We start from the raw sequence: 121,896 nt of genomic DNA, 5'->3' as shown, positions 1-121,896 counted from the left end.
GTTCCACGGGTCAAAGGTGAGACGAAAGAAAAGCAGGTGTACTCAGTTTCTGGCATGAGGAGGCCATGTCTGAGAGAACAGGAGCAACATGACCTTTTTGAGGTCGATGCTGAACTCAGATGGGAAGAACGGGCCCTGACCCGGGGAGCAAAGACCCCCCCCCAGGGGACCAACCCGCGATCGAAGACCCAAATAACAACAAAACTAAGAATAGGAATGACCGTCGACACAATCCAAAATAAAAAGGTCACATGATAGAGAAATAAAAAGGTCAACAAACACTTTCAACAAGTCTGAAGAAACTCTGAAAACCATCCACACATGCAAAGAATCACAAACAAATCGGTTCAAATTCAAATGGCTTTATTGTATGTATATAGATTTGTATATATTTATATATAATATATATTTATATATACTTATGAAACAACTTTTACTCGGTTGCTTGATTATCATCTTTTGTTCAGCTTAAGTTCAAACAACATGACACTAAGACCAGGGCATTCCACACATCATATCTTACAAAAGAGTAAAGAAAACACTGAGTGTGTGTGTGTGTGTGTGTGCCGATCTCACACACACACACACACACATCAGCGTACAGGTGTGGTGGTTCTGTCTGTACAGAGGGTCTGAAACCCACAAAAAGACGAGCAGACGAGTGTGAGGGAGAGGAAGAGAGCCAGATGAAGGTTTTACGGAACAGAAGGCTTCTATTGCATAGATTGAAGCAAAAAGAGAACAATGGGAGGAGACTGACTGAGGAGAAGGTGGCGCACACACTGAGGAAACACACACACACACACACAGACAGGTAAAGCTCAGGGAGCGGCAGACGCCTTCATTTCGCTCAGTTCTGGCCTGATTGTGCTGCCACAGAGAGACGGGGCGGGACATTTCTCCGCTTTAGAACCACCTCAAACTCAAACCCAGATCCAAAGCCCAAAAGAATATAGAAGAGCGGAGTGAAAGAAGACTTTTACTCTGAAAGGACCTTTTCCACTGAACAGTGCAGTTTCTGAACTTTTACTCTGAAAGGACTTTTTCCACTGAACAGTGCAGGTTTCTGAACTTTTACTCTGAAAGGACTTTTTCCACTGAACAGTGTATGTTTCTGAACTTTTACTCTGAAAGGACCTTTTCCACTGAACAGTGCAGTTTCTGAACTTTTACTCTGAAAGGACTTTTTCCACTGAACAGTGCAGGTTTCTGAACTTTTACTCTGAAAGGACGTTTGCACTGGTTCCAGTGTCTGAGGTTCTGCTCTGGTGAAGAGGAGGTTCTGGGGTTCAGTGGTTTGAAACTTTCCAGTTCAAAGGTCAAAGATCTGCTCGCCTGTGCTGTTTCTCCATGTTGGATCCTAATTGAAGTTATTCGGACCTGTTTTTTTCAGACGCTGCTCAGATGATCAGATTATTAAAGCTCAAGATTCTTTCCATTTATTTAGGAACATTTACAAGACAAAAAGGAACTGAGTCAAACTTCCTGTTTGAGTGTTTACAGCTCAGATTCAGAGGTTTTTAGACAGAGGATCCTTTCAGGTATTTATAAACCAAGTTACAGTTTTGAAAATGGGGGGTGGTCTGCCAGACTCCTCCCACTTCACACACAAGAGACTGATGAGTTCAGGGACAGTCTGTAGATCCCAGAAGTATGAGGGGGAAGTCTGGATGAATGAAATGATGGAAACAGAAGGAGGAGGTCTTTGCTTTCACCTCCTCCTCCTCCTCTAACAGGCTGGGTTTCCTCAGTGTGCTTCACCTCACAGTGACAGAGCGGGATGCCGTGTTTGGAGTTCATCTGCTCCACGTTTGGGATGTTTCATTCCGTAATAAAACATGCAGAACACAGAACATTGAACAAGTACACTGAACAGTTATTTTTACCCAAATGCAGTTGGTTTTTTCCTCTTTTCTACATAGTGGCTTTAGGCTACACAGAACACGACGGAACCAATCGCACCAGGTTGGACATATTGCTTTAAACCACCAAATTCTGTATATATGTCATGCATGCCACAGAGATATGTTAATACAAAAAGAACACCAACGCCTATAACTGTGTTTCGGAATAAATACAGAAACTTTCTGTCTTTTTTGCAAAGAATTTGACCGGAACTGGAAATGTCCTTCGATCTGACTTCTGTGTCCGCGCTTCACGTTTACATGCCGATGACTTCCACGTTCCATATTCCACTTCCTGCGAATCTTTTTTCTCATCTGTGGATCAGAATTCCGTCACGATGGCAGACAGGAAGCTGCTGACGTGGACGGGAGGCGAGCTCCTCCTTCACGCCGCGGCCAAGCGGCTCCACAGGCCTTCCAGAGAGGGAGGGCCAGCCTTGACCGGGGAGGGGGCAGCTCATGTCACAGCGGCGGGGTGATGGCGCCCCCTCCCGTTTCCGACACACAGCAGCTAAAGCGTCCAGTGTGAGGCCAGAACCGGCCTGGGCCCGGGTGTGCTGCTGGTGGCTGTGTGGTGACAGCTCTGTCCCCCCCGTTGTGGGCAGTGATGAGGTTTTGTCCGGACTTCAGGAACAAACACGGAGTCAGATGGAAACGTGGACCTTAATGCTGAGTCCCGGACCCCCGTCCCTGACAGGTCAGGGTCTGTCGGGGACTACAACTTTGGCCTTCAGGACTGACCTGAGCCCAGTTGGAGTTTGGAAAATCTTAAATTTCGACTCTGAAGTACTGTACTGAGAGGAGGCCAGGCCGGGCAGCAGAACACAGTTGTCACTTCAGACAGCCACCAACACGAAAACGGTCCTCTTTGATGGGGAGTTTTGTGGAGGCGGGGCCTAAAGAGACAGTACGCCAGAGATCTGGGTGGGAGGGAAAGGAAACGCTGTTTCTGCGATCGAGACGACGACGGACGTGGCATGAGGAGCGGGAGCTGCAGAAACCGTGGCCTTCAGCCGGTACAAACATACGCATACATCTCTAAAATATTAAAAAGTACTTAATATAAAAATACAGAAGAATTGTAAAAAATGAGTAAAACATTGAGTTTATATGCAAACCATGCAGGAGAGAATCCCGGTTACACAGGAAAGAAAGGGATGACGGAGGGAAGCTGTCGGATCCGGAGGACTGCCGCTGACTTGCTCTTCGTGTAAACATTGAGAGGTCCCTTGAACCCGTGTCGGCAGTGAAGACTTTCTCCTCGCTTTTTGGTCGCGTTTTGAAGTAAAGGGTTGCGGTGGGTGGGTGTGGGGGTGGGGTGGGTGAACCTCACCAACAATGACAGAAAACAACACTCTAGAAAATATGGCTCTGAGTACATAGAAAAGGCTCATCAGAGGAGAAAGTAACCTGGTGATGAGGAAGCTGGAAATATGGCAGTAGTAGCAGGTGACTTCAGAGAGGAGTTCACAGAAAGGTTGATGGCCGCTCGTCAGACCAGCCACCGCCCCCGCCTCCGAAGATTCCTTCATTTATGACCGGGGAGCTCGGACTGCCCCAGACGCCTCAGACGTCTGACAAACTAAACCATCAGCCCTGCTTACTAAGTTTTTTACTCAGACACAGGCAGACGGTCCAGTCCCTGATCCAAGCTGCACTCACTTCCTGTCTGCTGAACTGGACTTCCTGCTGCTGTCAGCTCTGTCGTTTACACCGAATGTCAACGTAGGTTTTGGGGGAAGAGGAACCCACTCCAGTCCCCGCAGTGGGAGGACGAGGACATGTAGAGGAGGTCTTCTCCAGCCTGACTAGGTTCAGTTCCAGGGAATGTGCGTCCACATCAAGCAAGACAGCAAGATCCCAGACCTACCATGAGGGGGGGGGGGACAGCCAGGCTGGATTTGGTCCTCTTGGGGACAGGAAGTTCCATTCTCCAGACAGGAAGTTGTCACAGCTGAGTGGACCCTGCTGCACACTAACAAGGACAGTTGCAGGAACATCATGCCACTCAACACAAACCAAAGAAGACATGCATCCCTTCCAGGCAGGGGAGGGGGACCTCAGCCACAGTCCTGTCTCCTGTGAGGGGGGGGGGGGGGGCGCTGAGGCTTAGTGGCAGGAAAGGCCAGACCCCCCCTGAGCCACCATGTTTGGTCATTTGGACAGTAAACTTTCAATCCTTTCTACTTGCAACACAGCAACAGAAAAAAAGAAAAGCTCTAAAGACTTTAAGGGAAGAAGATTTTTTACCAGTTGGACCTTGGAAAGCTGTAGTGTGATGAACAACCACATTCTGAGAAGTCAACCACCAATGAACATTCATGGAGGCTAGAAAGTTCAGCATCTACAAAAGAGGAGCTTACAGTCGGCTGGAACTAAACCGGTTCAGAGCGGGATGAAGGCGCAGAAGCGTATTTACACGGGAACAGCTGCTCTGAAAGGGTTTGGAGCCGTTTCTGACGACAGGAAGTGAACACAAAAGGTGCTGCTGCAGGTCACGTAACGTGACAGACAGGAGTTGGCTAGTGTTGGTAGGGGGGCGACGCATGAGTCTCAGGTGTGGGGGGGGTTAGTCAGTATGAACAGCAGGAGGTGGGGGAACATCAGGGATGGGGGGTTATGGCGGGGAGCAGGATGGAGAGGAGTTGTGACGTCACTTGGAGGTGAGTACGTCTAGTTGGAGGGGCGAGGACTGAAGATCTGCTGCAGGTAAGGGGGCAGAGTTGGAGGATGGATCCCCTCCCCCCACGGCCCCAGGCGGGGAGTCATGGAGGAAATCGATCTCTTCTGTCTCCTCAATGGAGTTCTCCTTTTCAGGCTGATGCACAAACTCAGAAAGAACCATAAAGTCATGGATGGAGCTGCGGATGAGGGGACTCTCCAGGGGGCTCCGGAACGCGTTCACCACCTTAATCTACAGGAAGAAGAGAAGAGAGCGTCAGACGGAGAGCAGCGGCAAACCGGCAGCTCTGACTGTGACCGCCACACGTCAGGGGAGGGGCGGAGGGGGAAACCAGGTTACACGGAAACATGCTAAAAACACACAACCCAATGACAACAACCATACAGCACTGAAACACACAACCCAATGACAACAGCCATACAACACAGAAACACACAACCCAATGACAACAGCCATACAATACTGAAATACACAACCCAATGACAACAGCCATACAACACAGAAACACACAACCCAATGACAACAGCCATACAATACTGAAATACACAACCCAATGACAACAGCCATACAACACAGAAACACACAACCCAATGACAACAGCCATACAATACTGAAATACACAACCCAATGACAACAGCCATACAACACAGAAACACACAACCCAATGACAACAGCCATACAACACAGAAACACACAACCCAATGACAACAGCCATACAATACTGAAATACACAACCCAATGACAACAGCCATACAACACAGAAACACACAACCAAATGACAACAGCCATACAACACCAACACAGACAACCCAATGACAACAGCCATACAACACAAAAACACACAACCCAATGACAACAACCATACAACACAGAAACACACAACCCAATGACAACAACCATACAACACCAACACAGACAACCCAATGACAACAGCCATACAACACAAAAACACACAACCCAATGACAACAACCATACAACACAGAAACACACAACCCAATGACAACAGCCAAAAACAATACTGAAATACACAACCCAATGACAACAGCCATACAACACAGAAACACACAACCCAATGACAACAGCCATAGAACACAGAAACACACAACTCAATGACAACAGCCATACAACACTGCAACAGACAACACAAAGACAACAACCATACAACACTGAAACAAACAACCCAATGACAACAGCCATACAACACAAAAACACACAACCCAATGACAACAGCCATACAATACTGAAATACACAACCCAATGACAACAGCCATACAACACAGAAACACACAACCCAATGACAACAGCCATACAACACAGAAACACACAACCCAATGACAACAGCCATACAACACAGAAACACACAACCCAATGACAACAGCCATACAACACAGAAACACACAACCCAATGACAACAGCCATACAATACTGAAATACACAACCCAATGACAACAGCCATACAACACAGAAACACACAACCAAATGACAACAGCCATACAATACTGAAACACACAACCCAATGACAACAACCATACAACACCAACACAGACAACCCAATGACAACAGCCATACAACACAAAAACACACAACCCAATGACAACAACCATACAACACAGAAACACACAACCCAATGACAACAACCATACAACACCAACACAGACAACCCAATGACAACAGCCATACAACACAAAAACACACAACCCAATGACAACAACCATACAACACAGAAACACACAACCCAATGACAACAGCCAAAAACAATACTGAAATACACAACCCAATGACAACAGCCATACAACACAGAAACACACAACCCAATGACAACAGCCATAGAACACAGAAACACACAACTCAATGACAACAGCCATACAACACTGCAACAGACAACACAAAGACAACAACCATACAACACTGAAACAAACAACCCAATGACAACAGCCATACAACACAAAAACACACAACCCAATGACAACAGCCATACAATACTGAAATACACAACCCAATGACAACAGCCATACAACACAGAAACACACAACCCAATGACAACAGCCATACAACACAGAAACACACAACCCAATGACAACAACCATACAACACCAACACAGACAACCCAATGACAACAGCCATACAACACAAAAACACACAACCCAATGACAACAACCATACAACACAGAAACACACAACCCAATGACAACAGCCAAAAACAATACTGAAATACACAACCCAATGACAACAGCCATACAAGACAGAAACACACAACCCAATGACAACAGCCATAGAACACAGAAACACACAACCCAATGACAACAACCATACAACACCAACACAGACAACCCAATGACAACAGCCATACAACACAGAAACACACAACCCAATGACAACAACCATACAACACAGAAACACACAACCCAATGACAACAACCATACAACACCAACACAGACAACCCAATGACAACAGCCATACAACACAAAAACACACAACCCAATGACAACAACCATACAACACAGAAACACACAACCCAATGACAACAGCCAAAAACAATACTGAAATACACAACCCAATGACAACAGCCATACAACACAGAAACACACAACCCAATGACAACAGCCATAGAACACAGAAATACACAACCCAATGACAACAGCCATACAACACAAAAACACACAACCCAATGACAACAGCCATACAATACTGAAAAACACAACCCAATGACAACAGCCATACAACACAGAAACACACAACCCAATGACAACAGCCATACAATACTGAAACACACAACCCAATGACAACAACCATACAACACCAACACAGACAACCCAATGACAACAGCCATACAACACAAAAACACACAACCCAATGACAACAACCATACAACACAGAAACACACAACCCAATGACAACAGCCAAAAACAATACTGAAATACACAACCCAATGACAACAGCCATACAACACAGAAACACACAACCCAATGACAACAGCCATAAAACACAGAAACACACAACCCAATGACAACAGCCATACAACACTGCAACAGACAACACAAAGACAACAACCATACAACACTGAAACACTCAACCCAATGACAACAACCATACAACACCAACACAGACAACACAATGACAACAGCCATACAACACTGAAACACACAACCCAAAGACAACAGCCATAAAACACAAAAACACACAACCCAATGACAACAGCCATACAACACTGCAACAGACAACACAAAGACAACAACCATACAACACTGAAACACACAACTCAATGACAACAGCCATACAACACCAACACAGACAACACAATGACAACAGCCATACAACACTGACACAGACAACACAATGACAACAGCCATAAAACACAAAAACACACAACCCAATGACAAGAGCCATACAACACTGAAACACACAACCCAATGACAACAGCCATACAACACTGAAACAGACAACACAAAGACAAAACCATAAAACACAAAAACACACAACACAATGACAACAGCCATACAACACTGAAACACACAACACAATGAAAACAGCAATAAAACACTAAAACAGACAACACAATGACAACAGCCATACAACACAAAAACACACAACACAAGGACAACAGCCATACAACACAAAAACACACAACCCAATGACAACAACCATATAACACTGAAACACACAACCCAATGACAACAGCCATACAACACAAAAACACACAACACAATGACAACAGCCATACAACACAAAACGAAAAAAAAACCACACACAATACAATGAAAACAACCATTAAACACAAAAAACACGACACAACCATACAACACAAAAACACCCAACACAATGACAACAACCACACAACACAATAAACACACAACAACCACCTAGCACAAAAACCACAAACAAAAACCTGAAAATGATCAGGAAGCAAAACAAAAAATCCACACCTTTAAGAAATGTACACACATAGACACACACAGACAAGCACACACACAGCAGATTGTATGTGTGTATGCTTTTGTGTGTGTTTCCACATAACGCTCCCAGCTCAGGCAGCCCCAGCAACTATTTTCTAAAGAATTACTGTGTTTGACAGAAACAACTTTTGCAAAATATTTGAATGTGTGAAGTAAAAACACATTTGCTGAGTTCAGCTCTTTACTCTTTAGGGGCCTAGTGGTGGAGTGTCCAGCCTGACAGTCAGAGACTGTTGCTCTGCACCACTGACTGTATCTGAGAAGTGGAGCGAGCGAGTTTGACGTCACCATTAGAAAATGACCAACTTCCACCTCTGACGAAGTAAAGTCAATTCAGTGGTCATTTCTACAAAATACACCATGTACCAGAAATCGTTGGTAGGCAGCCATTGGTCCAAATCGGTCTGAGTCAACGTTTCAATGGCAACCACTCTCACTAATCAGGAGTGAGCTTGTTAGAAGGCCACGCCCCTACTACTGTAAAGCAGGCCCTGGAGAATCTGCCAATCAAACGCTTGGGCCATCTTCTTTTACCGAGGCATCTGATTGGTTGGTTTATACCTTAAATTACAGAAAATAATTGTGAAATAGGATTAACCAATAGAAAGATTAAAAGCTGTTTATTTCTATATAGAAGTCTATAGAGAAGGGGGGGGGGGGGGGTTACTAAGTCCAATGCTCCAATACAGTCAATGCTCTGTACCAGAGCATGACTTTAACTTTAAAACATTTTTTAAGGGCCACTGGGGGGGGGGGGGGGGGGGGGGGCAGGCCATTCCACTGTGGGCTATGTAATCACACCAGCCGCTTTCTGCCTAAAGTCCTTTTCTCTGATGAATCCATGGCTGCAGCTGATCAGTCTGATCCACACGCTCCAGCAGGCACTCCTCACTATAATTAACAACCCTGCAGTTCAAAGCTCTTTGTTACTATACCACAGGAGGGCTGAAAGCACAGCACTGCAGCACACCCCCCCAAACACACACACACACACACACACACACACAAAAGTTCAAATGCTCTTGGCTTTTAAACCATCAGAGACTTGCAGAGGCTGACTGGCTGAACCTGTCCAGGCCTAACCCACAAATGATCTGCCTGCCAGGAGAGGGAGGAGGAGGAGGAGATGGCTTCAGAGCCTCCTCCTCCTCCTCTGCTGAGGCCACGCCAGCTTTCATGGCCATAACTCGTTAAGACAGCAAGTCTCATCAGGCTTAATGGAACACTGACAGCAAAGTCCACAACATGCAGGAGGAGAAGCCGGAGGCAGACAGCGAGGAGGTGGAGGGTTTACAGAACAATGAAGCTGCTGCAGAGGGTGAAGGTGAAGAGATCAGGGGATCTGCAGAACATCATGAACCACAGAACTTCAGTTATGATGTCGCCAGTCTAGGTGAAGTCTGAACTCATCTGATTTGGTGAGATGAGGAGAGGTTTGGTCCAGCCCTTTGTATCTGAATGTGCAGATCTCTACATGTTGCCTGATTGAGTGTTTTCAGTACTTAAAAAAGTTGCAGATCTGTTTTCTGGAGAAAAATTTGAATTTCTTTTAGAATTTTGTGACGTTTAGTGTTCCCTTTCCTTAAAAAGGGAACACTCCTTCACTAATCTGAACAGTTTTTCCACCCTCAGTGCAAACTGAGGGCTTTACTGATCAGAAGCTGTGGGCGGGACCTGCAGACCCCTGCGGGGAAACACATGCAGCGATCAAACAAAGAAAACTGAGTCCAGCCGGTGCAGCGCCGTGTTAGCTGGCCTCTAGTCACAGACTCACTGCCTGCAGTGGAGGAGGAAGCAGCAGCAGCTGGGGGTGGAGCCCCAGCTGAGTTGGTGAGAGAAGAGGAGGAGCTAAGCCCTACATGGGTGGGGCTAGAGAGAGATTTGGCAGTGGTGGCATCATTGTGCTGGCTGACAACAGACGGCTGGCGGCGCAGGGCGCCAGAGACCGCCGCCTGGCCCGTCTGGAAGGTATAGACCACATCCATCTGAAGGGAGGACAGCCACAACACCATGTTAGAAAGCAGGAAAGAGGATACAAACCAGGAGGAAACTCTGCAGAAAGGCAGCGCCCAAGTACACAGAAAGAGTGGAGCACGTGTGAAGTCACGCTTTTTCAGGAGACAGTCAGACAACTTAGTGTCCTTGTGGTTCTAACATGAGTTTACCCTAAACAGAGCAGCTGGAAGCTGAACCCTCAGTCCGTCCAGCCTCCAGCTGCTCTGCAGGCAGACCTCTCCATCTGCACGAGACACTAAGAAAGAAAGGTCAGTCGTCCTAAAATCCAAGCCGACACATCAAGCAGGGATTCTGGGTTACTGTGAGTTGAAACAGCAAATATTTGTGCTTCTTTTGGGTAAAATATAGATCTCTGAGAACATTTCCCCATTTTGATGTGTCACGTGACTTCATTAGGAGGAGGACAGAAAGAAAACAGAGGAAAAGTTAGTTTCGTCTGCTAGTGGAGCGTTCGCAGTCTTCAGCAGGATTCTGCTGTGTGCAAAGAAAACGTTAGCACACAAACAAAGAACGAAGAGAGAAGCTACAAATCTGGAGGAAGATGACTTTGAATTGACAAAGTCCTGGACAGAGCTGCAGTGCCAGGCCGCTCAGCAGAACATCTGCTGGAGTCAAAGCTTGAAGGAGGAAACGGCTTAAGAACAGGTTCTAGGTGCCTAAAAGTTGCCTAAATCACCTGTTCCTCCGACGCCCCCCCCCCCCGACAACAGAGGAACAGGGAGGGGGGACCGTGGCAGGATAAGAACCTGATGAGCTGACAGCCCTTTCTCACCTGCTCCCCCCAATACACGGATGGTTGTTAGCATGTTCTACAGTAAATAAGAATGAACGCTTTGCTTCAAGGTTTCACAGCTCCACCAACAACAAATGCAGCTCATAGAATACTTTTCAGAAGAATTCACGAGGAATCTGTTCTATGACAAATATGAATGTGGTCAAAACTGACGTCAATTTATTAGCAGCTGCACTCTGTCTGTGTGAGTGTGTGAGATCTTTGCATGGATGAATGTCTGTTTGTGCATTTGTGTGTGCACTCATGTGTGTTTCCCTGTGACAGACTGAGTTGTGAGCATTTTTTCCTCTCTGACTCGGGTGTTGGACAGAGGGAGACGAGGACCGTCCCCACCTCCAAACTGCTGCACAGGAAGTGGAAACCTCAGCCGTTTGGCTAAAAAACAAAATTGATTTCCACGAAAAACCCTGCATGCTGGGATTTTTTGGTTATTTGCCAGCAATGTTAGCTGTGCTGACTTTAGCTGCTGTTTGTAGTGTTAATTTTCCTGGTTCAGATCTGGACAATGTCTTTCATCCGTGTTCTGAGGAGATAAAAGAATCTTATTTCTTGTCCATCTCTTCTCTTGGAGGCAGATCCAGTGTTGGAAATCTCAGCTGAAGCCTTCTCTGCTCCAGTTATTTGACAACAATTGACCACCACCTATCATTTAAAACAAGCCAAACCTGTACATGTGAAGATGCTCCGCCCCGTTTTCAGAAACGTTCAAATCACACACCTTCGCACAGCTTGGGACGGCAGGAGAGCTGTACCTGAGTCTGGATGCGGTTCAGACCTCTGAACCAGAGGATCTGGCCTCTCCTCAGCTCCATTTCTGCATGATCGATCTCATCCGTGTCCTCCGTCATGTTCTCCTTGTGAATCTCCTCCTTTGTGATGCCGTGGCCTGCCTCCTTCAGGAACTTCAGGTGGTGTGTGGGGATGGCCGATATGAACTGCAGTTTGAAGCAACAGTCAGTCAGGAAGCTTCATGTCTTCAGCACCGTAGTGACAGATCCATACACCTGTGCTTCACAGTGTGCTGTAGCATAGACGTGCACGTTTTTAACTGGAGGCATAACCAGTTTTTACAGCAGCTGGTTTCTCGTGAACTCTCAGAGAAGTTACAAATGGAGCACTGTGAGGATCCTAACCCCCCCCCAGGAAGAATCAAATGTTGCAGCTCCTCAGAAGACCACTGGAAGCTGGTGGCAAACCAGCCAGTTCTTCATTAACTCCAGGGATAATGAAGTCTGATTTTACAGCAGAACCTAAATATTTGCAGCCTGGCATCAAAAAAAGTCCTTTATATAACAACTTTGTTTTCCTCCCTTCAATCAGTTGCTTTGATTTACTTAGGGGTTCAAATGTGGTGCTTTTCTTACTGACAGGTGGGTGGACCTAACACCTCTCTCACTCTAATTTGTCCTGGTTTATCAGTCATTTCTGAATGTTGGGTCATTTCCCTCTTTTATGAAACTTCTGTAGATTAAATGAAAGCAAACTCAAGCTAGGAGGAGCAGAAAGCAAATCTGTCAGAGGACGACATCAACATCGTCTCCTCGCATCTGGGGGGTATTCCAGAAAGCAGGTTATGCTAGCTCCCACGATAAGTTTGAGGCTAAGGAAGTTGATAACCTCAGCTTTCGGTTCCAGAAACAGAGGTATGTTTCAGGGTAGGTCAAGTTGCCATGGCAACTCATGCTCTGAACATAACGTGGTCCGGAGCAGTTTAGTTGAAGGTTAGTTTGTTTTCAGAGAGGTGAAGCAGCATGGCGTGTCCATTTGAAGAGGATTTAGTGGATGAAGAAGCTCAGATAATACTTTTTCCAACATGAGAGGGTGATAAGACCACATATGGATGTTAGAAAGATAAACTTTTTTACTTTGATCCAACTTAATTATTTGCTTCAGTTAAGTTAAATCATTTTTTTTGTCACCTTAAAAATAACACATAGTTTTCAGACAATTATTTTCCTTTCATTCAAATTAAATAAATTAAGTAGGTGTAACTTTGATGCTGCTGTTAGATCGGCACCGCAAGGGATTGTGGGATATCATTCCCTTTGCCTGTCTGGACAGATTTGGGTTTAAGTGTGGGTTTTTGACCAAATGAGTTTAGTTTTTTAGCTGTTTTACTGTGTTTTACCGTGTTTTGCCGAGTTATTTTGTCCTACTATGCTCAAGTCTCTTCACCATGAGTGAGAGTGAAGGAGAGGATGATGAGTTTATATAGCACCCTTACCAGCATATCTTATAATGACAATGATGGAAAATTCTTTAATGAATTTTTGCACTTCGTGTATTTTTTTCCATCGTTTTTATTGTTATAAAAATGAGCATATCTGCCGGCTCAAACTTAGACATATGAAAGTTCAAGAAATATAAGTAATTAAGATGGAAAAAAGCTTAATGGAGTAATCTGACATTTAGTTAGATAAATACGTAAATTTGAGTTGTATAAACAATTATTGAGTTTTATAGATGTAAGAAATTAGGTTGAATGAATTTCACTAATTTGTTACTAATAGAAGAAATTTATATATATATATATATGCGTCACAAGGAAAATGGAAACAAGATCAGAAACTTTGTCTGTTATTTTTCTCTAAGCAGAAACTCTTTTTTTTTTTAATGATGCAGCCGTGTTACTTTTTTGATGGACTTATAATCTTTATCCGCCGTCATTAAAATCTCAGACTCCGTCTCACTTCCGTCTCAAGTGTCCCGCTTTCTTTTTTTTTCTCCACGCGTTTCCATGGTGACTCCAGAAATCGGCGATCTATTGAGAATGTCTTCATGTACCTTCTGTGCACGAGCATTAACCCAGGGTTACTGAGTCAAGCGTAATTAAGCCAACTCATATCCGGTCTTTTGGAACCGACATACCCAGAGTAAGCAAGTTCAGGCAGATTTTAGCCAGAGTTCAAGGCTTAAAGTCAGGATAGTTTAAACATGCTTCCTGGAATACCCCCATGGAGGTGAATGTACTGTTTTCCTAAGAGCAGCTGTGACCCTCCAGTTCTTCACGCCATCCTCACAGCAGCAGGGGGGACTTCATCTCATCAGTGTACCAGGATGGAGGACGGAGAGCGTTCAGCGCCCACTCTTGATGTTTCACATACAGTAAGGAGTGATAAGACGGTAAAGCCTCTCAGTCTAACCGCACTATGATCAGGAATGTCTCTTTAAAGCTCTCATCTCTGGATTTAATACTACTATTATCATTACTGTTGCTCAATTTCAGCTCACAAAACTAAAACAACATTCCGAGCAAGGTTTATCCACACCATCTATGATGTGAAGCATCCTGCTGCTGAAGAAAAAATGGGCTGTGTGTAGTTTTGTTAATGCTTAGGTCTGAGGATAACCTTCATGACTGTGATCCTCATCACTGCAGAAAATACGGCATCGGCAAAAGGTTTGAAATGCAGACAAAAGTTGTTTATCAATATATTGGAAAACAACAATCAAAACCACGAATAATACCAATGTCAGTAGATCTGTGTGTGTCTGCCTGAGTGTGTATCTGTGTCGTTGTGAGTGTTGTGTGTATTCACATGTCTGTTTAGCTTCAAACTTTATTAGACACTGCTGTCATGTGCAGAAGTAGTTGCCATGGCAATGGTTGAGAGGGGAACATTACAGCAGCGCGCAACAGGCCTTTCTTGCCTCCACAACGCCCCCCCCACGCAGTCAGATTTCACAGGGAAAAGACTCACCTGTCCCCACAGCAGCTCCCCTATGCCGATGAAGATGCACCACAGCCACTGGTCGATAGTTAGAGCCGTACAGGAGAAGGGCTTTCCTCCAAACTGCACAATGATTATCTGAGAGGACATCAACAAGCATGTTTATGACAAACAGAGAGGCTCAAGGTTAGCAGGATTTAGCCACTGCCACGCTGTTTAACTCTGGCATTCAGGCTTTCACTAAGGGAGAACAGATGTTTGGTCAGAGACCCAACAACAACGGCAGTCCCTCAACGCATCATGTGATCCAGATGGATCTTCTACTGATTTTCACACCAAATTCACCGGTTTTTATTTCTTGATGCTTTGATTCTCTGATTCCTTTCTGGTATTATAGTTCCTCTTTGATTTTCCAGATGTTCTTCTAAAGTTACAAACCAAAAAAAGGTCCTCATCATCTCTGCTGATAGGATCGTCATGTCTTTACAAAGGACTAGCAGCATGCATGAGCTTAGACAGACGAGCTGAAAGCTAAGTCTGGAACAACTTCTGGGCTGACTGTAAATCTGAAAGGCTCCACCTTCTTCAGAGAGACTATGTTTCTATGGACAGTGTTGGGTAAATTACTTCTAAAAAGTAATTTAGTTACTGGATCAAAATTGTAATTAAATTACTATTTGAAAATGGCGATGAGTAAACTCTAACTTTATTTTTGAAGCAACAACCTCGTGCAAAGTGTGAACCTGGTCCACGTAATACCCTGTTTTTATTAGAAATCAGACAACAATGTGAAAAATGACACAAAAATAAGTTACAACACACTCTAAAGCCACTATTGAATACACAAAAAACTATTTAACCCTTGTGCTATCTTAGATGACCCCACCCTTACTTTGACGTGTTATTCCTACCATGACAAAGGTGGATAAAGGTGGAAAGATTTCATGTAATCCATGGACACCAGTGAAGATCACAAATCATTGAAGAATAAAGGTTCAGAACACTGTCTAGTGGGGTCTAGATGACCCAACTCCCAATGTTAAAGTGCCTAGGATAGCACAAGGGTTACTGCCTCCATGTTCATTAAGGCCGACTTCAGGTTTTCCATTATTATTTTCTCTACGTCTGCCGTTTGTGCAAAGTTCTGTGATGACGCAGAACTTTGGCAGTGGACATGGAAGTGGCTGATCAAAGAAACTGAAGGAAAGAACACTCAAAGAAAATGAACACTCGAGAATGCAGCATGTCTGTCTGTGGACTGTGGGAGGAAGACTGAGAAAACCAACACCTGTACGAGGAGAACATGCAAACTCCACAGAAAGAACCCAGTTGGGATTTGAACCAGGGCCTTTGTCAAGGAACGTTTCCCAATATCATTTAAGAGGGAAAAGCTGCCTCAATTTCAGTCTTTAAATATTCCTGTAACAACATCTGTTGCATCTTGAGGATGTGTATGGAATGTGTAATGTGCCCTAGCCTAAATGTATCTGATGGAGTGAGGATGATGATGACTGAGCACCTGTAGAGCAAAGGTCCCCAGGACAACGCTGCAGAAGATGGGGTTCCTGTAGATGCCTTCAAAGACATTTCTTTCTCCATGGATCTTTCTGGCATTGATCTCATTGAACAGCTGCATCATGACGAACACGTTGAACACGATGGTGTAGTGTTCAGACGGCGGTGAGTGGAGAGGAGCGTTACGACCGCTGTCGATGTCAAACAGAACCTCACCTAAGAGGCAAGCACCACAAATGTTAGCATGGTAGAACTCTGGAACAATGGGCGGAGCTCCGTTTGTCACAGTGGTCGGTCATTCACCAGCGAAGAGGAGGGTGAAGATGATGATGAGCTGAAAGACGGCATGACCTAAGATGTTTTTCATCATGGTCCTGGAGATCAGAGGCTTGTCTCTGCCATAGGGTCTACGCAGTAGCAGGGACTCTGTAGGAGGCTCTGTGGCCAGAGCCAGAGATGCCAAAGTGTCCATGATGAGATTGACCCACAGCATTTGGACGGCCTTCAGTGGAGAGTCCTGCCAGAAAGAGAAGGACCTTCCAATAGAGTGACACATAAAAGAGTAGCGTCCTAAAGAGTAGGGCTGGGTTGATCCAATCCATTATTATTGGTTTATATTTATGGGTAATTGGGATTACAGGATTAGATCAGAACACAAGTTTGTGCACATTAGGTCTTCTGTTTGTTCAAAGATGAGGTCGGAGTACGAGGTCACAGACTGACTTAATGAAGTTTCCACACACCCCCACCTCTGTCAGTAGAAACACATGAACTGCTTTTAATGATCTGTGACCAGGCACCCCCACCATCAGTGAGTTTAATCACAGCACATAAACCTCAGACATGCTGAGGCCCATTTAACACTGTAGGGTTATGCTGCCAACGTGTTGCCATGGTTTCAGGCTGAATCTTAGCTTGCTTTATGCTTTTGGTGCAGCAGAGCAGTTAGCGATCCGTCCTACCAGCTGTGAGCCTTTCAATTAATGCACAGCCTGAAGAATGTTTCTGTTTACGGTGTCTGATTCCAGGCACATTAGGATTCATAAAGACCGACACAACCACCTTTGCCTTCATTCTGTGCAGAACCGCTTGTTTCCTGGTAAAATTTCTTTAGTCTCAGTCGCAGTACGAGATAAGCCATACCTGTGTGATGCATGCACCTGTGAACGCCACGATCACAGCCACCACATTGACCGTCAGCTGGAACTGCAGGAACTTTGAGATGCTGTCGTAGACGTTCCTCCCCCACATCACGGCCTTCACAATACTGGTAAAGTTGTCATCTGTCAGGATGATGTCTGACGCCTCTTTTGCAACATCCGTGCCAGCAATTCCCTAAAACAAGAGAGGACAGTTGAACTGTCTCTGTTCAACATCTCTGGGATCAGCTAGAAAGAGAGTTTACATCAGGCTCCTGGGTGGACAGCTAGAGAAGGTTCTTGGTCACACGTGTGTTTATGCTAGCAGGTTTTGTGTATCAGCTGTTCATGACATGGTAGCCTTTCTGAATTTGATACGACAAAAGGGGTCAAAGTTGCAGGGCCTCAACAATAGTTGGATAATGATGGGTATCGTGATAGTGTCCTTCATTTTCAAGGGTGTATTATCGCTCTCAACGGTTGTAACCTATGAAATGTGAAGTTTTCAGTTCAGTGCCAACTATATATAAACCGAGTCAGCTGCTTGCATGCTTCCTTTTATGTTAAATGGATCAGCAGGTTTGCTGTTTCAGTCAAATGTTTCTTAAGCTGTAGCCCCATGTCTTGTCTTGTGTTTATGACAAATACCAGACAAAGCCATGGACTTTACCAACAGTTCACCAAAAATGAATGAACCTAAAGAGTGTGCGAGTTGGAGTGAACGTCCTCAACCCAAGTCTGGTCTCACTCTCTCTGTTGATGAAGCATCCTTTGAATTCATCTCAGACTTATGTAGCGCTTTCCTTCCTTCATTATGCTTCTGCTGGTTACAAGTTAGTGCCCTGCATGGCAGCAGACCTGCATCAGCGTGTGAATGTGTGTGCGAATGGGACTGTGATTGTAAGACCCTTTGGGCCTTCGTGGTCAAGAAGAATTTGAAAGACGAGCCTGCGGATTTTAGAGAAGATATTCTTCAAAACTGCAAAATCAAAATATGAAGATAGCAGAGGCACAAACGTGGATAACTGATCTGGAGTCAGTCTGCTCGGAGATGAAAGAAACGCCGTACACAAAGATGCGAGTGGACTTGGAAACGGGTCTGAGGATCTACGAAACAGAGGAGGACCTGAAAGGCCTGGGAATCCAAGCAACAGAGACTGCAAGAGCAAACACCAGGGTGACAGCGGCGGAGCGGCTGGAAGCAGCGTCACCATGGAGACGGGTCAACAGAAGCAGAAGCTGACAAAGTTCAGAAGAGCTTCAGAGTCAAGACACGGAGATGAGTGTTTTTTTTATTTAATTTCTTTTTTTGACTGAAGAAAAGAGAGGGGAGGAAAAAGAACAAGAAAAATCGGGATCTGCTTTTTTTTTTTTCCTGGCTCAGCACCTTTTTTTCAGTTCAGGCCATGTATAAGAAGTGATCCATGTTAAAAGACACAAAATGTTGGACAATTCTAGTGTAGCTTTCAGGGAGGGGCCCAAGCAGAAATGGGCACTTTACCCTCCACCCACCAACAGGGACCCAAATGGATGGACACGCATGTCCTCATGTGGAAGCCACATTGTTTAGTGTTTGTTTGTTGTAAAATAGTTCAGGTTTATGTTCTGTATTGGACTGCCTTACAAATATCTCAATAACCGTGCTAATAGAAAGAATTAAGATACTGTCGTTAAATGTTAACGGTTTAAATAACCCAATAATACAGGGAAAAAAAATATGATTGCTTTTATGAAGACAACAAAATGAGGATCTAAAGAAATTTGGATATACTGTATGTTTTTATAGGGGGGCAGAAGAGGGGTGGCTATACATATCCCCAATATGATCAAATTTGATTTTTCAACCACATATTAATCCCATTTGCAATCAATGTAAATATTATATAAATATACCCTATAATAAATATTCATTTTTCACGGTTTTATCTATCTTGACTGGAGCTAAATCCAGCCTTCCAACGCAACAATTGTTCTGAAGACTAAAGGTGGGATTGTTTAGCACATGCTCAAAGCTAAAACACGTCTTCAATAAAAAGCCTAAGATCCTTACCCACCTCTGCTGTACAACTTTAGGTAACCATGGTGATGTGTGCTAGTCAAAAAAGACATTCCAAAGGACCAGAGATGTTCCACGTGATGTGAAAACGTTGTGGGTTTGCAGCTAAATGTGTGGCTGAGAAGTCTGATCATGTTCGCCTGCAGGGAAGTTGCTGCTGTCCAGAAGTTGACGTGTTATGATCCGGTTTGGGAGCGGTATGAACCATGGCCAGACCCAATATGATGCAGACTCTTCTCATTCACACAAAGAAAAAGCGAGGCGTCGCGAAAGATGCTGTGGTGTCCCAGTGCACCGATTGGCTAACAAAACAGAGGCGCACAGATCCGATTTCAACTATTTCTGTCAAGACGGGCAAGAATTGAATAAGACCATTTGGAGGAAATGCTCATATGGGATACATGAGCCCCGAGGGTTTGCTGCTTTAGTACACCTCTGGAATCTGGAAGGACTTCTTCGAGGTCTTCAGTCTGACAGCACAGCAGCTGCTGAGTGCCTGCAGGAGAGTCTGCTGTTCAGACGACTTTCCTCCCAAAGTCAAGGTCAAAGCTGACAGTCAGCTGATGTTCATGAGCCCACAGCTTTTGCACAAGTGTGGAGGGCTGTTCTTCATGCTGCTGAGTAAGAGGCAGCTTCAGACCCATCACATTTCTGCAGCAGTCCTCACAGGAGTCACAAGCTGCTCCGCATGAACATTTTTGGTCACATTTATCCAGGAAACACAAACAGGTATTTCAGTTCAACACAGGATGAACCGAGGGAGCTACTGTCGATGCTCCCACTGAGACAAGTTTGTTTCAAACAGGAGCTGCTGAAGCTTTAGCATGCTCTGCTCAGCTTCATGCATCTTGTCATTCTTTAGACGGCTTCTGCCAGTTCATTCAGAAGTTAAACACACAAGCGGCGTTTCGCTGATACGGGAGAAGCATCAGCCTGTTAAGACACACTTTAGAATTTAGCAACAATACCAAAGTGTCTTCTAGTAGAAGTGATAAATCTACACATTTAAACAAGTTCTTTCTATCAACCCAAAGCTTTGCTCATGAAACAGGTGTCTGTGGACTTCATCAGTACATTCAGTGGGACGGGTCACAGGCACAGGGAGCTAAGGCGTGACCTTCAGTGTCTCCAGACCTGAGTGTTTTTGTCAAACAGACTCAACTGTCTGTTGATGTGTGTAAAACAAAAGCAGTGGCATGAAGACAGCCTGGGGTGTTGAACATGTTCGTGCCCAGCATTTATTGATCAAAAATGTCATTTCCCTCCAAACGTCCATGAACCCGTAACAGCGGTCGAGCTGCGGGGCCACGCATGCAGCGCGGCGTGGCGCGGCACTACAGCAGCGATGGATCTGACACAGAGGTGATGACTTTTGAAATGGAACAGAGACAAAGAGGCATCAGTCAAAACAGGAAATGTTTAAAAAAAGAGGAAATGGTTTACCATGGCAAAGCCAACATCAGCTTTCTTGAGGGCGGGGCCATCGTTGGTACCGTCCCCTGTCACTGCCACCACCTGTCGTGTTTCTCCCACCGTGCTGTCAATGATGCCTGATTAAAAATAGATGCAGATTTCATTTCCCGTTAAGACATCAGGCGACCTGAAGTCAACCTGCACGCAGCGGCACCACATGCGGACTGAGCGGGTGTTTCCCAGCCCCACCATGAGCTCACCTTTCACCAGAGTGTGCTTGTCGGTCGGTGATGAACGAGCCAGAACGCGCAGCTTGGGCCAAATTTTGTCAAGACGCTCCTGTTCCACCTGGAAAGTTGTGAGAGCATCAGCATGTGTCCGATAAGTCATGACCCCTCCCCCCCTTGATGAGGTAACATCACACCTTCTTCCAAACATCTGAGACGATTTGCTCGGTACGTCTTGTTCTGATCATGTGATCAGAAATCGGGCCGGATCGTGTGGTTTCAGACCTGATCAATATCAGATATTGCATCCCGATCAGATGATTTGTTTCATCGTTCTAATCAGCGCTGTACAATTAAAGATTCTCATCACAGATCCATACCCTTGTAGAAGTCACGGATTTCCACATTTCGCAGCCGTAAAGCGCAGCAGAATGCACATCGAGAAAAACAAAGTCTTTTTTATCCAAGGATACTACACGCTTTGTTTGGTTAAATTGAAAACTCTTTTAAGGTCATGCATTTCAAAAATGAATACCAATGTCTCAGTATATTTCCCATTTATTCATTTATTTCCATTTTAGGATTAAAGCTGTCGCGTCTTCTCTTGTTTGGGGTCTGCGCTGTGATGCTTTAACGCCCCCTTTCCTCTTCTTTCTTTAAACCGGCGGTGGGCTTTTAGGATTCTGTGCATACCGACTGATTAGTGACATTATTCCATCAAAAATATTGTGGTTGAAAAATTACTTTTTTGACAATAAATATGAGACGGAGAACTTTCAAACAGCACAATTGTTAAGATAAGACAAGGATACTTTATTGATCCCAGCTTTGTAAATACGGTTGTTGCAGCAACTGCATACAGGCTCAATAAGAAACAAACAAATTAAGGCTCAGATATCAAAATCTAAGACTTTTTAAGATATTATTTCCAAATTCATAAATTCAAGAGGGAACCCTGTCTGTCAGCCAGAAAAAGACAGTAAGAACTAGGAGGACGGTTTTAAGTCGACTGTTTAAGCGTAAATGATAAAATAAAGTGAATAAAATAAAACTACAGGTCAACCTGGATCTTTTTAGTTTGTCTTTGTTGTTTTTTTTAATGTATTACGAGTATCGGCTCAGAACTGGATATTTGCATATACAAATGACCAGGAATTGGGGGAAAAACAACCTGATCAGGATTTCCCTGCAATTGACCAAAAACATAAAAAATTCTTTGGAAAATCATGTTAGTGATGCAGGGGAGAGTTCCTGTGAGTGCTGCGGTTATTTTGTGTACACCCTGCCCCACATCTGCAGTAGAAAAATAAAAAAATACTTCTCCAAATTCTACTCTGTTGTTTCAGGGTTGGGGGGGGGGTTCAAGAGAAGCTTTGTTCATACTAAGCTAAAGTTCAACAAGACCCTTCATATTCTTTAGACAACAGGGGGGGGGTTAAGAAACCCCTTAATGATCTGGGATCCATATGCCAGAATACCTGGAGTTCACAAATCCAGCAGAGCTCTGAGATCTGCAGAACCTCGGGTCAGAACCAACAAGGGTAAATCGGCTTTGAGCTCACACATGGAAGCAGCTTCCTAACGGACTCAGATGTTTTTTAAAAACAGTGCTCTTGTGGTTTCATTGAATGTGCTTCTACGTTGACGTTATTGCGTTTTCTGTGACACTCCTTAACCTTAAAGGCATCTTTTCGTGTCTGAACATGAGCATGAAGAAGAAGATAAAGCTGGTGAGCTTTATGGTAAACATTAGCTGGAGTTCCCGCTGCTTTAAAATACAAAGAAGTCCATCTCCAACTGAAATGCTGCCAGGCGGGGTTTTAGACAGACGACAGAAAAATGAACCTACAGGAAGGAGACAATGACCTTTGACTCAGCACAGTTCAAACACACCAAAGCAGATCAGCTGGAGCAGTAGAGAGGGTCATAAGGCCCCCCACAGAAAAAAACTGTTTCCTGTAACGCACCTTTTTCCTAAACAAACTTTATAGATCCGAATGAACTGTGATAATATGTCAGCACCTGGTCATCTCACCTCTCCTTTGTCGTTCCTGATCTGCTGATTGAACTCCTTGCCCTCAATACACAGGAATTCCTCCCCGGGCTGCAGGATGCCACACTTGGTAGCGATGGCCCGAGCCGTGTTAATGTTGTCTCCAGTCACCATTCGTACATCAATTCCTGCACGCTGGCACTTTGCAATGGCTTCTGGCACCTGAAAGCAGACGAAGGAACAGCTGCAAAACCTCAACAAGCTTATTACAGAGTGAGATCCCCACAAGTTGTAGTCATGATGGGAAAAGCAAAGCTGAATGATGAGACAGATGTTCTCATTTGTTTAAACAGGAACCTGGCTGTGTCCGATCAGATCCGTCTGTTGCAGCAGATTTACTTCAGTTAAAAAAGCAAGAAAGTCAAACGTGACATTTTCTATCATGATTTTAGTCGTTATCCTTTTACTTTTGAACATAAATGTGACAGCACTGGTGTAGAATCCACTTTATGTCTATATGTGCTTGAAGCTTATTGTACATCTTTTTTCTCAGTTATCTGACTTTTTAAAAATCGAAATCTAAATGAAAACTTCAAACTTAACAAAAAGAAAGAATAGTGTCAGAGGTTAGAGCTCTGGTCACCAGCGGGAACCATCTCCAGAGTTATAGACGTACAACATCTCCCAGCTCTCATTCCCCAAATCAATCACAGTCTACTTAAGCACTGTACTGAGCCAAACTCAGTGCGAAGTATTGTTTGTTTCACTCTGCTTTCTTTGGATCTGGATCGGATCTTCTGTTTTCCTGACCCTGAATTTCGCCTGGATCCTGACTTCTCCTGTTTCTCCTTTGATGCTCTCATGCTCATTATTGACCCCCACCTGCCTAACCCTGATTTAGCTTTGTGGACTTTCAGCTGAGCTAATAAACCTGCTGCAATTGGAACCAGTCGTCTGCCTGTTCTGTGACAGAAAGTGACAAAAACAAATTAACTAAAGCTACGAAGCCTTCATTTAATGAAATCGTTAGCAGTTTTCTTCAAAGCCAAAGAGCAACAATAGAGGATGCAGGTGGCTCCAGGCCTTCAGGCTGCAGAGCCCTGACATAGCAGCACTGATATCTAACGTGAAACACTGAAGAAACTGTTCTTTGGACTCCAGATCAGAGCAAAGTTTGGTCTCAGAAAACTCAAAAACAAGTTTCAGGTTTTTCCTTTCAAATATTTTTTATGAAGTATTTCAGTCAAGTATTTTACTTTTCCTTGAAAAACCCCACATATGGCCTGCACAGGATCTGGTTTTGGAGTCTGTGTGCTGTACAGCTGCTGCTCTCTGCTCAATAAGTGAAGCTGGGTCATGGCATTGATTTATCAGATTGCTAAAAACAAAGTCACAGTCTATGTGAGCCTGACAACTGGGAACTCATTGATTTCTACTTCTAGTACTAGCAGAGCTCTGTGATTTCTGTTGTACGGGAAAGGCATGAGTGCATTAGCATCTGGAAAATGCCTCCAACTCCCTCCTGACTGCAGGAGGGTAACAGCAGGCCTGACATTTGTTCACAAATCTATGCAAATTCGACATCCCAGCATGATCATGAAACATGGGAGTGTTTCTATTCGCAAAGGACTCCTGAGCTGAATTTACCAAGCTCTCCAAGAACTCTCATCCTCGACCCAAAGAGCCTCTAAGCGTTGAAGCCAAAGGAGGATTCAGTGCAGAAAATGGGCGTGACTGTAGGAGTTGACTCGGTATTTTGGCATGGCGGTCCCTTCAAAGACTAAACTGTTGATCACATTCCATTTGTAAAGGACTTCATGAGCTCCAGAGTCAATAGTTAAACCATAGATTGTTGTTTGGGCTAAAAAACTCTAGATCTGGAATACAGATTCATCAATATGTTTATTTATTTATTCCTTTCCCCCCCGGACCAATACCAATGAGATTATTAGTAGCCAAGAACGCAGATAGGCGATATTTGGAGTCGATATTTATTTGGTGTAAAAGGGAAAATATTGGCATCAAGATTTAGAATAATATAAACACCAAAAATTAAAGTCAATAAAAAAGCAAATAAATAGCTCCTAGAAGTGCAGGAAGCAACAGGCCCAGCAGCATCCTTAGTGGTTGTCTTATAAGGTCAAATGAAAATGTCAATAAATAAATAGCTCCCTAAAGTTTTATCAAGTAACTAAAACAAAGTTTTAAAAAAAATTGAGACAAATTGACTATTAGATTGTCAGTAGTCCCAGTTACGGTAATATTTTATCTACCAAACCAAGACAAAAACTACAAAAACAGTTTTTTTTCCTGCTGCTTATTGCCTTGAGGGAATAAAACACAGACTATGCTTTTCATATTGTTTTCTAAATGTGCTCTACGTTTTATTGAGGGTTAAGCAGCAAAGGTTGTGGTGCAAAAAGCAAAGTTGATCGGCATGTTCCCCAACCAAACAGCCTCATTTGGGCCCGTACGCTGCAGAGACCTCGCTGTGGTGTGATCACTCTGGACTGATGAGGATGAAGCAAAGAACCGTTCTCACTTCTTAGAGAGCCGCTCAAATCGCTGTTCACGTTGGGGCTGAGCAGAGGAGGGAGGGGCCACAGTTGTGCCCGCCCACAGAGCATCACCCTCATGCTAGCCTTTTTAAAATAAAATTAAAGGGGGGGTAACCACTTCAATATCGGCCCGTTGGATAAAAGAAAGACCGATCCGGATGTACATCAAAATAACAAATATTGGCCGATAATCAGTCGACCCCTAATGTGGAGTACTTCTTCATGAAATAGTTTCATAAGTATCTTCAACATAAATATAGCCGTCAAAGGTTATAAGTGTCACCGTTTTTGAACCAGCCCACCGACACACAATGTGTGACGTTTGTGCACAATCCCAGCTTTAATACAAACCAGTAAACCAACATCTTTGGATTGATGGGACTGAAAAACTCTCTCCAGCTCCACGGTAGGACAGCATGTGGCCAACAACCAAAGTGAAGGAACAGGAAACCTGAACTTGATAGATGTTTTCTTTAGGTTTAGTAGGAAAAATTACTGATTTGTAAAAGTTCGGTGGTTTGTGTGATGCCTCTGCCACAGACACATCTCATCCCTACTACACTCACTTTCCCTTCCAGACACTCCGGGTTCATGTCAACACTTTCACGTTTGAATTAATGCTGACTACAAGGATGACCGCCTCACAATCAACAACAATCAATAAACTCAATGTTTCAGCATTTCCGGAAGATTCTTTTTGACTTTTCAAGAACTCAATTCCAAATTTATGAGAGAAGTCCATGCATCTATCTGGATAGAAGAAATGAGGCGACACTGCAGAGAAACAAACTTCCTCCACAGGCAAACACCTCCTGTCACCTACAGTATGTCTGCTGAGGGCGCGGTGTGCTGTACCTCAGGTCTGACCGGGTCCTCGATGCCAACCACGACAATGCAGGTCAGATTATCCAGGATGTCATTCTCATTGTCCCAGTTTGGCTCCCCAGCCTCAGCGGGAAAGTCCCTGTAGGCCACACAGATGGTCCTCAGTCCATCACACGCCATGGGCTCGATCACCTTCCGCACCATCTCGTCTCGGTCCTTCATCTTGAAGACACGAGGCTGACCCTGAGCATCCAAGATATGAGAACACCTCGAAGAGAAAAAAAGAAAGGAGGTCCGTCAAGCCTAAAGCCCCCCCGTCACCCCCCCCCCCCCCCACACACACACACACGCACACTTACTTCCTTAGGACAATCTCAGACGCTCCTTTACTGTACATACGGAAACTTCCATCCGCATTCTTCAAGACCGTGCTCATAGACTTGCGGGAGGAGTTAAAGGTGTAAACTTTGTAAAGTATCTCTTCAGGGATCTCGTCTCTAATAGGCTGATAGTCTCTTTTCAGCCCCAGCACCAGACCCAACAGAGCACACTCAGTCTTGTTGCCCACGTGGCGAGGAAGACCGCCCTCTTTCTCTGGAGGCTGCAAAGGAACAAACATTCAAAGTTTCATCAGATGACTTTACTTTGGATTTTTCATTTGAAAAACAGTTTGTCACTTCAGAGCTTTTACTAAATACTCCATACAACTGTTCTTAGTCTGTTTTTGAGGAGTGACTTTCTCTTTATTCAAGTCTGTCTTGGGCTGGAAAGGGAAAAAACTGACCAGAATCTTGGTGGTATATGCTGAGTTGATGGAAATGCTGTTGACCAACATCTCTAGTGTTTCTGGTTTGATAGCTTCAGGTTCTGGGACAGTTTTGTAGTGTGTATCCCCAATGTAGGCCTGAACAACAGTCATGCGGTTCATGGTGAGAGTGCCGGTCTTATCGGAACAGATGGCCGTGGCGTTGCCCATGGTCTCGCAGGCATCCAGGTGACGTACCAGGTTATTGTCTTTCATCATTTTCTGAAAGACAAAGGATGAGCTTACAGAAATCTGAAAGAAAAAGATATGGATTCATGGTTTTCCAGTTCTCATCTTGTGTACCTTGACTGAATAAGCCAAAGAGATGGTAACTGCAAGAGGAAGGCCTTCAGGGACGGCAACCACCAGCACTGTCACCCCAATGATGAAGAACTTTACAAAATACTGGATGTATATGGGCGTACACTCTGCAACCCAGCTCAGGTTCTGGACCAAAAAGGTGTTGATCACAAAGTAGAGGATGAGGATGATGACCGTCATAGCGGACATGAATAGTCCTGTAGGAAACAAGCACAAGGCTCCTTTTAACTACATTCAAATCACAAAAATAAAGCCTTAAATGACGAAATTCGACTTTTGTCACCAATTTGAGTAGGAAAAGTGAGACTGGATATAATACATTGACGACTGGAGCTTGTGATAGCGTGACAAAAACTTTGAGTGTCTTTGTAATTGCATAGTTGTAATTGGTACTTGTGTCATCTTTATAGAGATAAACAGATGCATCTGCAGTACTGATAGTCACATGGTTGATATAGACAGTGGGAGATGAACATAATCTTTAATCCCAGGAAACTGGTTAAGAGCTTCTAAAATAATGCTGTGGTCCGTAGTATGTGATGCTTCTAGAGTGAAGGTCCATAAGAGCAGTCTTGTGGGTGTGGCTTACAGAGGCTGAGACGTACTGACACCTGAAGAGAACAGGGGGCGGCTGGCAGCAACCAAGGTAGGTGATTAGGCCAGACTCAAAAACACATTTCTAAACAAAACCTGCAGCAGTAGCAAACTCAACACTGAGCAGCATTTGGGTGTGAAAGACATCTTTGAGTTTTATTCCTTTAAATGTTTTGCTCTACAAGTTAAAAGGTCTTTAATACATCACAGTAACGATAGGAGTCTTCCAGTTGACTGGACTCTGCTTCACCTGCTAATCTCACTATGGAAAACTTGCAGAGGGATTAACTAGATTGAGCTAATCAGACAAAAGGCAAAAACAGCTTTTTCCTTTGATCCTTAGTGCCTTGGTTTTAATTTTAGTGAGAGATCCATCTGGAATCTAAACCTTCCACGCTTTACCCCAAATTTATGAGATCAGAAAATATTTCAAATGACAAAACAGGAATCTACAGCACCTGAGGAGATCATAAAGAGAAACTATCATTTTCTTTCAGACTTTTGTAAAATAAGTGACTTTAGTCATCTCAGTAACAGTTTTTTTGTGATTTGGCCTAAATCCCATTTCTGTCCTTTAATGAAAGACAGCTGTCCCTAAGGCCCGTCTGTGACTAACTCCCTTCCCGCCTGTCAAACTGCCCCAAAAACCCAGAAGATTAAGGTTGATTGAAATGACAGAACACCTTCAACTCTGCAATGCATCATGGCCCCAATAAAAGCAGAGCAATGGAAGTGATGGAAATAGAAGAATACTTCTGTTTCTGAAGACTCCACCTCAACCTTGTGCAGCAGTTTCCATCATTTGGAATTTTGTTAAAGAAAATAAAAGCAGGGAGAAAAAATGGATTAAAAATCGAATTTGGAATGAAAAAGCCTGAGAAGTTTTTTATTTGGCCATATCGCCCAGCTATAATTGGCATGCAGAAACCCCGCCCCCTATCCCATCACCTTTACTTAGCTATCTGTTTACAATCTCCCGCTAACTTACAGCCCCTCACAATCCCAGCCTAATATTAGTGGTGCAACAAAAATGGTGAGCAGTATTGGAGCTAATCAGCTGTACAGTTTAGATCCCGATTCCAGCTCGGACGAGGAAAACAAAACTATTGTCTGACAGTCTGAATGTATCAGAATGGGGCTGAGCAGGAAGCTTGTGGTCCTGTTCAGCATATTTTCTACATCACAAAATTATCTTCTTCCAACGGCATTTTATCATCTGCTCCTGATTCCCAATGATTTGAATAAAAAAAAAATCCTCAGAACCCTGAGGATTTTTACGAACCCTCGCGGACCCTGAGGTCCTCTGGCGCTGGCCTCTTAGTTGTCCCTAAGGTAAGGAGCAAGACACATGGTGAGGCTTCATTCTGCCATTATGGTCCTCGCCTGTGGAACAGCCTGCCGGAGAACCTCAGGGCCGCAGAGACTGTAGAGGTTTTTAAGAAGAGGCTCAAGACCCACCTTTTTAGTCTGGCTTTTATATGACTTTGATCATTCCTTATGTCTTTTATTATTCATCTATTTTATTAATTGAGGTATTTATTTACATATTTATTTGTTTATTTATTTATTTATTTATCTATTTATTTATTTATTTTCTTGTAAGGACTATTATTATCTTTGTTTCTAATATGCAAATCTTTTTATTGTTATTTTACCAATGAGACTTAGGTTATGTTTTAATCACTGACGTTTTTTATTTTTTAATTACTAACATTCTTATATCTTATTTTATTTTTTATCTTTTTCTATTTTTATTGTTGTTATTTCATGATCATTTTTATTTTTTATTCTGATGTTTTTTACTCCAGTGTTTCCTCTGGGGGATCCATCGTTCTTGGGCACCACCAGCTTGACCTGTAGGGCATGCCGTTGCTGTGGTGCCCGTTCTGGTTGGGCGGGCTGGGGTCCCACTCTGTGGTCTAATAGCCATGGATGGGGCCCTGGGCTGCCCTGTGTTGGGCGGGCGCTGCGGTAGTGGCCCCTGTGGTCCGGCTGGGCCTTGGAATGAATGGATCCCCATGATATCGTTTCCTCACAGCAGTACCAAGCCAGACCTTCTTCAACTGCAGTTATTTGTTTCTGTTCACTGTTCTACTGGGGTAACTGGGTGGGTGGGGATGGGGGCGGGGGGTGGTGAGGGAGGGGTACCTTCTTTGTGGGATTGTCCTTTGTTTTCTGTTTTGAACAACTTTCATTTTTTATGACTGTTTTATCTGTTTTTATGTTAAGCGCTTTGTGTTTTTAACCAAAATGAAAGGCGCAATATAAATAAATAAAGTTTGAGTTTGAGTTTGAGAAATGCAGTTTTAATCTTAATGTTCTTACATAAAGTCTCCATCATTAGAAATTTGCTTCAAAAACATGTTAAAAGCACAACTTACATTGGAGTGGGTCTTTTTAGAACAAACACCTTCAGAGTTCTGTTCTGAGTGTCTTTGCGTTTGTGTCACACAATCATTAGCAAGAACAACTTTTAGGTATCAGTTGTCCTTCAGTGCAGCAAACAGCCACAAAGCCAGACCGAGCCCTGTTTCTGACTGTCCCAGTTTCATGTCTTCACCTCTGACTGGAGAAACACCTGCATTCATGTCTCTGAGGCCTCCAGCCTGTCACCTTCACTCTCCATTGAAGCAGTCCAGACTGTCACCCATCAATTTTTTCATTGAGCGAAATGGGCTGAATGAGTGGATTCGAGTGTGTGGATACCAGTGTGTGGATGTGAGTGTGTGGATACCAGTGTGTGGATGTGAGTGTGTGGATACCAGTGTGTGGATAGCAGTGTGTGGATACGAGTGTGTAGATACGAGTGTGTGGATACGAGTGTGTGGATACGAGTGTGTGGATGTGAGTGTGTGTATACCAGAGTGTAGATACGAGTGTGTGGATACGAGTGTGTGGATACCAGTGTGTAGATGCCAGTTTGTGGATACCAGTGTGTGGATACCAGTGTGTGGATACCAGTGTGTGGATACCAGTGTGTGGATACGAGTGTGTAGATACGAGTGTGTGGATACGAGTGTGTGGATACGAGTGTGTGGATGTGAGTGTGTGTATACCAGAGTGTAGATACGAGTGTGTGGATACGAGTGTGTGGATACCAGTGTGTGGATACCAGTGTGTGGATACCAGTGTGTGGATACCAGTGTGTGGATACCAGTGTGTGGATACGAGTGTGTAGATACGAGTGTGTGGATACCAGTGTGTGTATACCAGTGTGTGGATGTGAGTGTGTGGATGTGAGTGTGTGTATACCAGTGTGTGGATACGAGTGTGTGGATGTGAGTGTGTGTATACCAGTGTGTGGATACGAGTGTGTGGATGTGAGTGTGTGTATACCAGTGTGTAGATACGAGTGTGTGGATACGAGTGTGTGGATACAAGTGTGTAGATACGAGTGTGTGGATCCGAGTGTGTGGATACGAGTGTGTGGATACGAGTGTGTGGATACGAGTGTGTGGATACGAGTGTGTGGATACCAGTGTGTAGATACGAGTGTGTGGATGTGAGTGTGTGCATACCAGTGTGTAGATACGAGTGTGTGGATACCAGTGTGTAGATACGAGTGTGTGGATACGAGTGTGTGGATACGAGTGTGTGGATGTGAGTGTGTGTATACCAGAGTGTAGATACGAGTGTGTGGATACGAGTGTGTGTATACCAGAGTGTAGATACGAGTGTGTAGATACGAGTGTGTGGATACCAGTGTGTGTATACCAGTGTGTGGATGTGAGTGTGTGGATGTGAGTGTGTGTATACCAGTGTGTGGATACGAGTGTGTGGATGTGAGTGTGTGTATACCAGTGTGTGGATACGAGTGTGTGGATGTGAGTGTGTGTATACCAGTGTGTAGATAGGAGTGTGTGGATACGAGTGTGTGGATACAAGTGTGTGGATACGAGTGTGTGGATACGAGTGTGTGGATACGAGTGTGTAGATACGAGTGTGTGGATACGAGTGTGTGGATACGAGTGTGTGGATACGAGTGTGTAGATACGAGTGTGTGGATACCAGTGTGTGTATACCAGTGTGTAGATACGAGTGTGTGGATGTGAGTGTGTGTATACCAGTGTGTAGATACGAGTGTGTGGATACGAGTGTGTGGATACGAGTGTGTGGATACGAGTGTGTGGATACCAGTGTGTGGATACAAGTGTGTAGATACGAGTGTGTGGATCCGAGTGTGTGGATCCGAGTGTGTGGATACGAGTGTGTGGATACCAGTGTGTGGATACGAGTGTGTGGATGTGAGTGTGTGCATACCAGTGTGTAGATACGAGTGTGTGGATACCAGTGTGTAGATACGAGTGTGTGGATACGAGTGTGTGGATACGAGTGTGTGGATGTGAGTGTGTGTATACCAGAGTGTAGATACGAGTGTGTGGATACGAGTGTGTGGATACCAGTGTGTGGATACCAGTGTGTGGATACCAGTGTGTGGATACGAGTGTGTAGATACGAGTGTGTGGATACCAGTGTGTGTATACCAGTGTGTGGATACGAGTGTGTGGATGTGAGTGTGTGTATACGAGTGTGTGGATACGAGTGTGTGGATACGAGTGTGTGGATACGAGTGTGTGGATACGAGTGTGTGGATACCAGTGTGTGGATACGAGTGTGTGGATGTGAGTGTGTGCATACCAGTGTGTAGATACGAGTGTGTGGATACCAGTGTGTAGATACGAGTGTGTGGATACGAGTGTGTGGATACGAGTGTGTGGATACGAGTGTGTAGATACGAGTGTGTGGATACCAGTGTGTGGATACGAGTGTGTGGATGTGAGTGTGTGCATACCAGTGTGTAGATACGAGTGTGTGGATGTGAGTGTGTGCATACCAGTGTGTAGATACGAGTGTGTGGATACGAGTGTGTGGATACCAGTGTGTGGATACGAGTGTGTGGATGTGAGTGTGTGTATACCAGAGTGTAGATACGAGTGTGTGGATACGAGTGTGTGGATACGAGTGTGTGGATACCAGTGTGTGGATACAAGTGTGTAGATACGAGTGTGTGGATACCAGTGTGTAGATACGAGTGTGTGGATACGAGTGTGTGGATACGAGTGTGTGGATGTGAGTGTGTGTATACCAGAGTGTAGATACGAGTGTGTGGATACGAGTGTGTGGATACGAGTGTGTGGATACCAGTGTGTGGATACCAGTGTGTGGATACGAGTGTGTAGATACGAGTGTGTGGATACCAGTGTGTGTATACCAGTGTGTGGATACGAGTGTGTGGATGTGAGTGTGTGTATACCAGTGTGTGGATACGAGTGTGTGGACTTGAGTGTGTGTATACCAGTGTGTGGATACGAGTGTGTGGATGTGAGTGTGTGTATACCAGTGTGTAGATACGAGTGTGTGGATACGAGTGTGTGGATACAAGTGTGTGGATACGAGTGTGTGGATACGAGTGTGTGGATACCAGTGTGTGGATACGAGTGTGTAGATACGAGTGTGTGGATACGAGTGTGTGGATACGAGTGTGTGGATACGAGTGTGTAGATACGAGTGTGTGGATACCAGTGTGTGTATACCAGTGTGTAGATACGAGTGTGTGGATGTGAGTGTGTGTATACCAGTGTGTAGATACGAGTGTGTGGATACGAGTGTGTGGATACGAGTGTGTGGATACGAGTGTGTGGATACCAGTGTGTGGATACAAGTGTGTAGATACGAGTGTGTGGATCCGAGTGTGTGGATCCGAGTGTGTGGATACGAGTGTGTGGATACGAGTGTGTGGATACGAGTGTGTGGATACCAGTGTGTGGATACGAGTGTGTGGATGTGAGTGTGTGCATACCAGTGTGTAGATACGAGTGTGTGGATACCAGTGTGTGGATACGAGTGTGTGGATGTGAGTGTGTGTATACCAGAGTGTAGATACGAGTGTGTGGATACGAGTGTGTGGATACCAGTGTGTGGATACCAGTGTGTGGATACGAGTGTGTGGATGTGAGTGTGTGCATACCAGTGTGTAGATACGAGTGTGTGGATACCAGTGTGTAGATACGAGTGTGTGGATACGAGTGTGTGGATACGAGTGTGTGGATGTGAGTGTGTGTATACCAGAGTGTAGATACGAGTGTGTGGATACGAGTGTGTGGATACCAGTGTGCGGATACCAGTGTGTGGATACCAGTGTGTGGATACCAGTGTGTGGATACGAGTGTGTAGATACGAGTGTGTGGATACCAGTGTGTGTATACCAGTGTGTGGATACGAGTGTGTGGATGTGAGTGTGTGTATACCAGTGTGTGGATACGAGTGTGTGGATGTGAGTGTGTGTATACCAGTGTGTGGATACGAGTGTGTGGATGTGAGTGTGTGTATACCAGTGTGTAGATACGAGTGTGTGGATACGAGTGTGTGGATACAAGTGTGTGGATACGAGTGTGTGGATACGAGTGTGTGGATACCAGTGTGTGGATACGAGTGTGTAGATACGAGTGTGTGGATACGAGTGTGTGGATACGAGTGTGTGGATACGAGTGTGTAGATACGAGTGTGTGGATACCAGTGTGTGTATACCAGTGTGTAGATACGAGTGTGTGGATGTGAGTGTGTGTATACCAGTGTGTAGATACGAGTGTGTGGATACGAGTGTGTGGATACGAGTATGTGGATACGAGTGTGTGGATACCAGTGTGTGGATACAAGTGTGTAGATACGAGTGTGTGGATCCGAGTGTGTGGATACGAGTGTGTGGATACGAGTGTGTGGATACGAGTGTGTGGATACGAGTGTGTGGATACCAGTGTGTGGATACGAGTGTGTGGATGTGAGTGTGTGCATACCAGTGTGTAGATACGAGTGTGTGGATACCAGTGTGTAGATACGAGTGTGTGGATACGAGTGTGTGGATACGAGTGTGTGGATACCAGTGTGTGGATACCAGTGTGTGGATACGAGTGTGTGGATGTGAGTGTGTGTATACCAGAGTGTAGATACGAGTGTGTGGATACGAGTGTGTGGATACCAGTGTGTGGATACCAGTGTGTGGATACGAGTGTGTGGATGTGAGTGTGTGCATACCAGTGTGTAGATACGAGTGTGTGGATACCAGTGTGTAGATACGAGTGTGTGGATACGAGTGTGTGGATACGAGTGTGTGGATGTGAGTGTGTGTATACCAGAGTGTAGATACGAGTGTGTGGATACGAGTGTGTGGATACCAGTGTGCGGATACCAGTGTGTGGATACCAGTGTGTGGATACCAGTGTGTGGATACGAGTGTGTAGATACGAGTGTGTGGATACCAGTGTGTGTATACCAGTGTGTGGATACGAGTGTGTGGATGTGAGTGTGTGTATACCAGTGTGTGGATACGAGTGTGTGGATGTGAGTGTGTGTATACCAGTGTGTGGATACGAGTGTGTGGATGTGAGTGTGTGGATACGAGTGTGTGGATACAAGTGTGTGGATACGAGTGTGTGGATACGAGTGTGTGGATACCAGTGTGTGGATACGAGTGTGTAGATACGAGTGTGTGGATACGAGTGTGTGGATACGAGTGTGTGGATACGAGTGTGTGGATACGAGTGTGTAGATACGAGTGTGTGGATACCAGTGTGTGTATACCAGTGTGTAGATACGAGTGTGTGGATGTGAGTGTGTGTATACCAGTGTGTAGATACGAGTGTGTGGATACGAGTGTGTGGATACGAGTGTGTGGATACGAGTGTGTGGATACCAGTGTGTGGATACAAGTGTGTAGATACGAGTGTGTGGATCCGAGTGTGTGGATACGAGTGTGTGGATACGAGTGTGTGGATACGAGTGTGTGGATACGAGTGTGTGGATACCAGTGTGTGGATACGAGTGTGTGGATGTGAGTGTGTGCATACCAGTGTGTAGATACGAGTGTGTGGATACCAGTGTGTAGATACGAGTGTGTGGATACGAGTGTGTGGATACGAGTGTGTGGATACGAGTGTGTAGATACGAGTGTGTGGATACCAGTGTGTGGATACGAGTGTGTGGATGTGAGTGTGTGCATACCAGTGTGTAGATACGAGTGTGTGGATGTGAGTGTGTGCATACCAGTGTGTAGATACGAGTGTGTGGATACGAGTGTGTGGATACCAGTGTGTGGATACGAGTGTGTGGATGTGAGTGTGTGTATACCAGAGTGTAGATACGAGTGTGTGGATACGAGTGTGTGGATACGAGTGTGTGGATACCAGTGTGTGGATACCAGTGTGTGGATACGAGTGTGTGGATGTGAGTGTGTGCACGCTCCTCACCAGCTTTGCCGATCTGCACAGTCAGTCTGGTCAGTTTCCCCTGCAGCACAGACTTCTCCTTCTTCGTCACGTTGACCTTCTTAATCTCTTTGACCTCCTCCTTCTCCTCCTTGTCTTCCAACTCTGCAGCTTCCTCGCTCTTCAGAGGCTGGATCTCCAGAGCGATACCGTCCTGAGTTTTGGCTGGAGGGGGGTTGAGGGTGCAAAGTTTGAATGAATTTGAAGAAACAATGAGCGGAAGGAAAGGTTGAGTAAAGACATAGATGAAGATTGGAGAAAAAGTGATGAAGATGAGTAAAACAATGATGGAAATGTTTCAGGTTCAGGAATGAAGATGGCAGAATTGGAAAAAATGAAGGATAAATTAAATAAGACAAATGGTTAAAAAATGAGGGCACGGGGTTCAGGAGTGGATTAGGGAAGAGAGGCAGAGAAACTGTTACACCTTCAGTCAAAGGAGAAGCTCCAAAGGACAGGCTGAGCTGACAAAGTCATCATCACATGTTAGCTTGGTGGCTAAAGGCAGACTGTGGCACGTCTATCGGTAAAACGGTCAGAGCATGAAGAGCAGCAGACAGAACAGGTCTGAGGGGTTCACGCTGCACCGTCCACACACACACACACACTCACACTCATGAGCGTGTGTGAAGGAGGCTGAGCTCTGGTGTTGAGTTTCACCTCCTGCTCATTTGCATACGGTAACTGTGGATTTGCTTCGTGTGGGCTGTGCTGAGGCTGCAGCAGAGCTGCCCTGCGAGTGCAGCTGAAAGGAGAACCACAGGCAGAAAGGTTCTCCTCTAATCTGATAACAGAGCTGCTCTATGCTTCAGTGTCACACAGAAGACTAAACTGTGAAATGCCAGGTTATTAAACCCTAAACAGGTTGATAGAGTCATGCTGATGTTTTTTGAGTGTATCTGGAATAAAAATGAACCCAGCATGTTCATCACGTGTCTACTAACATGCGATGAACATGCTGGGACTCTTGGCAGCCCAATCAGATCAGATCCCACATTTCTTCTTCTTCAGACCTCTGCGTTCTGTCCGGGTGTTTTTTAATGTCTGGTTTTTGACCCAAACAGCTGAGCGATTGGTTGGGAGGCTGCTCATCAGGTGAACTTGTCTCTAACTCTGCATGTTCTGACAACACCAGCTCTATTTAAACACATAAGTGAGGGTTCCATCACTGAGGCGTTTTAGCATCCTGTTTGTAGAGTTTGATAATAATTCACTGGATAGAAACTGCGTGACTGATTTCAAAACATCCTCTAACATCGTCATTTTTCATTAAATTGGTCTCATAACGACGGAAAGTCTAGTTTCTTTTGTCCCATGCTTTGCTGAAGTTGTAGCAACACCTTGTCCCACACGTCTGACAGAACAACAAGGATGCCGCAGGAGACTTTTAGCATTTTTAAATGACTATAGATCTTTCTGTTGAAAGCCATCAGAAAGAGTGGAAACATGACGGCTGGGGAGAAACCAGCAGGTGGCCGAGGTTATGTCCCGCTCCAGCCCCAGCAGATCCACCAGTCATCCCCACGCCACATAGTTCAAGGAGGAAAGTCATCTCACAACAACGTTTCAAACTCCACATGTTGGAATGAGTCGTATGTCAAACCAAGAAGCCGTGGAGCTTAATGCGCATGGTCCACTCTGAAGGCCACAACACACAACTAACTGACAGCTTCACACAAACAGGACTGAGACCCATGGACCAACGACAGCACGAAACCATGAGCGAGTGCACGGGGGCTGGGGGTGTCTGACAATCCAAAGGAAACACCGCAACAAACAGAGAAGAAAATTAAAGTACCACTCTTAAGAAAATGGAGGGATGACAGCGATGAAGGTGGAGGCCGCAGAGACCTCAGCAAGACAGGAAGTAAAGAGCAGGAGGAGAGAGTGACACAGTGACTACAACACAACACGGAGTCCTGAGCAACGCCCTGCAGGAGGCAACGCTGAGGGAAATGAGACGAGCTGAAAGCCGCAGGAAAGGAGGCTGCAGAAACACAGGCGGTGGCCGCCCACCAACACGGGCGGGGTGCAACTCCCACACGGAGCCCAACTCCAGCCACAAAACATCCCATAGCTGTGCTGTTAAGCAGGATGATTGGCAGGTCCCACTCACAGCCTGAGCTGGAAGACGTCTGACCCTCTTTCAGAAGATGACAGCTGGTTCAGTGTTTCTGAAATCTCTGACAACTTTTACTGGAAAGTATTTTGGAGATACGTTTCAGAAGGGGGGGGGGGGGGTGTCTGTCAGGTCAGAATCCATCATTCCGATGTTTGTCTAAAAACAAATACAGGTTTCCATAAAGTCTTTTCAGGAGTTTCCTCTAATGTGAAAGACTGCTGTTGATGTGGTGCTGAAGAAGTTGTCTTCCTCAGGAGGAAGGAGGGTGATGTGCCTGGCAGGCTAAGCTCTAGACCCCCCCCCTCCTCCCACCCAATTTTTCCAGCGAGGGAAAACTCACTACCTGAAAGGACACAGTCCTGTGTAGCCTTTAATCAGAGCCATGAGAATGACGAGGCTCTGTCCAGTCTGCACAGTCACATGTCAGAGGTGTGGACGGGGACATTTGGACCCCTGAACTGAACTGGACATCAGCTTAACAGCCAATGGGAGGTCTGAATGAAAACTTTAATATTTTTAAACTTTCAAAGGTGAGAAAGCCCACTGAAGGTGTTGGGAAGATTAGAGACGGGCTCTGAACAACCAGAGATTTTTTTCATCCACATGCAGACTGGCTGCAACTAAAAATCTAAAAAAAAAAAGGGTTAGTATAACCGAAAAATGAGCCTTGTGTTTCCTGGTACACCAAGAAGTCTGCAGCAGATGCTCCAACCACAGGAAGCAGGGAGGTGGGGAGTTGGGAGGCTGAGGCAGCCTGCAGAGGCAGCTGGTTATATGTTGGATCACATGAGACCTAAAGACCAGTGGGGCAATTCTAGAGAAAAAGCAGGTAACACCTGTCTGACACCTCCTTTTTCAAGGCGTGGCAGGTTTCTTTTTTATCTGCATCTTCACCAGGTGAAGAGAGGAAGGAAGGTGACTCCACACATCAGCCTTAAACACAGGTGTGGAGCCCTGAACTAGTTTGGTTCAAGTTGTTTCCGGATCTAGAGGATTGTTCCAGTCACCGCTCAGATGTCTGTGGGGCGACTGAGCTCTGGAAACGCCCTGCTAACTGAATCCATCTTTGAAATACGGTTGAAGAAATGCTGCTTGTGTGAATTCAATGGTTCCCATGGTAACCAAGGATGTCCACAGGCCGTCACAGACTCAAAGTGTGAGAGTTGCACCCCTCAACAGTTAAAGCAACGTCCCCCGTTATACAGCAAAGAGAAAAAGACAGAGGGGGGAACAGAAGAACAGAGATGAGCTGGACACTCCCCTCCTGCTGCTGGGTGGAGGTGAGGAGGAGGTAAGTCAGACGAGGATGAGAGGCAGGAGGGACAGGTGGATGGATGGAGGGGTTACCTTTGTTGCGATTTTCGGGGGGTCCTTGTTTCTTACCTGTTCGAACAGAGAGAGAGGGCGGAATGCTGATAAGATGGCTCAAAGGAAAAGAAGATCAAATAAAACCGAAGGAGAACACAAAACCCAAACATACAAACCCACAGGTGTGTGTGTGCGTGTGTGCTGTGGGCAGGAATGAACGGATCAGCAGAGAGAGACGCCGCTTCCTAGGGTTGGGAACCAGCAACCAGCCTGGACTAGCAAGCTCTGACAGCATGAAATTCTGAGCTCATTTGGTTCTTTCCCTGACTTCTGCCTTCAAAGAAAGAATTTCTGGATTTAGAAAACAGAGCAAACTAAGGTTTCCTCGCTATAACGTGTTTCTGTGCAGATTCCTGTTTTTGTTGCTGTCTGTTTTTGACCACAGCTTGTGATGATCTGTTTCTCAGATCTCTCTGACTAAACATTCCTCAAGTGTAGCTCAGGTGAAATGAAACAGGCTTAGGGTGAAGCTAAATGTCTTTGGCTCAGCTCCAGAGCACACCTCTTAACTTTCCGCTGACTTGGCAGAAAAGACAATTGAACAGATGAATCCTTTGATGGACCTCATAGTCACCACCTCCTGAAAGACGGAGCGGTCGATCAGGTGAATCGGTGAAGAAGAAGCAGCCGCTGGGTTCATAGTAGAAGCTGATAAAGGTGGCTGATGTCCAGGTCTGGTAAGACTGAAAGTGCTTCTGAACAGGACCGCTGAGGTCAGAACTGACCTCAGCATGAACACCATGAAAGGGCGGGACCTGTGTGTGTGTGTCTATGTGTGTGTGTGCTTTGGTGCTGGACTGGGGAGAATGGGGGCACTCAGGATGAGTCAAATGGCTCTCTTTACTACGAATCTTCAAATGTTTTTCCTGAGAATCTTCCATTTTTTCCTAAACGGAGGCTTAATGTTTGGCTGCAGACCCGAGCATCTCTCTCTGCTGAGCTGGTACATTCAGCCGCTTCACAATGAATGCCTGACAAACTCAAATTTTAGCCAATAAAACAAATGGTCGGACAAAAACCAGCCAAAGAAAAACACACAGTAAAAAGGGAATTAGCATGATACAAGCAAATCAAAAGCACTGCAGGAGCCTGTGGCTTTGTTTCAATCTGCTTTGAGACTGGGCCATCTGGACTTCTGAAGAGTTCCTTAACAAAAGCAACTGTGGAACAGATGAAAGTCTATCAGTCCATTTGAAATGCCCGTAATGCCAGTCGACTCGGTACAGAGGACAGAAACCACCATAAATAAATGAGACCAAGATGCTGAGTTCCTATCTTTTACGCTACCATTCTGCCAAAGACGTGATCTACTCTTTATTGAAGGAACCACATACACAAAAACAACCTTTTTTAAATATGCTACAGCACTTTTTGGGCGTTTGATGAGGAAATGAAATACCCTTAAAGCACCTATGGCATTTAAAAGCTTTAAATGTTGGGGGAAAAACAGTTCAATGTATTTCTAACTATGGCCTTAATAAAAAAAAACGACTATATATTAAATGGTTGATATTAGCTGATCGTCCTACAGAATAATGAAATATTGCTAAAAAATAAACAAATCACATAAAAGAGTTTTCTGGTTCAACAAAGAACTTTTGTCCCACAAAGCTTTGATTTGATGAAGCTACACTCATCAGGAGGAAGGTCTTTAATACATATTTCAATGGAACATCAGACCACCTTCTTAGTTCCTGTGTTCACTCACCAGTGACAATGAAGACGTCAAACTTGTGAGGCTTTAACAACGCGCTGACTGGACAACAGTTCTGTTCTTCAGTGTGGTGAACACAAAAGACGTCAGGAGAAGCCCTAACACCAAACCCCGTCCTCGATTCCCATCAGGCAATGGCACACATGACAACCAGCTGGTTGACTTGTCTGTCTTCACAGAAACATCCGTCCTGCTGACGGAAGCTGCAGGTCGCAGGAGAACTGTTTTACTGAGTAACCGAGTGGGGCAGTAACTCCCTACTTTAATGCTATTACTTTATTTCTTAACCTGGAGTGTAATAGATTACAACAAAAGGTGAGTAGTAAAGTTTGCTGCCCACTGAAGCCACTCATCACGACTTGTCTTAACCCCAAACGCTGGTTTCAGATCCCACCTCTAAAGTCGGATGTGGGAACACGTCAGTGCTGATCCTCACAGCGGAGACACATCTGAGTTGGTGTGAGGCCAAAACGCAATGTCAGGGCTCCAGACTAACATTTTTCACTAGGAGCACTGTGGCCCCAACTGAAAATTTTGGGGGCACAACCAGAAGATTTGGGGGCGCATACCGTAAATCAACAAGCTAACCAAATCTACTAATTTCCACTGTATTATGAATAAATACTTTAATAATAGATGCAGAAATTACAATGTGCTGTTTCAAATTCAGTGTCACATTTTATTCTGCACTTTTGAAGATGCAACAAGAAGGTAAACTGACAGAAAAAGGTAGACTGTAAAAGAACGGGGGCGGTGTGTGCTCGCGCCTCATGAGTGTGTGTGCGAGTGTGTGTTTGCGTGCGCTCGCGTCTCATTATCATTTCATTGATCATTGACGTGCCCCTTCCACGTTTAATGTATAAAAAAATACAGAGGGTGGGGGAGGCAAATTTACTGGTAGCACATGTGCGACTGGATGTAAAATTCAGTCGCACACTCTCAAATTTTGGTCGAAAATGCGACCATTTGGTCGCAGTCTGGAGCCCTGAATGTGTGAGGAGGGTTGTAGAGGGTAGGGTTTTTGGGGGGTGTGGGGGGTGTGGAGCTGTGGGTGCGCAGTGATCTCTGGGTTGCTGGGGTCCAGTGCCGGGGTTGGCTTGTGGACACGGGGCGCCGGTTGGGTGGGCGGCTCATGGATTCTCCTAGCCCTGGCTTCGTCCTTGGCCCGTGTCCGGTGCCCGGTGGCCCCCATGGCTGCCGCCTGGTACGGCTAAGCACACCTGTCCTGTGGCCTGGGGGCCCGGACGCCGGGTTCGCCTATGCCTCTTGGCGCCGGGGGAGCCCCTGTAGGGGGGCCTTCTCTGCGCCTGGCTGGGTGGGTTTTCTCCGGGCACTCCGGCTTCCTCTTACAGACCAAAAACATGCTCTTTGCTTAATTGCCCCTTTGTGTATGTGTGTGTGTGATTGGGTGGATGGATGGATGGATGGATGATGTAAGTTACACGCGGTTATGACGAATGGGTCATTCTGTCGCACCGCGCCCTGAACGTAGCACTTTAGTGGATAGTAAGACATGAGTACGGGCTACTTACTAACTGTAGACACATGCTGCATGCTGCATGTGATACTTAGGTGCCTGTGAGATGCTCTTGGACATCCACACAAACTACACGCTGATTAGCCGCAGTTACATGTGGACAATGTTTTGATAGGATCAAAGATCGGATTAGAATTCAACCGTGTGCATGGGCCCAGAAAACCTTTTTCTGATTATAACAAACGTTTACCTGGGGACACACTCTCAGTTGGAATAAATCATTCGCACATGCGCACTTCTCTCTAAAATACCTGAAGAGAAAATGAGTCCCGCTGTAAACAAACCGAGTGCCACATACATTTATGGGCATGCATCACGTGAACAGCACCAACTGCGCAGTGCACAGGGTTTGGGGAGGTTGAAAAAAATAAAAATTCTGTAGAATACATCTCCATCTCCTTCTTTCCTTATGTGTTTCTGTAGTTTTCACGACAGCCTGATGCCCTTAAAAAAGGGGTGCATGAACATTTTCCCCCTACGGGCCAGCCCTGCGCCCTGCACAGATTTACCCTCTTTTACCCCTGCAGACAGCCCGGATCCACCCAGAAGAGCAGTTACGATGAAGGCTTTACGTGGGTCATGACAGATTTTTGCACGGGGTTCACCTGAGCAGATGGAGAAGTTCCTACTGATGAGAAGAAATACTTACTGTTGTTGTAAACAGCTGGAGTTTTCTCACTAATGTTAGTTTGCAACTCAGATGTCATTAATAGAATTATTGATGAGGGCTTAGTTAAAAGACAGCATGTGTGGGCTGCAGGTGAACTCACTCTTGGTCTCATTTATTCACAGATGGTGCTTTGGTTTTAAGTGGCTGTCAACACATTTCAAGAGTCAGACCCTTCAAACGCCTCAGTCCAGACTGAAAGAGGGGGCAAAACAACAGCAGAACCTCAAACCCACAGAAGCGGATCGGCCTCTTACAAACAGTGAAAACATCCAGGAAGTGAGACCCCCGCCGGTGTGATCACATGACCGCCACAACTTCAACAGGTAGCATGTTGCGTGTTTTTTAACAGCCTGGTTTCCATTTCTTACTTTTCTTGACCTTCTTCTCTTCGTCATGCTCGCTGGCGCCCAGTAGAGTAAAGATGATGCCGGTTTGAGAGTTGAGGCCAACGGCTGACACAACCATCCGGCCAGAGCCCTCCATCACATGAGTCCCTGAGAAAGGAAGTCCACCGTCACTGTCTGTGTGGGTTTATCTGTGTGTGTTTGATGGCAGTTTAGAAACCCACCGGACAACAACATGGGGTCCTTCTCCAGAGATTTTCGGACATGGTCAGACTCTCCTGTGAGAGAGCTCTCATCAATCTTCAGGTCGTTTCCTTGGATCAGAATCCCGTCAGCTGGCAGCAGATCTCCTGCAGAAAGAGGTCCCAAGGGTCATGGAGGGGTCAGATCCACAGAGTAAACACACTGACAGACTCCCGTTTCTGAAGGAAACATTCTTGCATAAATGATTTTAGTATGATCTTAATGTCTTCTTCTTCTTCTTACTGCCTTTTACGCTTTGAGACGCTTAGGGCAGCAACGAAATCTTTCCATTTCTGACGGTCGCGTCAGAACCTGGCCCTCCATGTTGGGGGTTTGGCACAGGGCTAAGCACCCGGTCCTACAAAACTAAGGTGGTGACGGAAACAGCAACAAAATGATCTTTATTTGAGAAGTGTTTAATGTTTTCCTAAAGTAACGCTGCATTTATCTTAGACTGTTCTTTCAGTGTCTCATCTGTCTGAGCTGAGGCTTCAGCACATGGAACCTGGCACTCCTGACAGGAAGCTATTTTACTCTTAACAAAAAGAAAGGACAGAAAGCACAAAAGCTGTATAGTTCTGTTTGTGTTTGACTTCATACCATATTTGATCTGAGCGATGTCTCCGACCACAATCTCTGCGACTGGAATCTGGATGACTTGGCCTTTGCGAATGACCGTGAACTTCTGCTCCTGCTCGATGCGACTCTGCAGCCCGCGGAACTGCTTCTCTTTGGACCAATCGTTGAAGGCCGTTACCAGGACCACAATGATGACGGAGAACAGGATGGCCGCACCCTCGATCCAGCCGGCCTGGGCTTCCCCCTCGTCTTCCACGCCGCCTGCCGCTTGGCCGCATGCTGTCAGTAAAAAGACGCAGAATGAAGTAACAGCTCCTTGGAAAATAAAATGCTTGTGTATTTTAATAAAAGAAGACATGAAAATGTTCTTACATTCACCGTCGCCCCCTGGTGGGTGGTAGAAGGACAAGCCAAGTGAGATGATTGCAGCCACTTCCAAAATGATGAGTGTGACGTCCTGCAGAGCCTCCCACACCAGCTGCAGGAAGGTCTTGGCCTTCTTCGGGGGGATGAGGTTCTTGCCAAACGTAGCATGGCGCTTCTCTAAATCAACAGGGTTGCCAGACAGACCTGCAAACAGAAAACCAGAGTTAGCCGAAGTCCAGACCTTTTAAAAAAATGACTGATCATCTTTGCCATTGAATCTCGCAGCTGTTGGATTAGGTAGAGTCCACTGGGGTTACTATGGAAACTGTAGCACAGAGAAGTGGGAGCATTTTTAGTGTAATAAGGCGGATGTGACATAAACCCATCATTAACATGTTACCTTATTAGAACAACCACACAAATGTCGGCATGGATAAGTGGGCTGGATCATTTCATGAAACCTCGCCGGCTTTTCCTCAAACCTTCGTAAACGCAGCTCACTTTCCATCGCAGCCCTGCATTCATGTCAAAGCCCCCCCCCACCCCCCCACCCCCCTGCCTGATGTGAAGGGTTGGAGCTCTGAGGCAGAAGAGGCCGAGAGCAAAGTACAGCTGGGACAAGAACAGGATGCTCCACAATGTGAGGCCAGATTGCAGAGAAATGAAGACTTTTCGGTGTAAAACAAGGATGGAAGATCCAAAGTGATGCATTGAAATGCTGTTTAGCCTTTAATTTCAGGGTTTTTCAGCTGATTTCAGCAGTTCCACTTCACCTTTTCGTGATTTGCAGATGGATCAATAATGCAGTGAGGCCTGATTAGCTAAGAATGATGCAGGAGAAAACTGCAACCATGGAGTAAAGGGAAAAGGAAAAAGGTGGCTTGGAAAGGATTTAGTTAAGGCCTGTTGATGTCAGTAACATGTCAGGGCTCTGCTTAGGCGGGACCTCACACCCAGGAGCATGGGGTTTTTGGGTATATAAGGATGACGACTCCGTTGCAGCCTGAGCTGACCTCGCCTGCACTCCTGCTGAAAATGCAATCTGCTGCTCCACCAGAGCCAATAACCATCCCTGCACCACCTGATCAGGTCCACCGGTGTCCTGAACGTGCTTTTGGAAAGGAAAGAGAGAGCACACAAGGACTGATTCTGCTTCTGTTTAAGACGCGTTTGTTTAACAAAGACAGTCGTGTGAGCTGGGACCTTCAGCTGCTGGGTGACCTTCCAACAGCAGAAACACGAATGGCTGCTTTCAGCTCGACGCCGTTTTTTTTTTATGTGTGCACAGCTTTCACTTCTCTTTTCATTCTGCACCCTCTTTTATAGCCTGATGTCCCTTAGGCAACAAACAGGAACCTGCAGTTAGTCCTCATAGACACCTTGGGTTAAGAACAAAATAAAACTCAGCTCTGACACAAAAGACGTGCATAAGCGGAGCAGAACGTTACCAGACATGACGAGCTAATGCTGACTCCTCTAACATCAACCTATGAACCCTTTCCTCCTCCCTTCAAGCAACAGCCGGATGTTAGAGAGATGGAGAAGATCAGAGAGGAAGTTCCTCAGGAGAAAAACTGAAGCACAAAAAAATGAAAGTACTGCAGAGAGAAAAAGAGACTGTCAGAAAAGTGCAGATGAACAGAGGGAGACGATCCAGTGAAACAGGAGCTTTAACAAAAATGCCAACAATGTTGATGCAACTTCACAGTCCTGTTTTAACTGTTCCTTTCTGCAAGTGGGACCCTGATAAGATCATGTCTGCTTCTCCTCTGTTACAGTCGGCCAAAATGAAACCAAGGACGGCAGCGGCACAGCGGCTGGCGTCTGTCTGACAACCACATCGAAATAACTGTTTTCTTAATAATAATAATAGTGGATTAGATTGATCTGCGCTTTTTCTTGTTGCTCAAAGTTCTTCCAATGTGTCCATTATTCAATCATAGTTGGTGATAGTAAGCTAATGATGTTGGCACAGCTGCCCTGGGGCAGACTGACAGAGGCGTGGCTGGCCCCTCTGACCATCACCGGGACATTCATGCACATTCACACGCCAGTGGAGCCACACTGGAGGCAGGGAGGGTGAAGTGTTTTGCCCAAGGACACAACGACAGCGGCGAACAAACCAAAAGAAAAGATCAATCACTTTTGCAACCAAGCTACTTGATGGATGAACAGATGGGAATATGCCAAATAATCTCTGAGTTATAGTTCAACAGGTTAAATGATTTTGTAGGAAAGGAGAAGCTGAAGTCTGAGGACAAAAACCCAAAAATCAAGCCCTGTTGTTGCTAAACTAAACATTCAGCCAGATTTGTTGATGCCATGTATTTATTGTGGTTCATCAGAAAGGTTGGAAGTGAGCTGACTTGAGTGAAAATATGAGAAATTTTTAGTGCTACTTTCAAGAAAACCTCATGGTACGTTTCCAGTTGTTTCAATGAACAATCCTACAAACGTAACAGCAACCACCAACAATCATTGTGCTTTCAAGCTGAAGAGAGAAGGTGACTGCTGTGCACAAAAAGCTGTCTGTACTATTGTTGAAGCATTCTGCTTCAGTTTAAACCATCATCATAATGAAGTTTAAAGGGCCTATTTCATGCTAAATCAACTTTTTGAGGTTTTAAAGTATTATAATGCTCATTCCTTATGAAAAGAAACGCCAAAGCAGTATTTTGATCCATTCACATATTTCTGAGTATTTCTCTAAAAACCTGCTATCTGGGCACCAGCGTCTCACAACAATGAGTGGGTTATGACATTGTGACAACAAAATGAGGAACAGCCCCTTCCAGGAAGAGTCTGTGCTGGCAGCTCCGCCCCCCAGGCTAAAAGACACGCCCACTTTCTCAGCGGATCTAGCAGTGATCGGCTAAAAGGCTTGATTTTCTGTGCACAATATGCACATCCATCTTAGCAAAAGTTCAGATGTCATTTTTTCGTAGGAGAAACGCAGACACTGCAGAGGACGGCTTTAGGATGACATCATGAAATGGGCGGCACCCACAAGGAGAGAAAGGCGGAGCCTCATAGATTCTTACTTCAGAGTATGAACTTTGAAAATACCTCATATTTAATTTAAAAAAATGGTTCTTTAGTGTGCCAAAAGTAATAGATTATCATATATATGTATATAGTTCATTCTGAAAGGCTTAAAAAAAAGCATTATATAGGCCCTTTAAGGCAAAGGATAGGATCTGATGACAAACTTTGGATGTTTTTTTTTTTTTTAGGGGAAATCCTCTGGATGTGAGAGCAGATTTCTATCTGGCCCAGACTGGAGCTCCTGGATGAGGCTCCAACTGTACATTTCTGCATACTTAAATAGCACCTTACTGCCATCTTTGAAGGTGCAAGACGCTTTACAGTCCCATTCACACACTCATGGCGGCGCCGCTGCCGAACACTGGCGCCAACCTATAAACACCAGGAGCAACGTGGGGCTCAGTGTCTTGCCCAAGGACACTTCGACATATGGACATGCAGGGCGAGAAACATCAGGGTTCTGCAGGAGATTATTCTCGTTTATCTGGAAGGGTTGATAACCCCAAAAAAAGGGAAAATGTCTTTTTTTTTTCAAGATTCTGCTGCAAGAAAACACCAGGGAGAGCGGCCAGAACCCAGTGGGTTCCTGGTGTGTGTGTGAATGACACACACCAGGCAGGTGTGTGTTCTGTGTCCCCACAACGGAGCTCTGATAAAACCATCGGACCAAGCAACAGGGTAACGCTTTCTTCTACAGTACAGTACTTACAGTGTACTTAAGTGGTATTTACATGGTACTTTTTAATGGGACTTACATGGTACTTTTTTGTGTCTTCTCTGTACTTACATGGTACTTGCTGTGTATTTATGTGGTACTATTTGGTTCATACCTATGTGGTACATACTGGGTATTTATAATATACTTATTGGGTATTTACATGCTGTGCAAAGGTGTCTTTTGTGGTACTTACCACATGTAATAACAAGGTCAGTACAAATAAAGTACCTTGACCTTTAGGTCTACACTCGTATGTTTCAAGGTATTTACCAGGAATTTACCACAGAAACTACCCCTTAAGTACAATGAAACTGAACTGTAAAAGAAAGTAAGCCCTATTTCCACTCTTTTGTCCTACTACTGAAAGTACTAAGTAATAGAGTGGAAATAGGGCTGACTTTCTTTTACAGTTCAGTTTCATTGTACTTAAGGGGTAGTTTCTGTGGTAAATTCCTGGTAAATACCATGAAACATACGAGTGCAGGCCTAAAGGTCAAGGTACTTTATTTGTACTGACATTGTTCTTACATGTGGTAAGTACCACAAAAGACACCTTTGCACAGCATGTAAACACCCAATAAGTATATTATAAATACCCAGTATGTACCACATAGGTATGAACCAAATAGTACCACATAAATACACAGCAAGTACCATGTAAGTACAGAGAAGACACAAAAAAGTACCATGTAAGTCCCATTAAAAAGTACCATGTAAATACCACTTAAGTACACTGTAAGTACTATACTGTAAAAGAAAGCATTACCAGCAACGGTTAGGGTCACAGCTCCAAATCTGTTCTGACTTAGTAAAGTTGAGTCTGTCCCCGTCCATCAGGACAGAAGCGAAGTGGTCCAAACCTCGTATCACTGCAGAGTCTTTTCCGCTGACCTCCCATGTTCACACACCTCAGGTCTGATCGTTTTTTGTAATAAGCTGACGTACTTCCGCCATGCCCTTGCCAGGAGCCCACTGATATCCTTCCTCTTCATCAGGCTGCCCTACACTGGAGGAGGAGGAGCAGACCGGCTGCTCCCTAGAGGCTGGAGCTGCAGAAGCTCCATAGGAGTCAGACAGGAAGCTCCTGTTTGACTTGTTTTCTGTGGCAGCTGATAAACCCCATTAAAACCCACATCATTCCCAAGTTCCTCCTCACAAACAGTGGGAGCATTAAAACAGGCATTAATATACATTAACCTGCTGTACAAATGGACTATTAAAAATATCCTTTGACTATAAATAACTGAAAAAACTCAATTCCCTCCATGAGCGTCAAACCCGCCTCCTCCTCCTGATGGAAAGAAGAAAAATCTAAAATGATTTTACTGAGGATGATGGTTTTGCTACGTAAGAAGGGAAACAGCTTTTAGTCTGCATGGCTAGAGAAGGGATGGGGAGCCAGACTTCAGGTAAACAAGCTTTGAACCTGTTCCAAAAAAAAAACAGTGTCTGGTCTGATCAGAGCCAAAGGAGACCCAGTTGGCTAAAGGTAGACGCATTTGTAAATCCATTTGAAAGTCAAAAACATTTATTGTCACTGAAAGCAGCGTTATCCGCCTCTTGTCCTTAGATCCCAGTCAAACTGGATGATTAGAGGACAGCAGATTTAGCAACATCAATTCATTTCCAGGCAAAGGCATCAGCAGATCGCAGCAGGACATTAATGGCTCAGCAGGTTCTGGACAGCTGCACAGCTCTCTTGTTCCATTGTTCTATTATATCAAGAAAGAAGGAAGAAGTTACCCAGAACGGCTAGAAGAGAATCACATTTATTCAACACACAAGTGTCTGTTGAAGCCAACAGGCACACGAATGACCAGCAGCTGCGGCTGCGGCTGCTTGTTACAGAGGAGAGGACTTGGACATGCAGCTGAAGTGGATCTCAGACCACAGAGGCTGCATGGGCCAGCAGGGCAGGGATGCTGCAGTCAGGGGCAGGAAGAACGCTGATGCCCATTTTGATCCACAATGCATCATGAGAACGGCGCTGGTTTCATGGTTTATGTCTGTGGTAAAGAACAGCGTGTGGCTGAGTGACATTCAGCTCCGCCATCATAAACCCAGCGGAGCTGCAGACAGCTGCTAGAACTGGTGTTTGAGATGAACCGGCTCTTCCTGCAGCCAGAACCGTCACGGGACACCTTAAGGATGTGCAGTTAGTCCGGAGCTCAGGCTTCTTCTCCGTCTGCTGGACTGTTCACTGCCTTCTCTGCATTTCAGTGACATCAACGGAAAACGCTCCTAAAAGTAGCATCACTTTCCATCTGCTGGTTTCCGCTTTCTTCAAAGAACATGTCCTGAACATGAAGACATAAAACACTCAAGCAAAAAAAGAAATCAAGTCCTCTTTTAATCTGGGGGTCTGAAGGGGTTAACTCATCAGAGGTTATTTTTAGGCGTCTTTGTTCTTCAAAAAGCTAATGTGCTAAAGACATCTGTGTGCCATGGCTGTCAGTTATTTCTATTAAAAGAAGACGTTCCGAGCTCTCACAGCTGTATTTGTGGCTGTTTTTCAGTGCTTGAAAGCTGGAGGATCTTAAACTGAATGTGGTTAATGCTGAGATACTTTCAAACATGCTGAAAGCAAGCCGCCTGCAAGCAGCAGTGTGTCGCACAGCTGGATCTGTTCCTGTTTTCCTGCTAGGATGACTCATACCAGTTTCAGATTCACACAGACTCAGATGCAGCCTTCACACCAAGCACGCTTTCTTTTCATTTACACACAAAAAAACTAAATGAAGGATTTCCTTTCTTCTTTTGTGAGGGGTAAGAGGACGCTTGTAGCCATTCCCCATGAGACAGAAACCTGCAGCCACCGCTTCCTGACTGCTGGACCACCGCAGTCTGCCGATCCAGAACAACAGAAGACTTCTGCAGTGTGCTGACACACAGAAGTGTTCATTTGTACAAAAAGAGAAATCACAGCAAAGTGTGTGCGCTAGAGGTTCCACTGCACATGTGTCATGTGTTTGTGGATGGTGTCAGCGCATCAATCAGAGGCCTCTCACCAGAGGCCGGGTCCTGCTGGGACTCACAGCAGATGTGCCGGTACCGGGAGACACGCCCACAACATCCTCACTTTTTACACACTGAACGAGCTTTTGTAGCGCTTGGCCTACATTTCTGGTGCCCCACCATCAACACAACACACACAGGGTGAAAATATAATTAGACCGCCTTCATTAAAGTAAGTGATTTCTTATGTCGAAAACGCAACGAGCAAACCTCTGATTACTAAATGGAGCAGAGCAATGATCTGTGAACCGATTTGGGGAACAGGCTGGAAGTAATGTCAATCCTGGAAATGACCACGCACACACAACACAACCTCACAACGCACACACACAACACAATGCACACACACAATGCAAGCACACACAACATACAACACAACCTCACTACACAACGCACACACACAACACAACGCACACACACAACACAACGCACACTCACAACACGACACTCACACAACGCACACACTTACATTACAACACACACACACAATGCACTCACACAACGCATACACTCACACACACACAACACACACTACGCACACTCACAACACACTAACACATATAACACACATGACACACACCAACACACACACAAAATAACACAACGCACACAAATAACAGAACGCACACACACACAATACACTCAAACAACGCATTCACTCACAACACACACAACACACACTACGCACACTCACAACACATTAACACATATAACACACACGACACACCAACACACACACTAAATAACACAACGCACACACTTACAATACAACACACACACACAATACACTCACACAACGCATTCACTCACAACACAACACACACAAACAACACACCCACATACACAACACATACTACGCACACTCACAACACACTAACACATATCACACACAACACACACATACCACACAATCAAACACACACAACACATACTCACACAAAACCCAACACACAATCAAATATGCACAACACAGAAACACAACAAACACACACATACCCACCACCACCCCAACACATTTACAGCACACTGCGCACACACAAAACACAACACACCGGCACAATCACACATACTCTCACACAGAAACACCTACACTTGCCCACACACATGCAAATACAAACACAGATAAACACATCCACACTCTGGATCTGTGTGAAGTACAAACTGTGCTTCATGATAAAACGACGTTCGTTCTCTCTGAACTCTTCATCTCATCTTAGCAGGAACATCTCTGGTTGCGTGTGTGGGTCTGTGAGATCCAGACAGACTCACATAACTGCTGTCATTTACAGCGGTCACCTGCAGAATGTCAGCGTCACAGTCCGGTCCTAACACTGGAGAATCTTTTTTTTTAAACATAGAAATATGGAGATGCTGCCAAGAAAAGCTGGTTAACACCATGGTTACATGTCAGGAAACAAGTAAAACCGCAAAAGCAAAAGACCTCTACACACAGTTCTGACAGAAACCACAAAAGTTTGTGGAAAACGTGTGGATTGTACCTTCTATAGGTGACGTCTTCAGGCGGCGGCATATACTCTGCACATCTCCGAATTTCTCCTGGATCATGGCGACAGCCTCAGAGCTGCGCAGCTCCATGATATTCTTCAGGTCTTCCATGGACACCCCAAAATCTCCATCATGGTTGCCTTCAGCAACGGAATTTCCAGGAGGGTGATCCACAATGTTATTGGCCATGATGATCTTCTAAGCAGTGCTGTTGCTCTCAAATGTAGAAATCCTGAAGGTGCGGTCAGTTCAGGAAACTCTGGCTGGAGCAGTTTTACAGATGGAGGGTGGGGGAAACTGATTCAGGGTTGAACCCTGACCTGGATGTGATTGCTCTTGTTGCTTAGAATAGAAATAGGAAGACTACCATGTTCCACTGGCTTCACCCTAGGGAGAAAAACAAAGAGGAACACGTTTAGGATGTTCAGTGCTGCTAGTCTCTGGCCAGCAGCAGACCACATTGTATATGGGATGCATTACGTAGTTAACTTGCTCTGCCTCAGTTGGAACACGGTTGGAGCAGCATTACTGTGGCAACAGTTTCTCCAAGACTTACCACAGTCAGACTCATGGATCAGGGGGGCAGTAGTGTGTTAGAATGTTTGACATTGTTTTCTGATAGAATCTGTCAAATTGCATGCTGCTCCTTATTCTCTATGCTCCGCATTGTCTGTTTGTTACAATGGTGACAATCTGAAACATTGATCAGATTCAGTTAAGTTTTTCCTGACAAAAAAACAATACAACTGAAAGAAACCCGCATACCGGGACCGTTTCCATGGAGCGGCTGAAGAAAGGAGCAGTTATTTGCTCGCTCTGCTACATTCCAATCATGACTGGCCTTCTGCTCAATGAACTACCCCTTTGTTATCCACCAGCACAGTCATAGCTTGTAGAGGCATTATGATGAAGGCGGTGCATTACAGATGATGAGATGAACCAATTAAACAAGAAAAAGCCTTAAAACACCACATAAATATACACTTCACTAACTCATTTACTCAGACACACAATCGTGAAATAAAACTGGACAGCTGAGTTTGTTCTTCTGCAAAACTATGAGCATAAATTATGTTAAGGAGGATCTCAAAGCATAACTCACTTTTGTAACCTTAAGGCCCGTACACACCGGGACGAATATTCGCCAGGCGTTATTCGCCAGCGTTTTTCGCCACGTTTTTTTGTGTTCACACCCAGGCAATTTTCGCTGACGATGAGCCGAGTGAACATGCAATTTCATTCCCTGACATTAGATGGCGCTTAATGTAAAACAGAAATACCCCTGTACACAAGGTGGCGCTGCGCAACTTCACGCTTCTTAAAGTCGCTTTTCACTCAGAAGAAGAGAGCAAGTATTTACGCGCTTGTCAGAATCAAACAAAGAAAATATGAATATTTCCAGCACCAGTAGCTCTAGCTCCAGTTCCAGCGATGAAGAAATTATTGTTCTGTTGAATGATGAAAGACGCTGGAAAAGACGTCGATTTTGGGTACATCCCATAGTTACGAGAAGAGAAGAACATGGGGAGTTTTATCGACTGGTACAAGAGCTGAAAATGTATCATGAGCGTTTTCGGGGATATTTTATATGTCTGTCAGTGAGTGCATCTTCTTCGTCTTATTTCTTCGCGGCAGTGTAGACGCTACTTGGCGTATATCTTCTTCGCCGTGACGTCTGTGTGCTCAGCAAGACAGTTTTGTGTTTGAGCGCCCCCAAGTTGTGTTTTACTGTATCTTCAGAAGCTCCAGACACGTGTGCAAAAGCCCCATTCTCATTGGTCGTATAGTTTTTGACGCGGCGCATCAAACCAAAAAAACGAACCCGAGGCGTTTTTAAAAAAATGACGCTTTTACGCGTGGCGTTTTTCGCGTCGGTGTGCACACTCACATTGGTGCCCTTTGTTTAGTCAAGAGGCGTTAAACGTCAGCGAATATCGAGCGCGAAACTCGTCCCGGTGTGTACGAGCCTTTAGAGTAGGGTCATTGTAGTCATTCAGTCAGAGCTGCATTTTAGGAAGCTTTTAGTTATCCTTTTATCTACAATGTGGAATATTAGGAAGCCTTATTGAGGGAATGTAAAGTGAACGAGAAGACAGAAAACTACTGTACTATTACACATAAACAAAAGCAGCTGTAGAAGCTGTCATCAAAGATGACATTTTTAAAAAAGTCATTCAAGGTTATTTACTTTTAGACAACCTTTGAATACAGAGAAAAATAAAATCATTCCATTTTACCTTTAGCTTCCATTTTTGGTTTCAAGCTTCAGTCACGTGGCACAGAAAACAAAAAGTAGCCTGAACCTAGCCTTGGTTTTTGGAATGTGTGTTCCATCAACCCTTGTGCTATCTTAGATGACCCCACCCTAACATTGACGTGTTCTCCCTACCATGACAAAGGTGGATAAAGGTGGAAAGATTTCATGTAATCCATGGACACCAGCGAAGATCACAAATCATTGAAGAAAAAAGGTTCAGAGCACTGTCTAGTGGGTCTAGATCAGTGTTTTTCAACCAGTGTGCTGCGGCACACTAGTGTGCCGTGGGAGATGGTCAAGTGTGCCGTGGTAAATTGCCCTCATTAACTGATTTAACAACATTTTCCATCTCCAGGATTTCAGTTCTTTGTTCATCCCTACAGGCCCTGATAAAACACTGAGTAGTTAGGAATATAAAAGATCGTAAAATACTTTTTTCTTTGTGTTTATTTGATTCTATTAAATACATTTTGATAAGAATGACGATACCACGATTTAGCCCCAGCTTTAGCTGTCAGGAAAAGTTCCGCCCCTTTAATTGTTTCCACCAATCATTCTTGGGATCTTAATCACATGTCATCAGTCTGACCAATCAGAAGTGGTTAAAGACTTCACTTCCTTGTTCTGAATTCTGCTGGAAAAGTCGCTCAGTTCTAAGAAAAATACCAGCTAAAGCTCGACTTTAGCGGTGTAGTTTTCCACAGAATCCGGTGTCAGACCGTGGAACAAGTGAACAAAACAATGAAGCTCAGAGACGCTTGTCTTTCTGCGTTCGCCGGATTATTGAACTACATCTCCCATGATGCATTGGGTTAAAAGTGACAGCGGGAGCGTGTCGGCGCACAACGAGTCTCTCCTCTTAACGTCTTGAAACAACAGCGAACACAAATCAAAAAGTTTTTAAATCTTCTAACTTAGCTTTTATTACATCTATTAGAAAAAACAGCTGCAACTTCCAGCTTTTTCTGCCACAATTATCAAAAAAATGCTTGTGAGATCATGGAGGGACTGTGGATCAATACAGACTGTTTTTTTTTATCCTTTTTTTTTTAATGCCTGTGTGCCGCGGGAGTTTTGTCAAGGTTAAAGTGTGCCGTGGCTCAAAAAAGGTTGAAAAACACTGGTCTAGATGATCCAACTCCCAATGTTAAAGTGCCTAGGATAGCACAAGGGTTAACATCTTTATGACTTAACTGCCATGTCTGGATTTGGTGGCTGGCTTGAATAGGAAGATAAGTGTCCAAACAGGTTTTATACTTGAATGAACAAATAACTCTAGCATGACTGTTAGGAGACCAGCTGAACTGACAAAAAAAGAAGAGTGGTGGGCTCTGAGTGGAAAGTTAATAACAAAAAGCAAAGATGGATAGTTTAGAGCATATGGCAATTGCAGAGGGACTGCATGCATTCAGTAGAATGTGCCCCAGTTACCTAAAGAAAAGTTGTGCGCCTGTTAACATGATGTATCAATGCTCTACATCAGGGGTCCCCAAACGGTGGCCCGGGGGCCGGACCCGGCCCGCCCATGCATTTGACCCGACCCCCTGAATGAGACCAGAGAGGGACCCTTTTTCTTTTATTTTGTTGCATTTTTTTTTCTTTCATGGCCACGTGATCGAGGCTCATGGAAGCATTGAAAAATGAAGCATGGTGAAGTGGGCCTGCCCAATCCCTGAGATTGTTTCCTCACGTCAATAAAGCTTATTTGAATTGAAATTTCAACCAACCTAGAAATGTTGCTACTGCAACCACACTTTGCCCCAGTCGTAGAACTGTCAAATGGCTGTCTGTCCAGGCGACTGGGACTGACCCCCAATCAGAACAGAAAAATGACAAAAAGGTTAGGGAAGAGAAAATTTGATCCAGAATGTAGGTATTTAACCTGTGGTGGACAAACAAGTATTTTTTGGTTCAACATAAAGAAAAGGCTGTTTGTATCATCTGCCAATAGACGGTGGCGGTATTCAAAGAAGACCATCTTTACCGACATTATGAATCCCGTCACAATGAGAAATATGATAGCTGACAAACTTCTTCAAAGCTATTATAGCTATTGAGCAATTAAGTTATTATATGTTTGCTGATTCTTATTATTTTGCTTTTTTTTGGTGAAGAACCCAGAGAAGCCCATTTGATATCAGATCGGGTTATTTATATATTTGGTTATGTGTGGCTTTCTGGGAAACAATACATTTTTACATTTCGGCAACCCTGCGACTGTCACACTTTATCTGTTTCAAACTGACCCCTGGCCCCCGCTCAGAGAATGGAAACGTCAAGTGGCCCTCACTGGAAAAGGTTTAGGGACCCCTGCTCTACATCCACCTCTTTAGCATTTACAGCTGTAATCTATTCAATGGTTGTGAAATAAGAAAAACTGACTTTGGAACCAAACTACAAAGCTTTACTTGTTTGATGTTTAGTGATGTCCTCATATGAAATAAATCATGTTCTTGTTGTCTTTGATATTTTTCATTTCTTATCAAGTTTTTCTCTGGTCTAGGTTAGGGTTAAGGTAAATCACATCTACATTTGTCTGAAGGAAGAAAAACCCAATTTAACGCCTTCTTTTTTTAAATAAAAACTATGTATCAGAACCCAAACTCCTCTGAAGACGGATCGGTGGGATGTATCCTCCTAATAAATATCGGCTTTTTTTTAACTTGTTGTGGGAGGTCAATAGAATACACAGCTGCCACAGATCCAACCTCTGCTGGCTTTTACTTAAAGTATAATGAAAACATACGGCTTTATCAGTAAATGCCTGTGACAGTCCAGTAGTCTGACAGTAGGCCAGAAGGAGGGTTTTTCTTTATTTTGTTATTTTTCCCCAAATTCTCTTATTCCTCTGGACTAGAATGTGAAAAAATAGTATGAGTCATGCACTGACCTTGTCAGCCACTGACTATTTAATATTCAAAATATGCTTGTAAATGTATTTCAGCTTCTAGAAATGTGCAATCTCATTATTCAAAATAATAACTTGTGCAGAATATGCTCTTGGTTTAAAACATAGATGTTTGTGAACATAATAAACGACTACTTACAGATTCCAACTGTTTAATCTTTGCAATCACCGTCAGCGAACACAGCGCCAGGACTGATGACATAACTATTGCCTGAACAGAAAAAAGGAAAATAAATGTGCTGGGTCTGGGTAGGGCCATCATTTCTCACACAGTTTGTTTGTTACCCGGATGACCACGCCCCTTAGTCCAAAGGTAGGTAGTAATTCTTACTGACAAGCCCTATAGTGCACACATTCACGTCAGGAATAATTTTAAAATGACACACTCTTTACATTACAACGCACACACTAAAAACATGTGCAACCTCCCACTATTAAAGTCCAACTCCAATTATCTTCTTATGTGTTCTCAAAGTTTAATGATTAATTAATAATTATGCTGCTTCCAACCAAAACCCAAAACCCTGTGTTGTTTTCTAGGATATAGCTTCTGTAGAGCAGCAGGAGTATATTGGAAATTGACCTCTAAGTCAGGGATGGAAACATTAGTTCAGAGTAAGCCTGCCCTTGCTTCCCATCATTACTTTGTTAATACTGTACTGTGCCGCTAGCTTATAGCCCCTCACAGTGCCAAGCTAACATTGGCGGTGCAACAAAAATAGAGAGCAATATCAGAGCTATCCAGCCGTACAGTCTTGATCCGGGTTCCAGCTCAGACGAGGAAAACAAAGACATTTATGGATCTATTTGTCTGACAGTGGATGCATCAGAATGGAGTGGAGCAGAAAGACTCTGGCACTGCTTTTTGTAGCCTCTACATCACTGCCACAAGCTTTTTCAAATTGCCTTTTTCATCACTCCTGGTTCACAACATTTGAATAAAAATATGCTCAGAAATGCAGTTTTAAGATATATTTTTTTATCTATGTCTTCCATGATGAGAAAAATGCCACAACAACATGTTAAAAACACAATTTTCATTGGAGTGGGTTAGGGCTGCACGATATGAGGAAAACTTGCGATATGCGATATTAGTGATCAATATTGCGATAACGATAAATTTGCGGTACATAAACAAATAGAAAAATAAACAAAAACATCATTCCCATTTCATTGCAACAGTTTAAAAATTATACTCCAAATGACCCTCATCGACATGGGGGACAAACGTCAGGGTGGCTAACCCTGGTCCTCAAGAGCCTCAACCCTGTCTGTTTTCCAATTCTCCCTAGACTGCTGGATAATGATAACCAAAATCAGGTGTGTTCAGTCAATCAGGATGTGAAATCACTTGAGTCAGCCAATCAACAGCAAGCTGGTTAAGGAGAGCTGGAAAACAGGCAGGGTTCAGGCTCTTCAGGACCAGGGTTAACATAATGGGCCTCCATCTGATTGGTCAACAATGGGAAGGCGTCCATCTGATTGGTCAAAGCATAAAGGGATTTATTTGATTCGTTAAATGCTTCAAGCTGCTAGAAGATTGTTTTAACACATTTTGGGTTTGCGATTTATTGCGATATTCGCCGTCTTTTGCGATATGTATATTGCAGAGCTGGATATTGCGATAACGATAAATTTGCGGTATATTGTGCAGGCCTAGAGTGGGTGTTTAATGAACATGGCCTAACAAACAGCATTAGAAATAAATTCAAGAGAGAATCAAGCATGTGCTAGCTGCACAGTGGTGTAGTGGTTAACACTATTGCCTCTCTGAGTATCATGTCTCTGATGGGTCTTTTTTGTGTGGAATTTGTATGCTGTCTTTGTGCATCAATGAGTGTTTTTAAACTTCGACAGTTGGAAAACATGTTTCATGATGGATGGATGGATGGATGGATGGATGGATGGATGGATGGATGGATGGATGGATCTACCAGGGGAAAGTATGAGCACCCAAGTACCAGCAGAATGTAGCTGTTTTATTTAGGTCAATGACAAATAGCATAAATCAAATGAAGGACTTGGTTTGGGACAGTCAGAATCTTTAGACAATGAGGTCTGCATTCCTACCAATTTTGTAACATGACCCGCCCTGGCATGTTGTCATTGGCTGGACAGACCTGGTCCAGGTACTCAGCCATAAGTAGTGAAAGTACTCGTGGAACCGGAAACACCAGCTTTGGAGGCGTGAAAGTTACCACCTATGTTGTCTGTAGACTGACTGCATGTATTTTAAATCTGTCAATATTCAATCTAAGAACATTCCCTATTATTAAGGCATCTGGTTGGCAAGTTTATAACTTGAACTACTTGCACTACAGAAAAAAAAAACATGAAAAAGATGATGAGTATCAAGAAGATGTTTATAGAAAGGTATCAGGCCAAGAATGGTTATTAACCAATTTAATGTAAGAGCTGTCTGTTTCTCTATAGAAGTCTATGCGATTTTGGCTTCTTGGAGCCACTTCCTGTTTGAAATGCCAGGGGGGAGGGGTCACTAGATCCAGTTCTCAGATACAATCAACGTTGTGACTACAGCTACACACACACAGACACACACACACAAACAGCAACGTTGCCTGTTACTACCCAATGAGCTGGCCAAAGGTCAAAACGAAGCTGGAAAGAAAGTCCTGAAGGCAGGTGACTTTCACACAGTAAGGCAGAACAAAAGACAACAAACAAAGCGGCCTCATGCAACAGCCATGCTGCAGTGTACAAAAATGCAGTAGTCAGGGGAACAAATTAAGACAGGGCAACTTTATAATCCATTCATTTTCAATCATTAATCATTTGCTTTACTTGTTGCAAAATGTACTATCACTAAGTCTGCTTCAACTAATCGGTGAGCTGCTTATCAACTTTCCAGGTGTTTCTACTCAATGACAGGGCGAGGTGGCCCGGCTTCTCTGGCACAAACACAATCTATATAAAAACGTTATTTCTAAATTAAAAACTAAAAGAAAAGCCCGCTGTCATGTTTACATACAAACACAAACACAGGCAGCAGGTCTGGAACCTTCCAACAGAAAATCACACTGATCCACGGCTGCTTTTCTCTCAGCACTTCCTCTACAACTGCCTCTGCAGACACACCTGCTCTGCATACTAAAGGAGAGCCTGCACCAGCCTGACCAGCTCACACAGACACACACCCAGACACACACCCAGACACACACACACCCAAAACACATGTGTGATATGGTAAATGTCGTGAATGTACTGTAGTGATTTTCTACTTTCATTAAGGCCCAAAGTGCTTTACAGTCACACACACACACATACACATCATCATCACACACTCTACCTCCATTGGTGTGTGAATGTGAGGTTCTGTGCCTTGCCTTTTGATACACAAACTGGCCAGAAAGGAACCAAACCTGTAATCCTCCAATCAGAGGTCGACCACGCAGGTGATAAAGTAGTCACCCTACACACACGAACACCCCACCATCACACACACACATAGAGAGACACACACATCCAGGTGATGACACCCACACACAGACAAGCCTTTAGCACACAGCAGACAGTGTGTGGCTTGTTCTGGAAGCAAATGCTTGTGTGTGGGTGTGAGATGAAGAAGGTCTTTGAACGATAAACAGATGAAGACAGAGAAAAAGAGATATACAGGGGCAGCAGGAATGCATGACACCACACCCATGTCTGCAGTCACATGACCGCAGTGGAAAAGGAAATCCCAACACTGCAGAGGCGTGGACACACAACACTCCTGACTCACACCAGTTAGATTTAGTGTGGAGGATTGAAAAGCTGTGGACGGAGACAGGAGATTCTGCATCAGCACTCCTTCATTTGACTCCTTCTACGCTCAACATTGTTCAGTTGTAGCATAAAATATAAAACACTCCCTTTTTCAGTTCATTACATCAAAGCCCAGAAGTCTGCCAGGCTCCTGACTACAGTACCCATAATGCTCCAGCAAGCGTTGCGCTTTCTGACTTTGCCAAAGTTGTACATTTTATCAGATTATTGAGCACCGTGTAAAACAAAAAAACTGTTCAAGGTCAGTAAGAACAACCAGAATTAATACATATTAATACAATTCTAGTCAGCATTTCCAGGGGGAGGCGGGACGATGACGTCAGTGCTCACTCTGACTTGTAGCACCGTGTTTGCGGGCAGTCGAGGGTGCTTTGTTACGATGTTGGTACAGAGGAGGCTTCGGAACGCAGTCTGTCCGGCTGCTCAGTGACCTGCCAGACTCAGGAGAACCATGTTTCCTGGGAGAACTATGTCTCCGAGCAGAGGAGCGGTTTTAGGACGGTGTCTGGGCTGGCGGAATGCAGAAATGCTGCTTTGGGCAATCCAGAGAAACAATAATGGGAATTTGTGTTTCCAATGGAATCCAGACAAATTAAAGGCTGATGTTATTCCCACATATTTACGTACAGCCAAGATGCACAGTGCATCATCAATTTTATCTGCATCCACAACTAAATGTTGTTGGCTCGTATTAGCCTAATCCTAACCTTTCCTATGGGTCTGAATAAAGCATTGGCCGCATGGATGTAAAAAATTATGAGCGAACAGACCCTTAATAATATTCATTGTTGTTTCTCTTTCTGCTTTTCCCATCAGGGGTCACCACAGCGAACAAGTCGCATGGTAAACTTGCCAATGTTTTACGCTGGATGCCCTTCCTGACGCAACCTTCTCAAAGCAACCGGGCTTGGGACCGGCACAGAAGTAGAGAAGGGAACAGGGAGCAGCCCGGAGTCGAACCCTGGTTTCACGGACGGAAGGCGCCACAAACCAGCACGAGCTAAACCGGCTCCCCACCCCCTTAATAATATTCATAAACAATAATAAAAACACATGTAGAAGATCAACTACTGCTGTTTCCCACTAGTTTTGCAGTTTGAGGACAGCTGCCGCCTCCCTGAAGAGCTCTACAACAGTTTTCGCCATGCTAAACTTTTGCCGTTTTCCGGTTAGGCCAATAACGCAGAAGAAGTGTGAGCACTGACCCCATCGCCCCACCTCCCCCTGAAAATGTTGGTTGGAAATGAATAATATGACACTTTTTGCGCTGTGAATGTGAAAACTGAAACGTAATCCCCTCTTTGCAGTATCGCTTTAATTATGTACAGAATAAGCGGAGTTGAAGACAAAAATGAAATGAAATGAAAAAAAAAAGTTTCTCTTTATATCTTTCTTGGCCATTTTTTAGAAGATGAAAGATTAGCCGTAAAATCAAACCACCAGAAAACTGACTGGTTTTTGCTCCTTTGTAAAGCAAATCTAATGCAATCCCCCATTTTGGAACCTTTTGGTCCTGCAGGCTGGCATTTGGGTCATGTGACTAAAACTATCAATTAGATGAAATGTATTCACGCTGTTTACATTTGCGTTCCCATATGATCTAAATGCTGTACACAACAGTGAGACAACACCTGGTAAAAACCAAAAAAAGTCTGTTAGAACAGTCATGGAGATTGTATTGGTTGTACGCAGTAGAAATTTGGGAAAAGGCCAACTTTAACTACGCTTAAGAAAACTCTGGGTTTAGACTGAGTTACAGGATTCAGAAAGTGAAGCTTGCATGCATTTATCTATCCTTCTCTTCTTTTCCTTCTGTTCTGAAGGACTTTGAGGACAGTCCTTTGAAGTGTGTCAGCATCTCTGCAGTGAGGACCATTAAAGTTAGCATGGATCGCTAACTAAGTAAAAGGACTGTTTGAGCAGGGCTAACCTGGCTCAGATCACTGAAACTGCTCCTTTGGTTGGAACAGCACGGCTTTGGAAATGTTTCCTTTGGGCTCTGAGCCTTCTATCAGCCACTGCTGCTGAAAGTTCTGGTCTACTTTTTTCTGGCTCCTCTGGTAATCACTTTATAGCAAGCCTGTAAAGACGTTAAATAACCAAATCTGGTTTGGTCACATATCCAACTAAACCCTCACAAAGGTGCAGCCAAAAAAGTTTGAACTAGTGCAGTCAACTGTTTGAAGCGTGAAAAAACATTTCAGTGACTCTGAAAGTATCTATAGCGTTCAACAACAGACACACATAAGGCCTATATCGAGGTTTCATTCAGAGAAAGTGAGCGGTATGAACTCACCTCTGATTGGCAGGAATCCAGCTAATTCTTGCGTATTCACCTTCATTTGCAAATACTGCAGTAAGAGGGAGGAGAGTAACTAGGCGTGGATGTATTCTCAGATGACGAGAGCAGATTAAAAGAGAGATTGACTTTTTTTCATTAAGAATATTTAGGCCTTATGTTTCCGTAAATATACAGACTTGGTCTCGCTGAACATATTTTCATTTTACAGCATCGAATTATAGCGATGGTGCTATAATTACAAACTATCTCAATCAGTTAGGTCCCGAATGCCCTGAACGTGGACCAGAGACAGTCCACAGACGGTCCAGAGATGGTCCAGGTTAGGTCTGGTCCAGAGGCAGCCAGCTCTACCAAAGTACAAGCAATTCACCATTGTTGGATTTTTTTGTATGCTGATTAATGGAAGATGCAGGCTGTCCCACAAAAATTGTGGTTATTGCAAGATCTCAAATGCAGGTGAAACGGGCTGAACACTGACCCGATAAGGTTGTGAGTACCACGGGGAAAAGTGCTGCTTAAGAAGCTGAGACAGTTTCAATTAATATCAGTGAAATCTGAGGCTTTATGGTCGTTTTTTGAGGATAAATACAACAGAGGGAGCATTTATTTCACCCAAACGGAATGTGTCGGTTGAAACATGTCAGCTATGTTTGAACATAACTCGTGTCTGATAACAAAAAAAACAAGAAGGCAAAAGTGTTGGTGTTCAGTTCCTTCCTCCTCACTGCCCTGCTCTAACTGTAATCAACATTACCACTAACACCTGCTCAGGTGCCTTTCTATTGCCTTGCTCAGCAACATCTCTCTCCCAGAAAATAATTAGCCTTTTCTCAGCTCTCCAGCCCTTTTTGGCTATCCCTACCGGGTTCTGCCCGATCCTAACTCTGATTTTGACTCTGCTTAGTCCTTGCCACTTTTCTGGTGTGATAGACGCTGTTGTGGACTCTTCACTTGAAAGAAGGAATATGAGAGACTGAGACTCTGAGACTCCTCTGGACTCTGGAGGAATCCTGAAATTCTCTCTTCCTGGACTCTTCTTGAGATGGACTCTGCTGAGACAGACTCATTCCTCTCTGAAAGATCTACATTCCTCCAATTTCACTGCATGTTCTGCCCAGCTGAATCACGGGCTGTGTCTAAATTCCCACCGTACCCTCTAACTACTATATAGTGTGGCACTATATAGTGCCCTGGATTTTTAAAGCAATTTGGACACCATGCTCACAACTTTTTTTTTTCTTTTTTTTAAACGGCAGATGGGACATCATCGATTTCATAAAGCAAAAATTTAATTCATATGAGCGTTTTGCGATGATTGTTTATGAGTCCACTCTCTTCTGAAGATAAAAACGTTGAGGGTTTATTAAAAGAAATACATTTAACTACATTTTTTTGACAAAAATTGTCCTGACGCAATGCATTGTGGTCTATATTCGCCGATCTAGTGAGCATCATTGCACACTAGGAAACTTCTGGGAAATTTCTAGGGCACTGGATTTTGGAATTGTAGATTCGGACAACACTACAAAATGACGAACGCGCTATATAGTGCACCTTGTAGTGAGTTGGGAAGGAATTGAGACACAACCTGAGTGATGTCATCACTGTCCCTTCAGTGTAGATCAGGGGTGCTCGTTACGCCGATCCCAATCGACCAGTCAATCTTCAAGCACATGAGGGTAGATCGCAGGCCAGCAAAGATAAATAAAGAAAAAAATAAAACAAAACGTGCCTCCGCAGTTCCCACCTGATGAATCCGAGCCCACTAACAGTGTTTTCCTTTGGCACGCGCTTCAAACGGAGCCAGCAGCGCTTAAGAAATGCCATGCTGCTCCCATTGCACGGATTAAAATGCCAACTTGATGACAGCTTAACTCTTTATATGTTCAAATTGTTTCCTCCCAAAATAATATTCTTTTGGCAAAAACAGAAACAGGTTAGGTGAGAAAGCACAGACAGATGTCTGTAGTTAAATTAGCTACAGGTTCTGGTCCATTTGGATCACAAAATGAGGTATAAAGAAACTTTTTTCTGCCATACAGAAGTAGAAAAACATTAGTGTCCCAAGTCACATATCCTCAAAATAAAGACTGCATTTCACTGAAAACACACCACATTTTTCAGCTTCATTTTCAGAAAGCGACAATGGTTTTATGTGTTTCTGCTCCTAATCTAACAGGAATGTTAGCACATTGGCATTGTAGTCAATATCACGACTATGTAAAGCTCACTGTCAGCAGGAAAGTCATGAGTCAGCACACAATGACAAAAAGAATAAAGCAGCAAATAAAGAACATTTAAATAAAGCTTCATTCGGCTTGATTTGACTAATCACTCTGTTCACCCATGACTGCTCTGCTATCCATCCCACAAACATGGTTGTGAAGTTTGCTGATGACACCACCCTAGTAGGTCTCATAACGAACAATGATGAGACTCACTACAGAGAGGAGATCCAGCACCTAACAGGATGGTGTGCCGATAACAACCTTGTCCTGAACACCACCAAGACCACGGAGGTTAGTGTGGGGCGGCCGTGGTGCAGCGGTCGGGCGGTCGACCCATGATCGTAAGATTGCAGGTTCGATTCCCGCCTTGCACGCCCATGTGTGGAAGTGTCCTTGGGCAAGACACTGAACCCCACCTTGCCTTTGGTGGGAGGTTGGCGCCAGTGTTTGGCAGCGGAGCCGGCATCAGTGTGTGAATGTGTGTGTGACTGGGTGAATGGGACTGTGACTGTAAAGCGCTTTGGGCCTTCGAAAGAAGGTAGAAAGCGCTATATAAGTATACGCCATTTACCATTTTGACTTCAGAATGTCCAACGTTAAGCACCTTGTGTCTAGGGGTGCGGGCAGAACATAAAATAGAAGGAAATGACCCCAAATGCCAAACAGTAAGCCCTCAAAATCCCCAAATTTAATAAAGCTGCCAAGACCAATGCCTGTACAAATAATAGAAGGGTTTATTGTCCCAAATATAAATATGACAAAAGGAAAAAAAAATGTATCTAACTTCCGAGTGAACCCAGGCCAAAATAATAAACAAAACTGAACTAACTCAAATGCCATATGCTCTGATGTTAAATAAAACAAAAGAAAAATAAATGACTGAGTCTGACCTGTCTCCCTGACCCTTAACCAAAACAGGAGAAAACAGTCACAAACCATAATGACAGTTCACCCCACTTGCTTTAAAACAAAAATATCCCGATGAAAGTTACACAAACTCCTTCCCCCATGGGGCAGTGGAGATGCCAGGTATTTAAAGTCCCCATCCTCCAATCACGTGCAGTTACCAATCTTCCTCCCTCCAATCCTAAACCAGCACCAGTCACTCATCCTCCAATCCAGGGCAGCCACAAGGCCTTAGAGCAGCAGAAAAATAAAATAAAACAGAGAACCTTCACACATGCAAAAAGAACTTTCACCCCCTACACAAACAATAGACAAAACAACAAATATAAAAAATAAAAAAAACATACACAAATACAACAAAGGTCGTAACACCAAGAAGGTGGCACACACCCCTCTATTCATTCGTGGGGAGGAGGTGAAGCGGGTAGACCACATCAGGTTCCTGGGGATCCACCTCACTTCTGACCTCACCTGGTCGCTGCACACATCCCACCGGGTGAAGAAGGCTCAAAAGAAACTCTTCTTCCTCAGGAAGCTTAAGAGGAATGGACTCTCAACAGAACTAGGAAACTTCTACAGAGCCACCATAGAAAGCATCCTCTGTCTGAGTGCTACGGTGTGGTACTGGAGCCGCACTACTCAAGACAGGAAGGCCTTGGCTCGGGTGGTGAAAACCGCACAGGAGATTGTGGGAGGACCTCTCCCACAACTCGACTCAGTATACGACAGCCGGGTCCAACGGAAGGCTAGTATACAGCCAATAGTATATAGTGCATAGCTGCAGACCCCTCCCACCCGGGACACCAACTGTTTGTACCTCTTCCCTCTGTAAAGAGATACAGGAACATCAGAACTCACACCAATAGACGGAGAAACAGCTTCTTCCCAAGAGCTGTGAAGTCCATCCACCCCCAGGCAAAACATTGGGATTGTGAGGATATACAAGCATTTCAAAAGTCAAATATTTGTCTTCCTCAGTTGAAAAAAACACTGTCTTGTCAAACACAAATGCTAAAACTAGGGGAGATTTTTTTGGATCAATCAAATACACCGATTATGTCTTTCAAAATCTTAATATGTAACTTTTATAAATTTGTGGTTGTGTTCAACGTTGTATTTACCAAAACAGCTACAGTAAATCGGAGTAAAATAAGAAATTAGAAGAAAAAAAAGATATGCTTTAGAATCAATCTATCTTGAAGGTTTAGAAAATCTGAGCCACATCTTATATTCATTGTCAGTCAAAGTGCTGCCATTCATTTAGAAAGAGTTCTTGTCCCCAAGATTGAACACATTCTTAGAGCAGTAGACCCATTGTGTTATGTCTGTCAAATGTTGAGAGTTCAATTTCCGTACACGGCACAGCAAAACACTTATAGTTGTAGTGTTTAGAATCTGTGTGTGTTTGTGCATTTGTTGTTCCAGCATGTATTACAATGATACTCAGTGCCTAACCAGCAGAATTACTCAGCCTCAGATGTTTGCAAGAGGAGCATCTTGTGACTGAGAGCAGAAGGAAAAGAACCCTCAGGCTAGTGATTGTTGGGCTGAGGACCATTTTGGACAATGTGTCAGCTCAGCTCAGTTATTTTCCACAAAACCAAGGAAGGTTTGTTGCCAGAAAGCATGTGAATGCAGAAAACAAGCTGGTTGTGCTATGAATAAGCCAGAGGAGTTCATGTGAAGCAGCCAGTGTACTAATGTCATACAATGAAGTGAAAGAGTTATGCATCTGCTTTAGGTACCAAAACCTCCAAATAAACAGCAGCGTACTGGATCTGGAGATTCAAGTGCTGGGAGGCCACACTTAACTGCTGCTAGCCCTGAACTGGTCTGTGAAATCTGGGATGTGGGGGTCAACACCAACAAAGTTGTATTTTCCTTCTGGTCCGCATCTGCACTACTTCAAAAAGATGAAACCTCTGTTGACCTCAGTTTCCAAAAGGCTGTTGAGTGTTGAAGATCTCCCTGATGAAACACCCACTAACACAACGTCATGCAACCCTGGCGACTGATTTGGCAACAAAGCAACAAATGCAGGTCTGCAGTTCAGGTAACTGCAGCTGAGCTTCAGCATCAGAACCACAGAGGATCTGGGTGCTCACTGTCCTTCATTAACCCTTGTGCTATCTTAGATGACCCCACCCTTACATTGACGTGTTCTCCCTACCATGACAAAGGTGGATAAAGGTGGAAAGATTTCATGTAATCCATGGACACCAGTGAAGATCACAAATCATTGAAGAAAAAAGGTTCAGCGCACTGTCTAGTGGGTCTAGATGACCCAACTCTCAACGTTAAAGTGCCTAGAATAGCACAAGGGATACTTAGATCATTAGATTAAAATCATTCAGTCTAGAGAGAAGAAGATGATTCTAGTGGGGTACAAATGATCTGAACATCCGCTTTCTGACAACGGCACAGTTTGTACTTGCTAAGTAAATGATAATCAACGCTTAAGAAAAGAGCATACACATAAATACATATATATGTTTGTGTGTATACAATACAGTTGAAAAGTTTGGACACACATTCTCATTCAAAGAGTTTTCTTTATTTTCATGACTATGAAAATTGTAGATTCCTACTAAAGGCATCAAAACTATGAATGAACACATGTGGAATTATATACATGACAAAAAAGTGTGAAACAACTGAAAATATGTCATATTGTAGGTTCTTCATAGTAGCCACCTTTTGCTTTGATTACTGCTTTGCAAACTCTTGACGTTCTCTTGATGAGCTTCAGGAGGTAGTCACCTGAATTGTCTTCCAACAGTCTTGAAGGAGTTTCCAGAGATGCACACATGCAAAGACACATGCGTATGACACCACAAAAACATACACACTCCCAATGACAAACACACACAAAGATACATACAAACACGTACACACAATGACAGGAACACAAAGGACAGACACATGCAAAGACACGCCCACATTCAAAGACACACACAAACACACTGTCACACACACACAGAAACACACATGCAAAGATACATGCATACAAAAACACACATACAAGTACACATGCAAACACACACAAAGCATACACATGCAGACTCACACAGACATGTGACCATCCACACACATTTGTACACACCCACACTGGTGTTTTGTTCTGACTAGGGTTGGGCGATGTCCCCTAAATTGGCCGTTGACGATGTTTGCCGTCAACCATCGGGATGGACGATGATATCGTCGTGGGGGGGCTATTTTTTTATTTTTCGTTCTTATATAATTGCTATTCGTTATTTTACGTTATTACTTTATTTATTTTATTTCCCAACTAATGACTCATCTGCAATGATCCAGTATAAACTGAGGGAAGTGACTTTAAAAAAAAAAAAAACAAACAAAATAGACAAGATGTGGTCCGCTCCCGCACTTTTCACAGTTTTGTGTTTGAGGGGAAGGGGGGTGCTTTGTTACATGAGCGGTGTGTGTGGGAGATAGGGTTGGGCCGATGGACGATATCATCGTCCATCGTGATGGGTGACTGACATCCCGATGGAGAGACCACCATCGTGATGCCACGCCCCCGCCACGTTGCGCGTCGACACCATAAGCCGCTGTTACATGTAGAAAATATCCTGATGGGATCAATGGTCGGATTAGAATCCAACCGTGTAGATGGGCCCAGAAAAATGTTTTCAGAATATAAAAACGTTCACTAAGGTCACAATTTCGGTCGGAATAAATCATTCGCACATGCGCAGTATTCGCACATGCGCAGTTTGAAAACCGGAAGATGATACAACTTCCGCCGAGCGGCTTTTTTTCCAAACTTTATTGAATATAACAATTCAATACAAAACGATAACAGCGCCGAGCGGCTATATATATTGACATGTCAGCTCGGTAAAATACGAGATGATCTTCTAAACGTGCTTTTAATAATGTTACGGTTATTATGAAACACCTGTTCGCTCATCATTTGAATTTTAATCCGTGTGGTCAGTGCTTTTTCTGAACGTAGCCAGGATTAGCAGTATGCTAACACGGGCTAACAACATTAGCTTTGGGTGGCGCTGCATGCTGTGAATAACATCAGCCTTTATTTAGTCGGGACACGACTGGAAACACAAATCCACGTGATTGTTTGAATGTTTTCTAAGGACTGAGCGACATTTCTGCTTTGATGCTTAAACCTCTGTGTGTCTGCTGACGATCTGAGCTGTGCTCAGACACACTTTTAGACCCGGTTCTGAGTTTGATAGCTCGTCCCCCTAGAGCTGCGGGACGGATCGCAGTCTTAAATCTCCCACACATACCGCTCATGTACCCCCCCCCCCCCCCCCATCAAACACAGAGTTGTAAATCCGCACTCCGCCGGTCCACTCCGCCAGTTAAGTGCGGGAGCGGACTACTTCTTTTCTATCTTGCTTGTTACTTTTTCTGTTAAAGTCACTTCCCTCAGTTTATACTGGATCATCGCGGATTAACCATTAGTTGGGAAATAAAATGAAAAAAGCAAAATAACGAATAGCAGTTATATAAGAACGAAAAATGCAAAAATACCCCCCCCCCCCCCCCCCGACGATGTCATCGTCCATCCCGATGGTTGACAGCAAACATCGTCAACGGCCAATTTAGGGGACATCGCCCAACCCTAGTGGGAGATTAAGGACTGCGATCCGTCCCGCAGCTCTAGGGGAACGAGCTACCGAACTCAGAACCAGGTCTAAAAGTGTGTCTGAGCACAGCTCGGATCGTCAGCTCACACAGCGTTTTAAGCTTCAAAGCAGAAATGTCGCTCAGTCCTTAGAAACCGTTCAATCACGTGGATTTGTGTTTCCAGTCGTGTCCCGACTAAATAAAGGATGATGTTGTTCCCACATGTTTACGTGCAGTGCCACCCAAAGCTAATGTTGGTAGCCCGTGTTAGCATACTGCTAATCCTGGCTTCTCTCCGGCTCCTTTCATAAAAAGCACTGACCACACGGATTAAAATTCAAATGATGAGCGAACAGGTGTTTCATAATAACCGTAACATTATAAAAAGCACGTTTAGAAGATCGTCTCGTATATTACCGAGCTGACATGTCAATGTATATAGCCGCTCGGCGCTGTTTAATATTGTTTTGTGTTGAATTGATACATTCAATAAAGTTTGGGGGGGGAAAAAATAGCCGCTCGGCGGAACTTATATCCTCTTCCGGTTTTTCAAACCCTACTGCGCATGTGTGAATGATTTATTCCGACCGAAAGTGTGACCTTAGTGAACGTTTGTTATATTCTGAAAACATTTTTCTGGGCCCATGTACACGGTTGGATTTTAATCAGACCATTGATCCCATCAAGATATTTTGCACATGTAACTGCGGCTTATGGTGTCGACTCGCAGCGTGCCAGGGGCGTGGCATCACGATGGTGTCTCTCCATTGGGATGTCACTCACCCAGGCACAACCCTAGTTCTGACCAACCTTTAAAAAACATGTTTTTAGACACGCATGACCAGACTCGGACCAGACACTTTGCTAAGATTCAACAGTCAATCATGTGAGTCGTTAGAAAACCAGCGCAGTGATTCCACTCCGATGTAACGTACACAGCTCAGGAAACTAACGTGGAAAACTGACAGTAAATTTGGTTTCTGAAGTGCAGCCAAGATTTTTCCTGCAAGAGGAGCAGGCAGGTTTCTGATCCTTTGATGTTTTTTTAATGTTTGAAAGATTTCTTCCTGTCCCAGTTTGAATGGTCTTGGCTGTGACAGCAATGTTTTCTCACAGTGAGCAGTGCTTGTGTGTAGTCATCATGAATATTTTCGGCTACACCCAGCTCTGCAACACAAACACGGCATTCCTGTAATCCCATCACCCGTTTGCAGACCAGCACGGCAGTCTGGCCGGCACAGAGACAGGGTGCCTGCAGCTTCTTAACCAGCAGAGGTCTGGGTCACCTTGGCGATGCAGCAACAGCAGGGAAGGGAAGAGAAACAACACACAGCAGGGACTCTGTGCAGCCGCAGCAGTACAAAACACATAGCAGTGAAGACCTGAACATGCTCAGCTATTATATAAAATAGAGCATATATTCCTGCAATAAACAATGTCACCATGTATGCTCAAATGTCACTATGAGGTTAAATGTTCAGTCATTCCAGGAATTCGCCCCCCTTTCCTTCTCTGTGATGAAGGTAAATCATTGACTATATCAGAGAAATGGACTAAACAGGTGTGATGTCACCCATTGAAATGCCAGCGAAACCGAGTCAATTTAGTCGCCATTTTTCCGGCATATGGACGTCACCTTGTTTGAGCCAGATGACAGTGTCTGGTCTGAGTCGGTCTGAGTAAAGGTTTTCTGTGGCAACTACTGTCACCAATCATAGGTGAGCTTGTTCAAAGTCCACACTCCACTGAAAGGGGCTCGGGAGAGCCCCACCCCCAACTCCTCCTCCTAGCAACCCAGAATAAAAAAGATAAATTAGCTTTATTGAAACTGAAATATACTGAATTCATACTAAATAAAGATTTCAACATTTTTAGTTTAAGAAATTCAGGTGTGAGAGTCTCACTCAAACCCCCAAAACAGATATTATAAAACTACAGCAACAACAAGAAGTTGGGCGTGGCCTCCAATCTGTCCCTCTCTATAGGCTAGTCTGAAAGACTGCAGATCAGATTAGGTCCTGAAAAAGTAGTACAATCAACAGTGGTACAATCACCATATACATATATCTTGTACTTTTTAGCCAGAGAAAAACTGTTCCACTTCAGTTCCTCTGCTTTACTCACACATATGACTTTTATTCCTCCACATCACAGTGTCATCTGCAAACATCATGAGCCACTATAATTCCAGTCTAACTTAATTTGTCAGTCTGTCCATCACCACAGGAAACAAGATCATGATCCTTGTTGCAGTCCCACCTCCACCTCCTCTATCGCACCAACAGAACATCTCCCAACTGTCTTCAAGCCCTGATCCAAGTCCTGAACAACTCCAATGTTCTTCTCTACAGCTCCAGACTTCTTCCTCCAAACCATAGCTCCTCTCTCTGGATCCTGTCCTAGACTTCCTCTAAATCTACAAGGACACAATGCAGCTCCCTCTTACCTTTCTTTTCTTCTGCAGAATCACCCTCAAAGCAGATATTTTCATCTGTGCTTCTCTTTGCATGAAACCAAGCTGGCGGTCACAAACGCTGACCTCTGACCTCAGTCTAGGTTCCACTCCTCTTTTTTATAACTTCTTGTGGGACTCATGAGCTTTACCCATTGAGAACATTCAACATCATACTTCCAACTTTCTGCTTCAGACTCATCACCAGATCTGACAATTTAGCTGTGTTTACATGGACTAAAGTAATCGGAATAAACGCCTGATCAGAATAACAATGTGTCATGTAAACACATCGTTCAGAATACTCTGCCCCAAATCTTCTTTCCTATCGTTCTGCCGATTGTTGATCCCATCGTGGTGCATATAAACAGTTTATTCTAATTGTGGGTCACTCTTGTGCTGGTTTTACATCATGTGTAGATGGTGTGGCGCTCCAGAGAAGGCTTTGGAACGCGAACAGTAGCAGCCAGCGGCTCCGCATGAGTGAAGCATGTCTCTGAGCAAAGCCTCGTAGCTTCGTGTTTGTGGGCAGGGGGAGGGTGCTTTGTTACGGTCTGCGGTCCAGAGGAGGCTTGGGCCGTGAGCGAGCTGCCGGACTCAGGAGAACTGTGTCTGCCGGTAGAACTGTGTCTCCGAGCAGAGGAGCGGCTTTGGTACGGTGTGTGGGCCGGCGTGTGCAGAAATGCATTGGGCAGTCCTGAGAAACAATCATGTGAATGTGTGATTCATTGAATCATTCAGGTGAATCATTGTGTTTCCAGTGGCATCCAGACAAAATAAAGGCCAGTGTTATTCCCACATATTTACGTGCAGCCAAGATGCACAGTGCAGCATTAACCGCAAGAATTTTAACTCCATCCACAGCTAAATGTTGTTGGCACGTATTAGCCTAATCCTAACCCTGCTTCTTCCGGGTTTGTTCCACCAAGAATTACACACTGGCCGCACAGATTTGAATTATAATAATAACAAAAATATAAACAACAATAATAACAATAATAAAAGCAAGTTTAGAAGATCATCCGTATCTGTATTTAGACCTTAGAAAACCAACACTGCACTTCCTGTGTACAAAGAAAAGCAGTGCTGTTTAGGAAAAACTCATATTTGAATACTCAGAATAGGAAGCTAATAGCCAATACCTCATGGCAGATCTACGACTGTGTTATTGTTTACACCTAAACACACTGGAGAGGATGCATTCATTTTCCATTCAAACGTCACCTTGTCTGGTTTTCCTCTAAAAATCAAGTCAGTCACGGCCAAAAAAACAACTTTCATATCCAGAGCTTTAGCCTTTTTCTGAGGTGAAGAAGCAGCAAGTATCAAATGGGAAGACATGAGCTCAAACTCTCCAGGACTGGCATGCAGGAACTGGACTGAAGGGTCGCAATGAGCTAAAAAATCTGGTGTGGGTTCTTAGGCAATACCCTTTGTTCTGCTGCCCGTCTTGGTCTCCCTGTGCCTTGAAAATACAGGAAGGGCATCCAGCAGAAAAACTCTCTGCCAAAACCACCTTTGCTGTTTTACTGTGGTGACCCCTGACAAGATATGCCGAAAGGTGAACAACATGCTGCACCTGTTTAATTTTATAAGAAGGAAGTTATGTCCTGGCTATTGCCAACAAAATAACATGGCCAACATGCAGAAAGCATTGGGCTCCCACTTCCTGTCGTTTTTCACACTCCCCACCATCTGTTCAACTCCCTCTCTGACGGATGTCTTACTCTGAGTATAGCATGTGTCTTTTTGTGCACTAATTCATTCTGTCAATAGAACCATAGCAGCGGTTTTCATTTACTAATCAATGTAAGCCCACTGCGGCAGGTAGCACCATGTCCCGTTCAGGTCATCTGGATAAAGCTTCTTCAAGCTGACCTATTGTGTTTAGAATTACAAAGTCATCCCACAGGTTTCTTTCGTTAAGGTGCATATTTTATTGCTGCTGTGAACTTTTGAAGTTTACTAAGGAAACTAATCAGGCTGTTGCTATGCTGACATGACAAGGATCCATTTATAGAAAATGCAGGAGACCTTTATTTTTTAAATTTAAGTTATCCCAGGGGTATACATCTGAAAAAACAGTGAGCAGGTTTCTACTTTATGGAATGTCGGAGGTTCTCATTTATCCAGGTGATGTTACAGAATAAAATATGGTAAGATCAAGACTTGCAACACCTAGAATTTGGTCTGATTGTGTTAAGTCACTGAAGTGGTTGAAACCATCAGAGGGGACTAAAGTTTTCAATTACAAATTAACTAATGATTTTTATTTTACAACAATGAAAAGTTAGAACCGATCATTTACTTTTTTCTTTTTTTACCAATTATTGCCACATATGTCTGGTCATTTCTGTAGTGTTTTGCTTTACCAGAGTTTTAGTTAAACAAAGATTATTTGTCATATTTCTTAAATTTTAACAAACGGATTTACTATGAAGTGTTTAACCTCTCGTGGGTTAAAAACTCTAATCTGTGTTACATGCTCGCACTGGTGCAGCATTTCTATTCTGTCATCTTTATCAGCAGTTGACACACGGCGGAGGAAAGCTGCGTCCACAAGCTCAGCACAAACTCCAGCCTAAATAAGTTTATCACAACCACTTCCAGGAAGGGAGTGACTGCTGTTTCTGCTTTTCCATGATACAAACACCAAGGTTATCGTGCCAACAAGCAAGACACAAATAAACCAATGTCCCTTTTGGCTTTCTGTTGTTAAATCAGAGCAGTCATAGATTCATGTTTAACTATTTCTTCATTTTTTTTACTCTTGTTAAGCTTGAACTCATTTATTTTTTAAGCACTCGACTGTTGGAAGTTTATAATTTGCATAATGATAGAGGAGAGCACCAAGTATTAACGGCAGTGCGACATGTGCTAAACCAGTATAAGGTATTTCACTCGCCTACCACCACTTTTAAACAGATGAGAAAAATCTATACATTATTTTAAGTCATTGGGCTATCAGCAGTCAGGAGTCAGTTTCATTGCATGCATCACATAAACAACTCAGATAAACATGGACTCGAAAGCCACAGTATGGTGGAGGAACCTGAATCAATTTGAGCAACAATAGCTTTTTAATCAGGAGTGGACAAGTTTCACTTCTTTGAAATGAAAATAGAACTTTACATATATGAACTGATACAGTGATTTGAGACCGTCAAGTTAATGTGATCCTCTGCTTTTGACACAAAAAATACTGCAGTTATAACCATGTCCATAAGTGTTACCAAAATATAACACAGGACCTTAATACTTTAGCATTACCGATGATACTGACCTCAAAGTTCCTGGTAACTTTTCAGTCCAGTTTTATGCTAAAGAAGCAAGTGCAGAAACCCCAACATCAGTCAAAGAGCATAACAATTCATGAAAAATGGTGAATGCTACCATTTCTGTGAACCCAACTTCTTGATTACAGCCCATCCTGGAAATGACTTGTTCGAAGATTCCCTCAGAAGTTTCAAGATCCCCGCTATACTGGTTTTGTTACGGGAGCATTTTTATCACCTCTGCCGTGTCTCTGTATTGTATCCAGTGAAAGAGTGGAAATCAGAGCAGTGCAAAAACAAAAGCTTATTTGTTTGAGTGGGAAACATAACAAGAACACCTTAACAGTTCTGCTCCTCCTATATCTGCACTTTAAAGAAGTCTCCTCTCAAAACTTGTCTAGTCCAGTGTTTTTCAACCAGTGTGCAGCGGCACACTAGTGTGCCGTGGGAAATTGCCCTCATTCACTGATCTAAAAACATTTACCATTTCCAGGATTTCAGCTTTTTGTTTATCTAAACAAACCCTGATAAAACACTGAGAAGTTAGGAATATGAAAGATTGTAAAATACTTTGTGTTTATTTGATTCTATTAAATACATTTTGATAAGAATGACAGTACCGTGATTTAGCCGCAGCTTAAGCTCCGTTTTAGGAAAAGTCCCGCCCCTTTAACTGTCTCCACCAATCATTCTTGGAGTCTTAATCACATGTCGTCAGTCTGACCAATCAGAAGTGGTTAAAGTCTTCACTTCCTTGTTTTGATTTAGCTCATAAGTCTCTCAGTTCTAACAAAAATACCAGCTAAAGCTCGTCTTTAGTGGTGTAGCTTTCTACAGAATCCGGTGTCAGACCGTGGAACAAGTGAAGAAAACAATGAAGCTCAGAGACGCTTGTCTGTCTGCGGTCGGCGGATTTTTCCACTACATCTCCCATGATGCATTGGCTTAAAGGGCCAGTGTCCCAGCGTACAATGAGTAATCCGCGTGAAATGTCTAGAAACCTCAACGAACAAACAAACAGTTTTTAAATCTTCTAACTTAACTTTTATTACATCTTCTAGAAAAAAAGCTGCAGCTTCCAGCTTTTTCTGCCACAATTATCACAAAAATGCATGTGAGATTGTGGAGGGAGTGTAGATCAATACAGACTATGAGCTTTTCCTTTTTCTTTTTTTTTGGATGCTGGTGTGCCGCGGGATTTTTGTCAAGGTTAAAGTGTGCCGTGGCTCAAAAAAGGTTGAAAAACACTGGTCTAGTCTGTGTTCAGTGGGGGCTCACGTGTAAAAATTCACTGCAGGATTTTTTTAAGAAAAATTAACCAATTCCAATTTGTTCATACAGTTCAATGGGAAACCTTTGCACTTAGTTTGTGCACAAAAAGTGGTAGTCCTCAAGGAATATAATCTGAAGTGCCACTTTGAGACAAGGCACAAACTACAAATGACTTGAGCAGAAAATTGAGAAAACAAAAGATAAACAAATTATTTCTCGGACTGGAAAAAAACCAGTCTGTTTTTACACGGAGCAAAAGAGGTTAGTGATGCCGCCATCAAAGCAAGCTACCTAATCACTCACCAAATAGCATTATCATAGAAGCTATACAGCGAGGGCGAGTTCATCAAAACATGCACACTGAAGACTGCAGAAATTGTGTGTTCATGGAAACTACAAGCCTTTGTCAGCATCAGCCTTTCAAGGAATTGTGTTGCAGAAGGAATTTCAGAAATATCCATTGGACAGCCAACTGAAACGCAGAGTGGTGTTATTTGTTGCATTTTTTGTCAATATTTATCAGAGCACTTATATTACTGATGTCACTCAACTGGACATATTTACTTGTGGTGTTGATGAGACTTTGACTTTTACAGAGGAGTTCCTGAAGTTGATACCTATGTTAAATTCCACCACAGCTGAAGACATGTTCTGTGCTGCCGTTGGTGTGCTGGACAGAGTTGGTGTGGACGGGTCTTACACTGTCATCCTGGCTACTGATCGTGCGCCCTCAGTGGTTGGGAAAAAGACAGGTGAAGTGACAAAGTTCCAAAAGAAGGTTAGAGCAGCAAATAGAGGTGTAGAATTTTTACATTTCATGTGCTGAAAGTCCCTGAAAGTGGATCACGTCATGGAGGATGTCTGTACTGTTAATTTCATCTGAGCCAAAGGTCTAAATCATCATCAATTTGACTGCTTTCTCAGCTATAGTGACATTATCCATCACCTGCCATGAGTAGAAATAAGGGGGTTAAGCCGAGGTGCTGTGCTGAAGCGCTTCTTTGACCTCTGAGGAAATTAGACAGCTCATGATGATAGAAGGCAAATCTGTTATAGAATTAAAATGCAAACAATGGCTACAGGAGCTGGCATTCATGGTGGATATTACAGAACACTTGAATAATCTGAATAAAAACGGAATAATTGTCACACAGTATTATTAAAGCTGATGTTGTGGGAGATCCATTCATTTTCTAAAACCATTTTATCCCCGACAGGGTCTCAGGGCTGCCAGAGTCTACCCCGCCAACTGCTGGGCGAAGGCGGGGTACACACTGGACAGATTGTTGGTTTGTCGCAAGGCCACACACCCCTAAACACTCACATTCACACCTATGAACCAATGAACCTATGAAGGGTCTTCTTGTTATGAGGCAAGAGCGCTAACCACTGTGCCACCGTGCAGCTCATTGTGGGAGGTGCAACTTGCAAAAAGTAACTCTGCTCTTTTTCCCTGCATGTATGTGAAGCCAACCCTGCTGCTTACATGTCACTGTTTAATGAGAAGATGAGGAAGTTTGGGAGACAATTTCAGGTCTTCAGCAAACTCTTGTTCTTACAAATTTGTTCTTCACGCGGTTGCGGCAGGACGCCGTAGCTCTGCTTGCCTCCTTTTACACACGTGCCAGGGAAGAGCCGGCTTAAGCACACACACAGACACTCAGTGTGTTTAAAAAATTCAGCAGGAGCAAATCTTAGTTAGTTTTGATATACTTTTCGGGCATAAAACAGATTCTAAAAATCCATCAATCCGCATAGCTGATAGCTGCAGTTTAAACAAGGCTTCAGCCATTTTGGAAACAATGTTGTGAGGACCCGTGGCTTACCCCCGCCCATGGCCACTAAGTCTCATGGGAAGTGTTGATTCCCACACCATGAGTTAGGGAGCTGTGAAGGAAAGTGAAACTCATGTTGTTACGGTTTTTGTGTGTTGGGCTGCAATGCTGTTGTAATCTAGCGTGAACAAACTACTCCTCGACTCACCCCGACTTAATGAACCTGTTAAGGGCTGTGACATATGCGGGGCCCAGATAGCGTTCTATTGCAGCCAATTTAATGACAGCTTCCCTCTCACCACCATGCTCCATCTGGCCCATACTTCTCTCTCCCTTTCTCACGCCGTCTTCTTCTACGCCCCACAACTACACATTAGGCGCACCGCCTCATAGGCCGCCCCCTACAGTTCAGAGAAAATTTAAGACTTTTAAGTGCGCCTTATAGTCGCCTATAGTAAATACTTCACTATTCACTATATATCCGTTATTTCTAGAGAATCCTCAGTTTACATTTTATGGCCAGAATATCAATCTTTCCAGCTTCACACCAGACTGATCAGGACCTGATTTTTGAATTATTGTCACCTTTTTACATCTCTTGCTACACATTTCCTTTTTTCGTTTAAGCCACTGCCTGTTAGTGTTTATCAGGCCTTTAATACAAACTGTAACAGGCAAACAAATGAGATTACAGGACTAAATTGAATCCTTGACTTGTTTATTTATAAATTACTTGAAATTGACGAAAACTGATCCTAATTAGATAAACTGATTGGATGAAATGTGACCGCACAGGAAATCTTATCTGACATGAAAGTGGCGGCTCAGAAACATGGACCAGCATGCACAGACGCATGACTGGTTGTTCTTCTGAGCTGCTGTTGTGAAGTGTGTGTGTCTGCACAAACATCTGGATAGTCACACAATGAGGCCTTACATAAGTGTGTGCTGAGAGGATTTTCTCACATTGCGCAGTTAAGATCAGCGTGTGTCCATGCAGAGCTTGTCCATCTAGAAGTGTTAGTGACTGACCAGAAGACAAAACGAGCAGTAGGGTGTCTTCAGCTCTAGTAGGTGGCTTACCAAATGCTCGCCCCTCTAGTTATTTCATCATTTAACAGTTAAGAAAGCCTGAAGCATCAATATCCAAACTCTCTGCAGAACAACCAGCAGGATCCCTCTGCACATGGAAAATATACAACGAAGCCTGCTGCACCCCAGCTTTATTCACAAATTCATCAGGATGTAAAACAGGCAACAGTTTATCATAATTTCATCAAGTTGGCATGCAGGATCCTTTCTTTATATCCATTTTAATTGATATTACCTGTTTTCTTCTGTTTTTATTTAAAACACGTTTTTAAGACAGACTTTTTTCAAAGTGAGTCAAGTATGTAAAGAAGGAAGAATACCTGTTATGCCAATCTAGCAGATGCAGCTGTAGGGCTGCACCATATAATGAAATCTCGCAATATACGATATTAGTGATCGATATTGACGAGATCATTTGGAATACATGAACAAATAGCTAAACAACCAAAAACATAATTGCCATTTCACCGCAACAGTGTAATTTAAATAAGAGTCAACACAAGTTAAATTACACTCCAAATGATCTTGTTGGAACGGTTTGAATGGTTATAAATACTAAAAAAAAAGTGCTGCCCCCCCTGCATAAGACAGTTCACTTGAAGAGACACAACGTTTACTTCTTTGGATGACATTTGGTTGAAGTCTTTTGTCAGTTGAAAGATTCACTTGGTAAGTAAGGTTCAGAGATGGAAGCGGTGAAGACGTGAGTAAGCAGTAAACAGAACATGTTCTATACTTCCTGTAATCTTTGGCAGTAGTGGCTGGATGGCTCAGTAGGCTGTGTGCAGGACTGGCACATGGAAAACCAAGGGGCTGGAAGTCTGGGTTCCCCTGTGCTGGTCCCCAGCCCGAATAAAACACAGGACAGGGTTGTGTCAGGAAGGGCATCTGGCTTAAAAAATCTCTGCCAAACAACTTGTGCGAATTAGAGGAAGTGGATTTACCGTGGCGACCCCTGAAGGGATATGCGGAAAGGTGAACAACAAGCACAAGTGCTCTTGGAGTCTGTTCCTTATGTTACTTTTGCCTCAAATAATTACAAAAAAAATGCAAGAGCTTCCTGGTTAAAAGGATAAAACCTCAAATGCTCAAACAGATAAATCTAAGTAGTATATACCAATAGTCCTCCATCCTTTAACGCCTGGGGAGTAATAAAATAATAATAAAAGCCAACAGCTCGATCACAACCATGAGCACCGAGGCTCTGTCAAGCATACAGATCTGAAATATAGGACCAAGCCACTAACAGCTACACTGCACCCATTAATGTTTGATGATGGCTTACGTAAGACAAAGTGTTTGCGGCTAGATCTGGTTCAGGGATTCCGTCTCCAGGGGGGTTTCCACGTGTCCCTGATTTTTAAAGCAGTGTTTAGGCTGTTGTAGGAGTAAGACACTTCTACAAGTGAAGGGCTGGTGTCACGGTGGATGTTGTCCTGAGCACCAGATATGAGAGCGTTACCAATACATACTAAATTAAAAATTGAGTATTTAAAATGAATAGGTCCTCTACTTCTAAAAGCTATATGCAGTGGTACCAAAAAATTCCCTACAGAACTAACAATCCGCAAAATAAATACAGCGTCCAAACGTCCAACTGCTTTGCAAAACAAATTTTCCTCACATAATATACCAATCATTTGCCACAAAAGAAAAAATCGAATTTCTTTTATGTATACCTTCAGCCAGTTGTGCCTTCTGTGGCTCAAAAGGCCTTCCAACATGAGCCTCTGAACTGTGGGTGAAATGCTGGCAATCCTGTTGGCAACAGATTGGTGGTACAACTGTTTTGATGAAGATGGGCAGGTTTATGTGTCGTCCATTAATAGGACAGAGTCTCATCTTGTCAAAACAGTACAAACCTCTCTTGGACTACTTCAACAACTACACCCAGTTGCAGCAAAGCAATGGAAGAGAACATTCAAGCAACCCCTCGCTTGTTGGCAAGGGTTTCCATGCCAACAACAAGCAAATGTAAATTAAACCATAAAAGGTGGAGGAGAGCTCAGCTTTTAACAAGCTGAGCTTTGAATTGTAGCATGTTAACCCCAATTCATTTGGTAAGTGTTTTTCCTGGTGTTTCCTCTCCTTGGTAGAGCCCTTTCTTCATTTTTTCTTAATTTCTTTATTTTTTAGGCAACATGGATAGGATTACACAATTTCCTATAGAGTCTAAAACTTGTTGCATAACAATCACACTGCTGGAGCAAATTGTGTAGATTTTGCAAGGTTTAACAGAGGCAGGATGTTATTGTGGTCGTCAGAACATTCATTTTGCTTGTAGGTTCATGTTGACTCAGTTATTTGTCCTGTTTTAAGAACCCATGTTTGTGGTTTGGAAAATAAATGGAGACATAAAACCATACATAGCAGTAATGTTCTCCGTATGAAAGGATATTTCAATATACATTTCTGTGTGTATATGTGCGGTTACAGTGCATCTTTGTGTATGCATGCATGCAGGTGTGTGTATAAACCAGAGCACGTGAAATACAAAAATCATAATGCAGAGAATATTAAAGAGTGATAGCGTCATGGAAGAAAATGTTTCGAGTATGTTATTTGTTTAAGCAAATGTACAAGAACAACCATAAATCAAGACTTGATGTAGTCACACTGAAATCTGGCACTGGGTATGGGGTAAATACTTGTCAAGAACTGACCAAAATGGCTAAAAACTATCAAGTTTTGAAAAAATCCTTTAAAGTCATTTCCAAATGTTGATATACAATGTGTTTTGGTGGGTTAAAATCAGTAAGCTTGATTTAGGTGAAACATAAACCCAATGACTTAGTCTGAACTAAAACTTAAACTCTGATATGTTGTGTTAACATTTTGTCCCTATTGTGCTTGTTGCTACGAAAGCCTGGGAAGAGTTAACAACCCAAAAAATAAAACCAAAATTTCTAAGAAAATCTGACATTAAAATACAAAGTAATGATGTAAATCTTCAAAAGGTGTCCTGGAATGAGACCATTAAAATTAAACTTAATGGATTGACAGGACTGTTCAGTGTTGTTTAAAAAGCTTTCTTGCTCCTCAAACAATCGCATAACTAAAATATAATATCAGGTTCTAATGTGTGTTTCAGATGTTCTTTAAGACAAATCCACCCCCACCAAAATTGTTGGAGATTTACACAAGTTGAACTCTTGACACACATAGGGTGTATTCAGACTGGACACATTTGGTTCTCTTAGGGTGAACCAGAGAACAAATGTTCAGTCTGAAAACACCCAAGCAGACCTTGGTCCGGGACCAAGAACTGCTCTTGGACCCATCTTTAGAGCTTCAGTTTGCTCAGAGTTTCCTTAGTCTGAATAGGCTCCATCCTCGGGGCGGTATAACTTAAACTGTAACTATTCACTATGGGATATGAACAGGGTAACGAAGCTACAATGAGACACAGCAAATCATTAAAATGTGGTCAGATGAATTCAGGCTCACAATCTATAAAACATACACACTTATCAGTATAACTTCTTTTTTTTATATAACTTCTTAACCGTCGTCTCCTCAGCATGCCTCCACTTTACCAAAGTAAAAAGTGTAGTACCTGATGTTGATACAGACGTTCAAAATTTGTCAGGGAAATATAAAGTTTTTCCTGACAAGGATGGAATGCACAGGGCTTTCAGTATTGTTTCTCTTGTTCTTTTGCCCTGCCCTCATAATTCCTGGCCAATGACTCAAGAGATCTTTAGTCACGTGGTTTGGTTTACAAGCTTTGATTCGAAACAGAAAAGTCTGCTTGACAGCAGTTTGAAAACATACAAGGAGCAAGATTCAGGACTCGATTTAGTAGACCCAGTCTATTAAATTAAGTAGACCGTGTCCGTACAAATGGACTTTTTCAGTCTGAATACAGCCATAGATATCCTATGGAGGTGAAAACAACATATGCTTCACCCTATGTCCTCTCACCTCCACATCAACTGGTTCTATTTTTCATGGTGGATGATTATTTAAAAAGTCCTAACATTTCTACATATAATGTTACACAGTGTCATATCACAGCCATAATAAATATTTTAAAAAGTTCTTCTGAACTAAGACACAGAATAATAAATGGTTGGCTTAGATGGTCCGGGTGAATTCTCGATTACGATTGGCTGCCGGGTGTGCATTAAAAAGTGATAATCCACAGGGATAAAGCACGCCCAAATAAGTAGTTCCAGTCACAGAGCTTAAATGTTTTGTATCACTCCGCTGGCTTCTTTAAAACAAACTTTTGCTTCATCATCTGGACAAAAACAAGCGGTAGGAGGTGAACTTTCCAAGAATATATATATCAATTTCGTTTGCCACTTCACTCGAGGTCTGTGAGGGGCGCGTTGTCACATTACAAGAATAAAGAATAACAAGAATAATGTACTAAAAACTGAATATTCATTTCTTTTGTAAGTGACCATGATAAAAGTGGGTTAATGGCCTTCGAAGTGTAGATTTTCAGAAATGAACGCACTTCGGCGTCCGTTAATTTCTGATAATGCACACTTCATTGGCCATTAACCCTTACTTAACGCACTTCGCGTCGGATGGTTCAGGCTTCCACAGCATGCCTTAATTTCTAAAAATGCACACGGCACTTCGTCGGCCATTAACCCTTACATGACACCCCAAAACAATCTGAAGCCTGAACCAGACAGAGCTTCATGATCAATTAATACAAATTCTGGGTCACTGGGCAAAGTGAGCAAAAGTCCATGGAAAAGCAGAGAGTTTTGATGCTGTAGTACAATTCTGATCTTGTGCAACAGTTTATGCTGAGTGAGCCAAAAGCAGCATCATTTTGCAAACATGAACACACAGCTGTGGGAAAAGCTCATTTAACTTGAGTTGGGCTTTCAAATTTCAAATGTTCCGTTTTGGATTTAAACATGAAACATGTCACGTATCAACTGTGTTCCAACGATAATACTGAACCCAGCTTTATTGCTACACAGTAAGGCCTTCATTGTCAAACACACATTCTCAAAACACTCATGGATTCAGAGATCCCCCCACCCCAGCCCGTTATGTTATCTGCTCCACACAACCTGGGGTTTGGTCAGTGAGACTGTTGGCGTAGCAGTAGGTCCTTTGCTTATTTCTTAGTAGCTTTTGACAAAACCTTTATTCCAGTCATGTTCAAGCACAGACCTACTACAACACCAGCTCTGCCTTTTCAGGAACGCACATGTGAAGACCACACAAACGTCAACCACCAGGTGGAGGCTCAGCCGTCCTTTTCTGCTACAGTGCGTCTGTATGATAAACTTCATTGAGCTACTTCAAACACAACATTCTACCCAAAAAATGAGCCCCTTACCAAGTCTTTCAGCAGAATTCAGATTCACCTGTCAACTGGTCTGATACCCCACCTGTGTCCCTCTTAGATGCAAATTTGTAAGGTTTCTGTCACCAAAAAAAACAATTTCAAACTCTACCTCTGGCTGTAAATGGTCTTGAGATGATTCGACATATTTCTGTTCATTTATCAATGATCTATAAATATGTTTTATCACCTGAGTTTCTTCACGTCTGGGAGTTAAAGGAGAATTCAGGTTCTTGAAGCTTTGACTGCTTCAGAGGTGTGAAGTAACCAGACGTCATGCTAGCAGACGTAATTGACAACACTCCAGCGATGGTCGATGCACTACGGCCCTGTTACTCTTTTTGGGTATGGTGGTGTGAATGGGACCCTGTTCTGCTGGGTAAGGATGTCAGAGCGGGATAGAACCTGGGGGGGTGATGGGTGGGCAGGAGATGACTCAGACCCTTTAGTCATTTGAACACAGATGTTCCTCCTGATTTGGTGTCCTGGAAGAGAATGTAGCTCCACATAGAATCTATGTCATTCTATTCCTAAGCTTTTCAAACTATATCCATATATATGATAATATTTTAACTTTAACACACTAAAGAACAATTTTTTAATGAAATATGAGTTTATTAGTTATTTTCACAGCCCATTTCCTATAAGTAAGACTCGATCTCTGAGGCTCCGCCTTTCTCTCCCTCTGGGAGATTTCACGATGTCAACCTAGAGCCTCAGCAGTGTGTCCACATGTCGTCTACAAAAACAAACATCTGCAAAGACGGATGTGCATAGTTTTCTTATAAAAGGAAAGCGTTTAGGCGATTACCGCAAGCTCCCCGGGGTGTGTCCAAGTAAGTGTGTGTGTGTGTGTGTGTGTTAGCCTGGGGGCGTAACTGGCAGCGCAGACTCTTCCTGGAAGGGGCTATAGCTCACTTTGTGACATCACAATGTTGGGACCCACTGGTTTTCGTGGATTGGGAGGGGCTGGTTCTCATAGAGCATGTGTGAATTGATCAAAATACCGCTTTAGGTTATTTTCAGTGAGGAATGAACATTATAGTACGCTTAAAAGCTCAAAAAGTTTAATTCACATGATATAGGCCCTTTAAATCAGCCTGCAGCAGACAGAAGGAGCTATGTCCTTCTTTGGAGGTCAAAAGCTGGGGAGGAGTCAAGAGCCAAGATGAGGGATCCCCCCCCCCTCCTTCCGAACGCATTGAGGCGGGACACACCCTGCTGGGGGAGGGGGCGGACAGCGGGAGGGGGGAAAGAAGCAGAGCCTGCGCAGTGTCTCCTCTGCCCATCATAGCTCTGACGTCAGGACGACACGGCACGCGCCGAGCTCCCGCTAATTAAAACTACACGAACTCCAGAGCGATTCATCTGCAGCGAAGCAGAGGCGCCGTTTCCGGTGCAAGGAGCGGGAAAGCGCAGCAACAGGCGCGGCGGCCGGGAGCGCAGTGCGCGGACCCGCACCGGGAACGCGGTGCGCGCACAACCAGTATCCCAACACACTCTAACAGAGCCCCCTTCTGTCGGTAACTGGCGGAGGAGACTCCGAAAACAGCTTTCGGTCAAAACCGGAGGAGCGTGAGATTCTGCGGCGGCGGACTGCGCTGATGCGGTTCCGACCGACTCCCGACTCCTCCACCCACAATTCACAACCAGAACCGATTTCAGGGACACATCCCTCTGTTCGCCATGTGTGTGTCGTGAACGGCGCAGGCAGACCCGTTCCGCTAAAAACGAACACTTTCCGAAGTCACGTTTGCAACAGGAAAACGCCAACAGGGCGCCTGGTCCCGAACGTCCTCACACCAACCACGACCGTGTTCGATTCCGGTTGGGTGGAAACGCTTTTCCGACTGTTTCAACGAGTTCAGAGGCCGAAGTGATAGTCACCGGCCGCGAACACGGCACGGGTCGGAGCTGCGACCGGAGGAATAAAATCATATATGCCCCTGGCGAATCCGCTGAAGCGGATTTCGTTTTCCCGATCATGAGCAGGTTCTGTTTTTACGTCAACACCTGTGGACACAAACCGAGAGAGACGGTCCGCGGTCGCTCCCGCCGCGCTGTCAAGGTTAAAAACGGGGGGAACCGCCGTTATGGAGCGTAATTTATCCGGATGCTGAGCAGGAAAAGTGAGATCACGATTCAAGCATTTGCCGTCTGAACTTTGACAGCACCGACGGCGCGGAAACGGACAGACAGACACAGAGCCCCGCGCGCGGCCAAAGTTAGCACAGATTAGACCTTACCTCCTGGTGGTTCGAGTCCCGCGTCGGCGCGTCAGGACGGCGTGTTCACCGGGGCTTGCCCATTTTTCCCCAAACACAGCTCCGACTTGACAACTGCGGCGGAAAAGACTGGCGGGGCGCTCCGGTGGTTAGAACCGGTTCTGCTGTGATTTGACTGGAAGAGGCGCCGGTTCTGCTGGTCCTGCGGCGGAAACCCGGAGGACGGAGAACAATCCAGTCGAGAGATCGAGTCAAAAAGCAATCTTCTGAAAAGAACGGAGAGACTCCCCCCTCCCTCTCCTGCTGTAAAAGTGATCCAGCAAATGAGGGCCGGGGCGGGAGGGGGGCAGGACCAACGAGCGGGGTGGGAAAAGCCCCAATGGTCGGCCCAGCGTCCTCCCCTCTGGCTCAGCAAGGAGCGCCACGGAAGGGGGGGGGGGGGGGGGGGGGCAACCCGGGATCACCCCTGTAGTTGTAAAGGTGGAATGACAGAAACGGGCCCTGAACGGCAGCACATCTGGAAACCCCCCAGGACCGGGAAAAGCAGCGCATCAAGAGGATGTGTGGAAGCCCGGGTCCGCTCTGATGGACGAGGATGGATGCTCTGTTCTCAAGCTAATCAACTGTGTTCAACTAGAAACCTTTAATGTTGAAGAAGTCACTGAAACAGCCAGAATCCTGATTCTGCACCCGCCCCCCTCCCCCACCACCACCACACAATAAAAAAACACCTTTTTATTTGGCTTTCAACTAATTTCTTCAATTTAACTCAAATTAATAGTTATAATTTTCTTATTTGTACTTTACCTTTATGACACTTTAAAGCAGCGGGGCCCAAATCCAGGCCTTGAGGGCCGGTGTCCTACATGTTTTCCAACCATCATGCCATTGAAACTTTTTATTGGCTAAACACACCTGATACAGGTTATCAACAGCAGATTAAACAGGATTTCTGGGGAAAACAGCAGGAATCCGGCCCTTTAGGCCTGGATTTGGGCACCCCTTCTCTAAAGGGTCTATATCATGCAAAATAAATTTTTGGAGTTTTTAAGTGTATTATAAGGTTCATTCCACACTATAAACAACCCTAAAGCGGGTATTTTTGATCCATTCACGCTTTTTTGTGTATTTGCTGTCTGAGAACGAGCCCCTTTCCAATCCACGAAAATGAGCAATTTCTCACATTTTGATGTCACAAAGTGAAGAACAGCCCCTTCCAGGAAGTCTGGGATGCCAGGACTGCCCCCTGGCTAACAGACACACCCACTTTCTCTGTGGACTTAGCAGTGATCAGTTAAAAGCTTTCATTTTACATGCACAATATGAACATCCCTCTTTACAAAAGTTCAGATGTTTTTGTGGGAGAAACACAGACATGAAGCCGAGGCCGGCTCTAGGGCGACGCCATGAAATGGGCGGAACCCACAAGGAGAGAAAGGCGGGGCCTCAGAGATCGAGTAGTCTTACTTCTGGGTAGGAAAATAGGCAACGGTAAGAATTTATATTTCATTTAAAAAAAAATCATTAGTTATTGTGCCAAAGGTGTTATATTATCATATATATCGTTCACTGTGAAAAACTTAAGAAAAGCATGGTACAAGCCCTTTAACTGCTTATACCACTGACTGTATTTATTTCAGGACCCCTCCCTCTCCCGCCGGTTCAGCAGGCTGCTGAGTCTGAGCACCTGGGTCCAGTCTGCTTCCAGCCTGAACAGATTAGTTTTTGTTGACAAGTTTAACCTGCTCTGGAACAGAACCTCATTTTATAAAACTGATGGGATTCACCCCAGTCCACTGGGCGGCAATGTTTTAGCTGCCAACATCAGACACTCCGTCCAGACATCACCGGCCGGCCCCCATCATGTCCACACCAGTCCAGACCTCTTCATCTGTCCAGACATCGGTCTGTGAAAGGGACTGACTGGATTTGGTATCTTCCTCCCACATTCCCCAAGAAACTGCTTTAACTATCAACAGTGCTTCCTTGCTACGACCTGCTGCCCCCCAGGTCTATTACAGTCAGGTCTACTATGACGGGACGTGCAGGGAGAAAAACAAACATCTACTGTCTTCGTCCACTAAAGGAATCACCAAAGCCTGAGGAAGCAGCTTTAACCAACACTCCACCCCCCTCTTTTAACATGGCACTTTTTAACATTCGATCTCTATCGAACAAAAGGTTTATCAGAAACAAATTTATCCAAGATATATATCCAAGATCCAAGATATTGATAGTCCCTTTTTAACAGAAACGTGGCACGGATGCAACTACTGTTCTCACAGGGGCCTCACCACCCAATTTTAGTTTTGTTTTTTCAACAAGGGAGGGCAAAAATGTCCAACTCCTTTGCAGTAAAGCAGATTTCATTAGATCAGTACCCTAGCTTTGAACACCACGCCTTTGTTTTTAACAGCCATCCAGTTTTGTGCATCACGGTTTACAGAGCTCCCAAACCAAGCTCTGTTTTTATTGAGGAGTTTTCTGAGTTCTTAGCATCTGTCCACACTTCCTTTAGCATGATTTTAATAACTGGGGGTTTTAACCTGAATATAGACAGGAAGTCGGATTATTGCACCACTCAGTTCTTGGACTTGCACGCTTCTCTTGATTTTAAACAACACGTCATGCAGCCGACTCACAACAGGGGGCACACTCTTGACTTCGTCATCAGTCATGGTTTACCTACCAGTGTTTCCACTGTTGTGGACCTGGCTGTATCTGATCATTACTGTGTGCTTTTTAACATCACTGGTTTTATAAAACAAGAGACCTCTGTGAGAACGGTGAAGAAACGCTACTTGACTCCTAAAGTGGTCGAAAAATGTATTACATGCGTTCGCTCCAACTCTCCACCTGTCTTACCAGCCCCCTGTGATCTACTTGTTGAAAGTTTTAACAGTAAATTAAAATCCAATCTCGACTCAGTTGCTCCACTAAAATTTAAAAAGATAAGAATTAAACCCACACCCCCTTGGAGAACGGAGGAAATTAAACAATTGAAGAGACGTAGATCTGCCGAAAGACTTTGGAGAAAACACAAACTTGAAAACTATCAACTTAACTAAACTAAACTAAACTATCAACTATACCAAAACCAACTAAAAGTATATTATCAAACAGTAAAACAGACCAGAAATTCATACTTTGCAAACATCATCTCTGAAAATAAAAATAACCCCAGATTCCTCTTCACCACAATTGAGTCTTTGATCAACTCTAATGTGACTAGAAACACAATGAGGACTTAGAAGACCTCTTCAGGAGATCGACTCTGTCAGATCATAATAAATTAACAGAAAAGCCTTTTTATTGGTAATGATGGCTTGATTTTACCTGAGGAAATACTGGACAGTTTTGACCTGGTTGAAGCTGCAGAACTTGGTAGAGTTTTCTCCCAAGTTAATCCAACAACCTGTTTTTTAGACCCCATCCCTACATCACTTTTTAAATCATTTTACGGGTCTTTTGAGAGTGAGATTTTAAATATCATGGACTCCTCTCTACAGATGAACATTTTTCCTGCTGCCTTTAAGACTGCAGTGGTGAAACTGTTACTCAAGAAAACTAATTTGGACCCTTCAGTTTTTAATAACTACAGACCTGTGTCCAACTTGCCATTTTTAAGCAAGGTTTTAGAAAAACCAACATTTGCTTCTACAAAATTCGGCTGCAGAACACCTAAAACCGGGTCCTGTTCACAAACCGCTGGACCTGGACTGCTCAAATCTGGATTCATGGATCTTAATGCGACAAATGCAGTGGAATGTTCCTTTAGTGCCCTCGCGAATCAGAAGCTGTGAATCGCAAGCCAACATCAGCGGCCGGACACACAGAGAAAGCAGTGACGTCATCGCCCCGCCTCTTCGCTGGAAATGCTTTTTCTAAATGAATATTGAGACATAGTTCGCAGGGTGGATGTGAAAATGAAAATGGAATCCCCTCTTTGCATTTTCGTTTTAATTATGACACAGAATAAGCGGTTTTAAGTATAAAATGAAAAAGCATCTTGAAGTATTGATTTGTAATTTTAATTTTGAGTCAAAAAATGCAGTTTCATTTTGAAAATTAAAAAGAATTTCTGTTAATCCATTTTAATTGTCAAATTAGACATTTCTTAAAGGATTTTTGCTACACATTTACCAGATAACTTTTGAAAATGAAATATCAAATACCATTTTCATTATCATTTTAATTAAGTGACAGAAAAAGCTGTGTTGAAGTAGAAAAGGAAGAAGCATTTTTAAGTATTGCTTTTTAATTTTAATTTTGAGTCATTTCATCCACTTTCATTTTGAAAATTAAAAAGCATTTCTATTAATACGTTTTAATTGTCAAATTAGACATTTCCAAATGAATTATGCTACACATTTAACAGAGAACATTTTGAAAATGAAATGTCAAATACTATTTTCATTATCATTTTATTTAAGTGATAGAATAAGCAGTGTAGAGGAAGGAAATGAAAAAGCATTTTTGTGGATTGCTTTTTCACTTTAATTTTGAGTCAAAAAATGCAGGTTCATTTTGAAAATGAAAAACATTTCTGGTATTGACTTTTATTTTTATTTATGCTACACAATCGCTTCCATATTATATGAAAAGTGCTTTATAAATCAAGTTTGATTTGATTTAAAGATTAGTCATGATTTTTCTTTATATTGTGAGGCAACATGTTTTTTGCTATTTTCAAGGTTTTTTTCCCATTCCATTTATTTTGAAGATTTATTGTTGTTTTCAGATTATTCATTCATTTATCTCTTGCCGTTTGTTCACTTTCGGGGTCACGGGGCTGCCGGAGCCTATCCCAGCCACTTATGGGCGAAGGCAGGGGACAGTCTGGACAGTTGACCGGTCTGTTGCAGGGCCACAATCACACACCCATTCACACTCACAGCTAGGGACAATTTAGAGTTGCCAATTGTACTAGGAAGCATGTTATTGGAAGGTGGGAGGAAGCTGGAGACCCTGGAGAGAACCCACGTATGCACGGGGAGAACATGCAAACTCCACACAGAAAGGTCCCCCAGCCGGGACTTGAACTGGGGGCCTTCTTGCTGTGAGGCAAGAGCTAGCCACTGTGCCACCGTGCAGCCCGATTTTTAGATTATTCTTTAGGTATAAAAACACTCTTTACCACTCCTGTTATCTTGGTATGGTTTTATCACACTAGGCTGTTTTTCCTCATGATATCTCAGTGATAGAAACAACCCCTTCTTGACATAGAACTGTTTTAGTCCTAAATTCTATCCTACAAAATTGTTACCATCCATCTATCCATCCAATGAGATCCGTACATAGAATTTCTCAACAATCCCAGTGACACTTCTATAGAATTGTAACCGTTTGTTTGACACACGATCCTGTGAGTTCATTTAAATGTTGGAAAAAATGTGTAACCCTTTTCTTTCACTTCTCTACAACCGCAAACAGTCCTATTTAAACACACTTACAGTCATGAGCTTACAGTATTTGAACAAAATCAAGCTAGATAGATCCATCAGTACAAAGGAGGCCCTCTGGTCCATGATTTGATGTAAAATTTAAATATTTTCACATTTTAACTGGCTCAATTCCTTTAAAAATGTTAGAACCTACAACAGACCTCTGTTTTTTTTAATTTGTTAATTTTTATTCATTATTATTGTTTTCTTCTCCCAATTTTAAGTGTGTTAAGCTTATATTCTTCTTTTTGTCAATATCTAAGGAGAGGCACTCTTGTTCTTGGGGTGGGGAGGGGGGGTGTTAAAATAAGACTGTGAATAAGACAAAAGAATTACCTAAAAACTGTTGATAAAGTTGTAATTTTTGTTATGGCTGACTCGAGTGAAATTTATAATTGTAAATTGTGTTTCTGAATTTTTTTTGTGACTTTGAAAAACTCAATAAAAAGAATGTGGCAAAAAAAAATGTTAGAACCAACGTTTGAGAAAAAAAAAGAACTCATGTTTAAAGGGCGAGACATTCATCAAAGAAAAGATTTCACCCTTGCGAAGAGACATGCCTCGATTCTCCAATAATCATTTCAGAGTCAACTTAATATGTTTTGTTGAGGAGATCTTAAAGGAATGGAAGAAAGATCAGACTATTAGGATTTTTTTTTTTCACTGTATTCCAACAATAAAAGTCTTTTGGCATTTTGACTCTGAAACACAGCCTGACGGACTCAGATCAGGCGCAGGAGACAGCCAGAGTACAGACGATGTTGATGGTGGTCATGGAACTGATGAGGTATCAGAGCGAGGTGGAGCATGGGGGAAGCAGGACTTGTGTATTCGCCTGGAAGGTAGAGACGCAGACTTGAAGGGAGGAAACAACAGTTGGCTGGGGCATGTGGGTACGGTGGCCTTGAAGTGCAAATCACATCAACAAATCACTCCACACAAAAATATTTGAAAGATCACAATGACAATCAAAACAGCAAAACAAATATGACAGGACATTTTAGAAATCAAAACAAAATCCAGAAACCAAAACAAAATGACAAAAAATAAAACTATAAATTAAACGTTTTGGAAAGCAAAGGTAGTTTCCAGAAATCAAAATGAAACGGTAAAAATATAAAACAAAATAAGAAACTGGAAAAGGGAAGGCGCTATGGGACTTTGCTGATAGGATGATTAGGTTTGTTCATCCTTTCAATTGAAAGTTATTTGGTATGAAGCTATACTGGAAATGCTCTGTACTAATCTTAAACTTTTGTGGACATTGAAGACAAACTTGAAGAAGATCACACGTCATCATCCAATCGGTGGGGTCCTATAGTACCTACCTGTTGTGCTTTCTTCTTTTGTTGTCTTTTTAAACATTTTTATTTTGTTTTCTGGAAATTATTTTAGCTTTTTAATTATTGTGTTTTGGTTTCTGGAATTTTTTATTGTTTTTCAAAATATAAAGTTGTTTTCTTTTATTTTTGTTTTTTAAAATGACGTGATCTTTTACACGTTTTTGCATTAAGTGATTTGTTGATGTGATCTGGACTTCAGGGGCATTATAGTCAGGGGTTAGAAATGGGCACATCACTGTTGAAAAGTGTCAGTCATCATGTATTCACTGAAAGAGTTCAGCAACAATAGCTGACATGAATAACTGTCTTGAGGAGAAACCTTGACAGTTGCAGCCCTCTTAGACTTTTTGACGGTTTCAGGAGCAGATTCCACTCTTGTTCTCTTCTAGGGTTCTGAAAAATCTAAAATTCTTTAAAACTACAAAAGTGGTGCATTCATGTATTCTATTTTATATTATGGGAGTGCACAACAAAGAAACTAAAAGCAAGGATCCTTTCAACTGCCAACTGGCCACTCAATCAGTTCTGCCTCCCACGCCATGCTTATGACACAGAGGCAGCGAGGAGGTAGAAGCTGCCATCCAACAGCACACCCTTACTTCTTTTCTTTCAATATTAACTGTCTGCAGATTAAGGAGTGATTGATCTCAGCTATCCACAAGTCAGGCAACAACACCAGTGTGGAAAAGTTGTAGACCCCAAACATCCAACAACTTGCAATATAAAACTGTTGAAGGTGCTGTATCTGGAGAAACGTGTTGTTCACCTTTCAGTACATCTCTTTAGGGCTTGTCTGTCAAGGTGAGGAGGCTCGGAAGCCGGTAGGACCCAGAATGCAGAGGCGGAGGCACACGGTTCAAGGGCAAGGGGTTTAATAGTAACAAAATGCGCTGCAGAGCAGGATGACAAAACAAAACTAAAACATACTGTGTCATGGCGAGGGACAAAGAACAAGGCATGAACACCATAACAGGGGTAATGGACCAACACAGGAGGAAGGCAGAGACAAGACTTATATACAGACAGGGCAGACAAGACACAGGTGGACACGATCAGGGCTGAATGGGAACCAAAGGAAGTAAAACTCAAGAAACCAGACAAGACAGGAGACTTTCAAAATAAAACAGGAAACAGAAACAAGACAGAACAAGGACCAAAAACAAGACAACAAAATCAAATCATGACAGTACCCCCCCCTCAAGGAACCACTCCGAGGTTCCAAAAGTCACATGAGGGGGGGGCCCCGGAGGATAAACCTCGACGGGCACAAGAGTCCAGAGGACGGCCGGGGGTCCGCGCCGTCCGGTGAGGCAGGTCCGTAGGACGGCCGGGGGGCCGAGCGGTCCGGCGAGGCAGGTCCGTAGGACGGCGGGGGGGCCGAGCGATCCGGCGAGGCAGGTCCGGAGGACGGCCGGGGGGCCGAGCAGCCAGGCTTGGAGTCAGGCTTGGAGTCAGGCTTGGAGTCAGGCTTGGAGTCAGGCTTGGAGTCAGGCTTGGAGTCAGGCTTGGAGTCAGGCTTGGAGTCAGGCTTGGAGTCAGGCTTGGAGTCAGGCTTGGAGTCAGGCTTGGAGTCAGGCTTGGAGTCAGGCTTGGAGTCAGGCTCTGGCGGGTCGGGCCAGCAGTCAGGCTCTGGCGGGTCGGGCCAGCAGTCAGGCTCTGGCGGGTCGGGCCAGCAGTCAGGCTCTGGCGGGTCGGGCCAGCAGTCAGGCTCTGGCGGGTCGGGCCAGCAGTCAGGCTCTGGCGGGTCGGGCGTGGAGCCGAGCTCAGGCGGGTCAGGCGTGGAAGTGGGGACCGGTTGGGGTTCAGGCGGCACCCCCCTGGGAGCCGGGACGGGTCGGGGTGCGTCCGGGACCACCACTGAACGTGGTTGTGGTGCATCCGGGACCACCACCGGAACATGACGGGGATGGGGTGCATCCGGCACCACCACTGGAAAGCGATGTGGTGCGTGCCGGACCACCTCTGGAACAGGAACGGGACATGGACGGGGACGGTGGCGGCGACGGCGACGACCCCCCTTCATGGCGAGATGGCTCCCCTCCATAGCTGGAGTGCAGAACTGGAGTGTGTTAAAGTCCCAATAGGACCTGGTCCTCTCTGCTTCGAGGCAGTAGGCCTCCAAAAGCTGCATGTCCCGCTCTGCTGGGTCCAGAAAACTTGGTTGGTCCATTCTGTCAAGGTAAGGAGGCTCGAAAGCCGGTAGGACCCAGAATGCAGAGGCGGAGGCACACGGTTCAAGGGCAAGGGGTTTAATAGTAACAAAAAGCGCTGCAGAGCAGGATGACAAAACAAAACTAAAACTTACTGTGGCATGGCGAGGGACAAAGAACAAGGCATGAACACCATAACAGGGGTAATGGACCAACACAGGAGGAAGGCAGAGACAAGACTTATATACAGACAGGGCAGACAAGACACAGGTGGACACGATCAGGGCTGAATGGGAACCAAAGGAAGTAAAACTCAAGAAACCAGACAAGACAGGAGACTTTCAAAATAAAACAGGAAACAGAAACAAGACAGAACAAGGACCAAAAACAAGACAACAAAATCAAATCATGACATTGTCACAGCGAATCAGCTTTCACTGATCCGACAGGTGGTTTGCCAGAGATCTTTACCCCCGGACTTGGGCCCCCTTGTGGTTACATAGTTAAGCAGTAGCGTGAAGGGTTTCTTGCTTAAGGACCCAGACTGGATGAAGCTCATTGAGACCCCTCGCAATCCCAATCACCAGTCCTACATGCAGCCAACTGAGCCATCCAGCTGCTACTCTATCAATTAATTTCCAATATGTTGCTGTAATAAAACCAACGGTTGACAAAAACACAAAAATAATCTGTAAATTTAGGAAGCTAAATTAGTTGGTTTCGTTTACGGAAAGCTATGCTTTATGAATCCTTCCACATTTATGAAGAACTGACTTTGAGAATGAAAATAGCATGAATCCACAGAAGATCTTAAAGTTGGTGTTTTTATGGTGTTAGTGCCTACATGATGAGACAAGTATTCATTCCCTTCATAGTTCTGGTTTTCTAGCAGCTCACTTTTGCTGAGCTCATCACTATCTGTCTGGCTCAGCTAATTGTTGAGGACAAGTAAAAAAGCTGGTTTAGCAGAAAATCCAAATTCCTGTTTCCTTTTAGGAACCAAAACTAACGACAAGAAATTTGTGCGCAGTCTTAGAACATCTTGGTTTGTTACATTAAGCGAGGATTTTAAGGAACAACGGGGAAATATTATTTTGTCTTTTGTCGAAAGTATGTTAAAGGATAATATGGAGATCTGCTTAATATGGCATCTGTTAGCTAATAGTAGTAATATAGGGATCCTTTAGCGCGTGCATGTGATGTGCACATGTGTGCATGTGTGGGCGGAGCTTTGACATCACCACAAATGTGTCAGAAACTTGTCACACCAGGTTCAAGTTGTTCATTTCCTTCAGCTGTCTTCACTCATGTTTTTATTCTCAGTGTATTTAAGTGTACGTTTCATTTAATTTGTTTCCTCACGTTTAACAGATTGACAGAATTTCAGTCCATCTACCAAAAGTGACCAACTTTACCAGAATGTCACCAGTCTAAAGTGACATGACCTTTGTTACAGTGGTGTGGGACTTCTGACCTACTGCAGCATGTTTGACTACTTAAAATAAATGCACATGATTCAAACAACAATTCCATAGACCACTCCATACCATACATTGTTTTACCATTCATGCCTTTATTGAGAAATGTTATTATGTCACGGAGGGGGGTTAGGTACCCCAGAACAGAGAGGAGGAGGCAGGAGTTCCAGGTGAAGAAAGTCTTTTATCCAAACTAGGGATGGCCCGTTTTTTTTTTTTTTTTTTTTTTTTTTTAACTTGTCCTGTCCAACAGCTAGGCAAACAGATGAGAGCTGAGGGCCTCTTGTGTTGGACATATTTTATTCTAACAAGAGGGGTTATTCATCTTCAGACAAACCAAAGGTATGTCTGAATAAACCCCTTTTGTAATTGAGGCCAAACTTTATTAATTTCAATCATGTTTGAAAATCTTTGGTGTTGGACCGGACGGAAAAGGAAAGAGGGGAACAAGAGAGAGGGACGTTAGAGAGAGGGGGGGGGGTAGGAGGGTGATAATAGGAGGGGAAGGGGGGTAAGACCATGAAGCAGCATAGAGCAGGCAGGTTTACTGGTTGTTTATCGTTACGGTACGGTTCAAATGTAGTACAAAAAGGGCGGGGCCTGTTCACACACACTCAAATATTATCAACACACCTGCTAGCCGCAGAAATGTCCACATGTCAACATGCACACAAAACAGATAGTGTTCACGAACGCATACTTATGCCTTTAAACCAACTAGTGTGAAATCTTTCATTCATTCAATCATGCAAACTATTAGTGCAAAGGTGAGCTAACACCTGTGCTCAGGTGAGTGTTTATGTTCTTCTAAAATGGATGGTGGAATGTGAAAAGAAGGAGGAGGAGCGCCCAGCCACCCCCACACCCATACCCCCGCCGCAGCAGCAGCGGCAGCCGGAATTCCCCCAGCGCCACACGGGAACAGGCAGGGAACAACCGCCCCCCGGGCGACCAAGACCGCCACCCAGGCCAGGGCCAGCAGGACCGCCGCGAGGCCCCCAGAGCCAGAGAGCAGGGAGGCGCAGAGGGAAAGAGAGCGCCGCCCCAGCCCAGCCAGGAAAGCAGCCCCCCGCCGCGCCGGAAGAGCCCAACGCAGGGCCCCACCGGAGAGGGACGCCCACAGCCCCAGACGAGCACCCCACCACCACCCAGGAGTTCCGGGCATCCCCCCGCCCCGACCCCAGGTACGAGCCAGGACCCCCCAAGGGAGACCCGCCCCGCACTCCAGGCAGCCACCCACCCGGCCCACGGTTGGTCCAGGTAGGAGCAAGGCAGGGGCCCGCCGCCCCCGCCCAGGAGGGGGGAACCCCGGGGAAAAAAGGGCGGCCCATAAGGGATGTTATAAATATGGCCCGACCAGGCTCGGCCATGTTGGAAGTTTGGCGGGGCCCAGCGCCCAGGGGCAAGGACCAGGACCCACCCCCCAGGGACACGAACACCCCCGGCTCAGGTGTAATATGAACCCCCCCACCGTGCGGAGAGAGCACCGCCGGGCCCAGGGAGCCGGCACCCAAGGGACACGGCCGCCATCGCCAAGGGGCCCACACCCCCCACCAGGGACGGGGTAGGGGACAGATGGACCCAGGTCCCACCTTCCTTGTAAAATGTGTGTGCGTGTATGGGTGTTTGAGAGGGTGTTTGTGTGCATGTGTGTGTGTTTATGTTTGAATGTATATATTGAAGGGGGAGGGGTGTGTGTACTAAGGGGGGTGCAGTTAAAATTGGCGAGTAGGGCACTAAGGGGACATCTCCTGATTACTCACAGTGATGTCCCCTCACCCTCCACACCAAGGGGCCCTAAATGTCTAAGGTGCGGTTAAAATTGGCGGGTAGGGTGCCAGGAGGACATCTGCTGCTTGCTGGCAGTGATGTCCAAGCACCCCCCCTACCAAGGACCCTACGTGTCTAAGGTGCAAATAAAACCGAAAGAGGGGGGGCCCACTCCATACGGCAACCATAGGAGGGGGGCCACTCCCAAGTAGCCCCCCCCCAAGGCGCATCGCAGGCTAAACCCCCCACCCCCTCACCCTAATATGAGGTTATATAAGGAAGGGGGTAAGTTGGGGACAGCTGGTAGACTGTCCCCCGGTGGTCAAACAGCCGTCCCCCAGCCCACCCCCAGCAAAGGGGCCAGGGCCACCCAGCCCAGGGGCCCACCCCCGGAGGCGCCGACACCCCAGGCCCGGCACCACCCACCCCACACAGAGAGAGAGGAGCCAGAAAGCGTCGCCCCCCCCCGGAGCAAGCCCAGGCCCCCACCCCCAGACGCCGGCCCTAGAAGAGCTCTGGTCAGGCCTCGACGGGACCGAGGAGGCCAACCGGCCGAGGCAACCACTGATTGCCTCAGCGGAGACCCCGACCCGCTAGCCCCCCCGACCCGTACTAATAATGGGCCCCCCCTCCCCCCCAGAACGCCCCCCCACAGGACAGGGCCGACAAGCCCTAGGGATGGCCCGTTTGACACGGTGCTTCGGCGCGCGTTTTACCTTCGTGAAACAGAGCGGTACGGCACAATGTTTCGGGGCGTGTGTCAACTAGTGCAGATCACGTGGTTGATGACGTATGAAGCGGCAAATGTATTGTTTGGTTGAACCACAGTTCAGATGTCACTTGTGTTCGAACAGTTGGCCGTGCTATTCTCTAGAAATACGAAATGAATCCCAAACGTTTCCCGACCAGTTCTATTGTTTCCCCTGTATTGGAATCAGCGTCAGTTCAATGCACTTTACCATGGCTCCTATTAAAAAACATACTGTGGCTCAGAATCATTTCAACTCAATTTCTCCTAAAAAAAAAACACTATGAACGGTGTATATGAAAAAAAATACTTAAATGAATCTACAATAGCACTGCAACTTGGTATCAGTAGAGATAGCTCATTGGAAAAGTCTATGGGATTTGCATCCTGAGGTCCAGGGTTCCAGATCAGCATTATACAATTTTTTTTTTTTGCTTTGCATTAATTTTCTTCATGTGATGTGTGTTTTGCTGTGTCAAGCACTTCTCACAGAAATGTCACATGTTCATCATCATCATTAACAACATTGTTTTGTTTTACGTTTTTTCATCATCATTTTCACATTGAAGTGTTACAGGGAGCTTAGTTGAAGCATAAGATATACATCCAGTCCGCCACCAGATACTGCTGTTCTGTGTGGTTTCAAAGCCCTGAATGGTTGGGTCATTTTTCTGGCACAATTACATGAACCCCAAGGGAAGCTTCATGGGGCTTCTATTCCCATCCCCAATCCAAACTAAAAACTAAAAACCACTGCTATGTAGGAAAACCAAACTAGAAACTCAAAACAACAAACTACACAGAAAAAGGGGAACAGCATCATATGGACCAGCACAGGAGGAAGGGAAAGTCAGGACTTAAACAGACACAGAACAGACGAGACACAGGTGGAAGCAATCAGGACAGATGGCGACCAAAGGCAAAACTCGAAACCATGATACACAACAGGAAACCTTTCAAAATAAAACAGGAACCAGAACTAAATTAGAACCAAAAAACAAAAGCAAAGAACTCAAACCGTAACAGATTATACATTTCAAAATTTTGGAAGCTGCTTTGTAAAACCGTACTGTTAAGCAAAAATTTGGTTTAGACTCACAAAATCAACCTTAAAAACTATGGTTGATTACACCGTTTAAAGGATCATCTAACGTTTAGACATTTCTGGCTCTAAAACATTAATAAAATAATATTTATTTTTAAGGTCTATAAAGCTGCATTTACAGCAAATTCTCCAAACATATGTTCAAACTGTGGGAGGAGCTACCAGCTCATATTTTTAATCTGATTGCTTTATGGAGTCTGTGTCTGCGTTTATCTAATTTACAATGCATGGAAGACCCAGATGATGTTTAGAGATCAGGTTTATTGATTTTAAAAAGTTCCACAAAAACATCAGTAACCACGTCTCCAAGTCTGGGTTCATAAGATCATTCAGAGACTCTACTGGTACAGTGATCTTCATTCCAGCTGCTGTGTCTGAAAGACAGCTGCTTCCGCAGTCTTTACATCTGTCGCTGACCGGTATTTGAAGGCTAGGTGTCCTGCATTAACCCGAGAGGGAGAAAATAAAAGCATAGTCCTTCATAGAGGTCCACCTGAAACTCCCCAAGGAAGAAGTCCAGAAGATCTCCTTCCACAGGGTTCACCGGCTCGGAGGAAAGAGGCCGGACAATCAGCGTCCCCGTCCTATTGTTGCTAAATTTGAACATAATAAACAAAAGGAGCAGGTAAAAAGCAGAGGGCGAGAGCTGAAAGACACACATTATAGCGTGAATGATCAGTTTCCAGGCGAGATCCTCCGCCGGCGGAAAATCCTCTTCCCGCTGAGGAGGAAGCACCTGTCTGCTGGAGCACGCGCGGTGGTTGCCGTTGATAAACTTTTTGTGAATGGCAAGCTGTTCCGGGACCCAGAGGTAACACCCTGGCTGTGCTGAAGGCTTTCAGAGGCGCACTGACATCTGCGCTGCCCAGAAGAAACCCGCAAACTTATTTAATTGAATAGGAAATAATCGGATCATCAATAATCCACACCTCTCAGGAAAAGTGTTTTTTCTTTCTCTCACATTCATGTTTCTGTTGTTGTTTCGTTGTTTTTGTTTTTTGTTCTTTCTCTTTCCCTCTCTCTTTTCTCTTGCCCCCCCCCCTTCCCATGTTCTCATATGTGAATCAGGTAAAGTCAACGCAACCACGGTGAGTATTTATTTATGCACGGAACGGGCGCGCGCGCATACTAGCGCGCATAAGAGCATGCACACGCGATCCCGCACACACACGTTGATAAACTGCAAAAACCTCACTTAGGCTCACACAGGACACACGTAACACGCAGCTCACAGCCAAGACATGTCCACCCACAACGCACAGCGCTTGTCAGTGTAGCAGGTACGCACAGCGGGCACGCGCACGCGGATGGGCACACGCACTATTTAGCCTTGCACTCTCCCGGTTAGAACAGCTATGAACAGTCTTAACATCGTTAGCTGGAATGTGCGTGGACTTGGTTCTGGACCAAAGAGATTGAAAGTGTTAAATCACCTGGATGATCTTAAAGCAGATATAGCTTTGCTGCAGGAGATCCATTTATCTTTATCAGCTGGTCAACTCCTGTGCTGTTCCCAGTATCCAGTTATGTTTTCTGCCAGTTTCAACTCCAAACAAAGAGGGGTTGCAGTTTTGATTAATAAAAATGTTACATTTACTCATAAGGATACAGTTACTGACCCAGAAGGCAGATTTGTAATCATTAATATATCCATTCAGAATAAGGACTTTTGCATCGCCAGTATCTATGGCCCTAATGTTGACGACTCTTCCTTCTTTCACAGATTCTTCACCTCACTCTCAGTTCACTCTGACTCCACAATCATTATAGGAGGAGACGTCAACCTTGTTTTGGACCCTGAACTTGACAGACTCAGCACAGCAGCAAACCAGCGTACATGGCAGTCTGCAAGTATTCTAAAGCAGTACATGAATGATCTGGGTCTCTGCGACGCTTGGCGCTCATGTCATCCAAGCACTAAGGGGTTCACCTTTTTTTCTCCAGTTCACCATTCACACTCTCGTTTAGATTATTTATTAGTCAGTAACTCCCTTTTGAAAGAAATTAAAAGTTCCAACATTCATCCAATTATTATCAGTGACCATGCACCAGTTTCTGTTACTATTTCAAGGGAAGTACCCACACCCTCGGGTTCAACCTGGAGGTTTAATACGTCTCTGTTAAAAGACCAGGAATTTATTGAATTCTTTAAAAAAGAGTGGGAAACCTTCTTAGAATTCAACAATACTTCTGAAATATCACCAAGTATTCTTTGGGAAGCAGCAAAAGCAGTCATGAGAGGGAAAATCATCTCTTATTCAACGCATAAAAAACGCAAAGAGAAAGCAGATTTATTAGAATTAGAAAATAAAATAAAAACTCTGGAGACTGCTTATGCTGCTTCTGCCCAGGTTCACATACTGGGCGACCTGAAAAATTTTAAGCTGCAGTTTAATGACATCATCAATAAACAAACACAATTCCAGATACAAAGGCTTCGACTGGAAAGATATGAAAACTCAAATAAATCTGGCAAATTTCTAGCTAATCAGCTTAAAATTAATAAAGAAAAATCAACAATCACTTCTATTATGGACCAAACAGGGAATGTCACCCATGACCCGGTAAAAATTAATAATGCGTTTAAAGACTTTTATCAAAACTTATACACTCCACAGATCAATCCATCAGAACAAAGCATCAACTCATTTCTAAACAATATAAACCTGCCCAAGTTAAACGAAGATCAAATCACAAATTTAGACTCTCCGCTCTCGTTGTCTGAGCTTCATGAAGCTCTGTCACTTATGCCTAATGGTAAAGCACCAGGGCCTGACGGCTTTCCTGCAGAGTTTTATAAGGAATTCTGGGAACAACTGGCACCAACGTTTTATAAAACGGTAAAATTTATCAATGAAAGCCAATCTCTACCACCTAACATGAACTCTGCCAACATTATCCTTCTTCTAAAACCAGACAAAGACCCCACGAGTCCTTCAAGCTATCGCCCCATTTCTTTAATTAATGCAGATGTAAAAATTATCTGCAAAGCACTAGCACAGAGAATAGAAAAAGTCACTCCTTACATAATTGACTTTGATCAAACTGGATTCATCAAAGGCAGACACTCGGATGACAATGTCCGCAGACTCGTTAACATAATAGACTTTGCCACCATCAAAAACCAGGAAATGACTATACTATCACTGGATGCTGAAAAAGCCTTTGATAGAGTAAACTGGAAGTTCCTCATTGCTGCCCTCCATAAGTTTGGGTTTGGAGAATCATTCATCAATTGGATCAAAATATTATATCACAACCCCAATGCATCAGTTAGAACTAATAAACAGACTTCCAACAGGTTTTTTCTTGGAAGAGGAACTAGACAGGGTTGCCCACTCTCCCCCTCTCTTTTTGCAATATTTATCGAGCCTCTAGCTGCAGCAATAAGACAGAATGAAAGTATTAAAGGAATTAAAACCAAACACAGCCATCATAAAATTAGTCTCTATGCAGATGACATATTACTGTTTTTAAGTAATATACATTCTGTAAATGAAACGGCAACAAGCATTAATGAATTCTCTTCTATATCAGACTATTCCATTAATTGGAATAAATCTGTTTTATTACCACTGAACAGTAATGCGGAGCAAGGACTCACAATACCAGTCAAATCAGGCAATATAAAATATCTAGGTATTTATTTTCCCCCCAAAATTTCAGAACTGGTGCAGCTAAACTACACCCCATTACTGAAAAACATACAGGACGATCTAACACGCTGGACCAACCTGCCTTTGTCCCTTATGGGCAAGGTAGCCACGGTAAAAATGAAAATCTTACCCAAAGTTAATTATCTCTTCTCAATGATTCCCACACAACCGCCATTAAAATGGTTCAAAACATTAGACTCATCCATATCAAGCTTTCTATGGAACAACAAACCTGCAAGAATTAGTCTAAAAACTTTAAAATCTGCAAAAAGCTGTGGAGGATTAGAATTACCTAACTTCCACAATTACTTTCTTGCAAATAGATTACAATACATCTTAAAATGGTTAAAAAATAATCCAGAAACCAACTCATGGTTAGACTTGGAACAGGCGTTATGTGGAAAGATCAACCTGTCAGAGCTACCATTTATTAGCCAAATAGTTAAAAAACAGGATTGTTTCAAAAGTATTAATATAAATGCCACTTTAACAGCCTGGTGGGAATTTCTCAAAATATCAAAATCATCAATTCAACCGTGCAAAATGACACCCATCTGGAACAACCCAGACATCCTCATAAACAAAAAAATTATCCACTTCCCAGCTTGGCAAGCAGGGGGCATAAAACAACTAGAGCACATAATTATTGATAGAAGATTCATAACTCCCCAGGAACTTCAAGACAAACATGGAATATATAACTTCTTGGAATATCAGCAACTTAAATCAATTATTACTAAAAAGTTTAAATACAGAGACAACGATTTAAAGCTACCAGATGTAGTTACCACTCTGATCAATTTCTCAATGAATAAAACTCTCTCTAAAATATACAAACTTTTATGCAATTTAGATAACAATATTTCACTTCCGACAACAAAATGGGATGCGGATTTGAGCATCAGCACAGATGAAAGTTTTTGGTCAGAACTTTGTCTAAACACCTTTAAAATGACAAAAAGTCCAAATCTGCAGCTAATCCATTTCAAAACTCTTCACAGAATTTACTACACTGGACAGAGGATGTTCAAGATGGGTCTCAGTAACTCAGACATTTGTCAGCACTGTGACAGTAATCTACCCGACAATTACATGCATGCACTATGGTTCTGCATGCCTGTCCAGGCTCTCTGGCAGCAGGTATGTGCCGATCTATCAGTCTGGCTTAAGGTTTCAATCACAGCTTCACCGTCACTTTGTGTGCTTGGTGACATGAGTGCCATCGATGTAGAAGGAGGATTAGGCTCTATCATTTTCATAACTCTTTGCATTGCTAAAAAAACTATTTAATAAATTGGAAAAGCAAAAAAAATATAAATATAAGTCAACACAGAAATCTGCTGCTTGATCATATCAGCTTGGAAAAAATGTCAGCCCAAAGTTCAAGTAACTTCGAAAGAATTCGGTCTCTCTGGTCTCCCATAGTAAGTCCGTGACTTAGGGCGTGGGGGGGGGCCTGGTCGTCGCTGCTCCTTGCCCTTCTGCCGTGGGCCGGGGTGGGGGTCGGGGCCTCCGGTGCCTGGCGGGGGTTGTTGGGGGCTCCGTTGGTCGGGGGATTGGGTCCGGCGCCTGGGTGGGGCGGGCTGGGGCGCTGCGTGGTCCTTTGGGCTTGGGTGTGGGGGGGGTTGGTGGGGGGCGCTGCTCGGGGGGGGGGCCCAGCGGCGCTGGATGGGCTTCCCATCTACGCCTGGGGCTGGGATCGGCCCCTTCCCTGGCTCTGGGGCGGGACGGGACAACCCTCTTGGGGCCCCCGGTCGTTCTGGGTGTCCTCCGCTTCGGCTGCGGGGTCTGGGGGGGGTGGGGTGGGGGGTCTTGTCGGCCCTGACCTGTGGGGGGGCTTTCTGGGGGAGGGGGGGGGGTCCACTATTGGTAGGGGGCAGGGGGGGTTTACGGGTCGGGGTCTCCGCTGAGGCCATCGGCGGTTTCCCCGGCCGGTTGGCTGCCTCGGTCCCGTCGAGGCCTGACCAGAGCTCTTCTAGGGCCGGCGTTTGGGGGTGGGGGCCTGGGCTTGCTCCGGGGGGGGGCGGCGCTTTCTGGCTCCTCTCTCTCTGTGTGGGGGGGGTGGTGCTGGGCCTGGGGTGTCGGCGCCTCCGGGGGTTGGGCCCCTGGGCTGGGTGGGCCTGGCCCCCTTGCTGGGGGGGGGGGCGGGGGACAGCTGTTTGACCACCGGGGGACAGTCTATCAGCTGTCCCCAACTTACCCCCTTCCTCATATAACCTCATGATAGGGTGAGGGGGTGGGGGGCTTAGCCTGCGATGAGCCTTGGGGGGGGGTTTACTAGGCAGTGGCCCCCCTCCTATGGTTGCCGTATGGAGTGGGCCCCCCCTCTTTCGGTTTTATTTGCACCTTAGACATGTAGGGCCCTTGGTAGGGGGGCTGCTTGGACATCACTGCCAGCAAGCAGCGGATGTCCTCCTAGCACCCTACCCTTCAATTTTAACCGCACCTTAGACATTTAGGGCCCCTTGGTGGGGAGGGTGAGGGGACGTCACTGTGAGTAATCAGGAGATGTCCCCTTAGTGCCCTACCCGCCAATTTTAACTGCACCCCCCTTAGTACACACACCCCTCCCCCCTCAATATATACATCCCAACATAAACACACACACATGCACACACACACCATTTCAAACACACATACACGCACACACATTTTGCAAGGAAGGTGGGACCTGGGTCCATCTGTCCCCTGCCTCTTCCCTGGTGGGGGGTGCGGGCCCCTTTGCAACGGCGGCCGTGTCCCCGGGGTGCCGGCTTCCTGGGCCCGGCGGTGCTCTCTCCGCGCGGTGGGGGAGTTCACATTACATCTGAGCCGGGGGTGTCTGGTCCCTGGGGGGTGGGTTCTGGTCCTTGCTCCTGAGTGCTGGGCCCCGCCAAATTTCCAACTGTGGCCGAGCCTTGTCGGGCCATATTTATAACACCCCTTGTGGGCCCTCTTTTTTTCCCCGGGGTTCCCCCCTCCTGGGCGGGGGCGGCGGGCCCCCTGCCTCGCTCCTCCCTGGACCAACCCTGGGCCGGGCGGATGGCTGCCTGGAGTGCGGAGCGGGTCTCCCTTGGGGGGTCCTGGCTCGTACCTGGGGTAGGGGCGGGGGGATGCCCGGAACTCCTGGGTGGTGGTGGGGTGCTCGTTTGGGGCTGTGGGCGTCCTTCTCCGGTGGGGCTCTGCGTTGGGTTCTCCCGGCGCGGCGGGGGGGCTGCTCTCCTGGTTGGGCTGGGGCGGCGCTCTCTTTCCCTCCGTGCTTCCCTGGCCTCTGGCTCTGGGGGCCTTGCGGCGGCCCTGCTGGCCCTGGCCTGGGTGGCGGGCTTGGTCGCCCGGGCGGCGGTTGTTCCCTGCCGGTTCCCGTGTGGCGTTGGGGGGAATCCGGCTGCCGCTGCTGCTGCGGTGGGGGTCTTGGGGTGGGGATGGCTGGGCGCTCTCCCTCCTTCTTTTCACGTTCCACCATCCATTTTAGAAGAACATAAAACCTCACCTGAGCACTGGTGTTAGCTCACCTTTGCACTAATAGCTTGCATGACTGAATGACTGAAATATTTCACACTAGTTGGTTTTAAGGCATAAGTATGCGTGTGTGAACACTATCTGTTTTGTGTACATGTCGACAGGTGGACATTTTTGCAGCTAGCAGGTGTGTTTATAACATTTGAGTGTGTGTGTGGACGGGCCCCGCCCTTTTTGTACTGCATTTGAACCTTACCATAATGATTAACAACCAGTAAACTTGTTGCTGTATGCTGCTTCATGGTCTTATCCCCATTCCCCTCCTATTATCACCCCCTACCCCCCCCCCCCTCTCTCTAGCGTCCCTCTCTCTTCTTCCCCTCTTTCCTTTTCCGTCCGGTCCAACACCAAAGATTTTCAGACATGATTGAAATTAATAAAGTTTGGCCTCAATTACAAAAGGGGTTTATTCAGACATACCTTTGGTTTGTCAGAAGATTAATAACCCCTCTTGTTAAAGCAAAATATGTCCAACACAAGAGGCCCTCAGCTCTCGTCTGTCTGCCCAGCTGTTGGACAGGACAAGTTAAAAAAAAAAAAGAAAAAAAAAAAAAAAAAGAAAATAAAAGCAATAATAAAATCAGGGGACATTTTTTATTATTGTCTCATTTAAAATAAGAAAAATGTCATAAAGTTTAAGAGGCCCAAGCAGGCTGGCTCCGCATCCCGCAGCGGTTCTCTGGCTGGCTGCCACCTCAAGCCGGCTTAGCAAACGCGATCACTCCAGCCCCATGGGCCTTGTGAAAGACTGTCTAGGGTTTACTTGCCTTTGCGCAATAGTAGCGGGACAGGCTCCTGAAACCTCGCTGGCCCGAAAGGGATACAGCTAGATTGAAAAATGGATGGACGCTTAGTTGAACTATCGGACTGATCCACATGTTGGAAATGTATTCTACCCGCCGATCGAAACACTGTAAACGTCACATGCACAAAGTTAAGTCCCTGATTGGTTGACGTGGTGACCTTGCCAAAGATCAGATTTGTAAACTCTGGCCTGCTGTGGCTTGCTGCCCAATCGTGCCGCACCGTTCAAATCGCGCTGCAGGAACTTAGATCCCATTTGTACTGTTGGCTTAACATTGAAACTGGCCGCCTATGCAAAAATCCCTTTCGGTGTGAACGCAGGTTAAAACCTAATTACAGTCAGGTCCATAAATATTTGGACAGAGACACATTCTTTCTAATTTTGTTTCTGTACATCACCACAGTGAATTTTAAATCAAACAACTCAGATGCCATTGAAGTGCAGACTTTCAGTTTTTATTCCATGGGTTGAACAAGAAGATTGCCTGTAACTGTGAAAAACTAAAGCATTTTTTAAACACAATCCCTTAATTTTATGGACTCGTAAGCAATTGGACAACTGACTTCCATGCTATTGCATGGGCAGATGTGGGCAATTCCCTTGTTATGTCATTATGAGTGAAGCAGATAAAAGGCCTGGAGTTGATTAGAGGACTCGTGCTTGCATTTTTTAAGATTTTGCTGTGAACAGACAACATGCGGTCAAAGGAGCTCTCCATGCAGGTGAAAGGAGCCATCATTAAGTTGAGAAAACAGAAAAAATCATGCCAGAAATTGCTACAGTATTAGGAGTGGCAAAATCAACAGTGTGGTACATCCTGAGAAAGAAAGAAAGCACTGGTGAACTCAGCAACGCAAAAAGACCTGGACGTCCACGAAAGATAACAGTGGTGGATGATAGCAGAATCATTTCCACGGTGAAGAGGAACCCGTTCACAACATCCAACCAAGTGAACAACACTCTTCAGGAGGTAGGCGTATCAATATCCAAGTCTACCATCAAAAGCAGACTGCATGAAAGTAGATACAGAGGGTACACTGTAAGATGCAAGCCACTCAGAAGCCTCAAGAATAGGAAGGCTAGATTGGACTTTGCTAAAAGCATCTAAAAATGCCAGCACAGTTCTAGAAAAACATTCCTTGGACAGATGAAACCAAAATCAACCTCCACCAGAATGATGGCAAGAGAAAAGTATGGAGAAGGCGTGGAGAAGCTCATGATCCAAAGCACACTACATCATCAGTAAAACACTGTGGAGGCAGTGTGATGGTCTGGGCGTGCATGGCTGCTAGTGGCACTGGGACACTATTGTTTATTGATGACGTGACACAGGACAGAAGCAGCCCAATGAATTCTGAGGTGTTCAGAGACATACTGTCTGCACAGTGTGTCTCTGAACACCTCAGACACATACTGTCTGCGCAGATCCAGGTGAATGCAGCCAAACTGATTGGGCGGCGTTTCATAATACAGATGGACAATGACCCAAAAAGTACAGCCAAAGCAACTCAGGAGTTTATTAAGGCAAAGAAGTGGAATATTCTTGAATGGCCAAGTCAGTCACCAGATCTTAACCCAATTGAGCAGCATTTCACTTGTTGAAGACTAAACTTCAGACAGAAACGCCCACAAACAAACAGCAACCAAAAGCCACTTCAGTAAAGGCCTGGCAGAGCATTCAGTAGGAGAAAACCCAGCATCTGGTGATGTCCATGAGTTCAAGACTTCAGGCTGTCATTGCCAACAAAGAGTTTTCAACCAAATATTTGTAATGACCATTTTGTTTTCAGTTATTTCATTTGTCCAATTAATTATGAGTCCATGAAATGAAGGGATTGTGTTTAAAAACTGCTTTAGTTTTTACCATTTTTATGCAATCTTTTTGTTCAACCCATGGAACAAAAGCTTAAAGTCTGCACTTCAATGGCAAATGAGTTGTTTTATTTAAAATTCACTGTGGTAATGTACAGAAACAAAATTAGAAAGAATGTGTCTCTGTCCAAATATTTATGGTCCTGACTAGCTTTAAGTTCTTCCTTACTGCCCCGAGTGCTCCAATTACCACAGGCACCACTGTCACCTTCACTTTACAGGCTTTCTCCAGTTCTTCTCTGAGTCCCTGGTATTTCTCCAGTTTCTCATGTTCCTTCTTCCTGATGTTCCCATCGCTTGGCACTGCCACATCCACCACAACGGCTATTCTCTGCTACGTCATTATAATCTTATCAGTCTGGATCTGGAAGTCCTACAGGATCTTTGCCCTCTCATTCTTTACCACCTTCAGGTGTTTTCCATTTTGACCTTGGGGTATCCAGTCCATATTCTGCACACATGTTCCTGTATATTATTCCAGCCTTCAGACAGAAACGCCCACAAACAAACAGCAACCAAAAGCCGCTGCAGTAAAGGCCTGGCAGAGCATTCAGTAGGAGAAAACCCAGCATCTGGTGATGTCCATGAGTTCAAGACTTCAGGCTGTCATTGCCAACAAAGAGTTTTCAACCAAATATTTGTAATGACCATTTTGTTTTCAGTTATTTCATTTGTCCAATTAATTATGAGTCCATGAAATGAAGGGATTGTGTTTAAAAACTGCTTTAGTTTTTACCATTTTTATACAATCTTTTTGTTCAACCCATGGAACAAAAGCTTAAAGTCTGCACTTCAATGGCAAATGAGTTGTTTTATTTAAAATTCACTGTGGTAATGTACAGAAACAAAATTAGAAAGAATGTGTCTCTGTCCAAATATTTATGGTCCTGACTAGCTTTAAGTTCTTCCTTACTGCCCCGAGTGCTCCAATTACCACAGGCACCACTGTCACCTTCACTTTACAGGCTTTCTCCAGTTCTTCTCTGAGTCCCTGGTATTTCTCCAGTTTCTCATGTTCCTTCTTCCCGATGTTCCCATCACTTGGCACTGCCACATCCACCACAACGGCTTTTCTCTGTTACGTCATTATAATCTTATCAGTCTGGATCTGGAAGTCCTACAGGATCTTTGCCCTCTCATTCTTTACCACCTTCAGGTGTTTTCCATTTTGACCTTGGGGTATCCAGTCCATATTCTGCACACATGTTCCTGTTTATTATTCCAGCCACTTGATTGTGGCGCTCCATGTATGCTTTCTCTGCCAGCATCTTACAACCTGCAGTTATGTGCTGGATTGTTTCAGGTGCCTGTTTACACAGCCTACACCTTGGGTCTTGTCTGGTGTGGTAGATCTGAGCCTCCATGGGTCTGGTGCTCAGGGCTTGTTACTGAGCTGCCAGGATGAGTGCTTCAGTGCTGTCCTGTAGGCCAGCCCTTTCTAGCCATTGGTTGGACTTCTTGATATCAGCCACTTCAGTTATGGTCCAGTGGTACATCCCATGCAGTGGTTTGTCCTCCCATGAGGATCTGTCCTCCAGCACTGTATCCTCTGCTTTCCATTGCCTGAGACATTCACTGAGCACGCTTTCAGTTGGGGCCTTGAGCTTGATGTACTCATGCATCTTGGATGTTTCATCCTGGATAGTGGCTTCTACGCTCACTAGTCCTCGGCCTCCTTCCTTACGGCTAGCATACAGTCTCAGGGTGCTGGATTTGGGATGGAACCCTCCATTTATGGTGATGGGGAGGAGCTTTTGTGTCTTAACATCCATGATCTGTATCTCTTCCTTTGGCCATCTTAGTATTCCTGCAGGTATCTGATAACTGACAGTGCATATGTTTATTGCCCGGGTCTTGTTCTTGCCATTGGGCTGGTTTTTCAGGATTTGCCTTACTCATTGGAGGTATTTAGCTGTTGCAGCTTTCCTTGTTGCCTGCTCCAGGTTGCCATTTGCCTGTGGAATTCCAAGGTACTTGTAACTGTCCTCAATGTCTGCTATTGTTCCTTCTGTGAGTGAGACCCCTCCTGTGTGGACTACCTTGCCTCTCTGTGTCACCATCCGGCTACATTTCTCGAACCTGAATGACATCCCAATGTCAGTACTGTATATCCTGGTGGTGTGGATCAGGGAGTCAATGTCAGGCACGCTCTTAGCATATAGCTTGATGTCATCCATGTAGAGGAGGTGACTGATGTTGGCCCCATTTCTGAGTCTGTATCTATTGTCAGTCTTGTTGATTATTTGGCAGAGGGGGTTCTATGCAGAACAGCAGTGGGGACAGAGCATCACCTTGGTATATCCCACATTTGATGGACACTTGTGCAAGTGGCTTGCCATTGGCTTCAAGGGTGGTTTTCCATAGCTTCATCGAATTTCCTATGAAGGCTCTTAGAGTCCTGTTGATGTTGTTCAGCTCCGAGCATTCAGTGATCCACATGTGTGGCATTGAGTCATAGGCTTTCTTGTAATCAATCCAGGCTGTGCACAGGTTGGTGTGTCATGACCTGCAATCTTGAGTGACTGTTCTGTCAACCAGGAGTTGGTGTTTGGCTCTTCTGGAGTCTCTACCAATGCCCTTCTGTGTGTTGCTCATTTATTGATCCATGTGCCTATTTATCTTGGTTGCATTTATGCCTGACATGAGCTTCCATGTTGTGGAGAGACAGGTTATTGGCTGGTAGTTGGATGAGACTGCACCCTTTGAGGGATCCTTCTGGATCGGGATTGTTTGCCCTTCCGTTAGCCATTTGGAGTGAGTCCCATCTCCTAGCAGCTGGTTCATTTGTGCTGCCAGGCGCTCTTGGAGTGCGGTGAGTTTAGCCAGTAGGCATGTATCAGGTCAGGGCCCGGTGCTGTCCAGTTCTTCATACCTGAGACTCTTTCTTGAATGTCTGCCACAGTGATGGTTACTGGATTCTGTTCAGGGAGGTTGCTATATTCTTTTCTCAGAGAGACCAACCAGTGGGCAGGGCTGTAATGTGCTGTCTCTTTGTCCCATAAACTTTTCCAGTACTGTTCAGTTTCTTGCCTTGGTGGGTCTGATCGGCCTCTAACCATTGCTTCCATGGTGGCTATGTTTTCTCCCATGGTTGTTGTTATAGCCAAGCATCTCAAGGACCCCTGCTGCTGAAGTGTAAACCAGTTCATTGGTTTCTGTGATTATTGTGGTAGGAATTGCCCTCACACTGTGCAAAAGCCCCCAGAATCAAGAGATATATTTGTCTGCATATCCTCAGAAATACCCCGTACCTGGTGATCTCTATGGTGGAGACTCTCCGGACATGACTTTTTCTAAGTTCATGTCCTGAGCATATCAACTCCAAGTATGGGACACTTTTATTCTGATAGAATCTGGAGATGAGATTCTCTCCAGATATCAGATGTGTCACTAGTGATATCCAAGGTCAGGATATTTCCAGATTCTATCCATGTCAAATCTGTTGATATCTGATGTCCGTATACTATTCATATCTGAAGTTAGGATTTGGAACATATGGCCAGCAGACATATCTGAAGAACAAACACTAGTGATGTAAGTCAGGATATTTCAAAATACCAGTCATCTCAAAAATATATAATAAATAAAAGGTGAGAGAAAACCAGTATTACTCAAAAATATTTTATTAAAAAATAAATAAATAAACCCCAACCTAACACGAGAGGACGTGATGCTGCAGTATCGCGAGACCCAGCGAGACGAGTGTGGTGAGTTGACTTGGCGGCGCGTAAGCATTTGAACAAACATTTTCGATCTTGTTTCATTTTTCCGCCATATTAAAATATTTCCGGCAAACTAACATAACCTGTTAAGAGATTAAGCTTCTGTCAGCCTGGAGGACCTGGAGAATTTCATTGACGAGTGTTTTAATACCTGCAACATGGTGAAGCCCAGAACCGCCACCACCACCCCCTCCGCCAAGCGAGAACGGCCTGAGGACTCTCCCGGGGCTGTGTCCTCTCCAGGCAGCGGAGTGAGCGATATCCTGGATTCGATTGACAAAAAGCTCTCCAGCTTTGATTGCCGCCTCAATTTGCTGGAGATCCTCCATAGAGAATTTCAAGGTCTGCGGGAGTCTCTGGAATTCAGCCAGCAGCAGGTGCGGGAGCTCGCAGAGGAGAATCAGGCCCTCAGACAGACTGTCAAGACTCTGAGCAGCGACACCGCTCGTCTCTCCGAGGAGAACCGATCAATCAAGGAAACCCTCCTGGATCTTCAGTCGAGGAGCATGAGGGACAATCTAGTGATCTCCGGGGTTCCAGAGGAGGCAGGAGAAGACCCCGAGGCCACGGCGAGGTCCTTTTTGGAAGACCATCTGAAGCTCCCCAAGGAGGAAGTCCAGAAGATCTCCTTTCACAGGGTTCACCGGCTCGGAGGAAAAAGGCCGGACAATCAGCGTCCCCGCCCTATTGTTGCTAAATTTGAACATTATAAACAAAAGGAGCAGGTAAAAAGCAGAGGGCGAGAGCTAAAAGGCACACATTACAGCGTGAATGATCAGTTTCCAGGCGAGATCCTCCGCCGGCGGAAAATCCTCTTCCCGCTGAGGAGGAAGCATCTGTCTGCTGGAGCCCGCGCGGTGGTTGCCGTTGACAAACTTTTTGTGAATGGCAAGCTGTTCCGGGACCCAGAGGTAACACCCTGGCTGTGCTGAAGGCTTTCAGAGGTGCACTGACATCTGCGCCGCCCAGAAGAAACCCGCAAACTTATTTAACTGAATAGGAAATATCGGATCATCAATAATCCACACCTCTCAGGAAAAGTGTTTTTTCTTTCTCTCACATTCATGTTTCTGTTGTTGTTTCGTTGTTTTTTGTTCTTTCTCTTTCCCTCTCTCTTTTCTCTTGTCCCCCCCCCCTTCCCATCTCCTCATATGTGAAACAGGTAAAGTCAACGCAACCACGGTGAGTATTTATTTATGCACGGAACGGGCGCGCGCGCATACTAGCGCGCATACTAGCGCGCATAAGAGCATGCACACGCGATCCCGCACACACACGTTGATAAACTGCAAAAACCTCACTTAGGCTCACACAGGACACACGTAACTCGCAGCTCACAGCCAAGACATGTCCACCCACAACGCACAGCGCTTGTCAGTGTAGCAGGTACGCACAGCGGGCACGCGCACACGGATGGGCACACGCACTATTTAGCCTTGCACTCTCCCGGTTAGAACAGCTATGAACAGTCTTAACATCGTTAGCTGGAATGTGCGTGGACTTGGTTCTGGACCAAAGAGATTGAAAGTGTTAAATCACCTGGATGATCTTAAAGCAGATATAGCTTTGCTGCAGGAGACCCATTTATCTTTATCAGCTGGTCATCTCCTGTGCTGTTCCCAGTATCCAGTTATGTATTCTGCCAGTTTCAACTCCAAACAAAGAGGGGTTGCAGTTTTGATTAATAAAAATGTTACATTTACTCATAAGGATACAGTTACTGACCCAGAAGGCAGATTTGTAATCATTAATATATCCATTCAGAATAAGGACTTTTGCATAGCAAGCATATATGGCCCGAATGTTGACGACTCTTCCTTCTTTCACAGATTCTTCACCTCACTCTCAGTTCACTCTGACTCCACAATCATTATAGGAGGAGACGTCAACCTTGTTTTGGACCCTGAACTTGACAGACTCAGCACAGCAGCAAATCAGCGTACATGGCAGTCTGCAAGTATTCTAAAGCAGTATATGAATGATCTGGGTCTCTGCGACGCGTGGCGCTCATGTCATCCAAACACTAAGGGGTTCACCTTTTTCTCTCCAGTTCATCATTCACACTCTCGTTTAGATTATTTATTAGTCAGTAACTCCCTTTTGAAAGAAATTAAAAGTTCCAACATTCATCCAATTATTATCAGTGACCATGCACCAGTTTCTGTTACTATTTCAAGGGAAGTACCCACACCCTCGGGTTCAACCTGGAGGTTTAATACGTCTCTGTTAAAAGACCAGGAATTTATTGAATTCTTTAAAAAAGAGTGGGAAACCTTCTTAGAATTCAACAATACTTCTGAAATATCACCAAGTATTCTTTGGGAAGCAGCAAAAGCAGTCATGAGAGGGAAAATCATCTCTTATTCAACGCATAAAAAACGCAAAGAGAAAGCAGATTTATTAGAATTAGAAAATAAAATAAAAACTCTGGAGACTGCTTATGCTGCTTCTGCCCAGGTTCACATACTGGGCGACCTGAAAAATTTTAAGCTGCAGTTTAATGACATCATCAATAAACAAACACAATTCCAGATACAAAGGCTTCGACTGGAAAGATATGAAAACTCAAATAAATCTGGCAAATTTCTAGCTAATCAGCTTAAAATTAATAAAGAAAAATCAACAATCACTTCTATTATGGACCAAACAGGGAATGTCACCCATGACCCGGTAAAAATTAATAATGCGTTTAAAGACTTTTATCAAAACTTATACACTCCACAGATCAATCCATCAGAACAAAGCATCAACTCATTTCTTAACAATATAAACCTGCCCAAGTTAAACGAAGATCAAATCACAAATTTAGACTCTCCGCTCTCGTTGTCTGAGCTTCATGAAGCTCTGCTACTTATGCCTAACAGCAAAGCACCAGGACCTGACGGCTTTCCTGCAGAGTTTTATAAGGAATTCTGGGAACAACTGGCACCAACGTTTTATAAAACGGTAAAATTTATCAATGAAAGCCAATCTCTACCACCTAACATGAACTCTGCCAACATTATCCTTCTTCTAAAACCAGACAAAGACCCCACGAGTCCTTCAAGCTATCGCCCCATTTCTTTAATTAACGCAGATGTAAAAATTATCTGCAAAGCACTAGCACAGAGAATAGAAAAAGTCACTCCTCACATAATTCACTTTGATCAAACTGGATTCATCAAAGGCAGACACTCGGATGACAACGTCCGCAGACTCGTTAACATAATAGACTTTGCCACCATCAAAAACCAGGAAATGACTATACTATCACTGGATGCTGAAAAAGCCTTTGATAGAGTAAACTGGAAGTTCCTCATTGCTGCCCTCCATAAGTTTGGGTTTGGAGAATCATTCATCAATTGGATCAAAATATTATATCACAACCCCAATGCATCAGTTAGAACTAATAAACAGACTTCCAACAGGTTTTTTCTTGGAAGAGGAACTAGACAGGGTTGCCCACTCTCCCCCTCTCTTTTTGCAATATTTATCGAGCCTCTAGCTGCAGCAATAAGACAGAATGAGAGTATTAAAGGAATTAAAACCAAACACAGCCATCATAAAATTAGTCTCTATGCAGATGACATATTACTGTTTTTAAGTAATATACATTCTGTAAATGAAACGGCAACAATCATTAATGAATTCTCTTCTATATCAGACTATTCCATTAATTGGAATAAATCTGTTTTATTACCACTGAACAGTAATGCGGAGCAAGGACTCACAATACCAGTTAAATCAGGCAATATAAAATATCTAGGTATTTATTTTTCCCCCAAAATATCAGAACTGGTGCAGCTAAACTACACCCCATTACTGAAAAACATACAGGACGATCTAACACGCTGGACCAACCTGCCTCTGTCCCTTATGGGCAAGGTAGCCACGGTAAAAATGAAAATCTTACCCAAAGTTAATTATCTCTTCTCAATGATTCCCACACAACCGCCAT

At 44.3% G+C, this 121,896-nt stretch overlaps 1 protein-coding gene across 6 annotated transcripts; it reads right to left on the bottom strand.

Annotated features, from left to right (window-relative positions):
• Window positions 1-346: 346 nt before the first annotated feature.
• LOC101172706 (plasma membrane calcium-transporting ATPase 2) lies at window positions 347-90,801 on the bottom strand. Of its 6 annotated transcripts, XM_078946957.1 has the most exons (23): window positions 90,390-90,790; window positions 59,261-59,332; window positions 53,950-54,343; window positions 45,679-45,876; window positions 45,328-45,585; window positions 44,709-44,834; window positions 44,509-44,634; window positions 40,199-40,234; window positions 36,712-36,894; window positions 27,857-28,071; window positions 27,533-27,775; window positions 27,108-27,349; window positions 26,779-27,016; window positions 23,408-23,587; window positions 21,406-21,493; window positions 21,176-21,282; window positions 17,681-17,872; window positions 16,841-17,054; window positions 16,542-16,753; window positions 15,053-15,160; window positions 12,104-12,286; window positions 10,317-10,527; window positions 347-4,818 (listed from the first exon to the last, which is right to left on the bottom strand). In XM_078946957.1, exons 3-23 carry the CDS (start codon window positions 54,143-54,145, stop codon window positions 4,814-4,816), a joined length of 3,561 nt encoding a protein of 1,186 aa, XP_078803083.1. In that variant the 5' UTR covers window positions 54,146-54,343; window positions 59,261-59,332; window positions 90,390-90,790; the 3' UTR covers window positions 347-4,813. The 6 variants fall into 6 exon arrangements, with proteins under 6 accessions (XP_078803083.1, XP_023810563.1, XP_078803082.1 ...); XM_023954795.2 differs by lacking the exon at window positions 59,261-59,332 and having other exon boundaries at window positions 90,390-90,801; XM_078946956.1 differs by lacking the exon at window positions 10,317-10,527.
• Window positions 90,802-121,896: the final 31,095 nt, after the last annotated feature.

This window comes from Oryzias latipes, chromosome 5 (genome assembly GCF_053564925.1).
Source record: "Oryzias latipes strain Hd-rR chromosome 5, Olatipes_Hd-rR_3.1".
NCBI classification, from domain to species: domain Eukaryota; kingdom Metazoa; phylum Chordata; class Actinopteri; order Beloniformes; family Adrianichthyidae; genus Oryzias; species Oryzias latipes.
Note: the sequence above shows the minus strand (reverse complement) of the source record. Positions and strands in the feature narration are given on the sequence as shown.

Excerpts from the sequence above, each read along its gene's own strand:
- LOC101172706 (XM_023954793.2), bottom strand. The coding sequence starts at position 54,145 with ATGGCCAATAACATTGTGGATCACCCTCCTGGAAATTCCGTTGCTGAA. Across the intron at positions 28,072-36,711 it reads TGTGCAGATCGGCAAAGCTG|GACTATTCATGTCCGCTATG; the intron begins GTGAGGAGCGTG and ends TGTTTCCTACAG. Across the intron at positions 12,287-15,052 it reads GGGAGCTGCTGTGGGGACAG|TTCATATCGGCCATCCCCAC; the intron begins GTGAGTCTTTTC and ends TTCAAACTGCAG.